A 110,957-nucleotide genomic window follows, 5' to 3' on the forward strand; every position below is an offset into this window, starting at 1 on the left:
GAGCCTTCAAGGCAGCACTGTTTAGTTAAGGTTAGGGTAAGGGTTAAGGTTAGGGTTAGGGCCTAAATGTTGGTCAGCAACTTTTGGATATGGAGAGAATTCAATATCATGTCATGAAAAGAAGAACCAGAGGTGGCTTGGGACAAAACCAAAGCGTGAGAACCTGGAGGTTGACATTTGGTTGGTTGATATCATTCTTCCTTCCCACCTGAACTCCCACCTGAGGCTGAAACCTGCAACTTTTTTCATAAATGCAAAAACTTTGGAGCTGTGTGGATTAGAGTACAATAAAATGTCATCAAAATGTGTCATCTGCTAGGTTTTGCTTTGTATTTACAGACGAATGCTCAGTATCACGTTGTCTCGCTCCCCTTTCCTCTGCCTTTCTCGGGTTCACACAACAAACAGAGGAAACACTTTGGAAAACGAGTGCACGATCAAACTAACGCCACAGGATATCACATTTTTACGACTGGTCTCAGTGGTGTAACTACAGTACACATCCATCTTCTCGCCTTTAGTGTGATAGATGCATTTTTTTTAGGGGCTGCCATTAGGACTGAAGCAGTGTGCTGTGCAAGGCTTGTGTATGCTAATGTGCCCTCTCACACACCTGCAGTTTGCAATTACCCCTGAGGAATGGAGCCAAGACTCGGTTTGCGGCCACCAGCAATAATATGAGTAATGGCAAAATTGCACAAGTCTCTTTGTGGGAAATTGAAGAGAAAAAAAAGAAGCAATCACTCAAGTGGGAGTTGGAGAGGGCATGAAACAAGAGGTGAGAGAAGGAGAGAAAGGTGAAGGCTGGGAGGGAGGGATGGATGGAGGAAGTGTGTCAGAGCGAGCGATGCAGGGGTTCCACTGTGTTGCCTTAAAATGTTTGTCACCACACTCGTCCGATTGGTTCTCTCCCCTCCCTCCCCTCGTCCCCCTCACCCCCTTTTGAACAGCATTAGCATTCTAACTTAAAGAGCTATCAACTTTGGGGTTTGATGTATTCCTCAGATCAGAATTCAGCACAGTCTGAGATAAACAGAAAGATGAGAGAGTAGAAATACCCAGCGGCATCCACTTAGGTATACATCCATCTTGCTTTTACGGATCCTCTCAGCTCCTCCATCAGCTGTGCTTGGGATACCAGGTGATTTTATTTAGCTCTTTCTTGTACTCTGTCAGCTACAGCCAAACCAAACCAATGTTTTCCCTTTTCTCTCTCTGCTCCATGTGCACTGAGCCAACTATGTTGATTAGATATTTGTTATGACCATGTGAGAGAGGGAGAGGGACAGATGATACTTGATAGGCCTATTTTCTGGGTACTATTGAGCCGCTGATAGTGTGTGTGTGTGTGTGTGTGTGTGTGTGTGTGTGTGTGTGTGTGTGTGTGTGTGTGTGTGTGTGTGTGTGTGTGTCTGTGTGTGTGTGTGTGTGTGTGTGTGTCTGTGTGTGTGTGTGTCTGTGTCAGACGGGGGTATTAGGGGTCCTCGTCGCTGCTGGCCTCGATAACAGGGCGGCGGAAAATCAATCACCTCCTTTGACAGCCATGGGAGTGTTTGCCCGCCCCTTTATTTCCCCCTCCAATCCCTCATGTTTCTGTGTCAATGCCTGTCTGTCAATTAAAGGATGATCTACAACCTGCAAACCATAAGCACATGTATAAGTTAGTACACAAATGGCTTACACACACACACACACACACACACACACACACACACACACACACACACACACACACACACACAGGCAGGCAGGCTGAAAGGCAGAAGGCACCTGGTAAAAACCCTGGCAGGATTAGTGAGTTGTATGAGTTGGTTACGGTGGGGAACACATGTTCAGGTCACTGTCTCTCTGACTGCACTGTTATGTTGCTCCAAACGCCGTTCTTCTTATTACACTCCCCTCTTTGCTTTTCTTTTCTCTCCCCTTCCATCCACAGTCCCCCTTTCTTTCTCCCCCGTCTCTGCACGTGTGTGTGTGTGTGTGTGTGTGTGTGTGTGTGTGTGTGTGTGTGTGTGCGTGCGTGCGTGCGTGCGTGCGTGCGTGTGTGTTTGTGTGTTTGTGCACAAGCTGAATATGTTTAAGGGGTGAGAAGGGGGGCATCAAATCCGTGGAGAGGACTTGGCAGTTGCTCTTCTCCCTCTCGCTTCATTGCTTCGGTCCTCCCCAAATCCTATTTCACGGTGCCAAGCATCCGCTCCCTGGGATCTCCACAGCTCCCATCTCCAGACGCAGGTTTAAGCCCCTCTCCTGGCACCCAGACTGGGCACGGAGAGAGAAGGCATGTGACGCACACATAGGCACCGCCAGAAAACACAACACACACCTATTATCTTTGCTCAGAGAGGGACCAGAGTCCTGCTGTGTTTTGCGATGCTTACTCACACTAGTCTTAGTCTCACAAGCTGCATTAGCTGCATCCAGTTACCTCTGACATGAGCTGAGAGGTCACACACACACACACACACACACACACACACACACACACACACACACACACACACGTACCTGTAAGCTGTTGCACTAAATTGCACATTCACTCATCCATCAGCTAAATCACCCAAGCAATCACTCGCAAACCAAACACACTCTGAAACTAATTTAGTCAAGTAACAACAAGTGAGTCTGTTGACGCTTCATAAATTAATAAACACTTTGTGCCTAATTGTCACCTTCTGTTCATTTGTTCTCCCATGATACAGGGTGAACTGTGTTTTAGCGCTACTCCAATTACTACTAATCAAAGCAATTACTTTGCGTCCAAATTACCTGAACCTACACACCAACAGAGCAGAGTAGACAAGGCAATGTGTTTTTGTGAAAGGGCCACTAGATGGCACCAAATACTTGAGTTTGCTTTTCTGTTGCACACGAACAGCCATCTATTTAACCTAAATAATACCCCATTAACCTCAGTTGAAATTATGAAATCAATTGAGGCGGTCCTGATTTCAATTCAATACTAGATGCAGCCTTCTATCATGCCACAGCCATCATCCACCACAAACTCATGACATTTTATTGGTAAACATTTAGGGAGAATCCAAAGAGTTATGTAAAAATATTCACACCAATCTTTGTAGCAAAAAAACAATACACAAGAAAATGTCGAATACATGAAATATTTAGGAAGTCATGCACTGCAAACAGAATAAGCTCTGTTTCCTGTGTCTATATATCATAATGGTATTGTGGTAAACTCTGTAGGATTTTTACATCAAGGCTTTGAAAGTTGATGACTGATAAGTTGATGACTGAAAGATATATTAATTATAATGGGTTTTTGAGCAATATCCGCAGATCGGCCCTCCCAAAAACACCTAAACACATCCCGATAGTCATTATTTTTCGACAGTCAGGGAGTTTTTACAGGGATAATTTGTAGCCACAGCATAAAATGATCCACAGTTTGTGCTGACAAAAGTATGGAGTCAGCTGCTCGCACTGCAACCAGAGCTGCACTGATTAAACAAGAAATAGTGATACTAAAAACCATTTCGCCACTGAAACAAAATCACTGGAAAGCAGTTTAAGGTTTCAGCTGATAGACAACATGTCAGCATATAGACTGATTGAACCTTTAGTGTATTACCCTAAGTTTAAAAAGGGTTTAGTTCGTTCACAGTAACACAACAACAAATTACTTTTTAAAAATAAGTGATGACACTTTAATTAGGTTTATTTCACTATCATGTCAACATATAAACTATGTTAAGCCTGTACATGTAGCCAAGGGAGAAACAATGTTGTTGGGCCCCATCTGAACACACACCTCCCACACTATGTAGATTGTTTACGTACACAACTTCCCAGTACGAACAATGTTCAAAGAATATACATTAAAATGAATTATATGCATGCACCAACAACTCCTATCCTACCAGTACTGATATGTTGGAATAACTCAGCCAGGGCCTAACTTCTCTCTGTGTCATAGTTAGTGGATTATTGATTAAAAGAATGTGTAGCATGTGAGCAGTATAAAAACCAAGCAAGTAAAAGTTGTAAAACGTTGACGCAGACAGGACAGAAAAACAAGATAAGCTAAACAATGCAGGACCTACTTTGGAGGCACACATTTGCTGTTAATTAGATTAGCAAAACAAATGAAAAACACAGTGAACTTGGTAATATATCCACCAAATGTTTAAAAAATGGGAATAAGTTTTGCCTTACTTCACCAGCAATCAACACTAAAACATGACACATATTAATATAAGAGTATAGTCTGCTGAAGCTATACACTTGCTTCATTCTACCATCATACTCCACCACCCTGCAGTCATGAGTTTGGCCCTGGGTTTACAGAGAATGTCAGCAACTCAATTAAGTTGTGCTTAGTTATTTGAAATGTTTTGATAACCAGTGTAACATTTATCATAACATCTTATTAATGTGAAAAACTGTAAAAACACTGTGTCCAGATTCACGGTTTGCAGATTCTGCCCGTGCGGCAACACGGGGAAAGTAACCCACTGCCCCATGTGTAGCTCCTCCTCGCCCACACAGAAGACAGAAGGACTGAATGAACAATGACCCAGTTCTTCCACTCACATAATCAGTCAGCTATGTGATAATCACAGCAATCGCAGTTGACATATCAACCTATGCTTCAAACTGAGCAGCCATTTAAACCGGGGTCATTTGGAGATCAAGGTCAGCTGCTTTGGGATGAAAAAAAATTGCATACCCTCAGATTCGCCGATCACATATCTCTTTAGAATTTTTTGGGATTCAGACAATGAGAAGTATACCGTTACACGCCGGATAGTTCATTTCCAGAGTGTAGAAACCATCGCTGTGAGTTCATTATTCAGTCTCGTCAGCATGCAAAGACTCTCTTATTATAGCATGCATTATGATATTTTTATATCTGCTGGGGGGGTGGCACCAAATAAGCAATCCCAAATGTTTGATAACTAATTGTGCTTTTAGTAGGTGTGACAAAGAACTCACTAAGAGGCCCTCCCATCTCCACATTACAATGGCATGAAACCCAACATGCATGTAATTGTGACAGCCCATAAACAAAGTGCACGTCGTAATCTGTCCACTGAGGCGGACTCATCATTAGACACTAAGTGCCCTCAGGTCTTGAGGGAGGTAAACAGCAGCATCCAGCATTAGTGGGTGAGGGGCTGAAAGTGCTGAATCCCTATGCATTATTAATAGTGTCTGTACTAATTGAAAGTCATAACTCCGCAAATGAAACGTCTGTGATGAGACATTGCGGCCTGCCACCCTGCAGCCCGGAGGATCCCCCTAGATGGATATGCAGCTAATTTTAGATTTTTCTCATTGCTATTAACCGCGGTTGAGTTTTTGTAAGGTTATTATGAGTCACCTTTCGTAAAACAAAAAGCACAAACAATGGCAGGATTGCCTTTGTTTATTTGTCAAATAAACTTCACTAAAGGGAACTTCTGATCAGTGTGCATGAACAGCATGTATGGTACAGTGTGGTAACATTCTAATTTTTAGGTTGTATTTAATGTTTGTATTTATGGTAAATTAATCATAAATAATCAGATTAAAAAAACCTTTTGATTTATTGGACTGGGGCTCAGATAATCTGGTCCAAATTTTGTTTTAGAGTAGCCTATTTTAAACTGTTTTCACAATCAGTTGCTTCTGCAGGCCTGCTCTGTTTATTCTTCTAACTACATACTATTTTTATTATGAGTTTGATCGATGTGGATTCTCTTTACTCATGCATGTGGTGATAATTTCTTAAAGTGCAGTATTCAGCTGTTCTCATACTAGAAGCGGTAGACACTCAGCGCGCATGCGCAGCATAGTCATCTGACGGGTGAGCGTTGTGGACTTTTGGCGTTACCGCTACACCGAGAGAGGGCCAGTGTTGTATCACAGAGCGGGACACAGACAGACTGCCTCCGTGTGTGGGACCGTCTCTTGCAAGAATAAAATACTGTAACAGGCGGGGAGTTACGAGGAGAGACAAACCAGAGGTTTGCACGCGGTGATATTTCCCTCTGAAATGTAGCCAGCAGCGTGAGAGTGGGTCGTTGTAATCGCTCGGTCGCTGCCTGCATGGCTCTTCGCAGGCATGCCATGAAAATCAGGACAGCCGACTGAGAGAGCGCTGCTCCTCACTACAGACACGGCGGTGACGGCGGCGGTGGTGGTGGTGATGAGAGATGGATCCTGGTGGAAAGGTCGACAATAGATAGCGTCAACGAAGATCCAAGGGGAGCTGAACGCCTTTGGTGCACGGTGCAGTCGCCGCCGGTGCTGTGTGTGAAAGATGGATTTCAGACGGCTCCGGAACGCCATCAGCAGATTCGTAAGGCCCCCTCCGTCTGTCAACACTGTCACAACTGTATCTCTTGTGTCTGAAAGTGCAACAATGTAGCTTAATGCATGATACATATTTGATATGCAGCTATGTTTGTTTGTTTTTCGTTTTCTTTTATATCCAACACATGTTTTGGAAATGTAATCGCACACGAATGCAATCACAGAGTGGACGATGATAAACACTTGGCCCATCTGCAATGATAAACAGTTCACTCAGGGCTGCTCTGCCAGGCCATTGACTGTGGGCTTTACAATCTTTGTTGGTTGTTACGTGGAGCTGAATGGGGAATGTGCCAGTGGCTACAGTCAGATGCAGTGGTGGCTCGTGAACGGGTAGAATAGAAATGAACTTGGCTGGCCCAGTTAAGTGAGTTACAACCACAACATGCATGCATATTAAACTATCTGTTAATGGCCTCCAGCTGCCCTGCTCAGCTCTGCAGGGGAAATAAATCCCAATCAGGACTGCACAGACCTGAGAGAGGCTTTGTGTGGACTCACTCTGCAGTACTCTCACCTCAATTACTGCCTGATAGATTGACACATTTTGCTTATTTTTTTTCTTTTAAAGGTGCTTTAAAAAGTTGTTGATCTCTGTCAATCACTAAGAGTGATCCAGCGATGCCTCTTTATTATATTGAATCAGGGATGTTCTACTGCTTTTAACAGTTGTCAAGAGAGAGTCCAGCAAATCAGGGATGTGTCAGTGAGCAAGACAATTTTCCACATAAAAGAACAAGGTAGATGATGGTGACCTGTAGTAACCATATTATTACTGGTTGGTCTGGCTTGAACAGGCCGGTGCTGTCAGCAGTAGTGTCTGCTTATCGGCGGGAACAGGAAGCAGCTGGCTGGTTGGTGGGTGTCTGAATTAGAGAGAGAAGTGTCTAACAAGAACCAAGAACTGACAGGTATGTTCATCAGACTGGGGCACCTCTGGAGTATCGTCACATCCTAGCCTTTCACTTGAACTTAAAACTGGCTCAGCTGGCAGTGTAGTGTGTAACATATTATAAGTGTAAGCGTGTGTGTGTGTGTGTGTGTGCGTTTTGATATAGCCTATGTTTGTGGTTCGCCATGGCTTGTGTCAGTGAGTGAGTGTGTGTATGTGTGTGTGTGTGTGTGTGTGTACTGTGCAGCAGGCGAGTGACAGTATGAAAGGAGCTTGATGGATGCTCCAGCCAAGCTAATATCAGGGGAAATCAGATCCACTGTTGAGAAAGCGGGTGGGAATAGATAGGGTCAATGAACACGGGCCTCAGCTCTCAGCCCTCTCCCCCTTTGCATCCTCGCTCTGTGTGACACCTTATGAAGTAGACATGGAATTAATCATTAATTCAATTATCCAGATATTGATTTGGAATAAGAGCGATGGTTGATGTAAGACCTATATCTGGTCCTCTTATTACTGGTGTATCACCCTCTATTAACCCTGCCATACTGTGAACAGCTGCTCCCTTAATGAGGCCACATAGAAGAATAAACATTACATCACGCAAGGTGATTAGCATGTGATAAGCAAGGCATCCGAGCCCCTTCTCTTGACAGAGTTCGGTTAATTCCCATCAAGGTCACTGCCTAAATTTAGCTGGCTTCGCATACTTTCTTAAATTTGCTATTTAAAAAAAAATCAGTGCAGAATTAGTTAATAATGCCTCTCAAGGCATGAAAGAATGTTCTAGTGATTTAGCCCACTTTGCTCAACTGGACAAGTCTACGAACCTTTCACGTCATATCTCGTTGCCTTATTTTCACCCTGATAATACAGTTCAGTTCAGGCCAAGTCTTGCCACATTCCAACAGCAATTATGAAGACAAGGACAGGCATTGTATGACTGACACAAAACAAATTGAACAACAAAAAATACAAAATGAATCATATATTCACAATCAATAATTTTTGAATAAAAACAAACAATTTAAAAAGTATTGCAGGTATCTTAAAAAAGAGCAGTTGTACTACACAGTTCAAGAGGCTTTACAAGGACCCATGTTAAAAAAAGAATGTACCGTAGACAATACTTTTAGGTTGATGCATTATTCGACTGATCCCTAGCCTTCATCTTGACCATTGGAGCATCAGCTGTCACTGTGAAGTAAACTGTGTATCCCTGATACACTTCATTAGAAATAATACACATTCATTCAGATCTATCAAGCACAGACATTTATTATGGTAAGAAAATACATTTTCCCTGAGGCAGACCAGTGCCCTCAGTCCTGCGTATTAGACTGTTGTCTGAGTCAGGAGAAAATGTTGGTCAAATGAGTTCAAACAGGGCAGTGGACAGTTTTTTGGGAAAGAAAAATATAATGTCATGGTGTTTTGCAGTGTATGGAGTTTATAGGACATTTTGTTGCGTGATAACCTAAATCTGTTTAACTTTTTTCACTATGCTGGTGTAAAAAAATGGCTAAGCCTACATGCAATAAGATATTCAGGGTAATTGGAGTATGTGTGTGTGTATGTATGTATATGTAAGGACTCTTGTTTTGGTACTTCAGCAGACACTGGGACAGGACAAGACGGGAAGAGATTTTTTGAACAGATGCTGTGTGTATTTGTATGTGTGTGTATGTTTATGTGTGTGTGTGTGTGTGTGTGTGTGTGCATACATACCGTGCGTATGTTGGGTCAGTGCGTGTGTTATGTGTCCGCTGTCTCCACTCCCTTCTCCTCGACACCTTTTTGTCGTCTGGTAATAATAATAGCGATGGCGCGATGCCTCAGACTGGTGCGAAGCGTGAGAACTGCATGAGGTCATGATCTGGATCAAACGGATGCCGCTATGTGTGAGTGAGTGAGTGAGTGAGTGAGTGAGTGAGTGAGTGAGTGAGTGAGTGAGTGAGTGAGTGGGGGGTCATATTAAAAGAGATACATAATACCAAAATATGTTCCCTGATTTGTTAAGCTTACCTTTTCACTTTCGCCTTCTTGTGATTACATTTAGATCCATATCGGTGGTGTCCCTGCTGCTTTCTCCTGTCCTTGGCTTGATTTACCCTTATCCCCCCTGTATCCTCACACCCCTTTACATCTTATCTATGAATGTGTGGCTGTTATTCTTACACAGACTTCTCACCAAGTCAGCAGATAAAAAAGAAAGGCCTCTCTCTTTCATCGTGAGGGGTGCCAGCAGGTCGCAGAGTACCGAAGGGCTTTAGAAAGGTTTCTAGCAACTTTACAGCTCTTTGAGTGGCCCCGGCATGTGTTGAGAGGCAGAACACAAACTGCTAGATCACTGTTTGCCACATTAGCTGCTACAAACAGTTAGGGCGGCAATCTATTCCTGTCGGCTGCCTCCATCAGGGGTGTGGGGGGGGGAGACTGAGGCGGTAGGTGGCAAAAGACACACAGGGTTTGTGCTTCAGGGTGAAGCTTTGCCCGCTGGCCTGTGTGTATATATCAGAGGAAACAGCCATCAGTAGTTGTTCTGGCTGTAAGAATTATTGTGTACTCTCTCAGCGTGCCCAGCCAGGACACAGAGGCTGCTTTGTAAGACACCATTTCAAGTCTGTATTAGGATGTTGTCGGTTAAGTGCAGACTTTTTTTTTGTTATTTTTAAGGATTCAGATAAATGTGGCAGGAGAGAAGAGAGGGAGGAGAGAGAAGAAGTAGCACAGCTGGATTAAAGACTTACGTAACAGTTGGATCAGTGCAAGTCAAGTGGGAGAGTGAGTGAGCCGGGGCAACAGCAGAATACAAATTTGTCATTTTGAAGTACTCTCCTCGCGTCGTTTGATTTGATTAGAGCTTTGTAGACATTTGTGTCATCGGGGGTCGTGTGGCTGTTGTAATCACTGACAGCGGTTCAGACAGCATGTGCAGTTCATTTTTTCCAAATTTCCTAACCAAAATACAGCTACATCTATGACCTAGGAACATGTTATTAAAATAGGTGTACCTTTTTTTTTTAAAATACGTATATTATGTTGTCTAATAAATTACTCTAACAGCAAATGGCACTCCCTTTCCCTGTGTGCTATGTGCCCAACGTTCCCATATAGTTTCCTCATTGTTGCTTTTGATGTTACATTTTGTCTTCCGTTCTGATTTGTCCCAAAAAAAGATTTTCCACAGAGAGTTACAGTGGAAGAAGTCATAGTTGCCATATTTTTAAGTAGTCAATTTCCTTTAAAGCCTTATAATCTATTGTCAAATTAATGTTTTGATCATTGAATTAATGAGGAAAAACACATTTGATCTTCTGTCCATTCATATTGAATGAAGCCTCCGTGCGGTCCCCTTTCTTTGCATGACGAGCAAGCTGACAGAGTGTAGCTTTCTTGTTTTTCTGCATACATCTGTTGCCATGGCGATTAATGGCAAATGAGTAGCAGTGGAGTGCACGTTGAACAGGTAGCCTCATTCCTTTTCAGCTGATCAAGGTCTCATCGCTCCTTTTATCTTGGCTCATCACCACTACCACCAACAAGGATGGGCCTTTATTTATGAGACTGTTGAAATCATTTAATATTCTTACCATACATTTACCCAGGAAAGATTCTCTCAGCAGATGTGCTACTGGCTGTAAGTTGATTCATTGAAACGTGGCTAATTTTGTTGAGTTGGCTGTTCATAAATGTATCCATAGGTTTGTGTTTAAGATCCCTCTTAAGTTCTTAGTAGGCCTAACTACTGGCTAGTTGCAAACATGTGCTTATATACAGTAATTGAATTGCAGCAATAAAACTTGGTAAAGACTTCAGTATAATATTTAAATGAAACGCAATTATGTAAACTGGAAATCACTGTACCGTCACAATCTAGGCTATAACATAGGCTACCTAATCAAAACAATATTAAGGTTAAATTTTATTTATGAATAATTGTATATTTTTATTCTTTTGTTTTATTTGCTTCTTTATTTGGAGAACTACTGTATGTGTTTCGGTTTGTACGTATGTATGTTAGGAATAATATACAGTCAATGGAAAGACCTGATTGTGTTAACAACGTCAACTATGCTATAAAGCTAGTCATTAGCCGATCGTTTTGTTATTTGAAATATATTTGTGTAATTTTCTTTCTGAACTTTTCCCTACTTTCTATTAAATAGTATTTTAGCATCAATTGCCAGCATGTCAGTAACAACTACTGTCTTACAGTTTATACAGCTTACCCTCTAATCTAAACTGTAACTAATGTTAGCTTTGTCAATTAGCCAAATTAGCTTTGTAACAGTTACACCTTGCAGTAAGTGGGTGTGAATGTCTACATAATAATTAGTTTGTGACCTGTGAATGTCGACTAAAAACAAATCTTATTCAGAAACTTTCATGCATTCACTTTTGGAAATGCTCTCAAGGAAAAACAATTGACCACATCCTGCACGTGGGCGTTGTGTAATCATGTTTTGAATCTTTCCACACGGTCTGTCCAGTTAACATGAGTATTTCATTAAGGAAGAGCGCAGTCAGATGAATTTGATCTGTGAGTTAACGAGGGAAACCTGCTCAACATGCCCTGTGCTCCTTCAGCCCAGCATGGCGCGACAGCGGAGGAGGGATGAGACACGACCATTTAATTAAGCCAGTTAATGGCGTATACCTTTTTATTACACCTCTGTGGTGAAAAGGAACTCCCTCATGGGGAGAGCACGGAAAGATCAAGGCCCGGCCATGATCAAGGGTTGCTATTACACTATTTAAAATATTCACCAAATTGCTAAGGTAGAGCGCCAGTAGAAAGGGCCAGAAATTGAGAGATTGAGACCCTGTCTGGGCTTTTAAAGCCTCTGAAAACCTGCTCTAAAATATTACAAATCAATATACTGTATGATATCAAAGTTGTGCATCTCAATACGCTTTTACAAAAATCCCTAACCCTTAATTTGAATTGATAAACATATTCCCTACTCTTTTCAGATGCTTATTATCACACAACTATCTACCCAAATAACATAGTTAGAAGGACTTATATGGATTTGGGTTTACAGCAGCATTGTACAACATAACAAATAGCAGGACTCCTTCTGATTTTGGATCTGGAGTTTAACCAGCTCAAAACTATCCACCCAAGAGAGTGCACCACTGTGCAGTTAGAAACATAAAAGGGACAATTTGCAGTGGTGGCATGTTTGCTGCTGTTATCAAATCCATGTCGTCATTGTTGATGATTGATGGTGATGTAAGACCAGCCTCTGTAAAGTGTTGTTAATAAAGACAAAGCCTCCACGTCCTGCGACCAACCAGCCAGCCACTGTGTTCAGATGGAGCAGTAGAGTGAAGAGAGAACAGTGGGGAGCGGGGTTGATACGGATCACTGAGGATTAATGATCAGATAACTACAAACCACAATGCAATCGCTCTGTGTCTTTCTCCATCCCTCTCCCACAAGTCACACACTGTCGAAATGTGACACACTCTGCCAGGAGATGAAGGGGAACCAAGAGAGACGTCAGTGCAGATAGAAATATGATGGGACGAGTGGTGGGATCAGGGAAATTGTGGGTTGGAAAGATGACAGTAAAAAGTATTGTATATGCTGCATAGACAACACAGGGCTGGGTGATATGCTTGAAATCAGCATCAGGATATAAATAAGGACCAGACAGTGCAATTAGATGATCAACAGATTTTTTTTTTCTTTCATAACCGATTAATGCCACATTATCTTGTTCCAGCTTCTTATTTGTCCGGATTTGCTTATTTTCTGTTATATTATCATAAATAATAGATATCTTAAGTTTTGGATTGTTGGGGGGATGAAACAAGACTTTTATGACTATGACTTGGACTTTATGATTTTAGGCATTTTAGGACAACTTATTGACTAAGTCATTAATTAATAGAAGAAGAAAAAAACGACTGATTACCTCTGATTACCTTCTTCTTTGCATCCCTAAATAGGATCATTTCTGAGTTAAAAGAAATTCACAATGTAGTGATTGCAGGAAAATGTCATCATGTGAAATGAGAAGTATACATACTTGTGTCTAAATTCCCTTCAAGTAACTGGTGTCCTAATTAATCAACAGGACCAGTTTTGGACTTCTGGACCAGGCCGTATTCTGATTGAACATCCAAATGATATTCAGCTGTTTTTTTTAGTATACCCATTTTAAGTATATAATTGCATAGGATTCACTGTTGTACAAGATTGGCTCTTGAACGGAGATTTTCCATGTTGATAATTTGCTAATGCGTCGTCCATCCCCGGATCACAGCCATGTTCTTTGTACAGAGATAACTGAGTTAGCTTGGTTTTATTGTTGATAGTCTGACATAGGCTACTGTATGTCTGGATTTTTGTCCAAGCCAGTTCTTTAAAGCGGATCAGTCGCATCTGTCAGAGCAACAAGTCCTGGAGATCAAACCTTCTAAAAGACAGTTTGTGGAGTTGGATTACGACCAAGATGTGTCGATGTGTAATGAGATATCACTGCTTTCAAAAGAGGAACAAGTAGAAAAATTATTGTAATAATGATTTTGTAAACACACACTTTATTATACCACATGAAGATTGTATGTGTTTCTGCCTGTTTGGTTTCCTCAGTAACTTTCCAAACTCTTAGGTGATGCATCATCTGGTCAGCATGTCAGCAACAGTCTACAACTTGGCGTCAGCCCCAACCTATCTTCCGTCTTTCCATCTCTATTTCATGCTATTTCACTGTATCTCCCCCCCCCCCCAGTGTTTTGGAGAGGGTCTCGAGTTGGCTGATACTGTTCTGGCTCCAGGTCTATTTTTATCCCACTGCCAAGCGCCTGTTGATCTCTGTGGATACGTTTAGAACTGTAACTCTTGAGCTTTATGTTATGGCAATTAGCTATTATGATGCAGATTTTTCTTATTTTAGATTTCACCAGCAGTAGCAGTGAAGCAGATGTTACGTATGTTCATTTGATCTTGTGTCTAAACTTGATTAGGGATGTGAATATGTGTATAGTAGTATTCCTGTTTAAAATGTATGGATTTGAACCTACAAGGTTACTGAGGAAATGAAGAGCTTCATCTTTGCCAATGTTGGGGACACACATTTGGAACAGTGAAGCGATACTTCCACTGAAGTGCTTGTTCCAGAACTTTTTTTTGCTAATGGTCAACACTTCTGCTTTAAGCTGTGTCAGGCTTCCTGCTTTGCCAAAGGCTACACTCTCACACAGCCCACTCATGCCAAAGCATTAGGAGCCATGCACTACACCAGATGGAAACCAACAGCTGAATGCTGTGGTATATTTACTTGTTTTTTCTTGGGAACTCTCTTCCTACAATAGAATGTGTATTGAAGGACACCTTGGGAAAATATGTTCTATGCAAAAAACTCCCAGAATGCACTATGTTGGTCTCCGGGGAGCTATTTAGGTGTATATGGATGAGAGATGAACAGATGGAGGTTTGTACATGCTGCCATTATATCATAGTTAAACAACAGAATATGTGTTGTTTTGGATATGTGTTGGAGTTATCAAACGATGGTGCAGGCTGCAGAGAGGTCCTGCAGGAAGAAGTGGAAAGATAAATGAGAAACTCACAAACACACACAGAGCTGATCCCACCTCCATACACCAACAAACATTCCCCAATCCTTCAGTCTGCGAGGCTGTTTGTTCAGGGAAGTGACTGAAGTCCTGCAGTAGCCTTTTGTAACATTCTGTTTCTGTTCAAACCATGACAGCTTGGCAAGCCTCTGTAGATCATTTGAACTTAGGAAGTGTGTGTTGTACAGGGCTTAAGGGCTATGACTTTCATAAGCAAAATTATCGTGGATATTTATTTTTCAAATAATAGTGGTCACAGAAAATGACAAAATGTCCGTCTCAGTTTCCAATTGTGAAATCTTCAAAATGGTTGCTTTATTTGAACAGTCCAAAACCGAAATAAACTCCATTTACAATGATATGAAACAGAGAAAAGGAGAAAATCAAAATAATTTAGCAGCTGAAACTTTTTGGGAAAATTCTGAAATCTTTGGCATTTTTGTTTGATAGATGTCCGTTATCTCACACCATGCACCTTACTTATTAAAGCATTATTAAACAGCACAAGTTAATCTTGCTATGCTGCAGCAGGTTTATGAGGAACAATACTGGATTGTTACAGTTTACCTTCACAGTGGACCGTGTGTAGCCCGTACTTTGTCGGTCGGCATTTGGGAAAAAGTATGGTTATAAAATGATGTTGTCATGAGTATAAGGTATGAGTGAGGATGGATAGCACTGTAATATTCAATAGAATCAATGCGTTAAGAATGATATGACCTAATAATATGAAGTGGTTTTATGAGTTGTAAGCAAACACATCACCAAGGCAACAGTGTGATTTAACCCCCATTTTCCCCCCACTCTTCCTATATTTTCTATTTATATCCATATATTTCTGTCCCTCAGTGTGTGGGGGAGGAGATCTGGGTGGACAGTCGAACGGTGTATATCGGGCAAAAAGAACCCCCTCCGGGAGCTGAGGCCTACATCCTTCAGCGTTACCCCGACAACCGCATTGTCTCCTGCAAGGTGAGGGAGGCACAGTCTATACGAGTCAGTGCTGTGACATTCTTTATCATCAGGCAGTTTTTTTTTGTTTTATTCCTTTCATTTTGAGAACCGTGCAATCTCTTCTGTGGCCATGTTTTTTTTTAAGGGTGACACATTTCACTTTACTTGACTACGCGTGTCACCGCTGCTCCTGCCAAAAGGGCTGGATTATGTGATGACGTGCCATTGTTTCCTTTTTCCGTATACGTGTGTGTGTGTGTGTGCGTGTGTGTGTGCGTGTGTGTGCGTGTGTGTGCGTGTGTGTGTGTGTGTGTGTGTGATAGTAACTCTACCAACTGTCACTCTGTCCCACAGTATACCTTCTGGAACTTCATTCCCAAGAATTTGTTTGAGCAGTTTAGAAGAATCGCCAACTTCTACTTCTTGCTCATATTTCTGGTCCAGGTGAGATATTTCATGAACCGTTAACAGTGATAATGTTTCCACCTGTCTTTGTTCAATCTAAAAATAAAAGATGCCAGTGATTTCAAAATAAGAGGAATCATCCAAGATTAATGGTTGAATCCTGCACCTACAGTATGTTTGAAGTTACCTGGATGATGATTACCAACATCATTTGATTTGACTACCATCATATTCTCCTGGAATAATAAGGGCTGTACTGCTCGGTTTCTGTTCTATCTGAATCGGAATCAAAGTGAAACACGACCACATGTTTTGACTAATCCTGAAAGGATGAACTCACCACAGAGGAGAAAAACTGCAACCAATTCTTTACCAGCAGTTGCCTTTGTAGGGCAGAATGCAACCTAGCCACGGATTGGGTGTTTGTGTGCTGTATCATTTATCAGTAGTACGTGAAATACCACACCCGTTTAATGGGACAAACTGGGCACGGCACACTACAGCAATGTGTGTGCTCTTTAGCTCTTTTTAGACTGAAAACATAAACACAAGTTAACTATCCAATAATCGATTTTTTTTTCTACCAAGTGCAGCTGGTGGGAAATCAAACAACATTTTATCACTTGGATACTTAAACTTTGCTGTATTGGTGCTCCATTCGTTATCACAGAGGCTGCACTTCCTTACTCAGCGTTGCATTTTTTTGGCATCCTCATCCCTGTTCTTTCTATTGCCCCTCCTCCCTCTGTTCCTCTCCATGCAGCTTATCATCGACACCCCCACCAGCCCAATCACCAGCGGCCTGCCCCTCTTCTTTGTTATCACTGTCACCGCCATAAAACAGGTAGGACACACATATGCATATGCTCACATTTCTGGGAAATATTGCCTACGCACAGAGAGACACACACACACACACACACACACACACACACACACACACACACACACACACACACACACACACACACACACACACACACACACACACACAAAACTCCCTGGCCTCAAATACACACACACACACACACTCTCTCTCTCTCTCTCTCTCTCTCTCTCTCTCTCTCTCTCTCTCTCAACCAATCGGCTGTTCTATTATCTGTACATACACAATCCTTTGCCAAATTGCCAAAAAGACACACACACACTCATACGCACACGCACACACATACACATACACACACACTCACACACATACACACGCTTTACCAATCGTCCGCTCTATTATCTGTACGTACACAATCCTCTCTCAGCGAAAAAGGACATTCCATTGAATATGTCTGGTGATGTGAGAAATATGATAATGAATGGCCTCCTCTGTTAATCACTCTGGGCGGAGGATCCCATGCCCCTGGGAGATGCATCCTCTCTACTGCGTCCACCCGTACAGAGGAATGGGGTGCTATCAGTGATGGATGGAGCTGTTCTGGCTAAAGGAAGCCAGCATTTTTACTGGGGCATAAATCTAAAACATGACGTGTTGGCTAGGAATCCAGAAAACGGGGCCACTAAGCTCGCGGAGCACAATGCCAATTAATTACAGCGTATGAATTTCACCTTTTCCCCCTCCTTCTCTACTGAGATCATAATAATATGCTCTGGCCCCGATTCTGTATTTCTCTTCCCCCTCAAATAACTTTGCATTCCTTTACCCCTACAATCCTGTTTTCAAAATGTTCTCTCTTTTTCGCTGCATCTCTCTCGCTGCATCTTTCCCAGGGCTACGAGGACTGGCTCCGACACAAGGCTGACTGCTCTATTAACGAGTGTCCGGTGGACGTGGTGCAGCAGGGGAAGTTGGTGAGGACGCAGAGTCACAAGCTACGGGTAAGAATGGCCTCATTAGAGCACCATAGCACCTGAGGCCACAAAGCAACACCTAAAGTACTGCTGCATAGCTCACTTTTTCTCTAACTGCCTCTCACTCTCTCCTCTCCTCTCCTCTCCTCTCCTCTCCTCTCCTCTCCTCTCCTCTCCTCTCCTCTCCTCTCCTCACCTCTCCTCTCCTCTCCTCTCCTCTCCTCTCCTCTCTAACTTTGTATCCTTCCAATTAATTGCCCTTCAAACTGTAGTGAAGGCACCATTGCAGTGTCCCCTGGTGCACCAAGCAAGAGTCCCTTCTTGGGAAATGAACAAGGCGGATGTATTTTTACAATTTAGGACGTTCTTGTTGTCATCCCTTGATGTTCTTTCACGTCATTCTGATGCAACGCCAGAACACAGTTTGGTTGTGTGGCTTAGTCTAAATCTTGTAAATGATTTATAATCCATTACACCTATATCAAAAATCATATTAAGTACTAATAAGTTGATGGTCCGTATTTTATTGGCCATAACATTCTATGTTATTTGCATTCTGTAATAACTTTATAGTTTTTATTTTAAGTCTGAATATTTTGAGTCTGCCTTTCACAGGGAATTTAATGTAATGCATTTGATCATGTGTTCAGCATTACGCTGTTGAGTACTCCGTTTGGTCTAATGTGATGCAAGAAATCCATTTTGTCTAGGTTTTTTATAGCTGCGTTGTAAACCAAAACACGAGTTGATTTTCTCCTGTAGCGGACCTGTGTTAATAATGTGCACCTGCAGTTACTGCTAGTGGCCACAAGTGTATATAGTCTACTCTAAGTGAATAAAAGTGTTGTGGTAATACAGTATACATTTTTTACGGTCCACAAGTCCCATAAAAAGCAATTATATACCGGTCCACCTTTCAATACTCTGACATTTCAAGACTATACACCCCAAAATGTTCTTAAAGGCTTAAATGTATAAAACAAATGAATTTGGTGAAACCGTGATTCAACAAATACAATGGAAAACAATTGCTCTAAATAATAAATATAGAAAATCTATCTATCTATATATGGTCATTTTAGGAAATGTTGCATAGTGCCTAGCACAATACAGCAGCAAGAAAGGTTTTTTTAAGTAGTCCTGTTCCTGGTCTCAGATGAAGGGGTGAAAAACCATGACTCCAGATTCACTGAGCCGACATATTACTCTGCACAAATCATTCTGATCTCATCCCAGCGTGAATGAGAACAGAGGTGTCAGGCTGCATAATGTAAGTTTCTACCTCAGCACCTCCTATGTAGATGTATAGATACGGCGTATTTCAGTCTTGTTTCACCATTGTGTGGTAGGGTTTAGAATGGGTGCAGGTACATCTTTCTGCTGCTGCTGTCGAGTCCGTAGAGACTGAGTGGAATGTTGAGGGTCATCATAGCATAAGGCTTCAATACAGCTGCCAAGCCTGAAAGGTCAGTGTGTTACCATGGCAGTAGTTTTTACTGAATTTCATTGGTCTAGATAGACATTCAGAAACTCTCCTCCTGTCTTTTTTCTGTCACCATTCCCCGTCCTTCTCTCCGCCTCTCTCTCTCCGTCTGCCTTCCAGCGTTTTTCCCGTACCAAGGTTTCTCACCGCGGTAGATCAAACGGAGAGGATTAAAGTGTGAATAGGGAGCAGGAATAATAATGAATATATTAATCATGCAAAATCAGAGAGCACGTGTGTCATGTGTATGGTCACCGTGGAGATGGGATTTATCAGAGCTTAAGCCGCACCGCCTCGTATAATCCGTTATGCAACTCCTCATCCTTAAAAAAAAAAAAAAAAAAAAAAGGAATGGTAAAGGATGAGCAGATGATTACCCGCAGGTCCGTCTCTTTGTCTGTCAGGCTCCGTGTTTACGTGAACCTTTCGTCAAAACACTCCTCATCTATTATTGATGGGGAAGCCATTTACGGAGTGTCTGTCTCTCTCTCTCTCTCTCTCTCTGTCAGGTGGGGGACATAGTCGTTGTGAGGGAGGACGAGACTTTCCCCTGTGACCTCATCCTGCTCTCCTCCAGCCGCCATGATGGAACCTGCTACGTCACCACCGCCAGCCTGGACGGGGAGTCTAGTCACAAGGTGCCAGGACCAGTGCAAGATTTTGATATATATCTATTTATTTATTTGTTTATTTGTTTATTTATTTTATTTTTTTTACAAAAACATACAAACAAGAAAAGCAGTATCATTCGTTAAGTCTTTAAAAAGCTCAATCCGGCCTTTTGAAGTGTCAAAAAGTAAATGCAAATCCTATCTTCCATCAAACATTAACACTGAATGTCCAGTTATGGATTAATACCGTCCAATACAGAGTATGCCGGTGTTTCTTAATATACATTTCTTAAATTGATGACAATTTTAGTCAGTGTGCTTGTTCTTACTTGATCCATTCAAAGCTTCAACACATTTAATATAGGTATGTGGCTTTTATAATTGGCTTTGTTTCTTACCGATTTTGAACCGCTTTTCAATAATATTCCACACAGTAAATACAGAGGCTTACACATCTGAAACAGTAAGTCAAATATTTATTAGCCAATCTTTTTTTGATCATTCATGTTTGGCTGCAATTTACTAATTTGATTTTATCATTTACTAATCTGCTGACTATTTTCTTGATTTATCGCTTTCTTGTTCTTTAAAATGTTATATATTGTGAAAGGTATTGAGCAGTTGAAATCTTAGAGGTATTTAGTTTTTATTTCATAACATAAATGTCTGAAGAAACAAGCTAATACTTATGATTGAGAAGATAGAATCAGTGAAATATTTGTAAATGTTGTTCAAAATAGATAGAGATTTCAGAGCCACATGATGTACCTATCATTTACCACATGACCACAGACACAAAAGTGCATAATGCCATAGATGACACGCTGTCAGGCACCACATTTAGCATTTTCACTTCCTCTCTGATGTTCTTTGATGCCACTCAACCGACCATATGCATGGATGAGCGCGCGCACACACACACACACACACTCACACTCACACACACACACACACACACACATACACACACATACACACACACACACACACACACCTATAGATGTACCACAGCGTAGCATAGAGTACTCCTCACATATGCCACTGCTATGCTCACCCTCCCCACATGTGACCTGGGATCATTCTGTGACAGCCTTGCCTCCTTGGCTCTCCCAGTCATTTAGTGAATCAGCTGGAAGCTGGGCCGAGGAGTCAAACGAACACCGCTCTCATTAGTAGCTCTGGGTGACATTTTCATCCGTTGTCTTCTGCTTTCGTCTTCCCCCTGCCTCCACCTTTCCCATCTCAGACCTATTATGCTGTACCAGATACCATGGCCTTTAGAACGGAGCAGGAGGTGGAATCTCTACATGCCACTATTGAATGTGAACAACCGCAGCCTGACCTCTACAAGTGAGTGTGACACGCGTTCACTGATTCATCTATGTGCTTGAATTAGCGTCAACCTTTTTCAAAGCAGATCTCACTCTGTTGCTTCTCTTGATAATAATTTTCCTGTGATTTTTTTTTTCTATGCAGATATGTGGGGCGCATCCATATTTACAAGGACAACGAAGAGCCTGTGGCAAGGTGAGAGAGTACTTTCTATTTGTAGACATGTACTTTTTTAAATATACATTTTAAAATGTTTGGGTACACCAATGCAAAGTCTTTTTTTCTCAGTCAATCAAATGTTTAACGATGTCCCTGAACTAACAACAGCCTGTTGTGTTCTTGCAGACCACTTGGGGCTGAGAACTTGCTCCTTAGGGGAGCGACACTCAAGAACACACAACACATTTATGGTTAGTTTCATATGGATTCCATCTGTTTAACGTCTGTTTAATGTTGTCATGTGAGAGGAAATGGGCTGATGTGATTAGTGTTTTCTCTCCCCGCAGCTGTTGCTGTCTACACTGGCATGGAGACCAAGATGGCGCTCAATTACCAGTCTAAATCTCAGAAGCGCTCCGCTGTAGAAAAGTATGATTAACTTGATGGTTTTTTTATGAGGATTTGTTATACTTCCTTTTCCCCCCTTACCCCTGATTTGTATTCTCTTGTCTCTCTGCAGGAAGATGAATGCCTTCCTCATAGTGTATCTGTGCATCTTGATCAGTAAAGCGGTGATCAACACTGTTCTCAAATACGCTTGGCAGTGGTCTCCGGACCGAGACGAGCCCTGGTACAACCATAGGACGGAGAACGAGCGCCAGCGTCATGTGGTAAGATCATCAACTCTCTACCTTTTTAAAGGTGGATTCTGGAGAATGCTTGTTGTCAGAATAACTTTTTTTGTCAAAATCAGTGATAATCTCCTCAAGATCCACTACCTCTCCTTTCTGTCTGTGCTGAAAAGAAAATCAGGTGTTAATTTACAGCCTATGCTCTGTAAGGCTTATGTATGTAAACAAAGGGTATGTAAACAAAGGGGGCCCACCATAACTAGCAACATGCCAGTTTACAGAGGCTAGGCTTTGTAATAACACTGGATTTTTTTTCAGTGCACACACAGTACAGACGGGTAGCAGATCGTGAGGAGGTATTCACTGATTTTGACAAAGTGATTTTGAAACATTACATTACATGTCATTTAGCAGATGCTTTTATCGAAAGCGACTTACAACTGGAGCACACATTCATACACCGATAGCAGTGTCTTGTCCGGGGACACTTGGACATGTGGCGGGGAGACGGGGGATCGAACCACCGACCCTGCAGTTGCGGGTCAACCACCCTACCCACTGAGCTACATCCCCCCAAACAAGCGTTCTCCAGAATCGCAGAGTCCAGCTTTAACGTCACAGTTTTCACAACCAGCCGCGTACCTAGTTTCTCATGAAGCTTAATAGCTCTTTTTCTTTCATCCCTACTTCAGGTGATCCGGGCATTCACAGACTTCCTGGCCTATATGGTCTTATTTAACTACATCATCCCTGTGTCTATGTACGTGACGGTGGAGATGCAGAAATTCTTGGGCTCATATTTCATCACCTGGGACGAGGAGATGTTCGATGCCGAGCTGGGAGAGGGAGCTCAGGTCAACACCTCCGACCTGAACGAAGAACTGGGGCAGGTAAGTGAGCGCGCACACACACACACACACACACACACACTCACACACACACACACACACACACACACACTCACACACTCTCACACACACACACACACACACACACACTCTCACTCACATTTGCATATAGGATCAGCATTTAAACGATTTGCAGACCTGCCCTTAACCTCTCCTTCCACTTACCTTCCCCTCTCCTCCCAGGTGGAGTATGTGTTTACTGATAAGACAGGCACTCTGACTGAGAACAACATGGAGTTTATTGAATGCTGTGTCGATGGGAACGTGTACATCCCACATGCCATCTGCAACGGCCAAATCCTCAGTGCCGCCTCCAGCATAGACATGATTGATTCTTCACCTGGGGGATACAGGAGAGTAAGTGTTTGTGTTTGACAATTAGGTTAACAAGCCTCTAAATCCAGCCTGGTTCTTCTAACTCTGCTACTGAATAGACACAAGAGTAAAGAAAATACTACAAGTACTTTGGTTGGAAAACCAGTGAACCACACTACCACACTTGCAGATTAACATGCAATGTTGTCAGACAGGAGGACTACTAAAATAATAATTTCTGACTTTTTGATAAAAGCAATCTGTTTTACTAAATGGCATTTTCTGTTAAACACAGTACGATTGCAGCCTTTTTCCCTGTGTTTGCTGTGTCATACATGGAAATGTATGAAAGTCCTCTGGTACACAGAAAAGTGACGAGCCTCGCATTTCTGGCATTGGCAACGGTGATATGTTTGGATTTAATAGAAAATAAATTGTGTAGTCAGTGTGAGCAGCAGTAGCCACCAATCCCTGCCAGTAAATAAATGTGCATACAAAGATGTTTCAAAGATGTCCTCACAATTGTAAGGAACTTTACGATAACTGTTGTAAAAAAAAATATTGCTTTGGAAAAAACTAAATGTCTGCTTCATAAGAAGTTCTGAACTTTTGTATTTCATTTTGATGATGCAACTTCGAAAATTAATTTAACCTTTGCATTCAGTCAAAAAAAGAAATAAAAAATTATTCTAATGTAAGGCGTTGTCTGTAGGAACACGAGGATCTGTTTTTCCGGGCGCTGTGTCTCTGTCACACGGTGCAGGTGAAGGAAGAGGAGACGGTTGATGGCATCAAGAAGGGAATCCACCAGGGCCGGCCCACCTCCTTCTACATCTCCTCCTCACCGGACGAGGTGGCGCTGGTGGAGGGAATGAAAAGGTACACACACACTCACTCTGTCCTATGGGGGCCTTGTTTCTGTTTGTTGAGTTGGCTCTGCCTTCCAGTAGCACATTGGATTTTAAATACTAGAAGCTCTGAGTTTTAGTGCTACTGTGAGTATTATTATAAACCATTGTGCAGTGTTTTTGGCATCACATAAGCTTTAAAACTCATTGCTGGAGTGATTTAAAACTGGACTGCCCGGATGGTATTCAATCTTCTCTCTGTTACTTCAAGCGACATGACACACGGCAACATGGATGCTTATGTTGTTTTTTAAACACAGTGCTATTTTTGTTAGACACGTGGCTCAAACATGCTAAATCCCTGGGTGCCTGGGTGTTGCTCTCACGCATTGCTTATGAAGTACTGTTGTACGAGTATGTGTGAGCTGTGCTCAGGTTACGCTAAGTGCGTCAGTACACCTTTGGCCTTTCGGAGGTGTGATAGTGAGTGAGTAATACTGCATAGTGTATACGGATACCTACTGTCAGGCTTAAATGAATCCTTTCTCTCTCTCTCTCTCTCTCTCTCTCTCTCTCTCTCTCTCTCTCTTTTTTTCTCTCTCTATCGCTCCCTCTCTCCCCATTTTCCACTCACTCTCGCCCGCCAGGCTCGGTTACACTTATCTGAGACTGAGAGACAACTACATGGAGATCCTCAACAAAGATGATGAGATTGAAAGGTTAGTCTGTCAAGGGGCCTACTGTGTTTACACCACAGGAGATAAAATACGGACTAAATTCAAGTGGTGGACTTGCCTGGAGAGAAAAACAGGCTCTCAGACTGTCTTTCTTGTTCTACAGAGGTTACAAAAAAGAAACTACATCCACAAAAGAGTGGGCCAAGAATTGTTTTTTAGAAACTCAATCAGATCAAATTGCTCCGACTGATCCGTAAGAATGAGAGAGGCAGCAAGATTCCATTAGAGAGAGTGGCCTTTGTGGGAAATGTTTTGATCCATAGGAGGTGTTCGTGTGACCACCCTCTTTCTTCATCACTTTCTGCAGCGAAATGTCAATACTGAGCTATTTTAAGGAAGCAGGAGAGGGGGGGGGGTACATACAGCTGGTTGGAGGGAATGGGGGAAAAACAAGGTTCGCACACTTGCTTTTTTTTTGCCATCTGGGGAATCTTATGGCCCTTCACAACAGCGACCAGACTTGTTTAAAATATATACGGGATTTTCTATCTGTGTTGTGGTTCACTTCATTTGAAATACTACCGCTACATAAATCAGAACAAGAGACAGAAAATGGAATCAGTCAGTTGGGTGGATGTGATGACGCCGCAAGAGGCACTTTATGCAAGTGACTTACTTTAGAACCTATAGTATAGATTGTACTGCAGATGCATTACGAAAGTGTCTTTAAGGGTAACTAGTTTCCAAACAGACAAAAGATGTATCATACCCTGAAATACGTGTATTGCTTTCTGTTTCAGATGTTAGTTATAGAACAGACAGAAATATGAAGAAAAGTGTAGATTATGAATAGTTAAAAAAAGGTCTCAATTGTCTTTGGAAAACCCCACTAAGTAAGACTTAATATACATCTTAACAGACATTACATTTGTTAACAAAAAAAAGCCCCATCCATGCTGAGATTGTCTCTGCTTCAGGTTTGAGCTGCTCCATGTCCTGAACTTTGACTCTGTCAGGAGGAGAATGAGCGTCATCGTCAAGTCAAGCTCAGGTGGGATTTGCTCATAAACAGAAGCTTAACAGTTTTAATGCTACGTTAATATATATATATATATATATATATATTTTAAATACATGATTCAACACTTGATCGTTTCTTTCGGTTTAGTTTTGACATGTTTTTTGTTGTTTTTTGTGCGTGTTTGTTGGATCTCAGGAGAATACCTGCTGTTTTGTAAAGGAGCCGACTCGTCCATTTTCCCCCGTGTGGTGTCTGGGAAGGTGGAGCAGGTGAAAGCCCGTGTGGAGCAGAATGCTATAGTAAGTAGTGCACAGCTTGACCAGAACGGATACATAATACGTTTGATGATAAGTTGTATCCGGACAGTTTTGGCATAAACATCCATTAGTGATATTTTTCATAGTTAATGGGCAATAATGTATCCACACCAGCTTCTATCATGTAAAAGACCTGCGTCAGTGACCCCTGATGACTGAGATGCTCCGGCCAAGATTTGAATTTAGCCAAACATTGAAATAAAAGACATCGATAGACATACTGTAAATGTCTCCTAACAGCAGCTTAATATAAAAATCAGTATTTTTTAAAATGACCAACAGATCAATGACTGATAAGTATCACCCAATTCAGTTCCCCTCAGTTCTACATAGTCTGTTAAAAGGGTTAGTATTGTCCTTTCAAAATTGGTAAGAAAAAAGCATCTACTATAGCGACATATAATATCCAGCTCACCCTAACCCCCACTGTCATCTTCACTGTAACACAGGAGGGGCTGCGGACTCTGTGTGTGGCATATCGAAGGCTCTCTGTGTGCGAATACGAGGAGGCGTGTCATCGCCTGAATGAAGCCAAGCTGGCCCTGCAGGACAGGGAGCAGCGGCTGGCGCAGGCCTATGACATCATAGAGAGGGACTTTGTGCTTTTGGGCGCAACGGCTGTGGAAGACAGGTAGGTCGCCATGGAGACAAAGAGACAAAGAGAGAGAGGGGAAGGGAAAGGTTTAAAAACAGTGCAGCAGTAGCAGGAGACTGAAGGGAAGATTAATGAGTCATGAAGTATTGCAATGACTCATGAGGGCACAAAAGAGTCAGTCTGAGTTCTGACTTACTACCACTAATACAACTGTGTGTGATTTATTTCCTTTTCCCATTTTATACTACTACTCTTTCAAAAATATCTGATGTTTTGTAAAAATCCGTTATTGACGTGCAAAGGTTTTTTTTCCGCTAACTGATTGATCTGCTGCCTGCCTGTCAGTCTGTATTCCTAGTAGATAAACTGGTGATGGGCAGGGACAGGGGGGTGGCCGTGCATTGATAAGTTATCACCCGTTGGTAATTGATTGAAGTTTTTTTTGACGGATGCTTTTACCCTCCCGGCGGGGAAGCTGAAACACTCATTGACTTATCGATGCTGCAGGCTCCAGGAGAAAGCCGCAGACACCATTGAGTCACTGCACAAAGCCGGCATGAAAGTCTGGGTCCTGACGGGGGACAAGATGGAGACGGCGGCGGCTACCTGCTACGCCAGCAAGCTGTTCCGCCGCAGCACGCAGATCCTGGAGCTGACCAAGAAACGCACAGAGGAGCAGAGTCTGCATGACGTTCTCTTTGAACTCAACAGGACTGTTCTCAGACAACGCTCTATATCTGGGTATGAGCATCGCTATATAAGGGCCGCAAGTAACAACCATTTTGATTATTAGACGGTTGCTAAATGAATTAATCATTTGGTTTTCATACAAATGTCCAACAAAATTCCTAAGAGTCCAATGGAAAATCCTCACTGGTCAACTTTTTTCTTCCATTTTTTAATAATGTAATCTACTCAAATGTAAGGCAAGACAAAGCACCCAAACAAACACATATTTGGCATTGTTCCTTGAAAATGAATGCAAATGAAGTTGCTCTCAATCGACTCATTGATTATACGACTGATGTTGACAGCTCTGTAGTGTAAACACAGATCCATACATCACCTAATCACAAACTATATTTGCATTTAAGCTTTGGCTTAATCAGCTGAATATCAAGAAGTGCAGACTTGATTCTAATTGCTTGTGTGAAAAAACTCCCTGTTGATTGGTCTGTGATATTTTGTTTTCCAGGTTGTCAGTGGACTGCCTGGATTTTGGCCTGATCATCGACGGGGTCACTCTGTCTGCACTGCTGAAGCGCAAACAGGAGGATGCTGGCTCTGGAAACTACAAAGAGATCTTTCTAGAGATCTGTCGCAACTGTAGCGCTGTGCTCTGCTGTCGCATGGCGCCACTGCAGAAAGCACAGGCGAGAGAACTGCACTTAACTTTATAAAACAGACTCCAGGCACATTCCTCAATGAATAAACAGTGGCAGAGACTAAAACTCTATATTTTTGTTTCTGCAGATTGTGAAGCTAATTAAAGCTTCAAAGGAAAAGCCCATAACCCTCGCCATCGGGGATGGAGCCAACGATGTCAGCATGATCTTGGAAGCCCACGTGGGCATTGGTGAGTTCATTTCCCCCATAAATTATTATATAAGAGATCATCTGGTTCAATTAGAGCCTGAGTTGATACTTAAACTGCCTTTACTGATATTTATATTTCAGAGAAGAACTTATCTCATAAAGATGTATTGGGCCAAATATAATTTTTTAATTTTTTGAAGGAGGTTTTAACATTTTTCAGTGAACCTTTAACTGTTTTAATTAGGCTATATTGTAATTGCTGCCACTCTTCACCACTATGTAAATGTTTCAATAGTTTTTCTCTTCACCTGTTGTTGTGTATTTGATGTATTTGCATTGAATATTGTTTATGTATTGTTGTTTTTCCTTTGAATTTGTTTGATCTCGACGTCATTGTAAAAGAGGGTCACCCCTCAATTGGTCTCTCGAGGATAAATAAAAGTTAAATAAATAATAATGATAATCATAGTAGCAGTACATATGACATTACATTTTATTTTTTATTTTTTATTTTTTATTTTTAAGATTATTCTTTGGGGCATTTTTATTAGACAGTTTGGAGAGACAGAGTCGAAATTAGGCAGAGAGGGGAAGACATGCATAGAACTGACCCAGGTCGGATTCGAACAAGGGTCTGCTGCGAGGGCTGAGCCTATGGGGACGCTCTAACCACTACACCAGTATAACAGTACATTGTAAACAGAATTTTTTTTTTAAATTAAGTAAATATTATTAATACATAAACAATTAAAAAACAATACATAAAAATGAATTTAAAAATGGTCACATACGATATAGCTACAAATCCAGCTAATACAACATGTTTGCACTAGATTTCCTTTTTGCACATCTGCTAGCATATATAGCGCTGTAGTATATTTGTTATAAGCCGTTATAAGCTCTAGTCTGGATAGATAAACACCACCTCCTCATGTTACACTCACTCCTGATCAAATGATATGTGATCCACCTCTTTTTCCTCAAGGCATCATGGGTAAAGAAGGCCGACAGGCAGCAAGGAACAGTGACTATGCCATCCCCAAGTTCAAACACCTGAAGAAGATGCTCCTTGTCCATGGCCACTACTATTACATCCGAATAGCTGAACTTGTTCAGTACTTCTTTTACAAGGTACAAGAGATGAATGCTTTGTGTACTCCACTGGCTCACACATTTTAATCACTTTATTGTAATTCCCAGTGAAACACTGAGTTACAAAGAAGCAGATTTTGAAGCTACTCCGACAGATTAGCGAATTCATGATTCCCTGGTGCAACATTTATTTCCTGGATTCATGGCTATGATGATCAGTGTGGGCGGCTTCTACAGCTAGCAGTGCCCTGCCAACTGATTCATTTTTTCCGGTTTGGCAGGCCAGCTCTTTGCGGCCCACTCAGTGGGCTTTAAGCACACAATCTCTGCATACACAGGAATGTGGAGATTGTAGCATTTTTAGATTCTTCAAATCTCTCTACATGTGCTTGTCATAAGCTAATCACAAATTCTATTTTTTTCTCTTAAATCTTTCCAGAATGTATGTTTCATCTTCCCTCAGTTCCTGTATCAGTTCTTCTGTGGGTTCTCCCAGCAGGTAAGTACTTTATACTGTGCACTTTGTATACCCACACAGTGTTATTCAGTTAACAACTACAATATTAAATAAAGTAAATATTAAAAAATTAATAAAATCAAATGTTTAATGGGAAAGATGCCTCTCGTTATCACAAACCCACAGAGATCTGTCACCCTACTATCCGTTTCCCCTTGCCTCTGGTATTGATTTCACGGCCGCATTTTCATTAACCGTGTTTCCAGCTGGTGCAGACAGCTCTAACAAACCCACTTCATGGTACCTGCCCATAACACAAAGACTGACAGACACATTTTGCAACTTTCTGGTCAGAACATGTACAATAGCAGCTGAAGGACTATCTTTTATTTCCTCAGGAGTTGTCGGGACCAAAACAGAGCTAAAAGGAGACTGAATATTGGACATTACAATTGTCAAATAGCCAGAACCAGGATTCTAAATGAAAGCTCACATTGCCTTTTGTCTGCTATATTTGTAATAAGGCAGTTATTCATTCATGATAACAACTTTGTAAGATGACAACTTGTTCCTAAGTGGCTCCAGAAAGATCAGTTGATGTGACTTTATATTTTTGAAGATGGCCTGCTCTGTCTGATGCGACCTGCTTTGTGTTTCTGCAGCCTCTGTACGACACCGCTTTTTTGACGTTGTACAACATCAGCTTCACCTCGCTCCCCATCCTCCTCTACAGCCTGGTGGAGAAGCACCTCACCATGGAGACACTCAAGAGGGATCCCTCCTTGTACAGGTACAGGGACCAGGGAAGGAAACAATACTGTAGCGGTTCTTTTGTTTCCATAACTCTTTTTATGATACGTTACAAGTATCATGCTTTTTCTTTCTCAACTGTCTTTTTTTCTGTCCGTCCTTTCCCAGGGACATTGCAAAGAACTCCCTCCTCCGCTGGCCTGTCTTCTTATATTGGACGTGCCTAGGTGTATATGATGCAGTTATCTTCTTCTTCGGTGCCTACTTCCTCTTTGACAACACCACCTTCACCAGCAATGGCCAGGTAAGCCTCGGTCATCAGACTATTTCAAACCTTTTTCAGCACCTTGTGGGGTGTTTTTTGAAGGTTTATTTAGGTACAATAAAAAGAGGACAAAGTGTATTGCTTTCGATACGACCACTCATCCATCTCCATTGGATTTTCATGAAAGTGGAGTTGAGTGTTACAGGAGGATGTCGCTGTTACGTTTGTTGTTACCATGGCTCTGTGTCTCGGGGCGCCCCCTGTAGGTCAGCAACATTGGATCTCCATTCATATCGACAACGCAATAGCATCTTTCTCTGTATTGTTACTTTTGTAATCACGTCAAATGTTTTTTGATTGCCTTTGGTCCTGTATTTTAAGTTGAAACATCCTGAAATTCATTTTGTCCTGGTTCTCTTCTCTTCCCCCTCCTTCTCCTCTGCTTCCTCTCTCTTTATTTTGCTCCTTTTCTTTCTTTTTCTTCTCTTTATTCTTCTTCTTCTTCCTCCTCAGCTTATGACCACCAACACACAGATGGTAAGCCCTGTCTCCCTCCCTGTCAGCTCTCTCTGTCTTTCACACTTTTTTAGGTTCTTGTCCTAACCATTTAAAGCCTTTTTTCCCGTTTTAACCGTTTCATCCGGTTTCATCCTTCTCCTCGCCTCACGTCATCCATGCACTTTCATTTTTGAATGTGTAGTTTTTTCTAGCGCTCCATTATTCCCCCCTAATCTCTGTAAAGCCCCGAATCCCGCACAGTACCTGATCCTAACAACTCCACTCTGACATAGTAGAAAACCTTAGACGCTCCCCCACATTATCCTTGTGTTTCGTCTTGGTAGTGAATAGAGTAATGCTAGTGTGTGTGTGTGTGTGTGTGTGTGTGTGTGTGTGTGTGTGTGTGTGTGTGTGTGTGTGTGTGTGTGTGTGTGTGTGTGTGTGTGTGTGTGTGTGTGTGTGTGTGTGTGTGTGTGTGTGTGTGTGTGTGTGTGTGTGTGTGTGTGTGTGTGTGTGTGTGTGTGTGTGTGTGTGTGTGTGTGTGTGTGTGTGTGTGTGTGTGTGTGTGCTGTAAATTAAGATCCAACGTGTGTAATTCTGTCTGTGCATTTGTGTGTGTCTTATTTGTATGTCCATGTCTATGTGGTAGCGCTTCCTTGGGAGGGTTTGGTTTATGATTTATATCCGAGGGATGGCAAGACTGTTTTCACCCTGTACTCTTTGTATACAGGTAGCAAACAAACAAACAAGCAGTTTTATTAATATTATATTTCTCTTATCCACAAAGGAGAGGATTAATGCTTGAAGGGATTCCTGTAAAGCTAGGCGCACTGGTGATGACAACCAGCTGCCGGTTATTATTACATAAATTCCACAGTTTCTTAGTTTTGATCTCTGCTCTCTCTCCCTCTTTCATTCTCTCCCCCTCAACTCTCATTCCATATGTTCACTCCCAATGTCTGCTTAAGCCTTTCTAGGATTTCAGTAGGTAGAGAAATATCCATCCGTAGAGGTGAAGAGGAAATTATTGTCAGTCTATTGGCTCCAAATCTGAGAAAGTTCAAAACAGATCACCTCTCACCACATTAGATGTGATGTGAAGACTTCTGTTTGTTCCTTTTTTGTGCTGGCATAAGCACTGTAAAACCCAGGGATGTTCACTAATCGATGGACGCTGGGCGATAAGGCTGTGTGATTGATGGGGCCATAACTCGCCTCTCTTTCCCCCTTTCTTGAAGATGTTTGGGAACTGGACCTTCGGGACTCTCGTCTTTACTGTGCTGGTGTTCACCGTTACATTCAAGGTGTGTAAGCAAAAAAAGAACCACACATATCTACTGTATTGCAAAAATCCCTCCTGTTGGAATGAGTTCATTAACCCGTGCACGTATGCCCGGTTGTTTTGCGTGGATAAGCTCACGGCGCACACGTTAACTAGCGTGTTACATAAATGATGGACTGCACTGTCCACTCAGTTTGCACAGCAGTAAGCCCCTCGAGGCAAAGTCACTGACTTCATTGATTGGTCGGGTGTTGTATATTCTGTGTGTTTCAGCTTGCCTTGGACACACACCACTGGACCTGGATCAATCACTTTGTCATCTGGGGGTCGCTACTTTTCTACGTTATATTCTCTCTCCTCTGGGGAGGCATCATTTGGTATACAATGCTATTTTTCTCTTCTTTTTTTCCCCAGTATCTATAACTTTTATTTTGATTGGGATATTTCTAGAAAACTGACCCTTTTTTCTGCCCTGTCTGTCGCCGTGTAGGCCCTTCCTGAACTACCAGAGGATGTACTATGTCTTCATGCAGATGCTGTCCAGTGGTCCGGCCTGGCTCAGCATCATCCTGCTCATTACTGTCAGCTTGCTGCCTGATGTCATCAAGAAGGTCCTCTGCAGGACAATATGTCCCACGGCCACCGAACGCGCACAGGTACCAACTCGTCACCAACTCCACAGTAACCGAAGCTTTTTCAGTCATTATGTTCCAGAGTTAGGCTTCCGATTATTTCATGTAGCTACCTCTGATGGCCTTAAAGCCTCTTTAATAGTATAAAACTTAGTTTTAGAAAAAAATATGTTTTTACTGTCTAGACCATTTTGACAGGACTGTGTGGGTAAGGCCGTGTCATACGGTCTCCATGGCAACCGTCTTTGTTTTCTAAAGAAAATACTTATTGTGTAATAAGAACCGGAGAATAGCTTGCCTCATCTAAACCCGAATTTCTTAAAGTTTATCAAACTTAAATGACAATATCTTTCACTTGAATTGATAAATATGCTTAACTATTTTCAGACGCTTGCTATCATGCAACTAACTCCCCAAATGACCTAGTAAGTGGATTTTGTGGATTTGGATTTGCAGGGGCTTTAACTTAATGCTATGCTAAAACAATTAACCTTAATGACTCATTAATGCTTTTTCCATGTTTAAGAAAATGTAAAATGTTTTTTTACAATACAGCGCATTTTAGTTCATAAACTAAAAGGACCTGGTATACAGAATTCACTCAAATCCTAACTGATACTTTGACTGTAATAAAACCAAATGAGTAAGCTGCAAATCTATTCCACTCTATTAATCATCCAGGAAAACCCATTAGGATCCCTAATAGCTTTGAGCAACAGCGTGATTTAGAATGACTCCCTGTTCCCTGTGGCTTAGCCTCACCTTTCCCCGCCAAGCAAATTTCACCATGAATGTAAAAAATAATGAAAGGTCTGACATATTTTCTTCCTGCTTTGCCCTTTCTTTCTCTTTTTTTCTCTCCATTCTCTCTGCACCCTAATGGACCACCATCATCACAATTCTCACTTTTCTCCTTTCCCCTGTTCCTTTCATTCACCTCCTTTTTTTCTTCTTTTTTCTCTTCATTTCTCTTGTCCTGTTCCCCCCACCACACACTGCTCCTGTGTGCCTGTGCCTCTGCCCTCTGCACTCGCTCGTTCTTTCGGGGGGGGGTGACTGCAGTCCACCCGCCCGTGCCTTACTGTGGAGCCCTCCACCATCTTCATGCTTTCTCAGTCGTCCAGCAGATTGAGTTTCTGATTGGCCCAGAGAGAGGAGCAGGAAGAGGAGGTGACTCTCTCTCTGTTTTTAAGCCCCCGTCTCTGTTATGCATGGTGGCATGTCCCAGTGTAAACTACTCATCACCGCCTCAACACCTCACTAAGTGTAAAACTAACCACAAGCTAATCACAATACTGACACAGTGTTTGGTTTGCAAGCCAGGTTCAAATTTTATAGTTTTTCTTTTTCTAATAATTTGTGAAGTCAACTTTCCCATTATAAATATTTCCTGTGTTTTGTGTTCAGGTTTATATTGTTTTAGAAGTAATTGCATGGCTACCATGTTCTTTAATATTTTTGTTTCATGTTGTGACCATGGCATGTACCTTTTACTTAATTATGGTATGTGTTGGAAGGGACACAGTTTCTCTTTAGGGTTAACAGACTATATCCTGAAGTTCATATCCATGGTAAGGGGGAAAATAGTGGCACTAATCCCAGTTTTATAGCATATGTGAAATTTGAATAAAAATCAGATCAAAACTAATTTGGAGCTCAATTTCAGGTGTAAGGTGTGAATCTTGTCAGCTTCAACTTAATGTAGAAACATTGTGTATATACACCCAGTTGATAAGGGATATCTAGCTATCGTGAATGCAGTCCAGTACACAAATATACAATGCAAAATATTACCTTCATCCAAGTTATGGGGTGTTTTTTTAAACAATTTCGAATTATTTTGATTAACCTTAATGATAATTTTGGAGGCTGCATAATTGGGTGCTGTTTATTTGTATTGCTTTATACTGACAGGTGTTCCTAATTATTTCTTCCACCCCATTAAGTCAGGCTAAATAACAGAAACGCCTCCCTGTATAATGCAGTGCAATTACAACAATGCCAAGTGACAGCCTCCAAAATGATCACACATGACAACACCACTTTAAAAGTAAAAAAAAAAATTAACATAGCCCTCCATGAAAGTAAGATTTATTGCAAAGCTGTTGTATTGAACTGCCCTTGATTTAGCTTGGTGTAACCTGATGAACTGGCAACCGAGAAACCATTATCATCTCCTTTCCTTTTTAACGTCATCCACAGAAGGTAAGGGCAGCAGTGGGGACCCCTGAGCGCCGTGTGGCCTCTGGCTTTGCTTGTGGAGGGGGAAGCGATGAGAGGGACCCGCTCAACCCCCATAGGACCTGTGAGGAAGGCAGTGGAGATAAAGCTACTAGGACTTATGACTCCACTATGTCACACAGCCACAGCACCCCACGCAGCAAACCCTAGAATACAACCCCCCCTGCCCCCCTCCCTGAGTTGGGGCTAGGGTCGCCATGGTAACAGCAACACAGGGGGCGTTGACTGCGGGGAGTCTGGGGTTCTTAACGCTGCTGCCATGTTGCTTCCCGCTGCTCTGCACTGCATGGGGCTTGCTGTCGTCCTCTGTGTAGGATGGGCGTATTCAACTGCATCCTAAATACACAAGAAATGTCCAATCGGCCAAACCGTACTTTCAGGAATCACAATCTCCGATTAACTCTGCAGGGCTGTTTTCCAAACGCGTGCTGTGCTTTTCGCTGCATGTGGGAACGGGAATTAACTTGATCTGGGGTAGCAGCCAAATGAGATAAATCTTATCCTCTTTTTTAATTAGGGGTAATTAACAAGTAGCAGGTTTTGATGTGACTCCTCTTTGGTTGTGGACTGTAGCCTAAGACGGATGCAAGAGTAAGGTTGAGGGGCTCAAACGGTATGGTATCTTCTAGGTCAGCGGAGGTTAAGTTTGGAAATGTGAAAAGACCGTCAGTTTTTAGAGGTTCACACAGATTTTATGAACATTAAGTTGATGTTTGAGGTAATATTTAATTAGGCTTAATTAAGATCACAAGATGGTTACCTAATCCATTATGGATGTCACAGCAAAAACTGATCTAAAAAACTCTTGACAAACCATGTACCGTGTAGCTACAAAAAGTGTCATCTTGTACCAGGAAAACTGATGACACCTGGTGTTGGAAGATGGAATAGCAAAATTTTGTCATTCATTTCATGAGCATGCTAATCATACAAGGATGTTTTTCTCTTTCCATGGCATGCTGTAATTAATCGTTACAACTACACATCTTGATATCTATATAATCCAAACCTTATGAGCCTTCTGAATATAACCCTGCTGTTCGATCCTATATGCATCCAGCCTTCTTTTAATCGGTTTGCATGAACAACTACTGTGATTTGATCTGCATGGTGCAATTATTTAAATTTCTTCTCCCACTTCTGTCTTTTTGGATATTCTCGTGACCATGCATCCTTTTATCTCTCCATAGGATGTGGAGAAGCTGTTGCATGGTGGCATCACAGAGCAGACTCCAATGTCCTCCCACCACTCCTATAAAGGCACCAGCCCGGACTCCTCTCACCTCCACCTGGGCACCGTGGACATGCTGTCTGTCTGCAGGCCCGACCCCCTTCCCCACAAACTACTGGCCCATTTAACCGAGGGGGGAGGGGCAGACCTGCGCTCTCTCAGCCCCTACATGCTCCGTCTCTCTGGGGCGGGATTCGCCTACTACGCTCCAGGGCCGGAGACCTCCGTGTGAAACCACAAAGAATGGACTCTGACTGGAACTATTAGGTATGTTGTGGGTCAAAAAACAGAAAGTACATCCCCACAAGGTGCGGCCGAGATCTGAATCTCAACTGTCGATTAAGCAAATAACAAAACAAAAAGTGTTCACAGTTCACACACCCACACATCAACCTCCATGCTGAGTTCACCATGTGCATTTTCTGGGCTTTCGCCTGAGTGGACAAACCCTTTTTGAATATCTCAGCCCTGATGCCTCATCTTCATACTTCGGTAAAAAAAAAGAATTTGTTTAATTTTAATCTCTCACTTTCATCGAAGTTCCTCTTACTCTTACTTGAAAAAGTCTAAGAACATAAAGTGGGAACCATATGGAACTGTCCTGTGTCAATATGTCAACTGTTGGCCTTTCTGTGTTCCTTTCCCTTCATTTTTTATTTTTTATTTCCTTCTTTGTGAATGTTTGTCGAAAAACATTTTATATGTAATATGTATATATGTGGTCCGGCCAAGTAAGGGGCAGCTGGTCAAGCTCAGCCCTTTAGGTGTTTGTGTGTGTGTGTGTGTGTGTGTGTGTGTGTGTGTGTGTGTGTGTGTGTGTGTGTGTGTGTGTGTGTGTGTGTGTGTGTGTGTGTGTGTGTGTGTGTGTGTGTGTGTGTGTGTGTGTGTGTGTGTGTGTGTGTGTGTGTGTGTGTGTGTGTGTGTGTGTGTGTGTGTGTTGCGTATGCGTATGCATGTGCGCGAGTGTATGCATGAATTTGCCAGTTACTGTATGTTTGTACAGTATGTGACACACCTTTGCCTTACAGGTAACCACACAGCATGAGGCTAAGGAGCCAAAGGAGAAAGGTGTCAAAAAAAATATATAGGCTATATATATAAAAAAAATACTAATTATGAAAAACAAAAATCAGAAGTGGTGTATTACAAAGCCTTACACTCACACACACCCATCAGCTGAATGAGGAGAAACGGGGAAAATCTGAAGAGGGATGTGCAGTTTTCTAGCCGCCCTGCCTTAATTCATAGACGCCCATTTTATTCAGTGAATTATATTTCTAGGTCAATGGAAACAATTGTTTGTGAGTGGACAAGAAAGGTTCACAGGGACATACATGTCTGGTACAGTGTGTCTGTTATTGCTCTTCTTTTACCCTCACGATTGTGTGGCCTTCTGTTCTGGTCTTATCTGCCTGTATGTAGCATGTCGGGTCCCTCTGCTGCATGCTGAACTGCTCGTCTCTATCCCTTCTTCCTTTATCCTCCTTCGTTCCACACACACACCATTCATCATGAAGCATATCCTGACACCTTTTCCTTCTCCTAGCAAAGAGCACACTGTACCCACTCCCGCCTCCGTGTGGCTGCATAGGGTAACAGCAGCAACCCGAGACTGATGGGAGTCTTTTTTTTATTTATGGATGTCCTAAATGACTTGCTGTTCCTCACTGTTGCATTATGCTTGTACGTTTTTTGCTGCCATGATCTGTGTTATGCAAAAGTTAACGTAAGAATGCTAATGTCATGTTTTCACTTTAAATATTTTTTTTTCATTTGCATTAATCCATGGGTTTTTCTGTATTGTTTTTAAAATGATTGATGGCGGTCACTGTTGATGTATGGATGTAATTTAAACAAAACCTTTTTGATATATGTATATTGTGGTGAGGAAAAGGGGCGTCATGTTATTATAGTCTGTTGTAAGAAGGAGGGAGACTTGAATCGGCAATGTCACAATCAAATCAATAGAATGTTGAACTGCTTTCTTGTCCTCCAGCTGAATATTGTAGCTCATTATGGATGAACCTCTTTTCTGCATCTCTTAACATCTGAAGTCCTCTCTGTCCAAAGCATATCCGTGACTGACTCGGGAAGTCTTGAATGTCAGATACTGAAGCATTTTTGTATGTTGTTTATACAGTTTATTTTCATACACACCACCATTTGCCAACATGTATAGATTTAGGAACTGGTGTTCATTTTTTTATTTTTTATTTTTATTTTTTTTACTGGGGCACAGCTATTTTATTGGTTTAGTGAAGGTCTGGATTAGTCTCTTTTCAGTTGTGTGGAGGCCCACAAGCCTCCACATGCTTTTGGACTTGGGGGGGGGGGCCTCAACATCCTGACCTCAGTAGATTAATAGAAGGGCCTTGGTGCTTGTTATGCAGTGTCCCACCTCACTGTGCTGTTGCCATAATGTATCAAGACATATTCTACATGTCACACACCAATTCCACCACGATAATGTTGTGCGGTCGGTTTTACATCAATTCTTTAAATTCAGTCTCCATTCAACACATAGGTTTTTCACCACTTCTTGTCATTTATTCGTTGTCCATTCAGAATATTTCTTTTGCTACTTTTGTATCCCAGAGAAAAAAAGAATATATTTTAACTCTGTTAGAATGTGTGTTCAGGTTTGTAACCAAAATGAGAGCAACATATACATTCTATGATTCATTAGAGATTTACCAATATGTATGTCTACACACACACACACACACACACACACACACACACACACACACACACACACACACACTGCACTTTGTTCTACAACAGATCAGTATTTCCCCCCAAAATAAGGTCTATTGTCATTTGACTGGGGTTTCTAAGTGTTCACTCTTCCTCACAAGTTATTTTTCTAAGAATGTAATGGATGTGAGAAAAAAAAAGTGACCAAATAATTTGACTAGGAGTGGTGTGTAAGTGTCAGCCGCTGTCTCAAATGGGTGTATCGCACCAGCCTCTTACTGCTGATCAGAATGTCAAACTTGCTTTTTTCTTCTTCTAAGTGCATCAGCAGAACAGCAGGTGCTCATCCCATCATTCCTGAGCTTGGCAAAGGTGTGAAATGTCGACTGCTGTGCTCCGGGCAGTACGCTTCATATCATAACTTCAGTACAGCACTGTTTGTATTTACTAAACGGGTTTTGAGATTTTTAATTTTTTTTTTTTTTTGGAATAAAGATTTAAAAAGTTCACCTGTTGACTTTTATGCCAGCCTGTCTGTAGCAAAACAAGGGCAAAGCACCGTACTGTCATTCTGCTTGTAATAAAGAAAGAGTGAAAACACAAGAGTCCTCAGTGTTAATGTTGCAGATTATTAATATAATGTAATTTTTGTATTTTTTCTCTGCCAGTCCTGACCTCTCCTGTCATTTCAGACTCTGTCCACCTGCTGCCACCCAGTCAGTCGTTTTGTATGTATACCTGCACAGTGCACACATAGTATTCTGGCACATTATTGTATTCAGTTTAATGATACTCCACACTGTATTTAGCTCCTAACATCAGACTCAGATATTTTTCCCATTACAATAGATATGGAAACCTCACAGCTGACAGTTTCATATGAACAGTTCTTCTTGAAATTATAGATTATTAATGATCTAATTATCCACCTAATTATCTATCTGGAGTTATCCATACAGTTCCCTTGTATTGGATACTGATTCTGAAAACAGATGTTCATTTTGAAGGAGTCAATGGGCCTGAATTATATTTAGCTGCTTCGGGTTAAGGTGCCTTTTATTGTACATATTGGATTGCTTTCACACTGTCGTGGATTATTGGGACATTTCAAGAGAGCAGATCAATGGTTAATGCCATTGGTGACAAATATCACAGGACTAAAAGTCAAAATGTCTGCAGTGAAAAGGACCTATTGCACTCCAGCTGTCTGACTGTGTTTAGCCAGCCTGCTGTCTTTGCAAAAGACTGCTTCTTGCTTTCCTCCGTTCTGAATGTAGTAAACCTTGTATAAATTTTATTAAATAAAAAAAACTGCAAGTATTTTTCAATCAAGGATGAAAGCTGAAGCAGGACTTGCCTTAATCGGTGAGTCATTATTTGATAATACAATAAATAGCATATTCGATATGGAAACTTAATAAGGGGGTTTGGTATAATAATATAATGCAACGTTCTCTACCACCATGGTATCAAGGGTTAGGGTCCTTTTTTCCTATCCCTTTTTTCAGGTTCTATGTTATTCTTATGTCCGTATCAACTTACAGAACTCGTGTCCGTGTCAAGTTGTTTGTTTAATAATTTTACGGATGCACCTTTATATGATTAGCTGAGTACAAGTGAAGCAACTATGTGTTGCAAAATAAACCTTTATTAGTTTATAAAGAGTATCGTATTCCAGTGAAAGGACAATCAAAATATACACTTTTTAAACCAAGACATTTTTGCCATAACCAAGTGTCGTCACATGGGGGCAATGCAGCATAATCAACAGTGCATGACCAGTGTTTTGCTGTTTTTTTCTGCGGATGAGACTGTTCCATGACACAGCCGCTGCTATGCCTTTTCGTCTACACTGGGTGTCACTACTGGATCAGTTTGTGTTTGGTGTGAAACTGCAACTGCTGACCTTCACTTTCCCCTCCCCCCTCTCTGTCTGCCAGGTCTGCACAGGTTTGCACCATCATGTGTGTGTGTGTTTGCTGTGTGACTGAAGCATGTGTGATTAAGGCTGCCTGCTCCTGCTCCAACTCCTCCCCATCTTCATAGCCTGGCATCCTTTGCTATGCGGAGGACTCGTCACTGCAGTCCGGGGCTGAACTAGCCATAGCAACCTCAGCATCAGCATCCTCCCTCGCCCTCGGAGGCATCATCATTTTCTCACAAGCAATCTACTTCAGCTGCACACACCCCCTCCCTACCTCCCTCCCTCTCTCTCTCTCTCTTGCATCCATGTATCGCACAAGACAGCAGCGAGGGAGTCACATCCAGGGCTAGTTCTGCCTTTATCCCCTATCTGCTCAGCTGAGCTTGCAACAGCCCCCCTCCCCCCCACCATCCCCCCATTCCTCTTCTCCCATCATCATCTGGTCTCTGGAGCTCCGTTGGGTAAAAAAGCAGTCAAGCTGTCTCTTCTCCCCGCGATAGTGTCCGTTGGCTGGGCAGCTGGTCTTCCGCTGGCCCTCTGGAGGATGATCCTGTGGATGAAGACGGAGGAGATGGCCATTGGTGAGCTGCTGGAGAGACTGAGGACCGTCACCCAAAGCATAGGTGGGTGACAACAACACACTCAACACACTATTATACTGTCGTCACCTGAAGTCCCTGGTCTTTAAAACATTTAAAATGCGTAGGATTATATACCGTATGTTCGCCTGACACATTGATTGATATAGGTGAAACACTAATGATCGATATGATGTCGTGTCTCTTGCTTGGTTAAATCGGGACCAAATCAAATGTGAAAGAAGGGGTGTTTTTGAAGGACATGCAACATCGTCACTGAGTTGCAAAGATGAATCGCTGCAGAAAACCATGCTATAGGTTTAGTGTCTTTCTCTCTTGCTGCGTTCAAGCTATAGGCAGGTGTTTGGCCAGCTGTGTATTATGAGACCTGCTTATAAAGTTGAATGCTTGCCATGGTAAAATCTAATATTGATGAGTCATTTTATTGGATCCAGTCAGGGGGGGAAAGTAGTTCACTGTGTCGTGATCGGTCGTGACACTAGAACGGAAATATTTGTATCAGGTTGATTTGTGTTGTAATACAATACTGATAACAACACCTCACTGACCCTGTTTCCTCAGTGCTCCACCCTATTCAGTTACAGTATTTGGTATGTGTTTGATCGGAGAAGGTGTTGTGGGCAGAAAATACAAGACAGCGACGTATACAGTATATGATCCTATCCCCAGTGCATCCCTCGACAGAGAACTTAACACAGACTTGTCACTTCAAGTAGTCACTGTGCTTCTTATATTTTGTTGTTAAGTCGTGCTTTCTATGTTTTTATGCAGCCCCCCACTGTGTGTAAACATTTATAGCCTTTTCCTATTTGCCCTGGACCAACAAACACTGCTGCAGGGAAACATGTCAGGCCCCTGATTTCTGTTTGTAGTGCAAATTCATTGCTTAGTCATGGAATTGAAAGCTATTACCGAGCCCTTTTTTCTAGCCGACATGAGCACCGTCTTCCAGACTGTAGATTTGATGTCCTGCCACTGACTGAAGGACAGCTTTTTTTTCTCCTTCGTTAAACTAAGCCAATAATATGTTTAATATCGCTGATGTTTGCTTCTCTTTTCTTTTGATCCATTTATAGAGATCTCCCCTTAATCCACTCACTGCAAGCACACACAGCCTCTCTCACAAGCATGGATGCACACCATCACATTACACCTTTCATTTCACCCTGTGCTGCTGATATTGTCTAATTAGAGGTCAGTGATTCTGGTCTCACCATTCGCTAACCCTTCCTAGTGTAGTTTTCCACTACAGCTATTTAGCTGTATTTTCTGCGGAACTGCGTATGTACAGCTGCAGCATGTGTGCAGAGGTAAGAGGACTGATGGCTAGTATCTGCTTTATACAGTGAATTCACTCAGTCTATTTGACTTTCTGGATGATTTTTGAATCGTCTATGATGGGTTGGGCAATCATTAATAAAGCACACTTGGCTTCAGTTGCATCTTCTCCTCCTTAGCAACAGAGATAATGATGGTGGTGAGTGGGTGGACTTGAGCAAGGAAGGTGCATGGTTCTGCCCAAGCTAGGGGAATACAACTGAACAACTGAGCGGATCTGAAGGAGAATTACAAGATGCATCACTCTCCTCCATATGATGAAATTATAAGCATAACATTAAATAAAAAAATACAATGAAAAAGTTTCATATTTTTCTATTGAAGTGCACAGGCATTAAGTGTGTGACATTACACGTATAGCAATTGCATACATGCAATCATTGACTGCCACTCTGTTGGCTCTGAAATGTGACAGGAATGTGCTGTGGCAGGAGGAGGAGAGCAGTAAGCGGCTCAGAGAAGTGACTGTAACACTGATCACAGCAGACAGCACAGTGAGGAAGGGAGAGTGAGGAAAAGAGATCCAGGGTAACAAAGTCAACTGAGGATGAATAGGATTTAGCATTGTCTAATCCGGCAAACTGCTCGCTTCTCCTGAGCTGAAAAGGAGAAGAATGAAGAAAAGAGAACCCTTTTGTTGGTTTATTTTTCACCAAGGAATAAGTTAAAAAAAACACTTATTGTCCTAGTATTAGCTCCTGGTTTCTTACGGCCTCTTCAAATTGATATACAATCATGAAAATCTATCTGCATCCCACGCTGTCTGCATTTGACTCTTTTGGTGAAAATCTTTAGTGGCAGTGATCCAATCCATCTATCTATCAGTGTAGTCTTTCAGTCAGCAGTGAGAGGGCAGAGCTGTGTAGCACACATATCTGTGCTCAGTCGATGTGTGCAGCATTTCTTTATTTCATATGAATAAATCATTTTGGTTCTGGAGAAGCAACTCCATAAGGGTACATGCAGATATGTACAATATTTTATGAAAATCCATCCAGTAGTTGTTGAGATATTTTACTCAAAACCAAATCACCAATACATTTCCAGGGAACCATGTTTATGTGCAAAACCTGCCAATCCATGTAGATGTTGAACTATTTCCTAGGATGGGTCAAGACTTTCCATGCCACATAAAAAGTCAGGGGATCATCTTCTTGGAACCACTAATATGTGAACAAAATGTCATCGCAATCAATGTAATAGTTTCTGAAATATTCCAGTCTGGACCAAAGTGGTGGGCGGTTTGTCCAAAATTGCCACCCCTAGAGCCAGGCCCTTATATGGCTAAAACACATAATGTAAATTAAGCCCTTGTGAAAAAAACAACAGCAGTTTAATTAGTGGTGAAGAGATATTTGTTACTTACACAGCTGATCACAAAAAGTCTTTCCTTTAATGTCCAGCTGGGCATTTAACCTACTTCTAGTTGATTTAAAGGGACACATCAAGTTCATAGAGACACAGGCATCAGCTTTTCCGTCAGGAATGTGTTTGCCTGCAGCCAGTGGTGCTTTGGGGGACCGCTATAATTATTGTGCTATAATTATTGTGCAATAATTACAGCATATTATAGGCTGTGATTGGATGTATTTCTGAGCTGAGTATGGCTGGTATTCACACCTCCCTGTTTGTGTGTGTGTGTGTGTGTGTGTGTGTGTGTGTGTGTGTGTGTGTGGGTGTGGTGTGTGTGTGTGTGTGTGTGTGTGTGTGTGTGTGTGTGTGTGTGTGTGTGTGTGTGTGTGTGTGTGTGTGTGTGTGTGTGTGTGTGTGTGTGTTGTATTTGTGAGTGTGAGCCAGGCAGGAGCTGAGGTTTATAAAAAGTGTCTGAGCTCCAAGCAGCTCAGCTGTCTCACAAGTTCAAGAATTGCATGTGTTGATGAAAAGCACAACGGGGAGAGTGACCATGACTTATAAATCAGATATTTAGAAGACACTCATTGTTGCTATGATGAGTATCTGGTTCCTTTTTAGCTTTAGGTCACTTCAGGACTTATTCAACTGTGCACTTCATCCCTAAAGGCACAGCAGGTGTATAGCCAGATGGATCAGGTAGGGGCGTCGGATTCCCTAGGGACAGTAGGGGGAAAAAATGTGTCACTAGTAATATGCAAAGACCACTTAATAATCACTAGCAATAAGTTTGATAAAAAAAGAAACAAAATATAACCACCCTCGTCCATCAATGTCTAGTCAATGCAGCCTATTAGTTACATACGGTTAATAGATCTCATTCTCTACTACTACTCGCTTCCCTAACCCAATATCACTAAGCGGATTGGCTTTGCCATGTCTTGCTATGGTGTGAGAGGCTGCAGCTACATCTGGTTGTAAGAAGCGCCAAAGCTCCATTTACTAGATGTGCATGTAAATTAAAGGAGGAAATCACCATCCTTAGTACATTTATTTCGCCATTAACTGATTGTTTGATAGCTAGGTGTGTGTGTGTGTGTGTGTGTGTGTGTGTGTGTGTGTGTGTGTGTGTGTGTGTGTGTGTGTGTGTGTGTGTGTGTGTGTGTGTGTGTGTGTGTGTGTGTGTGTGTGCGTGTGTGTGCACATGCTCTAGTGTTGATGTGACAGAAGCTGCTGGTGAATCACTTTGGCCTATAAGAAACGTCCAGTCTAGTCACTTGGGCTTGCTATGGTACAGATCACATGTTGCCAGAGAATGAATCTTACTGACTTAAATGTTTCCTCTAGCGCCACCATAAGATTGACCTTTATTTTTGTAAGTGAAATGTTTGAATTCATCCAAAATATCTAAGGCCATAGCCATGTTTATGACAAAATACCTGCAATATAAAGCCATTCCCATCAGCTTAAGTTCTATTTTTAATTCGCAACATCAGTATATCAGCATTGTCATTGTAGGGATGTTAGTATGCTGACGTTAGCATTTGGCTCAAGGCTGTGACATAGTACATCCTCACTGCGTAACTAGCATAACTGTGCACTTTAGTCTTGTTGTTGTTATGAATTGTGATGGTCTTTGTGGATTTCAACTGCTTTCGGTCATAATGGTAACTTATGGTTGAAGACGATGGTAGGTTGTAAGAACTTCTGTGTATATTTTGGTGTCTGTCCACAAATCCAGGTCCATGTAAGTGGAAAGTCATGTAGAGGCAAACATTGAGGAAGGAATATAGATAAAGTAAAAATACAGGAGTTGGGTGATGGCACAAAGGAGGGGTCGGACCTGATTATCAGGGAATGGCAGCGGAAAAGGGTGGGGGGGGGACAGAGAGAGGAATGGAGGGTTGTTGTGGGTACACGGCTGAGTGACATGTCCTGCAGTCGCCTCATCAGTATGTGTGAGAGTGCAGCTCATCTCATCTCTATTCTAAGCCTATAAACTGCAGGCTGCCTTTTGCTTGCCAGCTTTAACCACAGAAAAGCAGCCACGCACACACACACACACACACACACACACACACACACACACACACACACACACACACACACACACACACACACACACACACACAGAAAGACACTCTTAAAATCCTGCCAAAAAAAAAATCCTCTTCTCTCCCATCAAAGAAGGAGCTCCTCCACCTATAAGCTACTGACTATACTGTATATTTATACACAACACACCGTCAGCTGTCTAAGTCCTCCACACAGTTTAATTTGTAGTCATCTTTTATATGTTGTCGTTTTTCCTGGTTCACCGGTGAATGAACGCATTGAAAGAATCTGAGAAGAGGAGTGAGAGAAAAGGCAGATTAGTTAAGGAATGGAGGAATATAATTAGCCCTAGCAGCAGAAGGGGATTTGTGCTCCACCGGCTGCCCCTCCACCCTCCTCCTCCTCCACTCTCATCCTTCCTTGGAAAACCCACGCTTTACTGACCGGTCAATAGTTACACTTGCGACGAGGTGTGTGTGTGTGTGTGTGCTCTGAGTTACCAGAGATTGTGTGTGTGTTGGGGCCTTTTTTTCTCACCTCCAGTGTGTACAGCGTTTGTTTCAGAGGTTGTGCACACAGTGACTCAGCTCCTTTTTTGCTCCTGCCGGCGTTGCACTGTGCAGTTTTTTTCCTGGAGTCCCCAACGTGGCACTGCAGAGGACACTTGTCTTGTAGCCTGTGTGACCAATGCAGACATCCTCACCCCATATGTGTGAGAGCATGCCGGCTTGATTCGGGGCAGCTCGTTACTACAAAGAAGGGTCCATTCCATGCCTGCATTTGGGGAGTCTATTAAAGTGTGCAGCGGAGCTTTGCCGGTGCAGCAAAAGGGGGTCTCTCTCTGGATGACAGAGTTTGCTTGAGTGTGTGTGAGACGCAGCGGCCGGCTCTCATGTCTCTGCCTGAGTTGCTGCGGGAGGGCGGCGAGGCATCGTGCCGGATCATGAACCGGCTCAGTCATCTGGTGCAGAACCTGGACATGTCTGGAATGGGCTTCAGCCCCGCCAGCCGCAGGAACTCCTGGAGGGACTTTTGGGATGGTAAGACCCAAAGAGATAGGAAGACAGTGTGTGAGCTTGTGTTGTTGTGTGAAACTTTCAGTGTTCATTAAACTAGATGCCTCTCTCTCTCTCTCTCGCTCTCTCTCTCTCTCTCTCTCTCTCTGTGTGTGTGTGTGTGTGTGTGTGTGTGTGTGTGTGTGTGTGTGTGTGTGTGTGTGTGTGTGTGTGTGTTATAATATAATATATGCCTGACTGAAGCTCTGGCCAGACTTCTGCAGGGCATCACGCCCAGAGCCTGACACACAGTGTTTCCTGTGGGCTTCTACTGCGCCCCACAACCACAGTGCTGTTTCTGTGTCTTCATGTGTATAACAGCATGTGTGTGTGCGTGCGTGTGTGTGTGTGTGTGGGGGGGGGGACGTGGAGGGGGGGGGGAGTAACTGCGCAGCTTAAAGAGCCCCTTCAGTTTCCAACATGCAGATCTCTACAGCTGCTCTGACATTTTCCCGTAGCAGCCAGAAACAGATTCTCCAGCAAATGCAGAAATTGCAGCACACACACACACACACACACACACACACACACACACACACACACACACACACACACACACACACACACACACAGCACCTCTCCATCTGGTGCAAAAGAAGGGGAACTGCTGATCAAAGCTGCTGAGTTTTTTCCAGTCGGTGTCCTGTCAGCCAGATCGTTGCCACGTTGAGACCTTGGTTTTCACCACGGCGTAGAAAAGGATTTTTCCAGGTTTCACTAACAGACAGGGAGAAAAGCATGGTGAGGAAAGCCAGGAGGAGGAGAGCTTCTATATGGGATAATGGAATGCCGATGGTTCCGCTTAACACACGTGAGTCAGGAGACATATGGATGGTATTTGTGTGTCTCTCTGTGTGTGGAGGGTACTGCATTTGTTCTCGTTCTATAAAAAGATGAGTTTGCGTCTGTATTTGCACGTTTAAGCTGTTTTCCTTTAGCTTGCTGACAGTGTTTTTTCAAGTTTTACCTATTTTTCAAACATCCACATCTTTGTTTTTGATGTGAACCTTGTATTCATGAGGCAGCCTCATCCCAAAAAGGTTGCCCTTGGATATATATGTTTCCTCTGTCCCATAATAAATATCACAGCATGTCCAGAGCTATTGCTGTACCTGCACTTTGTATGTGCGTATGCGTGTCTGCATTGCAGTATGTGCGTATGTGTTGGCAAGCGTTGACTGCACATATGGGCAGGTTGTTCTTCTCTTTTTTTATGTCTGTAGCAGACGTGTTTTTAAAGGGAATGTTATTGTCTCTCCCCAGCTCTGTTTAAATCATTAGACATGAGGGGAATTCATTCAAGAGAGGAACTATGTTGTCATTTGGGTTTACAGGCTGAGATGCCACCTAGCACTGAGATCATACGGAATGCTGGGAAAGAAGGAATCTTTTTTGATATGTGAAGTCTTTCTGGAATAGTTTTTGTGTGCTTACTTCCATGTATAGGTTGATCAAATAAAAACATTCATCTGCAAGTTATTCTACAAGCGATGTATTATCTCAGCACAAATGAACCTGGTTGCCAAAGCAAACTGACTTATCTCCAAAAACGTTTTTAACAAGTGGACCTGTGTCAGGTAGTTTCTTGATACCATTACACCAATTTTCACCATTACTTCAAAAATAGCAATGGCACATTAAACCCCATTTCATAGTGTTTTTAGGTCTGAAACCAGTGACATCCATGTCTCAGTTGATGTTGGAATTTTGCTTTGAACAGCTGGTATTTTTTTAAATATTATTATTATTTTTCCTTATCAAAACCTGGCCAACAATATGAGTTCAAGCTCTGACTGCTCAAAACTGATGTGTTATGCTAGTAGCTAGCGGCTAACATGCAAATCTCAAGGCACAGTAGAGGAGCAGGGCACAGAGAGTAAATTGACTTGTTTCTAACTCTATAACCTCTTTTTTTTCCAAATGTTTTGTCTCTAGCCCCAACCAACACCGACTCAAATGAGGCAATATTATCAGATTTCATGCAGGTCCCTCTGGAGCCTCACAAAGTTTTGTGCAAATATTTTCCTATGCAGTAGTAAAAAATAACACTTACTGAGGGGGAAAAAAATTTAAATTTATGGATTTCTCTTGTAACTTGGCAGAAAAACAAAACAACAAAAAGGGCCACATCTTAACAAGTGATTTCATATCTGATTCCTGTATTTTCTTGCATTTTGTGCTGACTGGGGCTATATTTCTGCCTTCTCTGCATGTCTACAAATGACACTCAGACTGCAAGTAGACCATCAAACTGTCCCTTTGTTTGACCCTCATGTTCACTTTGAAAAGTGCAGTTCTTCAAACCTAATGGCTCTTGTGTTTATCTCTCAAGGTTTATGACACCGATAACCCTTTGCATGCCTTTGGTCACAGAGCAAACACAGGCATCACCCACGCACGGCACACACGCATTCAAATGCAAGCTTTCCTACCCATGCACACACACAGGCTTAAAGCATAAACGTACACACGCGTCTATTGCCCGAACCTTTTTGCACGCTGAACTTGTATTGGTAGATAATGGCTGAATTGATAGACAGAATGGTGTCTATTAGCTAGTTCTGGCTGAATTATATATAATTTATACAAGTCATTGAAATATAATCTAAATAGACACATTCTGTTAAGAAACAGTGTCCTTCTTTGAGAGGTCTCACTAGAATAAGTTCTTTCAGTAAGTTTGTAAGAATGGGGTCTTTTGAGTGGTGTCAACAAGAATAGGGGGCTCTGAATGGATACAGTCTGTGAATGGTTAAATGGGGATGCAGGCAGTGTTTGAATGGGCTGGTCAGAATGGAGGCTTTGTACTTTGGGTCCACATCTCCTGAGATAAGGCAGACGAGTAGCCAGTGCTTTGTTGGCCTAGGTAAATGAGGGCTGGGAGCTGCAGTTCCTAGTTTACCACAGTAACACGACATGGCACAACATTTTCCTGTTTCTGATTGGTCTTACAGAGTCCTATACCTGGATCCCTTTTTTAGGTCAGACTAAGTCGTACATTTTTGCAGGTTTGACGCATTTGCTATTCAACCTGGCGGGAGGGGTCAGGTAATTGTCCTTTTAGGGGAGGGATAAGGGTAGCTGGGGGAGTAGGGAGGGTGGGGTAGGGAGTCAGTGCTACACTGTAGCTTTTGTCTACAGGCAAAGTAACCTGAGGTTGCAATAGGAAGTCCACACAGTTAGTGAGTGACGTGCTGCAGGCTGTAGAGCACCTGTAGCCTGACAGAGACTTTTTGGAAGGTGGAGCCAGAATGAGAGGGAAAATGTTGCCAGTGATAACCCTTTTGCCAAGCTGCCTGAGAACAGGTGTTGCTGAAGAGGAGTGAACACATAGACTTACATTAGGACAACAGGATGGGAGGAGAGGAGATGGCAGATTCAGGCTTTTTGATGGAGGAGGACATTGAGTTGGACTCTGGTTTTTGCATGGAAGCGGACTCAGGGCTAGGTTATGTGGGACAATCAATGATATTAGACTCAGATGAACACCTAAATAGAGAGGACCTGGACTGGTTTGTGATTGCTGGACACCCAGATGCTAGGTTAACCAGTAGTGAGCAAAGCGTGGGAAGAGTAAGTCCAGGAGGAGATGAAGGCATTCACACCCAGGAGGAATGTGGGATGGAGGCTGATTCTGGGTCAGTGGAGAACGGAGAGAAGGAAGCAGAACGAGGAGCAGAGATGGATGATCAAACTGAGGAGGTCAAGGATGATGAAGGGATGAGGGGAGCGTTGGATGTGTATTTGTGGCCAGTAGAGGAGAGCGGGGGTCATGTGCGGATCTCTCTGGAGGAGGTGGAAAGATACTACAGGTTTTCTCGCCGCTGCCACTGGCTGTGTGGTAGGTGTAAGATGTTTCCTCTTTTCTTCGCTCATATTTTTATGTGTATGTAGCGCACAATTATGCACAATAGTTATTTTTACACTATTTGTTTTTGTGGGCTGTTTACCACCCCATCTTCCACCTGTCCTCTTCTGTTGAAGTTCACATGCACTCCACCTTTGCTCTCACCTAGTGTTGGGATTGGGAAAACACAAACCTTTTGAGAACTTTTCCATTGCTGTCATTGGAATCTTGAGTCCATTCGAGTGTGCAACTTCCCCTGATGTGCTACTAATAGAAGATGAAAGTTTACCCACTGTATATCACAGAGGAATTGCTTGGAGATGCTCTTTGTCCTGTTGTGGGTACATATGTGGGATCTGGCATATGAATCATTGTGATAAAGATCAACAGTGATGCATTACTGTACTGTATTTAGACCCAATCATGGTTTAATCTATAATTGTTCTTGGATTGGGTTTTTTGATAGGCATAGGCAGAACAGAAGAGATTGTGTTTGGTCTAATACATACAATATATCCTCTGGGGGGATTCTGGCCATATCACCATGCATTATATGATCCCTACTGTTTTTCAACTTCCAAGCCAATATAATGTTTATTTTTTCTGATCACAAACCATATCCTTATTTGTTTATTGTGTGCTTAAAGACCCAATAAAGCAACACAATGATTAACCCATCATCCCCCTTCGTCTCTGTTGCTCCTCCCTAACGACCATGACTGTAAGCACCTTATTCCCTCTCGAATATACCCTCCCCCATCTCTCTGTTTGCGGGTGTCCACCATTCTGTTCCCTGCACCTTTTCCCGCTCCAAGTCCAATACTCTAAAGTAAAAAATATTTCCATACATCAAAAGTTTTATTGTAAGACGTTAGCGTAGGACAAGAAATAAACTTTTTGGTGACTGAGTCATTTCTGGATTTTTTTAACAAGCTAGTTTCATAGTTTATACAAATTTAGTTTTTTTGTGTTTGTTTTTTGTCAACTTTGTTGTCTGGCCTGAGAGGGGTTTAGGCTTCTGATCTAGTCCTGTTTAATCTGTGTCAGTAGTGACAGGCAGTCCAGGTGTGTGACTATGACCCACTAACGTTTGACTCGTCTCCCACAAACGTGAGCATGAGTGGACACTAATCCCCATCGTTAAGCCTTTTAAAGAACATAAGTGCCTCAACCAGCAGCTGGTGTGTGTGTGTGTGTGTGTGTGTGTGTGTGTGTGTGTGTGTGTGTGTGTGTGTGTGTGTGTATACGTATATATTTATTTGCCAGATTACAACAACCATTACTTTTGTATCTTCTAATTATATCCAATGCAATACAATGCAGACAAGCATGCAAAATAAGTCCCGAGTTTCATAATTATTGTTTTTCTGTTGCACAGACCTATAGGACAAAAATACCCTTGTATATTTATTCATTTTAAACTTCCCTGTCCTTTTCATAAGATCCTTGTGACATCACCAATACTTCCTGATGAGTAAACATAAAGACAAACAGGAAAAGACACTTGAGTGGTTTCACTGTTATGTGAGAAATACAGTAGTATCTAAAAACCAGCTCATCCTTTTCCTATTCAGATGGCCAGAGGAGCTGGTAACTATTAATACTGTGTGAGCGGAAAGTGGAAGTTGGGAAGGATGGAAATGACAAGTAGTAGGAAGAAAGGAGTAGAGACAGTAAAGGAAAATGTGACCCGAAAGTGGCTTAGGAGGGGATTTTTCAGTAACAGAATAGCCTCTCTCTGTGTCTGTGCAGCCATTACTGAGTTGGGGGGGGGTGGGGGTTTTGGTTTTTGAATTGATATGTGTGGGAGTTGCTGGGGGCAAGGTGTGGCTGACTGAATGAGTGAGGTGGGGTCAGAAAGTGGAAACTGATGGAGGTTTCTGTGTGAACTTGATGCCATGAGGAGTGTGTGAGTGTGTGAGTGCCTGTGAGCGAGTATACAGCAGCTTTGTATCCTCAGGCAGTGAGTGGCCGTTATCACTTCTTTATAACAAGTGGCAAACGTCACACACGCGGTCATTTATAAAGTCCCATTTCCACTCGCATGACTTCTGTTAAGCCATTCTGTTTAACACCCTTGCTTAAGGTTGAATTGAAAGAAAGAGGAAAATGAAGCTGTGGTCTCAAATAACAGTTGTTGGTATCAGTGAGCTGTGCTTAATTGATATGTGTTCACTACAGTTGACAAATACAATCCAATCAATATGGATAGTATTTACAGAGTGCTCCATCCATTCCCAATAGGTCTTTTTAGACATAAAATTGACCAAGCTGATTTGTTTCTAAAGTAAGATCATTTTTTTCCGAAGACATAATAAACACAAATTGGCACAGTCCATGAGTTTGCATGATCATAAAGTTTGTCCAGCCACAGGTAGTCAGGCTTTTCATTTATTAAACGATAAACTAATGTGAAATGTGTCTTTTTCCAGGCGAGGAAAAGTAGCAGGAAGCTGTAAAGGATGCGTGCAGTTGAATAGAACCTTTAGGTCACGATGGGTAAACATTGACCACGAGTGCATGTATCTGTCTGTGTCTGTCATGAAAGACTTAAAACCACCTGCTTCAGCTAACAGGAGCTGTGAAGAAGGGTTTGTGGCGTCATTAACTTGGCAAAAGTGTTGTGATGTCAATGAGCACCATTCATTCAGGGATTTTGAGGTCCTGAAAACCTATTTTCTAGATCAGCGTTCGACTCCTGCATGACCAGTTTGGGTATTTTATTTTTACATGAGAGATTTTGTGTTGATGCTGTTTTGTCTGCGCCCTTCTCACTGGTTTTAGTTAGTCTCAGCTGGAAAAGAGGTAATGTCACATGTTTCTGTGGACCAATCAGGATATACTGTACGCACTTGCAAGTTAATGTAATGTAATTTAATACAATTAGCATAGTATTTAAAGCTATAGTGCGTCACTTTTTCATATATATTTATTTAGAACTCTCTCTGTACTTCTCAGTATGGCAGAGTTTCAGGAGAAAAAAAACCTGTACGTACAGCAGATGGTATTAAATCCAGTAGTGATCACCAAAGGCTTACATCATGTAGATGTTTCGACAGTGTTGTTGTAATTGCTCGGAATTCCTCATGGGGGCTACATAATTCACACACTATAGCTTTGAGGATGTACATACAATTGTTTGGAATGGAAAGACAAGCTAAAACCCTTTACTGATGCTGTTTTCACACAACAGGCATGGCACCAGTAGGTCTCACAGAACAAGTGTTTAAAGGAGGCAGGAGATTGAAAATGCCAGACCAAGAGGACACACATGAACGAATCCTGTCCCCAAACACTGTGTGTGTGTGTGTGTGTGTGTGTGTGTGTGTGTGTGTGTGTGTGTGTGTGTGTGTGTGTGTGTGTGTGTGTGTGTGTGTGTGTGTGTGTGTGTGTGTGTGTGTGTGTGTGTGTGTGTGTGTGTGTGTGTGTGTGTGTGTGTGTGTGTGTGTGTGTGTGTGTGTGCTTGTGTGCGCATGCGAGTGAGAGGGAGGGAGGGCGATAAAAAGAAAGGAATGAATGTCATTGCACTGAATACCCTAAGGCTATGTCACCTGATAGGCCTCACTGCCTTACAATGAGTAACAACAAAACTTGGTTTGTTTAAACTTCAAAGTTAAAGGACTGTGCCAGTAAAGAGACCATCAGTCAGGATCACATACAGGATAAAGAGGAGGAAAGAAATTCATAACGATAATGGATATTTTGTGATACGCCAAAAGCTGCTCTGCCAGATGTCACAGGTCAGGTCAGGTACGGTGCCATACATCCTAGGACAGCTGTTGGGCCAGTGTGTGTATTCATTGTGTGTATTCAAGTCAGTGTGGTCCTTGATATCCTTGTGGACTGCAGTGAGTGTTTCTTTGAAGAATCGATCATTGATTTGAGAAAGTTGCTAATTTAGTGTCATCAGACAAAATGAAATAACAGAGAGATTCTACTCTTTACCTTCCTACCATTTCATACCTTCTGAATTCACATGAACACTAAGTACTGGTATAGGATGAGCACGTATACATATTCTTCTTACGTCTTTCAGACTCCACCTTCCTCAACATGAGGGGGACAGAAACATATGTGTGTGTTATGTAATTATTGCTGAAGGTGCTACCATCAGCAATAGTTACACAAATACACTGTTTTCTTCAAATTAATAATGGGTATGAGCTCCCTGAATAATTAAGTAAAATGTTATTGATGAGCTATACTTGTTCCAGCGTGGCACTGATGTTATGGTACTGTCCAATATGCCTCAGGGAAGCCGAGCAAACAAAGCCAGGCTAAGGTGAAAAGTCAACATTGGTTTTTACTGTTGCCGTAACTTACTCTACCAGTCTGAGTTTGTAGCTATGTTTGCAGGGTAGTGTACATCACTGAGAAACTCCCATGCCATTATGTCTTTGCTCCTAGATGCCCCTCCTTTTCCACCTGTATTTTCACTCCTCAAGCCAACGTTAACTGATATACAGTGTTATTATTCAGTGTTGTGGATTCTAAAGAGGCCCTCCTGGAATTATGATTTTTTTGTTTTGGATGCAGAAGAGCTACAGCTTTCTAGCTCAATAAATCTTGCTGGGCTAGAAGTGTGTTTATGCAGAAAATAGTAAAGTAGTGAAGAGCTGAAGAAGCCATTGTTTCAGATTGTTCATGTCTTGATATGTGATATCTTAAAATAACAAACTAGGTAACGCTTTATATTAAGGTTCTTGTTATAAGCCTTAGTAAATAGGTAATAAGGACCTTATTAGATGCTTATTGACATTAATTTGTGTTATTAAGACTATATATAAGTGTTAATAATAACATAATAAACATGTTGACAGTGTGATTATAAGACTTTTATAAGCACTTATAAGACACTTCTTAACTATTTATTGATTGCTTAATATCATTAATAAAAGTCTAATGAGTTTCTGATAGCTGTTAATAAAAGCGTTACAAACCTATTTATTGAGTCTTACTAACGTGCCTATTATGTCATTGTTAAACCTTTACTAAGCATTGTTTGTTGCTTTATGAAGGTAAACACATATTTATTAATCAATTAATAACAGTTAACTATGCTCTATGAACAATGCTTATTAAGGTTAATAAGTTCTTTATTAAACACTTAATAACAGTTAATAAGTACTATATCTTGTCAAGGAGGATACAATGAGAATTAGAAAAACAACATGTAAATACAATGTTAGAGCGGTGAAGGTATTTGATTAGCTTTAATGTTTTTCTTGTTGAAGTACCTTCAAAAATGAGTTTTCTGAGTTTGGTTTGCAGCGCCATATCTTAGTTGGCTAAAGTCACTGATTTTCATCCCTCTTTCCAAAATGTTGTCTTTTGGCATCTAGCATAATGAGTGCATAATATATTTGTTTTTGCTCTGAAGTGATTATTTCACCTCTATGTGTGCGCACACATGTTGAGTGAGTGTTAAAATGAGATGCCCCGAGAACGTAGTATATTTTTCACAATCTATGATGAATATGACTCGTATGATCGGTTTTCTGCCTCAAATCAGATCCTTAAAGGGCTTTTATTTTGAAGGTAGTTGTAAAACCGGAAGTTCCGTGTATGCAAGTCGCTGATGGCTTGACGCCATCTTGACGCCCATGCTTGACAAAGTGTTTCACGAAAGTAAGGAGAACATGTCGGAGTCGTCAGCACCACCCCAAACCAGGTCTCTGAAAAATAAGAGGGTGAGGTCCGAACTGGAGGATGACTCTTCTGGTAAGTTTAAGAATGTAATGCTATAGTAACGTTAGCTGGTTCTAGCTTGCTAGTTGTTTGCCTAGCTTACATTACTTTCTTTCAGAAGCTTTGGTGAGCTTCTTTTTTGAGCTAACGTTTAGCTTACACTATCATAAAAACTGCAACCAAACGTATCTATTAACAGTTGTGTCATGCTAGCTTGTCAGGAAGGGGCAAAGTAATGCTGAATGGTTATTTCTGTGCTGACCCAGATGCTGCCCAAATTGTCCTAACTGCCAAACTGGGTCTACAGAAATATAAACATGAGCTGGCCAGGTATAAATTAGAATGCCAGGATGTAAAAATAAAAGACCTGACAACGGAGAGAGATTTCTTGAAGGGACAACTATCTGAATGAAAGAAAATATTTACTTTTTTCCAACAATTGTCACCATTACAGACTAAATTTACTTTGATACTGCACCCCTTTTTGCAGATTCCATGTCCAAATCGCTTAAATGCTTAGTATAACCTGTCTGCTATCTGTCTAATTGTGATCAATGTTTCTTTGTGTTGTCTTTATACAGTAACAAGAAAGACCAGCCTGACTCAACCTTCCCCTGGGGCTCAAGTCCGTTGTCGTCTGACTCCTCCTCAGACGATGGGAGGAGGAAGAGGAAGTATAACAGAAGTCAGCATTATACTGTTGCAGAGGGGGCCAGCAGAAGAAGGCTTTTTTTTTTAAATGATCTATTTTTGAATTGTATTACTTGATTTTATTTCAATACATTTTAAACTTAAGACTGACCAATTTTCTTACTATTTTGTTGACACAATCGGGGAACGGTGGGACTTGAAAATATTCCCACCTCCAAAGTGGGGAATGACAAAACAAGTTTGAGAACCACTGGGTTAGCATCTATATAGTTGTATGTGGTTTTCTGCTTGTCCTATCTGCAACAGTATAATGCTGACTTCTGATACAGCAACGTCTCGCCCAAATTCCTCTAGTGAGGATTGCCATCTCCATAAGGTTACAGATTCAATATGCAGAAGCAACTCATACAACCCCACGTCGTTTTATATTGTTTTACCTACAACAGAGTTTTTTTTTTATTATTGTTTGATGGAAGTTTTTTTTGCTCTACTCGTTTAATTGTTTTGTTGTTCTTATTCATTTAATATTTTAAATTAATAGTCTTCATCATTGGACACTTGAATTGATGTCAGGCAGCATTTTTATTTTACAAAGGTATTTATTTTTTTACATTTAGTAAAATGTTGTTCATGAAAGTTCTGGGAAACAAACAAACATGTTTACAATTGCACAGTTGTTAAGTGTTTTTTTTTCTTTAAAAGTAAGTTTTTGTGCTTCACCTCTGTAACATTGTATTTACATGTAGTTTTTTTTAATTCACATTGTATCCACCTTGACAAGATATAGTACTTATTAACTGTTAAAAAGTGTATGTTAAAGGATTTATTAACCTTAATAAGCATTGTTCTCGCTTTAGATCCAGTACCTTCAAAATGCATTATTACCTGTTTAATAAAGGACTTATTAACCTTAATAAACATTGTTCTCGCTTTAGATCAGGTACCTTCAAAATGCATTATTACCTGTTTAATAAAGGACTTATTGGCCTTAATAAGCATTGTTCTCGCTTTAGATCCAGTACCTTCAAAATGCATTATTACCTGTTTAATAAAGGACTTATTGGCCTTAATAAGCATTGTTCTCGCTTTAGATCAGGTACCTTCAAAATGCATTATTACCTGTTTAATAAAGGACATATTAACCTTAATAAGCATCGTTCTTAGAACATAGTTAACTGCTAATAAACAAATAATAAAGGTGTGTTCACCTTCATAAAGCAACAAACAATCCTTAGTAAAGGTTTAACTATGACATAATAGGTAAGTTAGTAAGACTCAATACATGGGTTTGTAACGCTTTTATTAACAGCTATCAGAAACTCATGAGACTTTCGTTAATGCTATTAAGCAATCAATAAATAGTTAAGAAGTTTCTTATAAGTGCTTATAAAAGTCTTATAATCGCACAGTAAACATGTTTATTGTGTTATTATTAACACTTAAATATAGTCTTATTAACACAAACTGATGTTAATAAGCATCTTATAAGGTCCTTATTACCTATTAACTAAGGCTTATAACAAGAACCTTAATATAAAGCGTTACCGTATATCTAGGTTTGCATTTGAGATGCCTGGAGTGTGTGTATGTGTGGGGGGGAGTCCTATATATAAATAGATCCAAGTTGCAGATTTATGGCATTAACAGATGTATTTGAAGAGGAAAAACAGGAGAGAGATAGAATGATACCGCAGTGCATCCAATCCACAGTTACAGTAAACATGGTGGTGGGTAGAAGTAGAAGTATCTTGACAAGTGGTTTTGGACACCACTTTATGTTTATCATCCACTTTGTCAGGCACTGCTGAGCAATTGTTTTTCAGGTTCTGATATTCAACAGAAGGCTACTGTTGGTTTGCCATCATGGAAAGTATATTACACAAACGTTTGCTTATGCAAAAAAGCCCCAAGGATTGATCCTGAAAATGACTTTATCTCCCAGTAGCTTCCCACAGCAGTATCTGACCACAATGTACCTCATTACGTTTATTTCCCTCAGGCCTCTCACTATGACGTCTTTAAAAAACTGATAACATACGTCTGTTTTGTAAAATGGAGACATGGAGCTGATAAAACAGCACAGACATCACAGGCCCTCTTTTCCTCTTGGATACAACAAGGAGCTGATGTGTGTATTGTGTTTAGTAATGGCTGGAGAAATCCATTCAAATACATGTGTGTATTATGAAGGTGTATTTCATGTTTCAATGTTGAATAACCTATATATATTCCACAGTTGTAACGGATACATTTCAGTCAACATTTTATTCATTATATAAAATGAGAAACAAATAGCTTGTGTACCTTATGGGACCAGGTAGAGTGTAACAATATAATCCTGTAGCAGAAAGAAATGTGCTTTGCCAAAATGTTCTGTATTGATCTGTTTCGCCGTTTGCTGCCGAGCTCTTATTTTCAAGTTGAACTGTTGCCAGCGTTTATTCAGCAAGCAATATTGACATGTTTCCTGAAAACAAATCAATGATTGACGCTGTACACAGTTATCCATATTCCTGAAGCCATGGCAGCTTGCAGAAAACTGTTTCTCAGTGTAACCTACTTATTCTCCATGTTCATTTTTATCCGGGGAAATATCTCTATCTGTGCTCTGTCCTATCACTCAGACAGCAATGGAAATATACAGTTTTCTTTCTATTTTACTGTAGCGATCTCCAACATAAAAAGGTATTTTGATGATGAAGAAAAAGGGTAAACATTTGTTCACCTGGCCCCAAAGTCACTGGCTAGACATCTTATGTCCCCCGCTGCCCAGACCTCCCGTTTGATCACTGGTTGACTCCTACTCGAGGTAATCAACCTTAAATCAGATTATTTTAATCCGCATGAAGGGAGTCCATGGGGGATGGAGAAATGTTGACTGAGAGAACCTACCAAGCCTTAATGCATCACTACTGTGTGTCATTTACTACAGAAAAGGTCTGTTGGATCCAGCTGTCCAGTAATCGACAGTAATGTTAATGTACTGGGAATGTTACTGCCATAGTGATATTTCTTTGAAAATGTGTGTTAAAGTTTTAATCTCACCTCTATAAAGTGTTTATGGCAATGCAGGTCTTTATATTTGGCCTTTATTAGCAACTTGATGACTGAACAGACCTGAGCAATGGATGTTTAGGTTCTGATGTCATTAATAATGTGTCTTTCTGTCTTTTCTCCAGATGAGATCATGCAGCTAGACAGCAGTCCCCTCCGTGCTGCTGACATCACCCCAGACCTCAGGAAGCAGTTTGCCCTGCTTTCAGGTAATACTTCTTTATCATTCACACTTTTGGGGGGCAGATTTCTGAGGATTCCTTTAAACTGTGGTGCAATAAACATTATTGGAAAGGCTGTTCTGTGATATGGAAGTAGAAGACTTACTGCTACAACCACAGAAACACACATTACAATGGTGTGTTACTGTACTTGTGAGGATCTTTATTAGGGCCTGTGTCCACCTAGTGTTTTTTTCTCCGAGCTCCGCACTTTTTTGACAACAAGCGTTCTACAGAATTGCTGACTCCACCTTTAACTCAAGCCATCAAACAAAGACCAAAGTGTGAAGTAGACACACACACACACACACACACATACACGCACACACACAAATACACACACACACACACACACACACACACACACACACACACACACACACACACAGACTTTGTGGGGTCTTCCTTTGGACACCACCAATCATCTTGCCATCTTAGGAATTTGCATTTTGAATTTGTATCTTAACACCGGCACTCAATATTTGTGTAATTAAAGTGAACTGTTTTCTTTAGGCAGATCATTTGCTATTCAAATGTGACCTCACTTCTTTTCCTGGTCACTGTCCGTCAGGTTTTGATCCAGGCATCCACAGCCTGCATTTCACTTACTGCCTCTCCATGTCCAGCTTAAGATAAACCTTGTGTTTAGACCTTGAACACAAAACTTTTCTCTAGACATTTGAGGCGTCTTTCACAGAGAGTTCTGGACATTTGTGAAACTTATTATTATATCCATTCCAACGGTGTGTGTGTGTGTGTGTGTGTGTGTGTGTGTGTGTGTGTGTGTGTGTGTGTGTGTGTGTATGTGTGTGTGTGTGTGTGTGTGTGTGTGTGTGTATGTGTGTGTGTGTGTGTGTGTGTCCGTCCTGTGGAGCTGACCTTGTGGCTGCAGCAGAGAGGGAACCAGGGAACCATTTTACAGACAATGATCTAAACAGAAGTCGAAAACATGACCATGCACTTACTGTTGCCATAGTTACTACAGAAGAAAAAGGCAGACAGATTGATATTCCAGTCGCTAGTGCTGACGGAGCAGCTGTTCTACACAGGAAGAGAGAGAGAGAGAGAGTGTGTCTGTACAAAATTTGTCATAGCGAAGCGACTTGTTTCACCTCTTTTTCTCTCATCTTTTTCCCCCCACATTCCATCTTCGATAGTTATTTCATCCACTGCTGAGTCTGAAATTCCATAATTAAAGACCCTTAAAACACATGTCCTATATCAGCTTCCCAGTGTTAGCAATGAACTCACAATTTTCTGCCAAAATCTGAACAGTTTTGGTTATTTTACATGAGGTTATTAAATATTTCACTATTTGTTTTTTCACAATTCTCCTTTCTTGGAGGTGGGCGGAGCTTTGTTTGAAAAAAGGTGATGTCACATAGGCATACTTCTGAGCACCAATCAGGATGTAACAATATTTGAATCCGAATCTAATGATTATCTCCAGGCTACTGTCAGATCATATCTCCTCAAATTACTTTTGAGTAAAACAGCAGTAGCTGACACTTTTGAGGTGCTTTATTCTGCCATTTTTATTGTATTGGGAGCTTTATTATTTCCGAATCCTAATATTTTAAAATGAACAATTTTTTTGTAATAGGAAAATACATGTATAGAAAACTCCTGGCTTTTTTTAAATGGAGCGGTGTGAGACTTAATAATTTGTCATGATGGATATTGCAGTTTATTCTGTACAGTCATCACTGTTACAGCTTGAACATCAGCGCCCTCATGTGGCCACCGTTTTATCATGACTAAGTGCTCTCTTCCTTTATTATCATCATAAAAATACATTTTCCCTGTCAGATTGATTGACAGAGCCCCAAACACAGACACTTACAGCATTTAAGCTATGAGTTTAAGTCTCAATGGTTTTTCCTCCGCCTCATAATATTCTCCTCTATTTTAGAGTGCTGTTCTATCATCCTCGAGAAGATATACACAATGCATTCTTAAGTCATTTCTTTATATTAACCTGTTCTGCTCTGTTTCCTATTTTCTAGGAGGTCGAGGAGATAATGGCAGCCCCATCATTGTGTTCCCAGAATTCCCAGCATTCGGAGAGATCACGGACAGAGAGTTTCACAACGTGTTGACATACCTGACCAGTGTGCCCAGGTAAAGTCCAGCGCCACACGTTAACACTGACATTGTTGGTAGTTGTTGACAAACTGTGAGAGCCAGTCATTAATATATCAAATATCATGTGATAAAGGTAGAAGATGATCTGGGCTTGAACGTGACCTACACAGGATGGTGTGTGTCAAGTTTACGTGTTCTTGGGTTTTTCTTTCACTATCCAAAGAAATACAGGCTGTAAAGATGAAAGGTTAGTTATTGAAGTTGCTTCAATTATTTTGGTATGAAGTCTGCCAGTAGGTGGCAGTGGATATTTAGTAAACACAGTGCTCTGTATCACACTTAGATGTAAGCTGCAGGCCTGGAGGATTTGTGCAATGAGTGAGACAGTCTGTGTACTGTATAGACATCTGTAAGGAAACGGTGTTGGAATTCCTTTATTAATAAAATGGCCAATTAATATTCCAGGGTCTTATCAGTCTTCAGCAGATGGTCTTTGTGCACAGTGATGGACCAGATGAGAAATGGGGGGTTAGGGGATATCCATATCCTGTCCCATTGTCTGTAGAGTTTCATTTTCCTTTGATAATTTTTTCCAAACTGTAGTCTTGCAAATACTTGATTCAGCTCTCCCCCCAGCTGTCCCAATCCTCCTTGACCGGAATGGCAAAGTGAGTAAAAATAGAGACTGCAGCAATTCTGACTTTTTGAATATGAATAATGCATACAGACGGCTGAGTAGAGCTCTGTTCTAAAAAAAAGTTTGTGTGCGTGTTTGTGTGTGTGTGTGTGTGCATGTGTGTGTGTGTGTGTGTGTGTGTGTGTGTGTGTGTGTGTGTGTGTGTGTGTGTGTGTGTGTGTGTGTGTGTGTGTGTGTGTGCGTACTAGTGTGATGACGATGAATTCACATTAACACTTGTTCACACACACTTATATCTGTATGAATGCATATGCATGCTTCTGCTTGTTGGCCTTTAAAACAATTTATAGCCTTTTCCGTGTCACTTACCTTTAAATTACTGAAGCTTTAAACAGTTCAGCCTGTTTCACAATGATCAACAACATATTACTGTTCCTCTTATGGGGAATGGGGATATTTTTTTCCCAACACAAGCTAGAAAAAATACCTAATAGACGTCTGCATTTCTAATCCATTATAATTGTCAAATCTTCATATACTTAATGGTCTGATTGACTTGCCGGTCATCTGAAGGAGGGTCATCCACAGTGGGGAAATAGTATTGAGCCCCAAGCTGTAGTGCATATGAGGAGCAGATGGCTGGAGCTACCTGAGGGGGCATACAACCCCAGACAGAGTGCACACAGACCACAGCCAGGGGCAAATGTCCTACAACTGTTTATCACGACCTTCAATAGCTGCTGCTGGTTTGAAACAAATACCCTGGATCTATGTTGATGGCGGTCAACATTTATGCTGTTAATTCGATCATACCATATGTGTGCATGCTTGTTATCACATACAGTATACTATGAACTGTAAAAAAAAAAAATAATAACTCAAAGCCAAACCTGGCTTCTTGGATTTGTTAGTAATGGAATTCATCTTATGCTGGGCTTACACTAGAGGACTTTTAAAAGACTTTGAAAAGACTGAAGACTGAAACCCTCTTACATCTGAAGACAATCAACTCACACCTGAAGACAACTAGTCATTAGTTTTCAGTCACAGAGTGAGATTTTGAAAAGACAGGGGGTCTCATATTGCAAGACTACAACTAGATTCCTTTTGAGATTAATATTATTTCCGCAAACGCGATAGTGATTATTTAATTAATAATGCTGCTCCTCCTGAGTCGTGCTTGGTGCATGCGAGAGTGTGACAGTGTTTACGTCATTTCGCTTGAGCCAACCCCTTTTAATCTGTTTTTAATTTAATATACTAGTGCCCTTAAACTCAAGCAGTCACTTTCTCTGCTCTGCTCAACAACAGAAGAAGTGGAGGGTGTGTGTGTGCGTGTGTGTGTGTGTGTCTCTCTCTCTCTGTCTACATATGCATTCATGCAGCAAATTCCCCTCATCCCTGTGCATAGCCCTTAGGCATGGGCTTCTTCACAACCCACAGCTTAACACTTTGCCGCAAAGAATCCAATTATTATTAGGACACTCATGCATGTGCAACAGCAACATCACCACGACCAGGCATTTGAATATGAATATTTGAATTGAACAGTTTGGATGTGAGACTGTGTCTGTTTTTGATACAATATGGTCACTATACAAAACATTATGTGTGTTCTTATAAATTCAAAATAACCTTCCTTTTAGATCCTAAATGCTACGAAATCTGATTGCACATGTTATGTTAATTGTTCATTTGTTTATTTATGGGGCACACTTACTGTCACTGTCACACAGCTATTATGAAAAGCAAAAATGTAAATGTGACATGGTAAGATCAAGAGCTAACACCAATAACCCCAACAAAATTCAAAACAGACAGAACTGATGATAAGAAAAATATTGTATTATTGACGTTTGCTATTGAAACGGACGGGACACAGGCAACACTGAGTCATCTTACACACACACACACAGTTTGGGTCACTGTCTTGGTTGCTGCGGCAGAGGGTCGTTACATTGTGTGTCTTCTGATTTTCCTTGTTCTGCCTCAGGTCTGTATGTTCTCCATAAACCAGCCCTCTCATCTCAGCAGCCGTAAATGTCTCAGAGGCATAAAAAGCCCTCTTCCCTCTTCCCACCCCCTCGTCCTCCTCCTCTGCGGCTGAGATGTCAAGCAGTTTGTCTCTTTGAGAGCCTGAGTGACTGTGAGAGTCTGTGTGGATGATTGAGTGGTGCAGAGCTGAGAAGTGGGCATGATGGAGAGAATAGGAAAAGGGGACGACGACAAGAGCCGCTATGAATGTTAACTTTGCAGTTAGAGAAAGAACAGGATAAACATTTTGCATTTTCCCAATAAAAAAAAAACCCCCACATGATTACAGTGGCTGCTGCTTCGAGCCTGTCCCTTCACCCCGCGTCTGTAGAGCCCTTCTGATTGGCTACAAGAACTGCCAGTCACTGTGCATACATCCGGTGATAGGCTTGTATCTCCACAGCTCCCGGTGTCTCATTGGATGTCTGAAGTGGATGCAGGGCATGGGGGGGAGGGACATGCTGGATGCTGTGGATGGTTTAAAGCATTTGGTACCTACTCCTTCAAACAGCACAGCGCTCTGGGATCAGCCTAATTTCCTGGATTTTTATTTTTGACTTTATTGTCTCAAGGACTGCTCTTTTGTATCTGCTGCCACGCTGTTTGTGCATTTATTAGTTGCTGAATGGCGTGTATGACAGCAAAAACCTGGGGAATTACTGGGATTTTTTTTTGCATTATAAGGTTCTGACGGAGCTGAGGTGCTCATGTGCACCAATGCTGTAGGTGCATCATGTTTACAAAAAGAAATGCACATGGAAGTCTGGTGTTGAGCTGCACATGCCATTGCCATTGATTGCTGCTGGTGTGTAAAGCATATAGCCCTTGTCTCTCCTGGGAGCAGAGAGGACAGCAGGGTAAAGGGGGGACCGCATCGAGAAGACTGGGGGGGGGATGGAGGCTGATGGCCAAGAAATCTGGAGGGGCTTCACAGCATCTCCTTTTAGGGACTGAAGCAGCTGTCTGAGAAGATAAAGAGCAGCATAACAAAACAACGAGCTGTGAACAAGGACTTGGGTTCCCTTACTGTCTCACTGTCAAGGGAAAAACGACATGTATGTTTTATGTTCTTGTGCTTTTTCCTCTTTGAGCTCTCGTTTTTTCTTGAAGACGTTCCCTTATGAGTAATCATTCAGTTGTAGTTTAGTATTTCTCAGTGGCCCCTCCACACTATGCTGCAGTGTCTGTTTGTTTGTGAGGTTAAAGTTGAAGTTGTTCAACTGTTTAATATGTGTTGTGCTCTCTGTGTGTTCCAGCTTGTCTTCGACGGGGGTGGGTTTCATCCTAGTCATCGATCGCCGGCAAGACCGATGGGCGGCCGTCAAGGGGACCCTGCTTCGTATCGCAGTAAGTTGCTCTTTGTTTACATACATGTGACCGTGAGAGAGAGAGAGAGAGAGAGAGAGAGAGAGAGAGAGAGAGAGAGAGAGGAGCAGCAGCCCTTTAATCAAGTGCAGAAAGGAGGAGGACCCAGTTTTGAGAGGCACTGACTTTGATCCCTCAACCCATGGTGTGTAAGGCCAGAAAGACGTGTTGGAGCGTCACCCATCTCTCTCTCTCACAGCCCCTCCACTAATATCATCTACCACCCTCTGGGGGTTAATATGAGCCAACATCATCCTTGAACTCTCCCCCATCCCCATCTCAGCCTGCCATGTGTTTCCATAGCTACAGGGGAAAATAAATAGTCACATGCCCCCTCCCAAAAAACAGAAAGAGATCAGGGCTTTGTTCATTCATTGCTAAATTCATCTAAATGTCTCACTAATGGTTAACTGATAATCAGTCTGGTTCAAGGACTCCCATGCTGTGTTGGGCATGCAAGCCTTCGAAGTCCTAGTTTTTTATTTGTTGCATTGTTATCAGTTTGCATTGTTAACCAGCTCTGTCATTTCATTCATTATCATTCATGTCGGTCAATAAAGGGAATGCATGTGACAAAAACAAGTAAACATTCAAAACAAGCGATGTACAAAAAGATGTATGTCTGAAAACAGAGAATGCAAGATGAATATCAACACCCATGGTCCCAAGGGGGAGGCCACACATCACTCATTTCAAATGAAATTAAGCTTGATAAATCCCACAAGGGGGATTTTAACTGGTTGACATGCTGATAATGGGGGGCATTCAGTCATCCCTGCAATGATGATGTCCTGTTTGGGTTGATTCAGCGAGGCTGCTAAATGGATGATGATGAAAGCTGGCACTATTCAAGCTGCAGTTGTGTATTTGTAATGAAGACTTATGTTCATGTTCTAAATCCCACAGTATCTTAGCAAACTGCGCTGTAACGTTTTCACTCAACGAGGTCATTTAGTCTGTGTGTACATGCGCGTGGATGCGAGAGAATACGCAAGGATATTTAATGTTGACGTTGTCGAAAGACTCCCTTTGTCTTTATTGTGTGTCTATGTATATGAGCACACTTGTGTACACATGTGCTCGTGTGAATGTGCATCATTTTGTCAAAGGAAGCTACCCGTTGCCATGCATGGCTGACTTTGATCTGATGACAGAAAGTGTGTTTATGGACTGGTCCCAATTAAGTCTACAGAGGAACTGTCAGTCTCCTAAGCAAACCCTCCTCTGTTGTCAATTTATCTGCCTCTTCTTTGAGGCTTTGTGTGTGTGTGTGTGTGTGTGTGTGTGTGTGTGTGTGTGTGTGTGTGTGTGTGTGTGTGTGTGCGCTCGCGTGCGTGCGTGTGTGTGCGCTCGCGTGCGTGCGTGTGTGTGTTCTCTCTCTCTGTCTGCCATTGACATAGAACAAAGAACGAGTAAACCATGACCATGACTGCCAGCGACCACGGATCCCAGCAGCATGGTTGAATGGTTAAAAGCTACAGTATACATTTAAAGGTTAAGGTTTGAGACATTCTTTTTTTTTTTTTTTTTTTATAATAATTATTATTATTTTAATAATAAACTTAACTCATTAAATAACAGCATTTATATTAACCAGTAAAGGCCTAAGGACGCCCTAAGAAAAACACTCTCTAAAGCTTGAGAATTGTCTCAAAACAAGAAACTGCACAGAATGTCAACGTTTACTAAATAATTTTTTTTCTCAGCCTCTGTAGCAGATAGAAACATGAAATCAAAAACATTTAAAACCTGGAATCCTTGGCCTTAACTGTTATCAACTATCTCTGCCTTATACTTCATGAATATATCAAATTAAATTAAAAAAGCATCATAAAAAACATGACAAATTCTAACATTTCTTATCCTCTGTAGCAGATACATGAAACAAGCATTTGAAATCTTTAGCCCTTGGCCTAAACTGTGAATTACTTTTTTTTTTTTTTTGCCCCGTAGTTTCCTTTGCCAATATTTCTGTATTCAGCCTATTTGGCTCAAAAAATACTGAACTATCCCATCAAATAAAATAAATGTTAAATGGACTCCACTTATAAAGCTCTTTTCCCTGGTTTTTCACAGACTCAAAGCGCTTTACATTGTTTTGTACACATTCACCCAATCACACACACATTCATACACCGATAGCAGCAGCAGCTACCACACAGGGTGCAAGGAGCTAACTATCAGGAGACATTTTAGGGTTCAGTGTCTCTTTGCCCAGGGACATGTGGCGGGGAGACGGGGGATCGAACCACCGACCCTGTAACCCAGTGGACGACCGAACCGCCCTACACACTTCACCACAGCATTCTCCAAAGACACTGACAGTAAAATATTCTACAGCTGCATGTCAAATCACTAAGAGCCAATTTACTGTAAATGATTCGATTGATTACACACACACACACACACACACACACACACACACACACACACACACACACACAAGGCAAGGCAAGGCAAGGCAATTTTATTTATATAGCACAATTCAGACACAAGGCCACTCAAAGTGCTTTACAGGGGCAAGATTAGAATACATAAAACACATTATAAAACATTTAAAAGCGAATAAAAGAAGCAAATAAAATAAAAATTGCAAGTTAAAATGGAGACACATTATAAAACATTTAAAAGCTAATAAAAGAAGCAAATAAAATAAAAATTGCAGGTTAAAATGGAAACAAAAAAGTCTTCAGACTCGATTTAAAAGAACTGAGAGTTGCAGCAGACCTCAAGTTTTCTGGGAGTTTGTTCCAGATTTTTGGTGCATAATAACTAAAAGCTGCTTCTCCTTGTTTAGGAGAACACACACAGACACACACACACACACACACACACACACACACACACACACACACACACACACACACACACACACACACACACACACACACACACACACACAAACGCCCTACACACTTCACCACAGCCGCCCCCTGTTAAAGCCTTTACTCACATGGTCTTCAGATTCACAATGACAACAATGACACAGAGACCCCCCAGCAGAATACTGAACACTACGCACCTCACTGTGTAAAAGGTGGAGTAGACCCCAAAGGGATCTCTGTACATCACAAGAATTTTGCTTGTTGACACGCACCGGCGTTCTGAGTCCACAACGGCACACCAATACTCCCCTGTGTCCTCCAGTGAGACATTGGAGATAACCAACTTGTCGGAGAGAGTAATTCTGTTCCGATCGAACATCTCCTGATGAATGACTTGGCCTTGTGTTTGGAGCGACTTCATGAACCAGTAGCGTGTCTCACCCTCACTCACATCTCCACATCTGATGGTGACTTCTTCTTCTTCTCCGCCTGAGAACAGCTCTACATCAGGGGGGCCGAATGTGGGACACACCACCAGAATAAACCTATTCATGAAAAAAAAGTCTCCACAGGTGTACCAACCAGAGTCATTCAATGTCAACGATGAAAGCACAAGCGAGTGGTTTCCGTCATAATCTTCTAATTCTTCGTATTTGTTGGTGAACTGCATCTTAGTCCATCGTGGAGGCTTGTCATCACTGGACCCAGTGCCAGTGCACTGCAGCACAGCCGTCTCTCCCACTGAGCGGTACATTGTCTCTACTGGTAGTTTTGCCCATACATAGCGACTGCGTACACACTGCTGTTGGTTCATCACCAGACAAGTGAATCCACCAATGACTGATCTCGTGATGTTGGATTGATGAGGACCTGATGCTTTTTTCACCACTTGAAATCCTCCTTTGACAATGTCCTTCACCGATGTCGTACCGTCCCCAAAAACTCTTGTCCATGAAAAGCCATAGTTCATATGCATGAGCCACTGGATTTCCAGATTGTCATCTGCTTCCCCACATCGCAAGTCCACAGTTTCTCCGCGTCCCAGTCGAATTGTTTTTGATTCATCCTTCTCACTACAAATAATGATTTGGGTGTTTCTCTCATATGTCACTTTGCCATCGGTCCAACACTCCTCCCTGTACTGGCCTGAGTCTGAAACGGCCAGATTGTCGATCCTGTAATAAGAAACGCTGTCACCTCTGAAAACTGTCAGTCGTCGTTTCAAGCCGTCCGGTAGTGTGGAGTTCTCGGACGAGGAGTCAGAGGTGTTCCATAGGACAAGCTTCTCCTCTCCAACAGACCTGGAGATCAGGCAGGAGGAGTTGGCCTGGACCTCGTCATCGAGATCAAAGGTGTAAGAGCGTTCTTCCTCTTTGATGATGATCTCTTCTTCTGAGTGAATGTTGCTGATGAAAGCAAACAGCAGTAAGGCGAGGAGTGCGACTGCCGCCATGCTGCTCCCGAGGTGTCTCAGTGTGACTGTCACTCAAACACTGACACCAACAGCTCCGTGTCAACTCTCTTTAGCCGTTTCTGAGAAACGCAGATCTCTACGTCATGGAAAACATTTTTTTGAAGCACGAGGCTCTTTATCAAGTCATCTTATGTGCTTTCAGAGAAATACAGATCAGAAGATTAGACACATATATCGTACAGGAAGCTTTTAAAAAACACCCAAAGTTGTTATCTTGAGGTTACAGGCACAGGAAGAGATTCATCTTTTTTTTTCTTTTTTTTTTCTTTTTTTATTTACGTGATGCAGGACAAGACAGGTGAAAGACATAACATTAGGTGAGGTACATGACAATTTAAGTGTTCACATTTAAGACAGAACGGACGAGACAAAAACAAGCAGGAGGTCATTGCATATTTTTACATTGTTGTTGACAAGCTGTGTGTGTGTGTGTGTGTGTGTGTGTGCGTGCGCGTGTGCGTGTATATATACATACATATTAAAAAAAATAAAAAATATATATATATATTTTTTTATTTATTTTTTTTTTTTTTTTATTATTGATTTCTCTCTCCCAATCATCTAATTACCTTATGACTACATTCAAAACTGTGGATCAAAAGTCTAAAAATACCATAATGGAAATTAATACTATTTAAACAACCAAAAATGCCATTCTTATCATTACATTCTTATGATGATTATTCATTTTTGTTTTTGGAGAACAGAGCTATATGGCACAGATCCTCCGCACATCGGCAGGTCAGCGAGGACAAACACAGAATTGATTTATTAATTGCAGTAACAGTTCTTTTCCCAAGAGTTTTTTTATTATTATTAACAATGTGTTCATCTTCATTTCTGACTAGACCAGCATTCCTCATCTCACTCGGGGATGGGCAGCCAATCATGCAAAACAGCCGTTTAGGTCATTAGCAAATTTAATGTGCATTAACAGTTGCATTGCCTCTGGAGGGGAGATCAGTGTCCACCCTCAGCCTTCATCCCACTGCTTTCCCAGCAGTACTTAGTCTGTCAGTGGGTGTCAATCATAACACTCTAATTGGAATCAGTTTTATTGGCTGATGTGAGTATGTGGAAGCTACATGGAATGATAAATATGAGGAGTAATAATATGGATGTTCTCAATGTTCTGGCAAAAAATTTTAATGCTTTTTTGGGATCTCATTTCTTTATTTTGGGTGCATTTTTTAGCGAGGAAATACTTTCATTTCATTTTACCAAATGAATCAACTCTATGCCAATTTAGGCCTTAACAATGCCCACGGATGAGTTGGTGGTCACCCCCTACCTCATTATTCATGCAGAAGCAGCTCGGGGACTTGAAGATTAATGTCCCTGCCACAGGACGGTTATCCCTTCATCCCCCACATTGTTCCTGTTCTCTTGTACTCTACATATACACACACACACACACACACACACACACACACACACACACACACACACACACACACACACACACACACACACACTCTCTCTCTCTCTCTCTCTCTCTCTCTCTCTCTCTCTCTCTCTCTCTCTCTCTCTCTCTCTCTCTCTCTCTCTCTACGCACACACACATACTACATGCTTGAATGTGTCTGTGCGAGGGGTTTTCACGTGGGACACACAAGGCGACAGACAAAGGGAATGAGTAATATTAAGGAAGAGCAGGCTGTCTGCAAGCGAACAGAACATGTCCTGCTGGAGTGTGATGTTTCATTGACTCAGGGTAAATGGGGGATCTTCTCCGCTCTGTTGCGTGTTATTATGTGACAGCTTCTATCTTCCCTCTGCTCTCAGGGCTCCTTCCCAGTCAACCTGCAGCTGGTTCTGGTTCTGAGGCCCACCACCCTCCTGCAGCGAACACTCTCAGACATCCTCTTCAAGTTCAACAAGGATGAGTTCAAGATGAAGGTGCCGGTGCGTACAGTTGCTCTTAACTCACAGTGACTTTACACTGACAGTGACTTGTGTTCTTCCCTCTGCAGTGTCCAATCCAACGTATTGATGAAGAAGAAAATGTCTCGCAGTACAAAAAAGTGTTAGTTGATAGTGATTATTAGCAGTGTTGGGGAGTAGTTTGTTGGTAGTTCAACTCATTCATATTTGCATAGTAGTTAAATAACTTTTTTTTCTTTTTTGTGTGTACTACTGAAACTACAAACTACAAAAAATGTTGTGACAAACTAGATGTATTCCTAGGTTAGCTAAACTGTAGTTTAGCTTTTCCAGTGTGATGCAATTGGTAGTTTACAAAACTATTCTTTCGAAGTAGCTTCCCCAACACTGATTATTATCAAGTAATATGTGTGTAATAGTTTTGGTTGTTTCTGTTACAGGTGATCATGCTGAGCTCAGTGACTGAGCTGCACTCCTACATCGACCGCTCCCAGCTGACACAGGAACTGGGTGGAACGCAGCAGTACTGTCATGAGAAGTGGATCACTCACCGTACTGTATGTAAACAGCATGGACAACATAACAACCCTGCCTCACACCACCATTACAAGGCACTTTATTAATAAGATAAATGCTGACCATTTATGTTGTGTCTTGTATGTATCAGGCAATTGAAGGCTTTGCATTGATGGTAAAGAAAACAGCACAGACCCTGCAGTTGTTTGGGACGGAGCTGGCTGAAACTGAGCTCCCCAACGAAATACAGGCCACAACAATCCTGCTGGGCACACACACCAACAAGAAAGACAAAATGAAGGTAACAACAAAGGAACACATACATGACATAATTTATTTTCTCTGCATGCAAGATATCAGGGTATGTATATTGGTTATGTATTTGGATTCAAAAATAACATCCGTCTATAGGGGGATCTACTGGTGGCTCTTGGTCAGGGCAGCAGGCTGCTGGAGAGTATCAATGAGCCCGTGGTGCAGGACCCCGACCACAACATGAACCAGGATGAGATGGAAAACCTGGCTACTGTACAAAGGTTAGAACCACTGGGGATCATACGGATCATACACAGCTGCAGGATGGCTACTCAAAACCAGACTGTGTTCTAAAAAAAAAAGTGAAAGTCATTAACTTAAACAGAAGGAAATGATAATGGCACTACTCAGCAATGTTTTATGTTTTTTTCATTATCATATGCTTGGCCATTTGTGATGGTTACTTGTTATAATATGTTTTCATATTTAATCTTTTAAAAACAAACTCATTAATATGTATCTGCCTCTTACCATTGCGCAATATAGCCACACACATTAAAGACACACATTTCATAGTAAGTTCAATATCAGCAATTTAAAAAAAGATTCAAGCCAGTAGACTTTTCTTTAGTTTGTTATTGTTGATGGCAAGTGATTTATTCATGGCTGACTCAGCTCTGCCATCAGTTGGAATAACAGTTTGCAAGGCAGTGTGCTTTGAGGTCATTCTGTACGATATTTTAAGCCACAATGCAATCACTGATTCCCAATGCCAACGGGCATTAGCTCCACATAACAGTTAGTCAGCACCCCCATTACATTTTCTGTTCCATTTCATTTCAACTGCCTGTTTTTTTTTAACAATCCATCTCCATCTCCTCTCTTTCAGACTGCTGTCTCAGCTAGACGAGACAGAAACGGCTTTCGATGACTTCTGGGTGAGGCATCAGACCAAACTGGAGCAGTGTCTTCAACTGCGCCACTTTGAGCATAACTACAGAGAGGTGAGCTGAAGCCTGTTGGATCTCATAAACTCCTCCATATACTAGACTCCACACAATTCCCCCTTTAAAACATGAAAACTGACTGTGTTGTTTCTGCCGCAGGTGAGGGCTCTGCTGGTTCAGGTCTCTGAGAAACTTGCAACCTTCACCGAGGTGGGGATCAGCCCAGTCCACGCTGACCACATCTTCTGTGAGCTCACCACATATGAAGAGAGAGTTTGTGTAAGTAATACCTAACCCCTAACAATTACAAGTTTGTCTATGGCGGGAATAATATATTTATATTGTGGGTTTGCTGTTTCCGAAAAGCTTTTATTTACAGAAATAGTGCTGTTTTCGTATGTTAATAAATTATGTATCTCCAACAATGTTGACCATCCTAATTCAGCAGGAGCATGGGAAATTAAAAAATATTTAGCTTGTAATATGTCCTTTTATATTTTCTTCATAATAATTCATGTGTTAAATGCTAGTATGCAGTAAGTGGGATAAAAGAGACTGCAGTGATCCAGTCAGTATTTCAAATGATGTGATTATTATATCATTTCATAATGCATATGAAAGTGGATACTTATGTACATTATTTATTAAACTTAAATCATATTGATTAAATGATAGGTGGTCATGATGTTTTAAATCCTGTCTGGGAACATTAGAGTTTTATCAAAGGAGAAATTATGCAAAAAGTCACAAATACCCCTACAATATGACAAAGAACCCTACAATATGACTATTGAAATGTATAATGTTGCTTTATAGCACCACCTATCGGCACCCTGCCATTACACTTTGCAGGATTTCTTAGAGTTGACAGGTGCATATTTTGTTACATTTTAAGTTGCAGCAGTCTACAAAATAATTCTAAATAATTTAGAAATGTGTCTTCAATGCATTTGAAGTATTTGGTGGAAATGGATAATAGTTTTAAATGAGGTAATAACTGTCCTTCCTCCACATGGTCCACAGGAGGTGCTGGACAGATCCTTGTTGTTGGCCCGTGATGGGGATGAACTGATCCTGAAGTCCCACTACGCCGAGGACTCCATTCAGCCCAAATGCATCGAGCTCAGAGCAGTCAGTGAGGATGTGAGCAGTAGCCTGCAGGCCAAGAAGGACCATCTCCTCAAAGCCTTGGAGCTGCATCGCTGTTTGGAAAGGGTAAGAACACAACACAGTCACACAGCCAAAGTGTAGACACCTTGTAATATTCATTTGTTTTGTACTGATTCCCCCTCCTCTGATGTCCTCCTCAGGCTTCTAAATGGGTTGATGATGGTATATACCTGCTGGCCTCTCAGCTGGTTGACAAGTGTCAATCACATGAGGGGGCGGAGTTAGCCCTCCAGGAGCTGGAGCGTTACCTGGACAACGCAAGTCAGAACCAACTACCAGACCTCAGTACCATCTGGACAGAGTATGAGGCAGTGATCAACCAGCAGTTCAGGGTAAGACCACTGTAGAAGACCTTTTTTGGTTGAAGAAAAACTCAAGTCCAATCTTTACTTAGTTTCAAAAGACAATACAGATGATTATGGTCAACATTCATGCATAGAGAGAAGACCAGTGTATCCTGCTCAGAGTAATGCCGGGGTCTTGTCTGAGTTGTATATACAAAATGAGCTGCTTTATACGCAATGATTGACACGGTCAAATGGTAGAAAGACTAACAATGGATCACTCAAGTCTGTCTCTTGATGACTCAATGCTAATTTGAGTCTGGGAGTTGCTCAGAATTATGTAAATAACATGATGGGTTTACTTTGAATGCCTCAGGAAGTTTGGGTAGTTGGCTCACATAGGAAAGGAGAGAAAAGATGATAGAAATGACTTAAATACGAGTTTCATTTGTAGTTTTTGGGTTTTTTACACTTCTTTAATAACTCCCTGTGCATTAGGAACAAGTGGAGAAGGTTTTCCACAAGCAGACGTCCATGCAGGAGATGTTTGACAAGAGGAGGGTCAGCCTGAAGAAGCTAGCAGCCAAACAGACCAGGCCGGTGCAGCCCGTAGCCCCCAGACCTGAAGCCTTCATCAAGTCCCCTCTCAGCTCCCCTGGTGAGTCTCCACACATTTAGGTTTTTTAAGACCTACAATAAATGTTTATTACATTTATACATTCCATACTATGGAAACTAAAAGTTATTTCTTGCGTCTTTATAGAATGTACCATTATCAATCTACACACTTTAAAAAAACATATGCCGACTCTATGTGTATTAGTTTCTAATCGACCAAAAAGTTACAATTATTTAAAAAATTTTAATATCAGTTCCCAAACTTATATGCTCGAATGTTTTAGTATTTCAGTGATTCTTGAGAAGTGGGACAAAACAGGGTGCAATGTTGAAAAAATACAAACCCTATGTTTCGGCAAATTAAATTACATGTATGTATCCAACATATACTAAGCTACTGAGCTAAGCTTTGGCACAACCTCCCAGCTTTTGTTTTTTTACCATCATTGGCCTATCACCACCGTCACATGTCAACTCTGTCAGATTTCCTGTCTGACGGTGTTGACATATTTAACGTTTCTTAAACATAACAAATGTAATTTATCTAGTAGCCATTTGGTTTTTCTGTTGATGTTAGGTGCTAGTATGAACTACTTCAGGAAAATAAAATTATCAAAACATTTCAAATAACTTCTTCAGAAATTGTAAGTCGGTGTTGACATATCATGGTTGTGACACATGACTTTCAAGATTCGGAATGTAAAATATTCTAAAACTACAACACTTATCAGAGCCTTTCTGACTCTAATGTGCTCTGCAGAGGTAGAATATGACAAGAGGTCCCTCAAAGTGACAGCTGCCCCTTATTTCGCCTGATTTTATTACATTTTACATAATGAAATGTCTGACGGTGTTGACTTACAGTAAAGTGTTCCCACCACTTAGAATCCTTCTAAAACATGAATGTGTTGTAGAAAAACAGTTTTTAATGATATGAGAGATTATTTAGTTTTGCTTTTGATGAAAAAAGCTATTTCTAATCATTAAAGTACATTTTTAATAGGTTTTATTGCATATGAAAGATTGAAACCTTCTCTGAGGACACACTGTTTTGGACGTCGTGAGAAGATAATAAGTGTCATATATTTGACATAATAATGATTACATTTAATTTAAGGGGATAATTGTGCTCCAGACATTCTATTCTTAATCCCTAATGACATCTACTATTTTAAATATTTTTAGTTTTAAACATAACAGCAGTTACATAGGAAGATGGCCTTTTGTCCCGGTTCTCAAGAATCACTGATTTATAATTCATGTTCAAAATCTCAAATTTTTGGGATTTAACCAACTATGCTAAAATATATGGAATTCAAAAAGTGTGAATACAGCCTGCATGTATACACTACAACGCATGAGGTCGGTAAAGTCTTTCCCTTCTTTTATTCTGACTCTTTTTCCTCGTCCCCTTTTGCCACAGCACACAGAGCACAGCAGGAGAAAAACTGCACAGAGACAGACTCTGAAAACAACTGTGAGAAGGTGAGTGCATTATTTGTCATGAATTGTGTTTGTGTCTACATGTTTGTCTGTCCAGTTCATCTCTTATGCTTAAGTCATCTGTCTCTTATCTTGTTTTTTTTCTTTTTCTTTTTTCTTTTTCCTTCACGGCCACCTACAGAATGGAGACGGTCACAGCAGACACGCCTCTCAGTCAGAGGAGGAGGAGAACCTGGCAGTGCTCAGGAGGTGAGGGACCGGCCTTTCACTCTTTCATCTGTAATCATATTACACAGCAGATGGACTGTGTGACAATAGCCAGTGTCATTATCTATAGAGAGATGTAGATCTATCTTTTCTGAGTGTGCCTTCACCCAATTATTCCTTTGATCTCTCTGTTCATCTTAATTTTCCCTCTCTATTTTCTGTGTGTGTGTGTGTGTGTGTGTGTGTGTGTGTGTGTGTGTGTGTGTGTGTGTGTGTGTGTGTGTGTGTGTGTGTGTGTGTGTGTGTGTGTGTGTGTGTGTGTGTGTGTGTGTGTGTGTGTGCCCATGTGTGTGCCCATGTGTGTGCCCATGCAGGCACGTTATGAACGAGTTGCTGGAAACTGAGCGAGCCTACGTGGAGGAGCTGCTCTGTGTATTGCAGGTGGATATTAATTTAAAAGATAAATAGGCCTATATAAATACTTTCTTCTATGTCCAATACCTGTGCCTCAACTGTTATGTTTATTATGTGTGTGTACAGGGATATGCCTCTGAGATGGATAACCCAGCCATGGTTCACCTCATGCCCGCTCCACTGCAGAACAAAAAGGAGGTTCTGTTTGGCAACATGACAGAAATCTATCACTTCCACAAGAGGTGAAGCAGCGCCATCTGCCTGTCACTGATGATTCTAGTAACACTTTGAAGCTAATGTCTTTACATTTTCTCCTCTATGTTCTCTCTCATTCTTTATTGTCTTCTATCTTTCATCAAAATTCTATTCTGTTTTGTTCCCAGGACGTTTCTGAGGGAGTTGGAGCAATACACCGACTGCCCAGAGTTAGTTGGAAGGTGTTTTATAGAGAGGGTGAGTGGATTTTGATATTTCTCTGCAACAGATATTTCAATTCAACCATGCTAGTTTGCTAGTTTTCATATATTTTGTATATACAATAACTTTTTGCTGCCTCCCTCTAGATGACAGATTTGCAGATCTATGAGAAGTATTGTCACAACAAGCCTCGCTCTGAAAGCCTTTGGAGGCAGTGCTCGGACTGCGCATTTTTCCAGGTGAAAAAAAACAGTCTTTTTAAGTTTTTACACAATTATTATTTTTGTTGTTTTATTTGATCCTATTCTTCTCTTTTTTTTCTTTTTTTTCCCCCAATTAGGAGTGTCAGAAAAAGCTGGAGCATAAGCTGGGCTTGGACTCCTATCTGCTGAAGCCTGTTCAAAGGATTACCAAATATCAGCTGCTACTGAAGGTAAGACATGTAGGCCAGTGGACTGTTAAACTGACATTTCAGTGGGATTTCCGCGCTTCGGTCACTGCCATGAGCTGAATGTTTACCGTGTTTCTGCTCATAGGAAATGCTGAAGTACAGTAAGAGCTGTGAGGGGACGGTCACGGGCGACCTGCAGGAGGCACTGACCTCCATCTTGGGCATCCTCAAGGCTGTCAATGACTCCATGCACCTCATCGCCATTACAGGATATGAGGTGGGCCATTGAAACAGGGCACTTATCAATCTCCACACAGTTGATTTATATAGGTCACCACCGGCATGAAATGAAAGAGACAAGGACATGCTGAGCGTAGTACTGTTCGAATATCATTTTGTGCAAAAGCTACGATGACCCGCGGTGAAGTGTGGTGTCCTTGTATAATAGCAACAAGCACATTAGGATTTTCTTGCATGGTTGTCTCAGTCATTGAATGAGGAAAAGACAAACTAAATATTGTGTATGAGGGGGGAGGGGGATCACAGGTCACACGTGAACAGAGATTGAGATGTTTCCAAAAGAATATGGTCTCTAAACAGATTTAAAGAACATAATGTACACAGTCAGAGCATGTGTAACTCTCTCGTTCTTCAGGGTAATATGAGCGAGCTGGGTAAGCTGCTGATGCAAGGCTCTTTCAGCGTGTGGACGGAGCACAAGAAAGGTCACGCCAAGGTCAAGGATCTGGCGCGCTTCAAGCCCATGCAGAGGCACCTCTTCCTCCACGCGAAGGCCCTGCTCTTCTGCAAGAGGAGGGAGGAGAACGGGGAAGGCTACGAGAAAGCTCCCTCGTACAGCTTCAAGCAATCTCTCAACGTGAGCATCTCTGCAGTCACAACGTTGAGACTTTCTATTTGTATTTATACTTTTTTTTTTTTTTTTACATCTTGACTTTTTTTTTTTTCTTTCAGATGAGTGCTGTCGGCATTACTGAGAATGCAAAGGGAGACAACAAGAAGTTTGAGATCTGGTGCAACTCCAGAGAAGAGGTCTATATTTGTCAGGTACGTCAACACATACAAATGAATTGTCTGTTCATGTTCTAAGTTTTTTTCTTAATTGTTAACAAACGATCAAAATCAACAATGAACTGATCCGACTAATTAATATTGTCCATGCAGCCAAACCATGATTCCTTTTTTCCTTTTTTTTGGTGCTTTAAATTCTCACCTGCACTGAACCTGGAAATGATACCCCAAGAAACATAACACTGACTGTTATTTTACCAGCTGTGTAATGAAATAACTGAGCCTCAAAGAAAGGGGGGGAGGGGAAGGAAGATAAACGTGCTTGCAGAAGACATAGTGGGGAAATTGAAGATAATTGAGTAACGGACTAACATCCGTCTTATAGAATTTTTTGACAATAAGAAATCACAAAATAGCAACAAGGTTTAAACAATGGGCATACAAATGGATTTAACAGTAGTAGTAAGCTTTATGCAGTTTACACTGAGCCTTTAACTGTCTTTATTTCCCTTTCAGGCACCAACAGCCGAAGTAAAAACCACTTGGGTGAAAGAGATCAGGAAGGTTCTGACAACCCAGCTGGAAGCGTGTAGAGGTAAAAAGAGAGGATGTACTCTAAAATAAATGTTATAATGTTCACACTTATATATTTATACAACCTCAAATCTGATACTCTTGTATTTTATCAGTTAGGATTATAAATGAAAAGGTTTTGCAAATGGTGTTTTGAAGTGATTGCTCTCCCTCTCTGTGTCTCTGAAGCCAGCCAGCAGAGGGTGCCAGACCAGGTTTTCCAGTTCCCACCTGTGCCTAGCGGATCAGTAAGTCTCAGGTAAGCCTGCATTGACCCCACCTCATTTAAATGAACCATGTGATTAGTGATATACTATTTAAGGTAAATATGTGAAAAAACAGCAACAGTTTTTTCTTATGTCCCTCTTTTGTCCACCCACAGTCCATTCAAGTCTGGTCAGAAGAGCTTTAAGAGGGGAGAGGAGAAGAAAGCTGAGCCCTGCAGCCCTGATGCTAACTCCTCTTCTTCACCCAAGCCCACAGGAAAGGGTGAGTAGACTAAGAAACCCATGTTGTTGTGATTTTCTAACACATCTTACTTAAGTGTCTGTATTGCATGCATTGCACAAACAACACTTATTTTATAACTCTTTGCTTCGCCCTCCTCTGATGAGTAACCCATGTCTGCCTTCTCCCATTGAATCATATAGCTTCCTTCCCCTTTATTCCTTTCCTTCCTTTTACACTTGCATAATTTACCTTCTGTCTTCCTTCTCTTTTTGTCTGTCCCGTCTTCTTGCTATTTTCCTCTGGCCAAGACGAGGCTGTGACAAGTCCTACCTCAGACCGAGCTGCTGTGGCTAAAAAGCGCTTTACTTTACAGGGCTTCAGTAACCTCAAAGCTCAGAAAGGTAACTGCAGGCCATTATCAACCTCATGTCCATCATATCACAGCATCTTCCGCATTTGTGAAATGAAAAAAGTGCATTTTCGTTTAGGCACAAGTCATATCATTTTGTCAAGTCATTTGAAAAAATAAAAAATAAATTGGAAATGTGCCGAGTTAGATAAGACGTTACTCAGATCCTTAATAGTTTCATCTAACTCTTGGCAAACTATTTAAAGCCTATTCCCCAAATGTTGAACTAGTAATCTGCCTGAGTCTCCGAAGGACATGATTAATAATATTCTAAGACGTTATTTCAGTTCAGTGCGTCAAATACTGCATGCTTCCCTCCGCAGAGCCCCCGGCTACTGATGATAAAAGTTTCACATTACCCATGATGATCCTCCTGTCAACAGGTATCACAAAGCTCATCTGGATTTTATTCAGTTCCACAGTATACCCTCTTTTTCACAGCTTTGCATTGACATAGTAGGAAAAGCACCGGTGTTACCAATAACATTAACAATCATGGCTCTGTGCTATTCAAGTGTCCCAGTTAGCCATGACAGCGTGACGCATACACACAACACCAGCACCCTGAAATTCTTTACACCTGTGCGTTTCCTACTGCGGCATGACAAAATGTCCTCTTCTAAAAGGCCTGTGTTGCTGATCCACACTTTCATGTTAGGCTCTTCCATTCAAAGAGCTGAGCTGCATTTTGCTCTCCTTCATAGAATTACTTTTCTAGTTGTGTATATTCGTCTTTTCTGATCCAGCTGCTAGCTTCCCATCCGTGTCATTTTAGACAGAGCTGAACATGTGATTGTTTCCCATGTGACTGTTGTCCTTTCTCTCATGAAAATGTGTCTTTTGAATGTCGATATCTTGGCCGTGGTTTCTTTCTCGCCTCAATAACAAAATCTTTTGTTTTCTCCTTTTTCTCACATGATGGCAGGTTCTCCCACGAGCCCCGATCACAAATCCAAACGCCAGAGCGATCCGACGCCGTTCGGCTTCAAAGGTCATTTTAGTATATTCATCAAATAACTGCTTCCCCTTTCCCTTGTCAGTTAAGTTGTTCATCCATGATGCCCTTAGCACAGCATTGGTATCTTAACAATATTGCATTTAATTGGCTGTAGCCGAGTGTAGATGAGTGACTATAGCTGTGTTTCTATTGCCTCCTATCCCCCAGATGCAGGTCCACCCCCGCTCCACCTGAGCAGGGCCAGGTGGTTCAGCACCTCTAGTCTCTCTTTACAGACAAAGTGGAGAGGTAACCTGACTCCAGCGATGTCAGGGCCCACTGTTTCCCTTCTATAACCCCTTCTGTCTTATTTAGTAGTTGCTTTGCCACGTCTCCACGTTTCTTTCAGGGTTAGAGAAAATCATAGAAATTCACACCGATACAAAGAAATGGTTGCCTGACACTTTCTCTTTGTTTGAGTCGGAGAGTTAAAATATATGGAGATGCATGCCCGTCTCCCCAGTAGAGTTTTTGATTCTTGGGATTAACAGTTTTTTTTTCCTTTTCTGTTCAAAAGAGCTTTTTGTTGTTCCTCTCACTCCTTTCACACTTGTATATCTCTCACTGCAGCCCACGTTCACGTTTGACAGCAGTCATAGCTAAATGTTACAGCAGATTTAACGTGTGTGTGTGTGTGTGTGTGTGTGTGTGTGTGTGTGTGTGTGTGTGTGTGTGTGTGTGTGTGTGTGTGTGTGTGTGTGTGTTCGTTCCCTTCAGGCTGGAACAAGGCCTGCCTATCGTTGGACGCCTCAGAGGAGCATGACGGATATTCCAGTGCGGAGGATCCTCTAAACTCTGACCCAGAGGAAGACAACAGCAAGAAACTGGTGAGTCGCTGCGTTTGACCAACAGGTGCCCCTTGATCTGTATTCACCCACGTTAATTTTTCATAATCATCATCTTTTTTAATTTTAGTATGCATCCTTCTCTGTTTTTTTTTTATATCTCAACTTGAACAGTGTGCAGGCAAGTATACAGTGATGGCTGATTATGAGAAGGGCGGTGCCCAGGAGCCCACAGTGAAGAGTGGAGACAAGCTGCAGCTGGTCAAGGAGGGAGATGATGGACAGTGGTGAGAGTACAGCATTTCTGCTTCCTTTGAAAAAAAAAATATATATCATAGCAGCCCTGTTTTAATAGTACCTTGTGTTTGTGGCCATGCAGGTTTGTTCGCAACTTGAGCACTTCTAAGGAGGGCTGGATCCCATCTGCTAATCTCATCACACTTATTGGAAAGTCCAAGTCTTGCCAGTCTCTCACCAGTTCAGGTATACAAACAAGCAATCCAACATAAAGTGTTGTGACACGTTTACAGATATTAAAGCAAAAGTACTTAATCTGACATTGACCCTGTGTGTGTGTGTGTGTGTGTGTGTGTGTGTGTGTGTGTGTGTGTGTGTGTGTGTGTGTGTGTGTGTGTGTGTGTGTGTGTGTGTTCGTTCCTTAAAGAAGGCAGTGGCTCTGGAAACCTCAGCACGTCGTCTAGCTGCGGTGAGACCTACACAAGCTTATCCGACATCAAAACCTAAACTCCTTACTTAGCACTTTCTCCATCACCAAACTGCCCTCTCAAATGCTAGCATCACATGGTTATCTGTGCTGGATTGCCAGCATCGGTACTCATAGGAATTTTGCCAGGTTTTCACTGAAAAAAAATCATGCACATGCACCAACTATTAAAATAGTATGTCATACATGTGCACATGTTATGAGTTGATTGTGGTACAATTGTGAGGTGAAAATACTGGATAGATAAATGCATCGCACACAGTAATCTCACAGTACAGTTAACTTCCTCTAGTCATACAGTTGTCAGTATATTTTTTTATGAAGAACAGAGGATTCCTGTGAATATAATGTCATATATGAATGGGCCAGCAGGACTGATCTTAATTTTGCATCTATTTGTTTTTCATTCAAAGTGAAGAGAAATGTGTTGATCATATGTGGATGACAGTTGTCTTTGTGTTCCTCTGCACTAATTCACCCAGGAGTTTATAAATCCACTGCTATTGTAAATAAAGAAGTAAAGAAGGGGAGGGAGAGAAATATGCACAGCTTGTTCAGCTTGAATGAATGTTTTACTGAGAGTCAATTCACCAATACATCTGTTTATTTATTTGTGAAAAACAATAAGCCCACGTGTATTTTTTTCTGTTTTTTTGTTTGCTCAGTTGTCTCTCTGTTGTCATTGTCAATATGGAAACCTGTCTTGCCACCAACTGCCCGGACTTTGTGTGTGAGCTTTTGTCTTTCGGAGTCTCTGCAGGCCTCATGGTCTAATAACTCTATGGGTTTTCATGTATGCTACATTTAAAATGAAATGTTCCCCCGTGTGAATATTCAGAGATCACTGTATAGCGCTAATTTATTCCCCCGTGCTGGGATTATGTACTGAATGTAGATAGTGTTCGTTAATATCAGTCTGTCATGAAATGTTTGTTATTTGAGATGCTATATTGTACATGAAGTATGGTGATGTAACTACTTTTTGACTTGTCAATTATTTTTTTTATACATAAAATGACTTGTGATAATTCAGTCACAGTTTCTTTTTTCCTTCTGTAAAGTACTTTAATGTCTTGTCTCTTTATCACTGTTCATAGCTCAACACTGATTAATTTTTTCTACGACTTAAAGTAGGCTAAACGATGCATTGCCAAAACATCTGCAGCATTTTTGGTTTGCAGACGACATAGGGGGCCAACCTAGCCTGGAAATCCAGACCCTGATATCTTGAACGATAGCAAATTTAATTTGCCAGCGCCTAGTGGCAGATCTGGGAATGCCAGGCTAGGGCCAACCCTAATTCAGATCATGAACCGAGTAGTCTGGCATGACCACTTCCGCCAGCGTCTATTCGCTTGCGTCGAAAAGCTACGCAGCCCCCGGTTGCTGGCTTTCCCCTATTGTGATCCCCCTCAAATTCGGAAACAATTCGCTCAGTCAACCCGTGTGCTTATGTGCAGCGCTCTCTCTCTCACACACACACACACACACACACACACACACACACACACACACACACACACACACACACACACACACACACACACACACACACACACACACACACACACACACACACACACACACACACACACACACACACACACACACACACACACACACACACACACACACACACACACACACAGGGTGTGAGAAGTCACATTACTGTAGACAGATATAAAGTGTGGCGATACTTCGGGATAATAATATTGGCGGCGGCGGTCCGGGATGCATCCTAGCTTAGCCTAGCTGTCCAACTTCATTGTACAACTACCCCCGGGCAGAAATACCCTCATAAACTCTGGAAAATGAAGCGTGGGGGTTTGAATTGAGCACCGGACCTTATAACCAGCTAGATTAAGATCCGCCGTTCCCTTTCTTTGGTGAATTAGGGACTATGCAGCGGTGTTTTAGCGACGGGGAAAGATTCCAACGGCTTCCACTATCACCTAGCAACTCTTAAGCTGAGAACACACCGGGCGCGTTGGCGCTTTGGGCCAAAGCGACCAACGCGCCCGATCTGGCGCGTGGTCATTTTGTGTCAAAAAATGGTCCAACGCGCCCAAAAGCAACGCGCCTACGTCATGGCCTACGTAGATGAGCCCGCACGAAACTTATTTCCCCCCGCTTTTTCTATTGCTGATCAACCATGGCTGAGATAATCCCCATCGCTGCGCTCTATCTTTTGTGGGAGTCCGAGGAACGGAGCTACGCAGCTAGTCTCCCCCGATATATTTATTCCCCTAATCAACCATGGCTGCGATCAGATCCGACCCGACACAACAGCGTTCATGTCCACACAAAAACAACACCTACACGGCCAACAATTGTGCCAAAAAACAAATAAACAGCAAGTGAACGGAACAAATAGCCTTAAAACAGCATTGCAGATTCACGCCACTCGGAAATGAACACAAACAGCAAGGCAGCACCATACCAAACACATTTACAGCAGCATTGTGCACAGGGCAGTAGAAAATAAAGGCAAGTAGCCTACATTACCTGGCTGTGACGGGACCGTGGCTGGCGTAGATAGCCTATAGGGCAGGCATAAACACCGGTGCTTCGCTGTACTCGTTGTGAAAGTTCCCCGGATTTAGCCGTTGTGTTTGGGTTCATTATATGGAGGTGGTGGCCGCACACAGCCGGGTGAGTTAGCTAACGCTATCCGACCGGTGCTAACTTGGTTTATCGGCTTAAGCACAGCCACACATATTCACTGAATTAACCAGGAAGCCCATTCTCCTGGCTCACTTTCCCCACCCGAGCGGCTTCATATCACCAGCCAGCCGCATTTCCTCCACGGTGTTTATACAGTCTCGCACACACAGCGGTGATTATTTGCTCCTGGTTCACTTTCCCCACGTCTTGTAACCCCGAGCTGCTTCATACAGCACCAGGCAGCCAGCCGTAAATACATTTCCTACTCGGTGTTTGCCTCTGTGTTGTCACGGTCTCGCACACACAGCGGTGATTATTTGCGCCTCCATTCTGTCTCAGATTTTTCTGTCCTCCGGCTCTCTGCCAGTGACGTAGGGTCAAGCTCACCGCTGATTGGCCAACGCGGCTAAACGTCACGCGCCGGAGCGTTGAAAGTTCAATATTTTCATCTTTTTTTTGAAGCTTTGCCGGCGCGGTGACGCTTTTTGACGCTTTGCCGGCGCGGTGACGCTTTGGCAACGCGCCCAAAGTGCCTAAAGCAACGCTTTGCCGCGGCCAACGGATCCTCGCGCCCCAACCAATGGTTCCCTATGCAAAAATAGGATTTTTCAACGCGCCCACCACACCCAACGCGCCCGGTGTGTTCTCACCTTTACGGCTACTTTTGCTGCAGTTGGTGTAGCGCTCACAACGTCAAAACCCTGTTCTGCCTGTAAACAGACGGACTACGGCTCTGACTACAGCGATAGGAGGTGGTGACATAAGTTCTCGAATGCTAAAAATTCTACTCGACCGCCGTAGCCGTCCTCTCAACCGCCGATGATAATGTTACCAGAGATAACACTACGTGGGTGGCTAGTTAACTCCGGTTAAGTTATCCCGTGAGCTCCTCGGGGGCTAAAGTGTATGGTGTCTTGACATGCTGGTTAGAAAGCAACACACTATGTATATTCCTTTTGTCTTTAATAGTTTTTGTGTGGCGTTTGCGGGTTTAGCCATTTCTCTGACAGTCTCTGGACGTAAAGACGTTCCATCAAAATAAGTCCCCCCCCGGCACTATTTTGCAGGACACCGCTGCTGCTTCCCGGGGTTAGCCCCGCCCTAGATGATTGTGATTGGTTTAAACAAATACAAACAGGCTAGCCCAGTTTCCCCGGTTTCCCCACCCGAATAGACGGCTCTAAACAGAGTGCTTCCAGACCCTACTACTTGCTGTAGTTTGGTCTGGCTTTGCGAGACTATGAACCGAGAGACCAGAAACGAAAGTGAAACTGGCCAACTGGGTTGCCACGTTTGTTAAAACCCGCCAATTTAAATCCGAAAACCGTGATTTTCTTTTTTTATGCAGTTTGTGAAAATTAAATTAAGCATTTAAAAAAAATTAATTGTTAACAACTGCATTGGCCGCTTTTTTGATTTCAAGAAATGTTAAACTCTTAGCGGGGGCTATGGATGAAAACTCTCATGCAAGTGGATATAATTGAAAAATATTATGTTTTAGTTCAAATTTAAATAGCCATTTTATAATGAAAAAAAATCATGTTGATTTTTGAATGAAACAGGATGGGGCAGCAGTGCTAAAATGATCTGAATGGCATATTCTCATATTAAGAGATAAATGTGACTATTTGGAGAGATTGGAGACTAAAACAAACTTCAAATTTAACAAATAAGATAAAAATGAAATAAAACCAAATAAAGCCCTGATTATCTTGTCGGTGAAACCTATAGCTTAGTTCGTTGTGTAAATAAGATAAAAAATGTACATGAGTAACTTTAGTTCTCAAGGGATTTCACTAACCAACGTTTGGGATTTTGGTTACTCGATGGGGGTACTCAAGAAGAAACCTGGCAACCCGCAACCAGAAGAATCTGCTAAAATCTGCTATTTGAAAGTAAGGAAATGATTAATGAACAGTTAAGCGGCTACGATGTAAACGGGGACTCATGTCAATAGACTGCAACCATGCTTAAACATGCTTAAACACCTTATCCCGACAAATAGCAAATCCGCCATTAGTTGATAAAAATGGACAACGGGGACCAAGTGTCCTGCATACTTTGTCAACGGTCCGAAGAGACGAAGACCACCGGGGCTCTATCGACGAAAGATGAAGTCACTGCTCATCAAAACTGTTTGGTAAGTATAGTGGCAGAATCATAGATAGTAAATGAGCAGAATGCATTTTCATTCACTTCCAGTGAGTAACGCCTGAGCTAAAAGTTAGCACGCTATGTTAAGGGTTGAAGCACGAGCCACAGGAAAGGAGAACACCCCCTCCCTCTCTCTCTCTCTCTTGGAGCTTAATTAAAGGAGAAGAGGGCTACACACATGTTGTCGACAGAGAACAGTTTAGTGTGGAGCTCATTCAGTCATAGTTGATAAAATATGTGGTTAACACATTGAGCTGTTTCCTCTTGAATCATTTGCATGTGTTTATTAACTGTGAATGTAATGAAGTAGCCTACATTTACTCACGTACTATTTAAGATGCAGGTAGGCTACTTGAGTATTTAAATCCTCTGCTTCTACTGTAACTGCACTACATTTTATTTCGAATGCAAATTTTGTAGGGTACTTCGCACATGCGCCTCACTGAGTGGTTACACGCCCCTTTGTTTTCATTAACTGACTAACTTGAGGTAGGCCTACTGGATAGTGGATACAGTACCGGAATTTTATTTTACAGCTGGATGTACTATGGCATTGCAGATTTACTTATTGGCCTACAAATACATTTTGCTTATGTAAAGTATTTGAATTCAAACACTGATTATTAGAAAAGTAATCAGTAGCTATCCTGATCATCTTTTAAGGGCAATTTCTTCTCTGAACATTTGGAGAGTTCTACAGCCTTGTTGCCACACCTCCACAGCAGTATGCTTCAGATATTTGACGCCCACACACACCCACAGCTGGTTAAGTTCCTCTACTATGACAGTAAACTGGATATCTTTGTGTTTTATTAACACTGAGGATGTCCACCTGAGAACTTGAAATGAATGTGAAAACTTAAAGTGTATATTTTGTCCTCACTTGTGTTGTGTCTGTTCCACAGTTGTTTTCCTCTGGTATCTATTGCCGGGATACTCCACAGTTTGACGACCTGTTTGGTTTCTCTGTGGATGATGTGCTGGATGAGGTGAAACGAGGAAAACTACTGGTAAAGATAGCTGACATTTTCAGAAATGAAACGGTCTCACAATCCATTCATTGTTTGCTGGAGGCTATTTTAAGTTGTGTTGTTGTGACATCCCGATGTGGACCAGCCCAGGGAGTAACAATTGATGTTATATGGATTGAAGATATAATGGCACAAAGGGAGACAATTTATTCACAAGTTCTCCCGCTTATATACTGCCCCTAGCAGCAGAGCTAATTGACCACACCTGTGTTTGAGTGGCTCAGCAGACCTGAGCTCACTCAATCAGTGGCAAACTAAGACCCTGTTTCCACCTGGCATTAATATGTGGTTTTTAGGATCCGATCGCGCTAACTACAGGTGGAAACACGCTCAATGCGCATTGAATGAGCATTGAAATTATCCACATTCGGAGGTGGTTTGAGACCACTTATCCACATACCCATTAACAGTGGAAACGCGTATGCGCATCTCATACACATTAGGCCCCGCCCACTCAACTGCGGCGAGTGACTGGGCGGAAACACGTACTCATTCACGCGACAATTCACGTCATAAAAGCGCACCGTTGCAGGTAAACAGACAACAGAAAACATTGAAGATGGAGTGTATAAGCGGAAATGATGTACGAGCTGATTTCCATACAGCGCGGGGAATTCGAATCCGGATCGCAAACGCGCATAGAAGACGCATTGTTAAGGCCAGGTGTGAACAAGCATATTACATTTACATATAACGATCGGATTCCTCAGAACCACATATTAATGCCAGGTGGAAACAGGGTCTAAGAGACAGGCACACACACACCAACAAAACACATGGCCATACGTAACAGTTGTTACTCATTTGTTTTCATTAGATTTGTAAAAAATGTAAGAAAAAGGGGGCCACTGCTGGATGTGAAGTCGGACGCTGCAAGAAGTCCTACCATTACCCGTGTGCTGTCGAAGAAGGAGCGCAGACTATTGAGGACGAAGTCAAGGGGAAATATGTGTCAGTATAATCTTGTGTTCTAAAACATCCTTGATGCAGTATACTGTATTTATTTGTTGGAACAAAACAACTTTGTTTACTTGTAGCTGAGAATGAATCCTTTGAAATAATTTATCTATTTATTTAAAATATTGGTTTGGTTGTAAAACTGTTGTCATGTGTTTTCACTCCTCAGCCTGTACTGCCTCAAACACTATGAAGTGATGAAGAGTAAAGAAAGTAAGTGCCATTTCCCTAACACTTTCCAAAGTGTAACATACATTCATTTATTATATGTTTATTTTTTTTATTTTTTTTTACCTTTTCAATTCCAAAAGGCGGTTCAGTAAATGGATGTGCCTCCTCCGTCACAAAGAGCAAAACTTCCAAAAATCCCAGTGAAGCCGGATCATCTAAGGTTTGACTCATAACAACTCTTGGGCACTGTCACTTTTAGCAAATGTCACTCAAGCAGGAGGTGATTAGTGCATGTGTTTTGGATTATTTCCTGGGGCGAATTAATGAAGACTTTACAGCAGGATGATGTGTTCATTATAATAAATGAACTTGTCAACCAGTTTAATGATGTGGCTCATTGATGTTACTTCATTCATTTCTGTGGGCAACAATGGAGGAATAAGCCATGTCCATGTTTGGATACATAATGCGTTTCTGTAGCCCAAACATTCAAAGTTTAAATAACTATCCCAGTGTTAAACTCCAAAGACCCCAACACCCTGGCTGCCTAGCAAGTAACGGTATCCATGTTTCCAGGAGGTACACTGCCCTGCTTGTAGGAAGACAGAAGGGAATATCAGCTTGGAAAGTTTGTCTGATAGAATAATTATGTAAGTAGATTCACGTCTTTCTTTATAAGTCCAAAACTTATCTCCTCTGAATAACAATATCTTATATGTTTTAACAACCGGGCATATCTTCTTTTTTTATAGGTCGTATTGTAAAAAACATGCTCCTCAGTCACATAAGGGCGACACCAACGGTAAGTCCTGCTCAGTGAATGTGTCTAGGGATGCACCGATCCACTATTTTTAGTTCCGATCCTATTCCGATATTTGGGTTTTGGATATCGGCCGATACGATATCATAATTATTATACATTCCTTTGTTGGTGGTGATGCTATGTTTAAAGTTAGGAAGGCTTAAGCAACACAGCCACTCTAATTTAAAAGGGCAAGAAATATACACAAATGCATGTAGGTTTATCTTAAAGGCAGACTATGCAATATTTTACTGAAAATATAAATCATAGAGTCACACAAAAATAATCCCTCTCAATGATCACTTCTGCCCCACTACAGTATGTGGTGGTGTGTTTATCTGTACAGCCCTCCCTACTCTGGCTGTATTTTACATTGTGCTGGCATTGTTTTGTAAACATAAGACTCAGGACTAAGCTCCACCAAACCTCCTCCCTGCCTCTTCGCAGAGCACAGAGCAGAAGCCTCTCAACTTCATTGACTGGGATTAGCTTTGGTTAGCTCAGTGGCTAACACACTGATATGTACTGTATATCTAACTTGAAAGTTGTGTCCTCTATCCCTCCACCGAACGTCGTTGCCTGCTCGCGCGGTTCGCTCTTTCATAGGTTAAATAATTTGAAAAAAAAAAAAATAATAATAATAAATAAAAAAATGATTTTTATATCGGAGTTGTCAGTCCGATATCCGATACGTAGATTTCGGCCATATTGGACCCGATACCGAAATTGTTTCGGATCGACCCCATCCCTACATGTGTTTCACATGTTATTATTAAATTAACGATTAAATGTCTTTCTTGTTTTCAGGTCATTCTTCCTCAGCCGGACCAACCGTCGTCTACAGCAGTGACTCATCCAACAGCACAACTTGTTCATTTTCTAAGGTGCCGTATTAAACCAGTTACTTACATTTTTTTTTTATATATTTCCACTTGCAGAATGATTCAGTGATTCTAATCATTATGCTTTTGCTTTGGAACAGAGGCTGAGGACTTTGAGTGACAAGTAAGTATGCGATCATTTGCAATGCTGGATGTTCTTTAGGTTTTAGCTTGTTTTCCTTCAGTGTTTTGTAACATCTGTGTAATTTTAGCAGCTATAATGACAGCCCAAATCATTATTTGTATAATATCACACTTCTGGCACCTTATAACTTCAGGTTGCAATTTCCAAAAAGTTACTGCTTAAGTGTGACGGATGTGCAGTATCCAAAATATCTGTCACTTAAGCTCAATTCGTGTGACAGCGTTTCATTTCTCAAACCTTCGTCAGCTGAAGCTCAAATAGACACACAACAACATTTAATAAAGGCTTGGGCTAGGCTATAGGTTCTCACTCAAAAATCGTCCAATTAGCGGACGGCAGTAACACTATTCTGTACGAATACAATTTCAGGTCAGTGAGCTCTTAAAACATATAAATATATACACACGTGTTACTGACCTTTTCAAATTGTAAACATACAGAGTAAATGTGAAAATATTCTAGGAAGTATCTCATAATGGAAATTATTATATATTTTTTTTTATCAGTCCAATATCATCAATGTATTCTATAGTTTGTTCAATATATATATATACAATACTATATAAAAACAGAAAAATAATCACAATAGGCCTATGGCAAAATTGTTCATAGCAGCAAGGAAAAAAATATTACAACAAAAAGAACACATTTTGTTTTACGGTGACATCTTTGCTTTAGTTCCTTTTGGTCCCAGCACTTTTCACGTTCCATAAACTGTTTATAAAATGTAAATTACAATTGTTATAACACCTGATCTCTCTCCTCTGTCACAGACCGGACGAGATGCCATCGAAGCGTAAACGTAATGGCCGGAAAAAGAACATTTTAAGTTCTACTTCTTCAGGTATGAAGAAGAAGAACACATGAGAGAATGTATCCTATGAGAGAATGTATCCTATGCAGGTTAAGCACGTTCATTTACAGATTGTTTTTTTTTTGTTCCTTCTTCCACAGACGATAATGAACCTAATTCAGAGATGGCAATGTTCGGCCCATTAGAGTTTGATTTAGAGGAAAGTGTAAACTGTGTTCCAGAGTCCCCAGTGAGTCTAACCTTTGATTATTCCTCAGTATCATCATAAAAGACAGAATGTTTTTAATAATCTGATTAATCTTTTTTTCTTTAATCCCTCACTTCTTGTGGACTGTGTCAGTTGATCAGGTGAGCTCCTCAAAAGTCTTATTTTTTTTTCACATAAATTAAGTAGATTTTTAGAATATATACAATGTATAAGCATTTTTGGACATTGGCGCCCTAAAAAGAAACACAGCTTAAATATGGTATAAAGCTATGTAACAGAACAGTTCTTCAAAACAAACTATAGCTGTTCAGGTATTGTTGTAGCTACTTACTTACTTATTTCCGTGGTATGTTATGTCATTTATTTTGGTGTTGATAACCACAAAACTAGTGATAAAACAACTGCTTTATTGACTTATAAACTGTAAACAAATCAATCTGCGAAAAATTTGATCATTGTTAAAGTCATTTAATCAAGAAATGTGAATTCTTTGCATTTTCTACTGCTTGGACTAAATGAGCACTATATTGACTGATCTACTGAAACTCAATCAAATTATCATTCTTGCAGTCCTATATGTTAGAGGAAAATTAAAACCAATATAACCACCAGAAACTGGCCTAAAACATTGTCACCATTTATTTAAAATGAAATCTTGCTTTTTATGACAGGACTGTTGTAAAATAACTGCATAGTGTCTCTCTTTTGTGTAATTTTATTTTTAATTTTTTTGACAATGTTCTTCACTCACAGAAAAGACAGTGAGAATCCCGAGAGGTCTCCCAAAGGAAATCCACTGGAGGATGTGACCAGAGATGAAACCAAAGATGATGAGGAAACATTTATATCAGTGAGTTGTTACACATTGTGGTCAAACGTGTTTTCCCATTCATAGCTTATGTTATACTCCATTGAGCATTTCAAGAGTTCTACTAATATTCAAACCACACAATCGAAATACTTTGCATATGTGATTAATTATATGTTGTATGTGTATATCACCAAAAGCAAGACTATCGACTCATTAGATACGTCCTGTGTTTCAGAGTCAGAAATACTTTATTGATCCCCGGGGGGAAATTTGGTTTGTTACAGTTGCTCCAATTTAGAATAGAAACAGGTGTAAAGAATATGTGCTTAAGGCCACAAGATTAAACCAACAATAAAAATCTAACAATATAAGAGTAAGAAGTGAATAATTAAGTTGGTATGAACATTGTTATACAATATGTACAAATGTAAATACTGGAAATAACTTTGTCAATGAGATATGTTATACATAATGTAAAATATTGACATCAGAAAAATGTTATGAATAGATATGGCACCATATCAATAATGCTATGTAATAATAATGTGTTCCTCTCAGGACGCTGAGTCAGAGAGTCTGCTGCGCCCTGTGCATATCTTCATGGAGTCAGAGTCGCTAGCGTCGCTCTCCACCATAACAATGACATCTTCCTGCATGACTTTGGTTGATGAGGTGGAGGTGGAAACCATAGAAGATGAAGGTGAAGTGTAATCAAACGTTACAAAAACTGGAACATTTGTTGCAGCAAAAAAAAGTTGCTTTTGAGATGATGATGATGCAAGAAATGTAAATAGTGCTTACATGCAACCCATGACTTTTTGAAGTTTCCTAATCACAGATTTGTAAACAATCACAAATGTAAAGTCTTATGTGCATTTCTACAAAGTGCACCTACGCATATTTTGGCCAGCGTCCCAAATTTACAAAACATATCAAATGGGTCAAGTTCAAAATTCATCCTAATGAATCAATGGCATTTGAATCCAATAATTTGATTCAAATCACATTTGTAAAAAATTAAATAAAGACAGTTAAAGTAGGCAGTTAAAAAAAAACGTTGTGACTGGTCATGCAAAGTTTTTTTTTTTGCAGTTGTAATGCTGCTACAGCTCACCGTACAGAGAGCATGTTGAAGGGTGGATGAGAGGACAATATATTTGTAAAAGCCTTTGAAATAAATAACTATACAGCCCTTGTCTCGGGGAAGGTGCCATACTTCCATGAAGTTTGCAAATTACTCAAAACTCAAACAGGAATTATATTGCTGGAAGTCTGTGATGTTAATGTAAACGTGTCTTTTTCTCAGCGCCTAGTCTGAGGCAGAGTCCTGATCTACAGACCGCTGGGCTCTGTGCACCTCAGCAGACCTCCACCGGCCCCCCTCACTCTCCAGACCAAAGCCAACCCTGCAGGATGACTGGCTCTCCTCTGTGCGCCCGCCCTACCATTCCCTCAGCTCTACCTCAAACCCTCTGCATACCCCTCATCCCCACGTCCACTGCCCTCGTCTCTGACCCCGCGCTTAGCATCGATTCTGCCAGCTTCTGGGAGGGCTGCAACGCGGCCGGATGCACACAGGCCATCTTCACCGATTTCATTCTAGAGATGAACCAACTGTCCAGCAGAATTCAGTCAAGCCGTGCCAGCCAGGAGGGTAAAAATAGAACTCACAAGTACAGTATCTCTGTCTCTCACATCATGTCTTAAACACTGGAATATTAAGACTTCTATCCTCTCAACACAGATTATGATCGTGCCCTGACTGTGATGGCAACTTCTGGGAAACTGGCAGAGCTTGTGGCCAAGCAACATAAAGGTGAACTGAACTGTGATTGGTCCCTCGGTTACACACTTTGACACTTTATACTAAAGGTGTAGTCAGCAATTTGGGAAAATGCTAACTTGTCAAAATTAGTTTTTTTGCAAAATCAGTGACTATCTCCTCACGATCCGCTACCTGTACATACTGTGAGCCTGCTGGAGAAAGAAACTAGTGTTAATTCACAGCCTAGACTCTGTAAACTGCCCCCTTTTGTTTACATACCATTTCTACAGAGCCTAGGCTGTGTATTTACACCAGATATTTTTTCAGTGCACACACAGTATGGACAGGTAGCGGATTGTGAGGAGGAGATATTCACTGATTTTGAGAAAATTGACTTCAACAACAACATTCTCCAGAATCGCTGACTCCACCTTTTTTAATATGTATAAACTGTAGCAGTTTGAAAAAGTAGTTTAGAGTGAGGAAAGTTGAGCCAGTGTAACGTTAGTTAACTATTTTCTTAAGGTTTATCCACAGATATGAATGTGATAATTTATTTCACAATTTGCTATTTAATATTGAACACTTTGGAGCTCCATAAAATACAGCTTTTACTTATGTATCATAATTTAAAAAAAAATTCTAACAGACAACGTATTGTTTTGACAGAGTTACAAAGGAAACAAATGGAGCTGCAAAAGGCAGCAGCAGCTATGGACAAGGTCGTCTCTGCACTGAAGAGCTGAGTCAGCAGCACCGATATGAACATGCATGGATCAGTGTTTACAGTTCTTTTTGTCAGCCGTGACTTGTTTTACACTGTTACACTTACTGACATGTTTAGCATTCCATACAAAATGTGTACTTCATAATAATTTTCATTGATTATGCCTTAAAATTTTAGAAGGGGCTGGATGTGGAAATATGCAACTGTACCAATAGTTGTCATTGGTAAATGTCATGTTTTTATAATGCGATCTCAGATTGCAGCCAATTATTACGATGCTTTCAGAAATCAATTGTAGAAGAAGTTAGAAAAGTCACACAGAACTGTGGTTATTGTGAAATGTATTCAATGCATTGTATTGAACTTGAGGTATTGGACAGACTTTTTTTCTGGAACATTTTCCAGATCCAATTAACCAAGTTTGCCAGAATATTTTAAATGTTAAGAATATGAGATTCTTTTGAAATGTTTTTTTGCACTGTAGTTTGTTCCTTTTCATCATGTTGAGCTGGGATGTATTGTTCCACTAACTCTTTCTTCTGGTTCTTATAATGGAAAGTTACATTTTTCTGCACACATTCCCAGAGTCCATTATTAAGCAAAGATGATTCATCTTTTGTTTTCTTGTTCATATATACTTTTATATTACTGTTACAGAGTCTTTACAATTTCATGAATGTTTGCATATATCAATCATTCAATCAACTAACCCCTGCCTCTAATAAACAGTGAATTAACTATTTTTACCAGTTGTGAAATATGCTGTATGTCAGGCTCTGAATTACTTAACATTACTTATTTATAAATTAACAAACCGCTTTAGATTACTTAACTATTCAAACACCAAACTGCAAATTGAAAAATTATCGCAAACCAAGTCAAGGCAGAACCTACAGTAATATCATCACCTCAGGATCTGTATCTCAGCCAAAATATCTGAAGACAGAATAACATTGGTATAAAAGATACAAAGCTGGCAGAACGAGATATGTTACTAAAAAGCTAACTGTAAGACCAAAGCATCCACCGCCCGCAACCAGGGCCCAAACTACGGAAAATGTCCTCAACTTAAGCTGTTTAAATTACCACAGTGGGACTATACAGATAATGGTATTATTATGTTATTGAGTTAATCACTGGTCAAATTAAATGATTGTCATTTCTCATATATTACTTTTATACATTCAAATATTCTCATTCAATAAGGTTAATTGCAATTTAGTATATATGAGTACATCTTTACAGAGAACACAAGAGCAAAGAGTAATTGTATTCATATGCTTGCAAAGGTAAAGACATTTTACTGGCACTTCATAACTTAATACTCTGTATCAATCAATAGACATAACAATCAACTTTTTTTTAAAGTAGAAATATTCTGCATAAAAATGACAAACATGGTATCAAAGCAGGAGTGCAGATGACACTATACTAAACTTCATAAATGTGAATACTGTAAAATACTGTTTTCAACATGTCCAGGCCGATACAATATAAGCTTTTACAAGGCCACATGCCTTATTGTAAACTGATTTTTTAATGGCTCCATACATTCGCTTCAACTTGCATCCAGGCAAGTTTAACTGCCATTCATGCAGAATAAATGTTGCTTTACATTTTTTTAAGCATTTTTATTCTATGGAGTTTTAGCTGCTCAAAGCAAAACTTGCCAACCTACGGAATCCACAAAAACAAATCTGTAACAGTTTAAGACCATATTAAAACAAATAAGCAGAAGATCCCACCCCAGCAATGCAACAGGAAAAGCCAAAAGGACTTAAAAACGCTGACTGGAATTTGACCTAAACAGGAATCAATAAAGCCTTGAATCTGTATTGATTTTTTATAAGTCTACCTCAACCTCCAAACTCAGACACACTCTTCTAGTAAAGAGGAAAAAAATCATATTCAAAAAGTTTCAAACAAGTGCAAACGCTAAAGAAGTAACTTGGTCATTTAAACAGAATAATATAAAAATATAAAGTGATATCAGGTAACTGGCAAGAATCTTTCAAGTTAATAGAAACAACAACTTGATATAGCGGTTCAGCTGCTGCTTTACACAATATGTGTAAATGATTCGGCAGTCAGGCACTGTGGCGAATTGCTACTGTAACTGGGTTGTGCTGTGTAATGATTTGACCATGATGATGATAAAGACTTGCTATGTGTGTGACCACTGGTAACTTGAGCCGACTGGGAGTGATAAAGTCCTTTGAGATTTCACTCCCGCTGTCAACCAAACGTCCTCTGTATTCTGTGATCACCTTAGATGGAGTGTTCAGTTTTTGAAAGCTCCGCAGCGACTGGCCCGACATATGAAATCTTTGAGCATGTTGCCGTCAATCTGCCAGAAAGCAGCGGTCTGGGTCACCTCCGTCAGGTGATTGACACAGAACTTGAAGCAAAACTCTTCCAGGTCCTGAATGAAAAAAACAAGGTAACACTTTCCAATAAGGCACACACAATTGTAGTAACTACTGCATTGTTATACATTACCTAAGGTACTACATAGGTTTTTTTTAAGTAACTAGGCCTACTACATAGTTACGCATTACCTACTACATATATATATATATATATTTTTTAGTAACTACGACATATTTTTGCATTACCTACTACATAGGTTTGTGTGCCCCAGCAACAGCCTGGAACTGGAACTTGGTTCCCATGGGTGGGAAAGGGGTATATGTAGTAGTTAATGCATAAGTATGTAGTAGTTACTAAAAAAAATCTAAATAAAAAAAAACAATGTAGTAGGTAATGAAAAACTAGTTACTAAAGAAAATGTATGTAAATATAAATAATAAAAGACAAATGCATAACTATATAGTAGTTACAACAAAAAAATGTAGTAGGTAATGCATAACTATGTAGTGGTTACTACAATTTTGTGTATCTTATTGTACAGTGTTACCCAAAACAAAAAACTTGTGATGTCACCTCATCTGGCTAATGATCTTCCTGCTAAATCACATTATGTCATATATGCTGCTCCCCCTCCACCCATCACCACTATGATCTCCAGGATATTCATCTCACCTGTTGGCTTTACTCCACACGGCGCCTAGACTCCCCAGTTCCTGTCCTATCTCTTATCTTCATATGGGCCTATGTTTAAGGGATAGGTGCACAATTTTTTCAAGTGTCTCTTAAAACAACAGTCAGCTGACCGTATGTAACTTGATACCAATTCTGCTTGCAGTAATCTTTCCTCCTGTTCCTACTGGCCGTTTATAAATTATACATTTTATAATGTGGTAATAATCAACCTTAATTTTTCAGAATGTCAAATCTTTATGTAGTTCACAGTTTTGTGTTTTGCACATTTATCATTTATCTAATAGACTATATGTTTTTTTTTCTTGTTTCATATTTTCACTTATTTGATAATTTTAATTCAAATCTTATTATTTATTTATTTGCAGTTTTTTTGTAGGCATGCCACTACCTTCTCGCCTTAAGTGTCATACACACTGAATGTCTTCCGTACCTGCATTTATTCTTTGATGCATCTGAGGGGATTTGTAGTGTACGGTCCAACAAATTAATCATATTTATATAAAAAATATATTCCTTCCCCAATGTATGTGATACGGGACAAATTGCAAAGTCCTCACTCTGTGCAAGAATGTATTCCAAATTGTATCTGCACACAATATGATAATATGTTTACAAATTCCCTGCTTGTAGTTTTTTTTTCTGGACAACTTAGTCATCTTGGTTTAGCTAACTTAGCTAAGTTTAGCTAACTGCTTGGTACTGTATATAAGTGTTGGATACACTTTGGAAGGACTTTGGATTTTGTCAGTTCAAACTATTTCAATGAACAAAAGAGCAGTGGACTATTTTCTTAAGAAGGACTTGGAAAAATTGTGAACCGATCCTTTAATGAAGATGACAAACACATGCCAGCTGATAGAGTGAGGGTGAAGACTGACCTCTGCATCGTAGCGCACAGCAGCAGACAGCAGGGAGAAAGCATTTTCAACTGTAATTCCCCTCTTTATAATGTGCTGACACAGACGTTTCAGGCGGTTCTCACAGTAGGACGTGGCCAGGTCCAGTAGCCCTGTCAAGGCAATGACACAGACATCAACACTGTGAGTATTAAACACAATGAAATGTCAGTAGAGATCAGGCTGTGACGCGCATGTGTGTGTGTGTGTGTGTGTGTGTGTGTGTGTGTGTGTGTGTGTGTGTGCGGGGTTCTGACCAATGGCGTCCTCGGGAGGCAACTCCACATTGTCCGTGTAAAGGAACTCTAGGAAGGAACGATACACCGGGTAGGAGAACTGGTCTATTTCAATCACCTCCTTCATGTCTTCATTCCAGTGGGACTGGAACATTGATCGGAAGTGTTCACACCTGTACCACATGAATAGAGATGTTGTTTTAATATTTCATGACTTAATATTCCATAGTATCATAACTTAAAAAGTGACAGCTGTGAGGTTAAGTCCCTGACCTGATTTTGAGAACTGCTTTGTGGACGTAGATATATTTGCCGTCAATGCAGAACTTGAGGTCGGCTGTCTCTGGGTTGTCAAACTCTTTCTTCAGGGACTGAGCCACGGTCAAGAAGTCATCGTGCTCTGGAGAGAGGAAACAACAATACGTGCGCACCACACACACACACACACACACACACACACACACACACACACACACACACACACACACACACACACACACACACACACACACACACACACACACACACACACACACCAAGCTAGCATTAGGGAAATAAAATGACTTGTATTTACAGGCGAAACAAAAAAGTCCTATAGTCATTTTGATAAGGTTTTATTTAACGTGTTCTTCAATGCAAATGTATGATGGTTGAATTCCATTTAGCTGCTTCAGTTTTAGGCTCCTGGTACTGTACGTGCTAGCTCACTGTCACAGCTTACTGGGGCTTTTTAAATAGAAACGAGCCATTGTTAATACTAATGGTAACTTCTGTTCCTCTCCTACTACAGACGTCAAAATGTCTGCTGTGAAAAATGCATAATGAAGAAATATTTATTAGTTTGAGTTTTAATGGAGAATGACTATACATGATTTACCACCTTGGTGGTGCCTTCAGGAATTATCCGACATCTGAAACGTTGGCGCATACAGATGTTTACGTTTGCAACGCCATTCCTCCATGACAATGGAGTGAGTTTAAGTAAACTCAGTGTTCACAGCGCTGACCAACCCATTTTAAGTTTTAGGTCACATGACTGAAGAACTGATTCAATTGTCATCAGGAACAGAAACCTTTTTTGGGTTATTTATTGGCAGCAAACATGATACTGTTCATGTCTTACCCATGGAAAGAAGCCTCCACATAACTGAGGGGGTGGCGAAGCAGGCAAAGACGTCATCGGTGCAGGTGAAGTGTGTGAGGTGAGGCAGCACTATAGACTGGCCCCTGCACTGGCCCCACATGTACACCTGCCCACTCTGGGTCTTAGCAGCTGATGTGTGCGTGGAGTGACAAGCAGCAATCTCCACAATCCTATCAAAGAAGACAAAAAATAGAGCATTGTATAAAACGGTAAGAAGAGGGTTTATCATTTGTGACAATAGCCGTGCTTACCTCTCTTTCTCAGTCATGATCTGAACTGGACTCAGCTGGTTGCTCTTGTTTCCGGTGCCTAGTTGTCCATATGTGTTGGCACCCCAAGCAAAGAGTAAGCCTTCGTCTGTTAGTGCCATAGAGTGGGCATAGCCCGAGACAATCTGGTAAGGAAAGAACATTTTTTGGAAATGAAAGACCTACAAGTTTTAAATTGATAAAGTTAATATTTAAAAAACAATTTTTAAGATGCTTAGTTGGTAAGATTGATACATCTATCTAAAAATGTGTCTAATGAAAGAACATTGATGACAATTTTGATCATTCAAGGAACACACATTTGCTGGATAAACTTTCCCGAATGTAATCTTTAATATTGTAAATGGAATACTAATGTGATGGAAGAGGTGAAGGTTGAAAACGTGGTTTAAGGGTTGTTATGAAGAGACCAAGTATTTGAGTATAAAGCTTTGAGTGAGTGTGTCATCTCACACCTGTTGAACACATAAACTCTGCAGAGCTACAAGGCGACAGGGAGTGAGCTGGTTGCCATTATTTCCAAGTCCCAGTTGTCCATTCCCGTTGTAGCCCCAACCGTACACCTGCAGAGACACGGAGAGAACTATATGTTGATGCGGCGGGATAATGGATAACATGGACATGGATAATGCAATGTGAAAAACCCCAGTATACAGTAAATGAAAAACAGTCACCTCTCCATTGTCCACCACAGCCAGAGACGAGGTCTGACCACACACGATATTGACCGCCACTTTGTTCTGCAGGCAGCTGGAAACTCTGCGGGGAGTGGGCTGGTTCGCTGTGGAGCCTGAACCCACCTGACCGCAGTTGTTGTAGCCCCATGCATAAACCTGGAAGAACGAAAAAAAGAGTGAAGACATAACATTCAAATGATAGAAGGAGAGCTCATTCAAAGCAGGGCATTTTATAATGTCCATGCATTTTCAAAATGATGACGAGTTAAATATCCCATAATTCTTCCTCCAAGACTAGGTTGTTTTCACACAAAAAATATTATTCATTCCCAAATGTGCCGTATGCTGCAAATTCTGTCACCAAACTCCCTAAGAGGAAGCTATTTATTGGCCCAAGAAAACTTTCTGGTTAGTTAAGTTTCATGGCTCCTGGTGGTAGCATCATATGCACTGTGTATACTTGCAAGTAATATCAATTTTATTTTCTAATTTGGCAAGAAAGTGACGTGTTTTTTTAACAACTCACACATCTCAATTTAACTCAACAAGATCTTCTTTTTGTGAATATCAACCACAGTGAAGAACACGACATTTGGATGTACCTGGGAACCAGCAGGATAACACCATGTGTTGCAGTGTGAAGCTGCCTATGTTTGCAGTAGTTTGCAGCATAATAGTGTCCTTAGGCTGGGCATGGTTGTTTTTAAGTTTTCAGCTAAGAAGGATAAACTACAGATGTGATTGGACTGAGGGCCCTGAGCTGGTCTGTGTAACTAAGCACTCCCTGAATCACCTTTATCTTTAGAAGTGGTTTGAAACAGATTTATTTTGCTGCAGCTATTTCACAGCAGACACACTCACTTCTCCTGTGTCGGTCAGAGCCATGGAGTGGTGAGAGCCACAGGCCACCTCTGTGACCTTCTTATTGAGCAGGTTGGCGGACACCAGCACAGGCGCCACCCCTTGGTTGGTCGTCCCGTTTCCCAGTTGGCTGTAACCATTGTGGCCCCAGGCAAAAAGCTCTCCATCTTAAAAATAACAAGGAGATAAATCATTCTGCAGCATTTAAAAAAAAAAAATCAAACTTTGAATATGGTTAGGATTAAAACATTTGTTGCAGCTGCTATACCCTCTGTGGCCAGCAGGACGTGAGGTCCGCTGCCATAGCTCAGGCTGACCACCTTCCTCCCGCTCAGAAAGTCCAGCTTCTTTGGTACGATAGTGCTCTGGCTGTCCCCCGTCCCCAGGCAGTTACTGCAGTTCAACCCAAACACATACACCTGTAGTGTGGAGAAAGAGAGTATAGGTACAGAATAGAGAGAGTGAGAGTGAGAGAGAGAGAGAGAGAGAGAGAGAGAGAGAGAGAGAGAGAGAGAGAGAGAGAGAGAGAGAGATCAAGTAATGTGGATCAGTGATAAGCAGGGCTAAGCAGGCAGCTACGGCCCCACTCAGTCGACTAGGTAACAGGTCACATTCCAGGCAACACAGGCATCATTAACACCAGCAGACAACACTGATAGGAGCTGCAGGTGTAGCTACTGTAGGTCTGCTGACACCAACCTTCACTCCTTTCACTCACACATACATACATCAGTACAGAACGGCTCTGATACAGAGAGCTGACGAGCAAAGGACAGGTGCACTGGCATACAAAGATAAAAAAAATAAACTTAAGGCTACCTAATGCATTTCTGAAGTAAACATATTAATTCTGACATAATATGCTGACATGCAAGATACAAGATACAGACATGTTCACTGACATGCTTTTCTGCAGCCTATTTTCACATTTCTATTGTGTTAAAGCTGCCCTACTTGATATTTTGGCCACTTGGGGGCAGCAAAACAAGCTGTGAAAAATATTCTTCAAGTTTAGCTGCAAAATGCTCCTAATTTTTTTTTTGTGAACGTTGTTTGTTTGCTGTTTGCAAAGTCTGGACAGTGCAAGGTTCTGAGACTGAAGCAAAACAATAAAGTTGCGAGGAGTAACGAAAATACATTTAAAAAGAATAAAGAGCTGAAAGACACCAAAATGCTCAGTGGAGCTGACGAGAATTGCAGTTGCATGACAATTTTTTGGCCCAAGAGCAATAGAGACTTCACAAGACAGCCCCTGGTAACCTCTACATCACCCTATCACAATACAGCAACTTTCCCAGAATGGAAATAAAGCAGTATGTCCTCTGTTTGTTGGACTACCTTCTTTGTAAGCAATTTTAATTTGTCTTATCAAAGTTTAATTTTAAACAGGCACAAAATGAAATTAATGGCTGCTTTTAAAAAGGTAGCAATCCAAAAACCCAACAAAAAGCAGCCTAAAACTTACAGTAAAATAGAGCTGGTTTGTAGTTTGATGGATAAAAGGTGCAAAACCAACAGCACCCTCTCTAACTATGAGTGAAGTAGCAGTTGACTTCTTAAAATGTAAACAATGACTTCCCCTTTAGCTTTGATTAAACGTGTTGTTCCCTCTGACCTCTCACCTCATCTTCCTTGGTGATGTAGATGGCCTCGTTGGCGGACGTTCCAAACACGCAGGTTTTGCGTATGGCGGAGAGGTCCTGGGACCCCATCAGGCTGAACAGGGGCCATTTGGTTACATCCACCATCATGCACTGGCTGGGAGTCCGTGTGGAGGGGGGGGGGGGGGGGGTTGGGGGCGGTGGAGGGATGGACCTCAACCCGACGGCAGGGCAGGGGACAGGGGCAGGGGGAAGGATCGGGTGGGGGCAGGAGAAGCTGCCAGTGCTGGGAAAATATACTTAGTCAGGAAGGATATAATAATTATTTGAGGCAATGCACTTCAAGGTGGAGTCAACGATTCTGGAAAAATGCATTGTTGTCAAAAATCCTTTTTTGTCAATATCATTGTCATTGCCGTGATCTCCTACCTGGGTATCAATGTAGGCTAAATAGCCTAGGCTCTGTGAACTGGTATGTCAACAAAGCGTTTGTAAACAAAGGGGGCCCACTGCAGCTGGCAACATGTGCGTTTACAGAGCCTAGGCTGTGTATTAACACTGTATTTTTTTTCCAGCACACGCACACACGGTACAGATAGGTTGTGGATCGCGTTTGTGGATCCAGAATTGCTGACTCCACGTTTAAACACAAAAATCTGAGTTGGGACAAGATTAACTTGATATTTACATATTAAGACAAGTTTTAAACTTGGGGAGGGAAGGCATTCTATAGCAAAGTCAAAACATTATTTCTTTTTAAAACTGTTTTAATTGGACAAACAGGCTTTAAAAACGTACAGAGATGGTTGGCTTAAATACGGAATAATACTAAGCGTGATCTAACCGAGAAGATTAGAGAGGAAGTGGGGTCATGTGGTGTAAAATTAGCTGAAACAGATCAGGGCCGGAATGTATAAAGCTCCCTCAGAGTAAAATTTGTCTACATGCATCAAAACAACCCAAAGAGAAACACACTTATTGTTTTGCCTCAGTCTTACAATTAACATAAAGGTAAGTGCCATGCATAGTATACACATTCCCAAGAGAGTTGACTTATTCTCAGCTAATTATTAAAAGGGAGAAGAGCTTTCATACCGCAGCTGGGAGGCACTAGCAGAATGCTGAGTTTCATGTACCAGGTAGAGGACATACTGTACAACCAGTATTTTGTATCTTTTTTTTCTTCAAAATCATAGTACAATGTTTGGGACCATTCATAATGACAAGGAGCAGTGGAAACATGTTCTGAGTGACCAATCCAACTTCCAGTGAGGGAAATATTAATGCTTCAGCTCACCAAGACATTTTTGGAGAATTGTATGTTTCCAACTTTGTGGGAACTGTTTGAGCAAGGCCCTTTTCTGTCCCTGCAGTTAAGTTCCCACAGACACACTCTTGTAGGAAGCGTAGAAACAGGGGGACAACCTCCATATTAATGCCTATATGGACTGAGAATAGGATGTCATAACAGTTCCTGTAACTGGCCCAATACTTTTGTCCGTAGTGCATTGGCCTACCCAACCAACATTTGTCATATGGAAACTGTAGCCTAAGTTTTAAATATGACTAAATCACAAATTAATTTTCAATCTGTGAGAATGTCACCTGATACATTATCTGGTTTAAGTCTTAATGTTCTGACTTCGATCATTCTTAGTAGACATTGTTGTAACTTTACAATAAAATGTAAACAAGAAAACAGCTGCTTAAAGGGTGGGATTTCTACAGTCACACACCATAGACATCTAGACATAAGTTTCAGTAAAACTAAAACAGCTCATGAAGGCTACCTAGAGCGCTTAACATCATTTCTTAGCTAACGGGTGTGTTAAAAGGTCAAGTCACAGATGTTTTTGATGTGTTGTTACAAATCATAATATCCCCTCCTCCACCTGTGTAACTAATGTGTTATATTAAACCTGCCACGCAAACACTTGGCTTGCCTTGCTCTTCTCCACTGGTACATTAAAGCAGTGAGCTGACAGCTGGCTAATGTGGGGCCATTGTTTATAAACGCATTATTCAGCAAACCGTCCAGCTGACACAACACAACGCGGCAAAGTGAACGGAGTCGGTACTAGACTGATCCGCTTGGAAAGTCAAACTAATCTGAGCTAGCTTTGTTTTTTTCAGCGGTCAACGATGTAGTCCGGAAGAAAGAAAAAAAACAGCTTCCAGTCACAGAAAAGTGTTATTAAACTCACCTTTTAGGGGATAGGTCTGTTTGTGGTGCCGTTAACGGTTCCTGCTGACAGCTTCACCATGACGCACGGGTCGGTATGTCTGCTGTTTTCACTTTCTGCACAAGCTACCACAGCCCTATGTCCATGACCACAGCACTCTACTGCTCTGACGCTTTATTTGCGGAAGTGAGGGATCGAGGGGGAAAACAACAATGTCACGTGATTAAAAGACTCAAATAATCGATTGCAGAATAGTGAGATGTATCTGTATCTCTGGATCCAGTACGTAGAGCTGTTCATTTTAAACGAGATAATTGTACTTTTTGGATGAAAAACGTATAATTCTAAGCTTTGTAGCCTATTTTTTCTTATTGTCTGGATGTTTGAATAAAAGCAGACTACAAAATGGCAATGTATTGAGTCCAAAGCTCCAGAAATCAACCCAGAACTCAGCATTATCTAGAGTTGACCAAGTTGTCATGGAATTGTAATTGAAGGACTTCTTTTTCTTAAAGTTTCAAACTTGTCCGTGTCAAATTCATCTTTTGAAGTGGAGATTCCGCAACAGGCCTGAAACCTTCAGAACATCTTACAAGGTGGACCTTGTGGTGCAATTGTTTTGTCAAGGGTTGTATTCATGAAAGTCCAATCTTTACTTTTTATTCCTTTGACAGATTACTATCCCGTTCCAGAAGTCTTGGTCATTTATTATATATTTTTATTTTTGAAATTGCACTGTGCAAGCATGACATCTTGATGAAAAAAAAAGGAAATGTATGTATCTATTAAAGTTGACATTGTATAAAGGTTCATCATAGCTACAGCATCTAATAATAAGGTAAACATGTAGACTGTACCATTTCTGTTTGTACACGTTGCATACCCCCTAGTAAACTAGGGGCCTGGATCATCTAGATCTGGGCAAAGCAGCGTTAATGTTCCACTTGGGGGCCCGTTATCTTATTTCGCTCATGTTTGTTAGAGGCTCCTGCAGGAGACCCACATCCAGTGTGTGCAGAGTCAGACTGAGTTAAACATTGCCCTCGAGTCGACGTGTGAACCAACACAAATACATGAGTTCAGTAAACAGAAGCTGGGGCACTTGCACACACAACAAACAAATATTTGTATGAGCTATTTTAATTGTCCAGTGTGAACTTGTTTTTTTTAGTCCTACACATCAAATCTGTCCTCTCCCTGAGTCTCCTGTGAAATAGGAGCCTGATAATTCACAAACATCAATACCTACAGGGACACAAATTGAGATCCATGAGAAGCAAAGGTCCTTCTCACCATTATCTTGCAATGAGTTGCTGAGTTTACAGGAGGAGTAGGAGCACTTGTGATTTATATTTGACTATATGGAGGTCAATTTGCTCTTACCTACGAATTCAGGAGCATAACAACTCTTGAGCCCAGGGGAAAATACATATTTATCCCTTCCGTTCTCTCTCTCTCACACACACACACATCCCTGTAAAAAAGTATTTTTCACATCCACTCACACAATTTCAATTTGACAGCTACTGTATGTGTGAATCACAACACTTGCAAGCACGGAGGATCCAACGGCTAAACAGCAAATTTATTTTGGTTAGGATCAGAAACACAGATCATGTCCTGAGGGTGAGATGACGGGGGAGA

General features: G+C 41.2%; 4 protein-coding genes across 4 annotated transcripts; 3 read left to right on the plus strand and 1 right to left on the minus strand.

Moving 5' to 3' along the window:
• Positions 1-6,262: 6,262 nt before the first annotated feature.
• Positions 6,263-37,073, plus strand: LOC307258195 (phospholipid-transporting ATPase IH-like; the record flags this gene model as incomplete). Its single annotated transcript, XM_080037646.1, has 30 exons — positions 6,263-6,301; positions 15,650-15,772; positions 16,109-16,198; positions 16,923-17,003; positions 17,879-17,986; positions 19,952-20,080; positions 21,300-21,403; positions 21,530-21,580; positions 21,731-21,795; positions 21,892-21,973; positions 22,065-22,215; positions 22,869-23,066; positions 23,268-23,441; positions 24,112-24,278; positions 24,895-24,966; positions 25,902-25,975; positions 26,141-26,244; positions 26,712-26,893; positions 27,365-27,598; positions 28,053-28,230; positions 28,331-28,433; positions 29,379-29,524; positions 29,925-29,984; positions 30,605-30,732; positions 30,861-30,996; positions 31,471-31,494; positions 32,694-32,759; positions 33,011-33,114; positions 33,228-33,393; positions 36,801-37,073. The coding sequence occupies 30 exons, from the start codon at positions 6,263-6,265 to the stop codon at positions 37,071-37,073; spliced, it is 3,612 nt and encodes a 1,203-aa protein (XP_079893772.1).
• A 10,623-nt stretch (positions 37,074-47,696) lies between these two features.
• Positions 47,697-85,325, plus strand: mcf2lb (mcf.2 cell line derived transforming sequence-like b; the record flags this gene model as incomplete). The annotated part of the gene is made up of 34 exons (XM_080038492.1): positions 47,697-47,844; positions 61,225-61,308; positions 63,327-63,441; positions 67,333-67,423; positions 73,526-73,645; positions 74,065-74,181; positions 74,292-74,441; positions 74,552-74,676; positions 75,285-75,399; positions 75,502-75,621; positions 76,366-76,557; positions 76,653-76,844; positions 77,295-77,454; positions 78,838-78,899; positions 79,039-79,106; positions 79,439-79,505; positions 79,605-79,720; positions 79,862-79,931; positions 80,042-80,134; positions 80,236-80,328; positions 80,432-80,563; positions 80,942-81,163; positions 81,259-81,351; positions 81,832-81,910; positions 82,078-82,147; positions 82,271-82,377; positions 82,647-82,739; positions 83,071-83,130; positions 83,673-83,738; positions 83,913-83,993; positions 84,462-84,571; positions 84,704-84,816; positions 84,909-85,012; positions 85,197-85,325. The coding sequence occupies 34 exons, from the start codon at positions 47,697-47,699 to the stop codon at positions 85,271-85,273; spliced, it is 3,705 nt and encodes a 1,234-aa protein (XP_079894618.1). The 3' UTR covers positions 85,274-85,325.
• Positions 85,326-89,829: 4,504 nt separating this feature from the next.
• On the plus strand, positions 89,830-99,289 carry phf11 (PHD finger protein 11). The gene is made up of 17 exons (XM_080038493.1): positions 89,830-90,057; positions 90,977-91,081; positions 91,920-92,053; positions 92,229-92,272; positions 92,371-92,450; positions 92,807-92,880; positions 92,983-93,032; positions 93,840-93,916; positions 94,015-94,037; positions 94,832-94,902; positions 95,013-95,101; positions 95,213-95,220; positions 95,834-95,930; positions 96,450-96,591; positions 97,198-97,545; positions 97,636-97,707; positions 98,326-99,289. The coding sequence occupies exons 1-17, from the start codon at positions 89,947-89,949 to the stop codon at positions 98,400-98,402; spliced, it is 1,602 nt and encodes a 533-aa protein (XP_079894619.1). The 5' UTR covers positions 89,830-89,946; the 3' UTR covers positions 98,403-99,289.
• Positions 99,290-99,658: 369 nt separating this feature from the next.
• Positions 99,659-109,451, minus strand: LOC307258893 (RCC1 and BTB domain-containing protein 1-like). Its single transcript, XM_080038560.1, has 12 exons — positions 109,335-109,451; positions 107,152-107,416; positions 105,798-105,948; positions 105,530-105,696; positions 104,666-104,824; positions 104,447-104,554; positions 103,974-104,116; positions 103,702-103,892; positions 102,852-102,978; positions 102,600-102,751; positions 102,325-102,455; positions 99,659-100,805 (listed from the first exon to the last, which is right to left on the minus strand). Exons 2-12 carry the CDS (start codon positions 107,278-107,280, stop codon positions 100,665-100,667), a joined length of 1,599 nt encoding a protein of 532 aa, XP_079894686.1. The 5' UTR covers positions 107,281-107,416; positions 109,335-109,451; the 3' UTR covers positions 99,659-100,664.
• Positions 109,452-110,957: the final 1,506 nt, after the last annotated feature.

This window comes from Ammodytes marinus (assembly GCF_949987685.1).
Source record: "Ammodytes marinus genome assembly, chromosome: 12".
NCBI lineage: Eukaryota > Metazoa > Chordata > Actinopteri > Uranoscopiformes > Ammodytidae > Ammodytes > Ammodytes marinus.

Coding starts and splice junctions, on each gene's coding strand:
- phf11 (XM_080038493.1), top strand. CDS start 89,947: ATGGACAACGGGGACCAAGTGTCCTGCATACTTTGTCAACGGTCCGAA. Junction 93,917..94,014: donor CAACTTGTTCATTTTCTAAG/GTGCCGTATTAA, acceptor GCTTTGGAACAG/AGGCTGAGGACTTTGAGTGA. Junction 94,903..95,012: donor TTTAAGTTCTACTTCTTCAG/GTATGAAGAAGA, acceptor CTTCTTCCACAG/ACGATAATGAACCTAATTCA.
- LOC307258893 (XM_080038560.1), bottom strand. CDS start 107,280: ATGATGGTGGATGTAACCAAATGGCCCCTGTTCAGCCTGATGGGGTCC. Junction 105,949..107,151: donor ACATCACCAAGGAAGATGAG/GTGAGAGGTCAG, acceptor TCCACACTACAG/GTGTATGTGTTTGGGTTGAA. Junction 102,979..103,701: donor GTGGAGGCTTCTTTCCATGG/GTAAGACATGAA, acceptor TCCTCTCTCCAG/AGCACGATGACTTCTTGACC.